Here is a 121,896-nt window from a genome sequence, read left to right on the forward strand (position 1 = left end):
TGCATCTGAGAGGAGGAAAGAAGAGAATTTGACAATAGCTCCTACAGCTGGACAGAACACACTCTATATCCTCCTCAGTGAGGAAGTTTATTTGTAATTCAGATAGCACAGGCTGAACACATGATCCATTCATGATAATTGTTCACCCCTTTTAGTGGATTTGATGTCTGAAGACTTTAATTGACAAGTTTCTACTTAAATCAGAGGTTGTCGATCCCATGGTGTTTTAAAAAGCAATTGAGTTAACATTTTAAAACTGAGATTTAGCCTTAAAATCCATATTGCTGTCCTCCTTGAAAAATCCATATATCTGAAAGCAGATGCTTATGCAGCATAAGATCCTAGAGTGGGGCTGCTGCTGCCTGTTCCTTTCACTTACAAGGATCACTAGTCGCCTTCTGAGGAGTTCCCAAAACCCTGCGCGGCAGTCTTTGACCACGCTAAAATGGCGACTCCCATGCATCGGCTCATAGCCCGGAGACAAGCGTAAATTCGACACAGAGTTGCAGCCTGTCAAGACCTTTTGGATCCTGATTCCGTCATCCATCGTTATTAAGTATCCCTGTCAGCTTTGTGTCACTGCAGTGAAGCAAATAAGCAACATGTAAGATGTCAGAAATGCTTGGAATTTGGACATTGGACTTATGAATGCACAGGAAAAAGAAAATACCTACATAGGCCCTCAAGGACAGCAGAACTAAAAAAAGCTTTAAAAGAAAAAGAAAACAGATTATTATTACAACAAAGCATTGGAGAGACCACTGTAGAAAGAAAGACCAAGAAAAAAAGGTCTAAGAGTGTAACCAGTTCAAGTAGCAGTAGCAGTGACAGTTCAGCCAGTGATTCTTCATCAGAAAGTGAAGAAACATCTACCTCATCCTCCTCAGAGGACAGTGACACTGATGAAAGCTCCTCTAGTTCCTCATCCTCAGCCTCCTCCACAACCTCTTCCTCCTCCTCTGATTCAGACTCAGATTCCAGCTCTTCTAGTAGCAGCAGCATCAGCACAGATAGCAGCTCTGAGGATGAACCACCAAAGAAGAAGAAAAAGAAATAGTTGTTCCATCCATATTGGACCGATGGACTGAAAACATTAATGTGATTCTTGAAAGGGAATTTAGAATATGTTAAGGCCAAATAGGTTAACTGATGAAAATTTTTAGAATTCAGAAGTTTCTAAATGTTTTACATTGCAAGAGCATAAAGAGTATTAATAATGAATTATATAAAGAGAGAGACTTTTTTATTTGAAGGGTGAATCCTGTTTTTCTTTTTTATCTTTAAAATATATCTCTAGAACTTAATTAAAGCTGAAATCTCCAAATCTGTTTGTGTGATAAAACTATCTTTTCTTTCTGTGAAATAAATGCCATACTTTGTTATATATGTTAGTGGTGTATACCAGATATATTTTCAGGATGGTGCATCAGAATATTTGGCAGTGAATTTCTAATGCTTTTGACTATGTGTTACATAAGATTTAATATGTTGTTACTGTAAGCTTAGGAGTTTTCCTATTGTTAATAAAGTGCTCTATTTTTACATTTATGTTCAGAAAGTTATTCTGACTTTTTGTCCTAAGTGGTATGTTCAAGGAGCCTATTAATATATTTATAGTTTTTGAATGCTACAAGTTTCAAGTTGCTGTGTTACATCATTCGTTTTCTTCTGGTTCCTTAAGTTTTTCAAGTTATCCTTTTCTGAGGAAAATTATTCTAGAGGAACCTAAAAAGGGACAAAAAATCTGAAACTACTTAGGAGTCTAATCTCGGTGCCTTCTGATAAAGTCAGTGTATCAGAAAAGAAAGCAGCCATGTAAGAGGCTAACTTAAGTAGAAGTGCTAGAAATACCTTTGTTTATTAACATGCAATAAAAGGTACCATTCAAAGTGGGGGAAAGGTAGGAGGAAGAGGTAATTTTTACTGCAAATTAGGGCAGCCTTGGTCGCCTTTTATTAAAAGCTTTTTTAAGCTTTCATAAAGATTGCCTTTTGTTATTTTTGCAATTATGGTATTATAGTTTATATGCTAACTAGTCATGTAACAGTCTACTGCATAAATATGAATGACTAGGATTACTCTGGTGTGTTTACATAGGATATACATAGTTGAAATCTAGCATGAAAGGTTAAAAAGGAAATACTGCACAATATTTCTTAAAAGTAAAATGCTGTTATTGTGTCGAGAGTCTTTGGTTTAACATCACAATATTCTGTAATGTCTTTTTAACTTTTTGGAAAGAGGTATCATTTGTAGAAAAATTTTGATTTGGGTTAAATATAGGTTTTTAAAACTATAAATGTCTTTTATATTTTTATGAAAAAGCAGTGGAAAAATACTTTTGAAGAAAATGAGCTATTCAAATATTAAAATATATGTATGTTGTGAGTTTAGGGAACCTGTAATTGTCAGTTTTACAAAACCATCTGTGTTCAGTGGTTGTAAATTCTCAAAACATAATTTCAAAAGCTGCCTACAGAATATTATCACTTGACAGATAAAGTTAATAAATTACCAGTCAGGCACATTTGATAATGTTTGTCTCTGTAAAGGTAATATTAGCAGTTAAAGAACATGGATGAGAAAAGAATGTGTTACATAGGTTGCATCACTTACAGTTAAATAAAACTCACAATTTGTGCTCACACACACAAAAAAATAAATAAATAAATAAATAAAATAAGGATCACTAGTCCCCATACCCACAGGTTTCTACCTTTTATGTTACCTCCGTGGCCCTCTTGGCATTAAGTTCTTAACATCTGGATGAAATATTTCTGTTTATACAAATAATAATAACTTTGTCAATCAATTAAATATGTCCAAACAAAATCTATTTGCAAGATCAATAGTTTTTGAGTTCTTTCATCTTTAAGTGCTGGGAGGTATTTTGTAAAAATAGGATGATATTAAAACCAGAACAAGTGAGCTTTTGGCCAATATTATTTTGTATATGACTCAGTTTAGTGCAGTAAGAGTTTACTGAACATCTATGAAGCCCTGGAGATACAGCCATCTACTTTTGAAAAACTTACACTTTTTCTGCCTATTATCAGTCAACTCTCTACAAACCTAACAGGACTGTGGATTTGGGGGTACGAAAAGCTACAATCTGTGAAATAAAACAGAATTGGAAAAACTGAATTTCTTTTTAGTCATCTATTTAGAATTGTGTTAGTTTATAAATAAGAGTTATAGACTTTTAATTAAAATTAAAGGAAACATAAATCCTTAGTTATGTTCTTCAATTTGGGGAAAATAAAAGGTGTTTTGTAAGTACTTTTCTTCTTAGGGAAAAAAAGAATCTCTGAAAAGTAAGGTTCATTTGTTCTCTCATTGAAAATAATCACGGAAAGTAGGTCATTGCTTCCCTTCCCAAATTAACTAAATATGTTAGCCCTTGAACTTTAAATAAAAGTCACATTTTAATGCTAGAATGCCACGGTGTTCTTCATCTATTCCCTAGCTGTTTACATGTTCTTTGACCAGCTTTATTGCTCTCAGAATGCTTCACAATGTTTCATCTCTTCTACTTTCAAGACTGAAGAACACAGAAATTTGCCAATTCCTGACACCAACTCCCCTGGCTATGGCCATCTGTACTTTTACTTTAGAAGTTTTCATTAGTTTGATCTGATTTTCTACAATTGTACTACCAGATAAAATGGATCATGAATGGGTAGGCAAAGTTATAAGTCAATTATAAGACTTGAAATTACCTATTCATTTATTTTTCCTCCAAGCCTGCTTCTTTTTTTTTTTAAATACAAATACCTGAAAGTTGTATTTTATTCAACTGCATATTAATGCATTCTCTCCTGTTTCTCAGTGTTTGTTATAAAACATTATCAAGTGGCAGAATGAAACCACAAACGCTTTTGCACAGTTTTCAAATAAAGCACAATAATCTAATCAAATCAAGTGCAAAAAAAACCTGAAAATACATTTTTTCCATAAATTTAGAGAATAAATCAACAGTAAACAAGTACCATTCAAAGATGAACTTTATATAACAGTAATAGGTGACGCTATTACCAAGGAACTTGTACAATCAACTGCAGTGTTAATACCAAGTATCAGCCTGAAAGAGAAAGCAGGGAGGTATTGGCAAAATATTTTGTTAAACACAATTCATTGTTGGACAATGGTATGTGATGTGGAAGACCATTTACTGACATCTGTATGTTTTAGCATTTTTCTTAATCTCCTTTAAAATTCCCGTGGTCCTTATAACCAGTACCTTCTCTTCATAAAATGGTACTAATCTCATAGGTTAGTGGAAATTTTATACTTAGTGTCTCTTTATAGCTATGTTGTCTCTTTTTCAGCCTTGAACAAGCTGTAAACTAACTAAACAAATTAGTATTTTTGTTTCTGAGATTGCCTCCTAACAGATAACCTTCTCTCCATTCAGTGAATTTCCAAATGTTTCTGCTTTCATCATTCCACCAATGGATCTGCTTTGGCTGAGGTGTCTAAGAAGTGGTACATTGCCGAATTCAACAGATCCTCCAGTTTTACTTTCCTTGAGCTTTCTTCAGGGTTTCACCTCTCCTTGAAACCTGTTACCCGTGTGACACTATAATTCCTATTTCTCCTCCTTCCTATACTTCTTAAGTTTCTTTCATAGACTTTTCTTCTTCTGCTATTCCCTCAACTATAATAAAACACATTTTATTCTAGGGCTTTCATGTGCTCATCCCGTCCTTGAATGATCTACTGCATACTTAAAGCTCAACAAATATGACTATGTCACCAGCTTTCAAAGCTGTATCCTCTGTTTGGATCTTTTTTTTTTTTGGTCCCAAATTCTGATGCCCAACTCTTGAATACACATTTGCATTTAGATGGACTTCAGGCACTTCAAATGCAACTCACAGTTTGTACCCAATCTTCCTCTTTTATTCTTTTCTATGGTGAAGAATACCTTAATATATGCAAAACAAGTTAAAACCTGGAACTAACTCTGATCTTCTTCTTCTTCTTGAATCCAATCATTTACTCCAGAAAGATGGGAAATAGTTTTAGAGACCACTAACTTTCTGTTCCCGTGGCCAGTTTTCTATCCCGCAGCTGCCATCATTGCCCCCCAGATACTTCACCTGGGCAATCTAGTTCAACTTGAGCCCCTCCCACCTTCCCTAAAGAGCAAAACAATAACTTTTTAAAATGTTAATCTGTTCTTACTATTCTCACTTAAAACCTTTCATAGGGTCAATGCCTAAAATAGAAGTTTTAATTTTTTTTTTTTAAATAAAGGAAACATTGAGTGGAAACCTAAACTGATAAAAACTAAGCCGTTTTTATTTCCCAGCAGGCCCTGACGTGTCTTTACTTTCTGTATTTTGAAAACTCTGGGCCTGCAATATAAAATCCAAATTCTTCCATGTGGCCAACAAGGCCCTTTTTGCCTTACGTGTCCCTGCCCTCACTTCCCCTTTATCCTGCTTTCCACCACAATGATCTCTCTGCCTTTCCCTAAACTGGCCAATTTTGTTCTGGGCTGTGTTGCTCTGTACCACATCTCTCCTGGCTGCCTGAATGTTCTTCCTCACCTTGTTCGATCAATCACATCTGGCTCATCTTTGAGAAGCAATGAAATTGTCCCCTCAGAGGTATATCTTAATGCTCCTCTTCTTCCCTACACCTTGTCCCTACAACAGCATTGATTGCTCCTGCTTCTGAGCTTTGTGGTATTTTTATATGCAGCTATATGTTTTGTGTACTTCTTTATTTTATATATTCATTTATTTTAGGTTGTTTATGGGTTAATCTCTTCCAGTAGACTGCGTACTCCATGAAGGCAATTGCTATATTCTGATACCTTCATCTTTTACCTTTTAAAATGATTTTAGGGAATTTGCCCTTTTCCGAATATGTTACTTTTAACATTTACTCCTTTTCTTCAGATGCAAATACACTTATGGCCCTTTCCGTACAGTTCTGCGGTGCCTCTTGTGGATACTTTATTTATAATATTAATAAATGGCAGCCAAGTGATTCATCTTCATAAATTAGTACTTAAAATCTTGGAATAATTTTAGGTATCCATTCATTTATTAATTTATTCAGTGAGTATTAATTGAGAACCTATAGTTCACTAACCTGAAAAGTGGAGAGAAGTGGGGATATCCCATTCTTTGTGTTAAGGCTTGCAGTCCATGGTGACAGCTTTCAACCCTAACAGCTTATGGATCCTTTGAAGAAAAACTAAATTTTACTTTTAATACACTAGTCCCTAGAATAGATGGTGAAGTTCAAGAAAGGATGAATAGGCTGGGCGTGGTGGCTCATGCCTGTAATCCCAGCACTTTGGGAAGCTGAGGTGGGTGGATCACCTGAAGTCAGGAGTTCAAAACCAGCTCGGCCAACATGGTGAAACCCCATCTCTACTAAAAATACAAAAATTAGCCAGGCATGGTGGCAGATGCCTGTAATCCCAGCTACTGGTGAGGCTGAGGCAGGAAAATCACTTGAACCCAGGAGGTGGAGGTTGCAGTGAGCTGAGGTTGTGCCATTGCACTCCAGCCTGGGTGACAGAGTGAGACTCCATTTGAGAAAAAAAAAAAAAAAGGAGGAGGAAGAATAAAGCTTTCACTATCCTGCTGTTATTTTATAATGTGTTTATCATATTGAAGTTGGTGTCAGCCCAGAAGAGAAGCTCACAAGATACAAAATTATAACCAGAATTCATTTGCTGTCTAAAAATTCCATAACATCTTCCTTTTATTAAGGTAAATATGAGGAGATTTTGGATGTTAGCATATCATATATATTTCTTATATATATATATGAGTAAAATAATTTTTATCCATTTTCATAGGGTAGTTTATGTGTATGTCAGTTACTAGACTGGGAATGAGAAAGTAATTATTATCATTATTTCCATTTAAAAACCCCAAGTTGATGATTTCAAAACAAAACAAAACAAAAACCAAAAGCCCCTCTGACAAAGATTTTTCATGCCTGCCAAACCCAAACTCAGATATTCACATGTTTATGCAGTAAGCATGGAAAACACTTAGCTTTTCTCAGACTGCTTTGTATTTTTAGAAAAAGAGAAGGGGAAACTAATATTTATTGAACGTTGATTATGTACTAGTATGGTGCCAGATGCTATCCTTTAATCCTCACAAGAAACCTTGAAGCAAGAGGTGTTACCTCCATTTTTGCCAGTGAGAAAAATGAATCTCAAGGTAAAGTAATTTGTCCCAGATTTCTAACTAGAAATTGGCAGAGGCTGATTTAGAACTCAGGGCTCCACTGTCCATCCATAATCTTTCTGCTGTGCAATACTGCCTCTGATGCAAGTGCCAAGGTCAGTGGGGAATAATATTATCCAAGAAAATGGGCTAAAACATCCCATCTTATTGATGATACCACTTTAAGCCTGACCTTCTTGTTATTTGTCCCAGTGGCACACTCCTATCTATTTACTACTATGATTCACTTTTCACTGTGTATAGTTCGCATCTAGTTCTCTTCTAAGATTGCAAAGCCTCTTAGAGTTGAGCTTCATGATGTGATATACACAACCTATAGGTTTACTAACTGGAATCACAGTTTTAAAAATTATTTTTTCCATCAGTAAAATGAATGTGGTTTTCCTATTGTATCAGAGAAAATATGGGGTGAGCATTTCCTTTTTTATTTTGCATTATTTGACCCCAATGCAAAGTTATCCTTTAATTTTATGTTCTTTTTATTTATTGTATGTTTTGTGGTTACTAAGACTTTTAGAAATCTCACATCCTTTTCTGCTGATACAATATGCTACAGCCCAGTATTCGTGAATCATAGAAAGAGATTTGCTATCCAAATATGAGAATGCTGCAAGGGAGGTCAGTGCTACAGCAGAATAAAATCAGGCCAGGAACTAATGTTCATTTTGATACTTTTAATTTGAATCAGGAATTGTATATTATGATTTTATTTTAAAGCATTAAAATACATGGAAATGATTTAGCAGTGGAATCCTGTGTAGAAATTGTAAAAGACATATATCTTACCTGATTTTTATTATTTCTCTCCAGATCATATTAAATAATGTTGGGTTTCCAAATATTCAGGCAATACCTAAATATACTTCACTAGCACTTAATCACAAACTGATAATGCCACAAATCTATCATGAGACTAAGATGATTACAATCTTTTCTTAGGCAAGCAAAAAATATGAAAATTTCAGCTGGTATTTTTCATTTAGTTTTTGGGTGAAGGAAGACCATTATTAGACCAAATTCGCATCTGAACTAATGGAGTAATGAACAGAAGAAATCAGGTTTATATTTGCATATGTTTAATTTTTTGTTTCCATAAGCTTTAATAAAAAGCCTAAATTCAAAACCCTGTAAATTATAAATTAATAACTGAAATTTTGAAATACTTGTACTATAAACAACTTTATTATGCACTACAGTTTCAATTAGATTCTGCTTTGAGTTATCAGTTTTATTTTGTAGAACAGAGAATCTTCAAAAGAGCAAACTCACTTTTTGTAGGTAGTAATAGAATAAGAAAATTGCCCTAGTGCTTATCCTGTCCTCTTCCCTGCTCAGCACCAATAACTTCTTGGGTATAAAGATTTGCTGAAAGATACTGACCATCTCCCCCCACTACTAATCTCCTTCCCATCCCCTCATTGCCGCATTCCCAAAACAAACAACCTGTGTCTGATAATGGGCAGCAAGCAGGTATTATTTTTTAGTGAACTAAGTCAAGACCAGCGGAGAATAGGCTTGCCTTATATTTGTATGTATAATATGTAAATAAAAATATGTATATATTTAAAGATGTGTATAAATATATTATTACATATATATACATATAAATATGTACATAAATATAAACATGTAGATATTCATACATATATCACATGATATATCATCCATGTCACTTGTATTTTTTAAAGTCATACTCTCTTTGCCTAAACTTCATGTTTGGTGGCAAAACCAAGTCTAGAAGCCAGATTTCCAGGCCAAAATTTATATCACACTATACTGTTGCTTATACTGAATTCAGCTAGTAATTTTTCTAGTTTGCATTGTGCATATAAATATATATATACATATATGGATGGATAGATGTATACATGTATGTGTGTGTATGTATATATATGTGTGTGTGTGTGTGTGTATGTGTATATATATATATGTTGTGTCAGTATTTCCACAGGTTTTAAGGGAAATTCATTCATTCCACAAATATGTGTTAAGAAGTAACTATGGGCAGAAAACATCAAAGGGAAAATGGATATATGTGAAGAGACAAAACCTGAGTGGTGTTCTGGCTGTTTAATAATCAACTCATGCAGAAATATTCCCGCAAATAAATAATCTGGTATTCAGAGACTGAGTCTCCCAACACCGGCTTGGTATTGTTTCTTGAGTCATTCACTTCCAAGGAACAACACCAAGCGCTTCATGAGGGACCCACTTCCATGATCCAAACACCCAACTAGGCCCAACCTCCCAACACCACCACACTGGAATCAAATTTCAACATGAGTTTTGGTGGGAAGAAAATCAAACCATAGCAGATAAGTATAAACAGAAAGTATGTTTTTATTCATCTAAGCCTTGGACTTCATTCAGTATTTTTGCACTGATGCATGCACAGACACATATACACACAATGTGTTGGTAAGATTGGTATGATAATGGCTGTGTCAATGAATTGTAAAATGCTATTTTAAATAGATTTATCACTTTTCATTATGAGTGTTGTAATTTTCACTCTAATTTATTTTAATCACATTGTCATCTAACTTTTTTTTAAAATTGTACTTTAGGTTCTGGGATACATGTGCAGATCATGTAGGATTGTTGCATAGGTACATACATGGCAATGTGGTTTGCTGCCTCCATCCCCCCATCACCCATATCTGGCATTTCACCCCATGTTATCCCTCCCCAACTCCCCACTCCCCACTGTCCCTCCCCTAGCCCCTGCCAATAGACCCCAGTGTGTGATGCTCTGCTCCCTGTGTCCATGCGTTCTCATTGTTCAACACCTGCCTATGAGTGAGAACATGCAGTGTTTGATTTTCAGTTCTTGTGTCAGTTTGCTGAGAATGATGGTTTCCAGATTCATCCATGTCCCTACAAAGGACATGAACTCATTGTTTTTTATGGCTGCATAGTATTCCATGGTGTATATATGCTGCATTTTCCTTGTCCAGTCTATCATCAATGGGCCTTTGGGTTGGTTTCAGGTCTTTGCTACTGTAAACAGTCCTGCAATAAATATACATGTGCATGTGTCTTTACAATAGAATGATTTATAACCCTTTGGGTATATGCCCAGTAATGGGATTGCTAGGTCAAATGGAATTTCTATTTCTAGGTCCTTGAGGAATCACCGCACCATCTTGCACAATGGTTGAACTAATTTATACTCCCACCAACAGTGTAAAAGTGTTCCCATTTCTCCACATCCTCTCCAACATCTGTTGTCTCCAGATTTTTTAATGATTGCCATTCTAACTGGTGTGAGATGGTATCTCAATGTAGTTTTGATTTGCATTTCTCTAATGACCAGTGATGATGAGCATTTTTTCATATGCTTGTTGGCCTCATATATGTCTTCTTTTGAAAAGTGTCTGTTCATATCCTTTGCCCACTTTTGAATGGGTTTATTTGTTTGTTTCTTGTAAATCTGTTTTAGTTCTTTGTAGATTCTGGATATTAGCCCTTTGTCAGATGGGTAGATTGAAAAAATTTTTTTCCCATTCCTTTGGTTGCTGGTTCACTCTAATGATGGTTTCTTTTGCTGTACAGAAGCTCTAGAGTTTAATTAGATCCCATTTGTCTGTTTTGGCTTTTGTTGCCAATGCTTTTGGTGTTTTAGTCATGAAGTCCTTGCCTATGCCTATGTCCTTAATGGTTTTGCCCAGGTTTTCTTCTAAGGTTTTTATGGTATTAGGTCTTATGTTTAAGTCTTTAATCCATCTGGAATTAACGACGTAAGGTGTCAGGAAGGGGTTCAGTTTCTGCTTTCTGCACATGACTAGCCAGTTTTCTGGGCACTATTTATTAAACAGGGAATCCTTTCCCCATTGCTTGTTTTTGTCAGGTTTGTCAGAGATCAGATGGTTGCAGATGTGTAGTGATGCCTCCAAGGACCCTGTTCTAGTCCATTGGCCTATATCTCTTGTTTTGGTACCAGTACCATGCTCTTTTGATTCCTGTAGCCTTGTAGTATAAAGTCAGGTAGCATGATGCCTCCAGCTTTGTTCTTTTGGCTTAGGATTGTCTTTTCTATGCAGGCTCTTTCTTGGTTCCATATGAAGTTTAAGGTGGCTTTTTCCAGTTCTGTGAAGAGAGTCATTGGTACCTTGATGGAGATAGCGTTGAATCTATAAATTACTTTGGGCAGTGTGGACATTTTCACAACAATGATTCTTCCTAACCATGAACATGGAATGTTTTTCCATCTGTTTGTGTCCTCTCTTATTTCCTTGAGCAGTGGTTTGTAGTTCTCCTTGAAGAGGTCCTTTACATTCTTTGTTAGTTGTATTCCTAGATATTTGATTCTCTTTGTAGCAATTGTGAATGGGAGTTCACTCTTGATTTGGCTCTCTGTTAGTCTGTTATTGGTGTATATGAGTGCTTGTGATTTCTGCACATTGATTTTGTATCCTGAGACTTTGCTGAAGTTGCTTATCAGTTTCAGGAGATTTTGGGCTGGGACGATGGGGTCTTCTAAATATACAATCATGTCATCTGCAAATAGAGACAATTTGGCTTCCTCTTTTCCTAATTGAATACGCTTTATTTCTTTTTCTTGCCTGATTGCTCTAGCTAGAACTTCCAATACTATGTTGAATAGGAGTGGTGAGAGAGGGCATCCTAGTCTAGTGCCGGATTTCAAAAGGAATGCTTCCAGTTTTTGCCCATTTGGTATGATATTGGCTGTGGGTTTGTTGTAAATAGCTTTTATTATTTGGAGATACATTCCATGGATACCTAGTTTATTGAGAGTTTTTAGCATGAAGAGTTGTTGAGTTTTGTCAAAGGCCTTCACTGCATCTATTGAGATAATCATGTGGTTTTTGTCTTTGGTTCTGTTTATGTGGTGGATTACATTTATAGACTTATGTATGTTGAAACAGCCTTGCATCCCCAGGATGAAGCTTACTTGATCATGATGGATAAGCTTTTTGATGTACTGTTGCAATAGGTTTGCCAGTATTTTGTTGAAGATTTTTGCATCTATGTTATGGATATTGGCCTGAAGTTTTCTTTTTTTGTTGAGTCTCTGCCGGGTTTTGCTATCAGGATGATGTTGGTCTCATAAAATGATTTGGGAAGGATTCTCTCTTTTTGTATTGTTTGAAATAGTTTCAGAAGGAATATTACCAGCTCCTCTTTTTACTTCTGGTAGAATTCGGCTGTGAACCCTTCTGGACCTGGGCTTTTTTGGTTGGTAGGCTATTAATTGCTTCCTCAACTTCAGCTCTTGTTATTAGTCTATTCAGGGTTTCAACTTCTTCCTGGTTTAGGCTTGGGAGGATGCAAATGTCCAGGAATTTATCCATTTCCTCCAGGTTTACTGGTTTATGTGCATAGAGTTGTTTGTAGTAATCTCTGATTGTAGTTTTTATTTCTGTGGAATCTATAGTGATATCCCCTTTATCATTTTTTATTGCATCTATTTGATTCTTCTCTCTTTTTTATTTATCTGGCTAGTGGTCTGTCTATTTTGTTGATCTTTTCAAAATGCTCAGCTCCTGGATTTATTGATTTTTTGAAGGGATTTTTGTGTCTCTATCTCCTTCAGTCCTGCTCTGATTTTAGTTATTTCTTGTCTTCTTTTAGCTTTTGAGTTTGTTTGATCTTGCTTCTCCTGCTTTTTCAATTTTAATGATAGAGTGTCGATTTTAGATCTTTCCTTACTTCTCATGTGGGCATTTATTGCTATAAATTTTCCTCTAGACACCGCTTTAAATATGTCCCAGAGATTCTGGTACATTGTGTCTTCATTCTTATTGGTTTCGAAGAACATGTTTATTTCTGCCTTCATTTCATTGTTTATCCAGTCGACATTCAGGAGCAGATTGTTCAGTTTTATGTAGTTGTGTGGTTCTGAGTTAGTTTCTTAATTCTGAGTTCTAATTTGATTGCTCTGTGGTCTGAGAGACCCTTCATTATGATTTCTGTTCTTTTGCATTTGCTGAGGAGTGATTTACTTCCAATTAAGTGGTCAATTTTAGAGTAGGTGTGATGTGGTGCTGAGAAGAATGTATATTCTGTGGATATGAAGTGGAGAGTTCTGTAGATGTCTATTAGGTCCAGTTGGTCCCAGATCTGAGTTCAGGTCCTGGATATCCTTGTTAATTTTCTGTCTCATTGATCTGTCTAATATTGACAGTGGGGTGTTAAAATCTCCCATTATTATTCTGTGGGAGTCTAAGTCTCTTTGTAGGTCATTAGAACTTGCTTTATGTATCTGGGTGCTCCTGTATTGGGTGCTTATATATTTAGGATCGTTAGCTCTTCTTGTTGCATTGATCCTTTTACCATTATGTATTGCCCTTCTTTGTCTCTTTTGATCTTTGTTGGTTTAAAGTCCATTTTATCAGAGACTAGAATTGCAACCCCTGCTTTTTTTTTTTTTAACTCTCTGTTTGCTTGGTAAATCTTTCTCCATTCCTTTATTTTGAGCCTATGTGTGTCCTTGCACCTGAGATGGGTTTCCTGTGTACAGCACATGTATGGGTCTTGACTTTTTATCCAATTTGCATCTGTGTCTTTTGATTGGGGCATTTAGCCCATTTACATGTAGGGTTAATATAGTTTTGTGTGAATTTGATCCTACCATTTTGATGCTAGCTGGTTGTTTTGACCATTAGTTGATGCAGTTTCTTCACTGTGTTGATGGTCTTTACCATTTGGTACGTTTTTGAAGTGGCTGATTCCTTTCCATGTGTAGTGCTTCTTTCAGGAGCTCTTGTAAGGCAGACCTGGTTGTAATGAAATCTCTGAGCAATTGCTTGTTCATAAAGGATTTTATTTCTCCTTGGTTTATGAAGCTTAGTTTGGCTGGATGTGAAATTCTAGGTTGAAAGTTCTTTTCTTTAAGGATGTTGAATATTGGCCCCCCACTGTCTTCTGGCTTGTAGGGTTTCTGCCAAGAGATCCACTGTGAGTCTGATGGGCTTCCCTTTGTGGGTAACCTGACCTTTCTCTCTGTCTGTCCTTAGCATTTTTTCCTTCATTTCATCCCTGGTGAATCTGACGATTCTGTGCCTTGGGGATGCTCTTCTTGAGGAATATCTTTGTGTTCTGTGTATTTCTTGGACCTGAATGTTGGCCTGCTTTTCTAGGTTATCCAGGAAGTTCTCCTGGATAATATCCTGAAGAGTGTTTTCCAGCTTGGATTCATTCCCTCTGCCACATTCAGGTATACCTGTCAAATGTAGATTAGGTCTTTTCACATAATCCCGTATTTCTTGGAGGCTTTGTCCATTTCTTTTCACTCTTTTTTCTTGAATCTTTCCTTCTTGTTTTACTTCATTGAGTTGATCTTCAATCTCTGACATCCTTTCTTCTGCTTGGTTGATTCGCCTATTGAAACTTGTGTATGCTTCATGAAGTTCTTGTGCTGTGTTTTTCAGCTTTATCAAGTTATTTATATTCTTCTCTAAGCTGTTTATTCTCGTTAACATTTCATCTAACCTTTTTTCAAGGTTCTTAGTTTCTTTGCATTGGGTTAGAATATGATCTTTTAGCTCAGAGAAGTTTGTTGTTACCTACCTTCTGAAGTCTGTTGCTGTCAACTCATCAGACTCATTCTCCATTCATCTTTGTTCCCTTGCTGGTGAGGAGTTGTGATCCCTTGGAGGAAGAGAGGTGTTCTGATTTTTGGTGTTTTTGTCCTTTTTGTGCTGATTTCTTCCCATCTTTGTGTATTTATCTATCTATGGTCTTTGTAGTTGGTGACTTTCAGATGGGATCTCCGAGTGGACATCCTTTTTGTTGACTTTGAAGCTATTTCTTTCTGTTTTTTAGTTTTTCTTCTAACAGTTGAGCCCCTCTGCTGCAGGACTGCTGGAGGTCCACTCCAGACCCTGCTTGCCTGGGGATCAGCCATAGGGGCTGCAGAAAAGTAAGGGTTGCTAAAGTTTCTTCTTCTGTTATCTTCATTCCATAAGGATACCCGCCAGATGTCAGCCTAAGCTTTCCTTTATGAGGTGTCTCTTTGGATATATGGGGGTCAGAGAGCTGCTTGAGGAGACAGTCTGTCCCTTACAGGAGCTCAAGTGCTGTACTGGGAGCTCTGTTGTTCTGTTCAGAGCTGCTGGGCAGGTACATTTAAGTCTGCTGCAGCAGAACTCATAGCCACCTCTTTTCCCAGGTGCTCTGTCCTGGGAAGGTGGGGCTTTATTTATATGTTCCTGACATGCTGATGCCTTTTTTCAGAGATGCCCTGCCCAGTTAGGAGGTAGTCTAGTCACAGTCTGCCAGGAGAGGTGTTGCTGAACTGCCATGGGCTCTGCCCAGCTGCTTTGTAAACTTCCTTGTGGTTTCACTTACAGAGGTACAGTTTGAACTGCCTCAGTAATGGTGGATTGCCTCAGTAATGGTGGACTGCCACAGTAGTTGTGGACTACCTTGGTAATGGCGGATGCCCTTCCCCACACTGAGCTGGACCTTCTGGGGTCTGTCTGCACTTGCTGTGAAACTCTCAATCTAGTGCGTTTCAGATTTCTGGGATTTCTGGGGGTAGGATCGCCAAACTAGATCCCTGTTTCAGCCCCCTCTTTTTCAGTTGAATGGGAGGCTCTGTCTCCCAGGCGGTCCAGGTGCCAGGTGAAACGGCCACCCAGATTTGTATGAGTTTTTGTGCAGAAACCTGCAGCGTCAGCTGAAACAGCCATTCTGGAAACTCATGGCACTTTTTGGCCTGGGAATCTCCTGGTCTGTGGGCAATAAACACTCGGTTGGAAATGTGGTGATCACTCACCCTCTGCATTGTTCTCACTGGGAACTGCACTCCAGAGCTGTTTCAATTCAGCCATCGTGGGTCTCCACCCTTACATTGTTAACATATCCAAGCTTTGATGAAAAATTCTTTGAAAAGCTAGTAGATGAAAAAAAAAAAAAAAAACAATAGAAAGACAGCAAAGGAGAAAACACACTGGATTCTCAGTAAAACTGTAAAAAAGCTTTTTCCATTCCTGGGGGATTCTACTGTGCTGTAGAGAAGAAGGAAGAATCTTATGCTTCCTCTCATCCTTTTCTCTCAGGAAAGAATAATGATGGCATTTAGTGCTCCTGAATGGCCTTGAGGAAGAAGAAAGTGTTTTCTTTTTCCTCCCCTACTTGTTTGAAATACCTGAGGGTTTCTTTCTACAATTAAAAAAAAATATGAAGTCATTAATGTTAATAACTGTAATAATCAGTAATATCAAGCTCTTCCTATGTTCCAAGCAGTAGGCTAAGTACTTTATACGAAATTATTTCATTTAATGAAAACAAAAACCTCATGACTCAAACATTATTATGTTTATGTTATGGGTGGGAGCTCTAAAGAGGTGAAATACCTTGTTCAAGGTCATGTATTTAATCAAGAGAGTCAGGCATGGACCTTAGCAATTAGATTCAGGGTCTTGACTCTTAAACACAAGCCATCTGTTTGAGACAAACTGTGGATGGGTTCTAAGCGAAACATGGAAAAAATGAGCTGCAAAGTATGAAGGACGAAATGTCAGAGGCTGGTCATTGGCCATGATCTGAAGGAAAGTAGTTCAGTGTGGTTAAAAGACCCTGGCTTTTCCAAATATCTGTCTGCTCTTCTTGAGGGTGATCCCCATGAGCATAACAGAGAATTTATTGAACATAAGCACAGGTTGATACAAAAAGAAACCTTGGAGAAAATTAGATAATTTTTTTCACTGCAGGAGTTTCTTAGATGAGACTTAGTAAAGCATTTGCAGGGCATGTTTTGGAAAGACCAGGGAAAAGCCTTGCAAATATCAACCAAAATCAAAAGGGTACTTGTGGTTGGTGGATACAGGGGCTTAATTACCCATGACTTTCTGGTCCTGCTTCTTCTTCTGTATCCTGGTGCTGCTAATGCTGAATGAAATCACTCACATTTGCAGGCACTTCTCTGATCATATATTCATTCACTCAACCAATATGGCAAGTGCTAATTTAGTGGGTCAGAACAGAAATTAAAGAGCTAATTTTTCTGCTTTAATAGAGCTTCTGGAATATTTATTTGTTCCTTCCTATAATCATTTAACACATTTTATGATAGTAAATTGCATGCTATATTTGGCTGTGGCTTTCACCAAAACCAAGAAAGAATATGTACCTGAGTTTATGCACTAGATATTCTAAGAAAGAGACAGAAAATAAGTTAGCAAAGACAGAATAAGAAAATGTCTTTGAGGAGGTGGCATTTAATGTGACACGGAAAGATGAGAAGCAGAAAATAATAAAGAACAGAGACTGAGAGACTAGTGGGAGAGTAAGAGGGAGATGGAGGTGGTTAATGGTTGCAAAAATAGTAGAAGGAATGAATAAGGCCTAATATTTGATAGCAAAACAGGGTGACTATAGTCAATAATAATTTATTTGTACATTTAAAAATAATTTTAAAAGTATAATTGGATTATTTGTAACACAAAGCATAAATGCCTGAGGGGATGGATACCCCAATTTACCATGATATTATTACACATTGCATGCCTATATCAAAAGATCTCATGTACCTCCCAAAATATACACATACTTTGTACCCACAGAAATTAAAAATAATAAATTTTATATAATGAAATTATGGAAAAAACTAGTCAAAAAAGCCCAGGCAAAGAAAATGGAAGACTGGCTGTTAGAAGTAGAAGGAATAGAAGGAGGTGGATTCAGTGACTCAATGTAGCTTAAGAAGAACAAAACCTTGTTTGCTGAGCTAATTATGAATCAGGTTTTCAGAGATCTAATCCTGTGATTTCTGTTACACTTTCCTGTTTCCAAAACAGTAATATGAAAATAAAATGTGCTGAAGAGCTATGAGGAGGTAAAGAGGGGAAAAAAACTACTCAAATTTTAGCAGGTTTTTGAGATCTCATGAGACAAATTTTATTTCCAGAGAATTAATAACTCTCTACAGAATAATTTATTAAGAAAAATAATCTTCAAATACATAACCTATAAAAACATGTTATTTTCCAACAGTAAATTGAAGCACTGAGGATATTGGATGTGTTTTTAAAAGTATTTTGAAATTTCAATTCAAAGGTTTTATTGAAAATGGTTTTCATGACAGTGCTCCACTTAATATTTCAGAAAAGTCATTGCTGATGTCAGTATCTGTGGAAAATGTGACATAATTTTAGTTTCAGGTCAAGGACTGTAGAAATAAATTTTTACTAATGATTACTTCCTCATTTTAATGAGGTACTTTTTAGTATTGTCACTCTAAGATGCTGACACCTCATTACTTGGCAAATTTACATGGTTTTTAGATTTATGATTTATAGAAAGAAGACATTGTGAAGCCCTAATTCACTGTTTCATTATGTATACAACTGATTAAAAAATAAGTCATGAGGGAACCACTGACAATGTGACTGAAACTCTGTGGTTGTCTGCCAGACTGTTGAACTAATCCAGCACACACACACACACACACACACACACACACACACACGGAAGTTATGCTGTCTCTAAGACTGTTATGGCAGAGCAACCTCCAGCTACTTATCCAAGTTCTGTGCTGTGTAGCCTGGGAGTGTGCACAGCTGTCACATGAACACCTCAGGGGCTCTCAGCATGGGAAGGACAAGAAGGTAATGGGCTTAGGATTCCTGCTCCATGCCCATGCTAGATGAGACTTTATTCAAAATATTTTTCTAGGATTCTTAAAAGAACATTGGAATGTCCCTGTATTATTCCACAATGCTGTCTTGTGTTTCTCTGTTGGGGAAAGGGCTCATTACATGAGGCTAAAGAGGAGTGCTATCTAGGCATCCTTAGGTTCATCTCATCTTTTTGTTGTTGTTGTTGGGGCATGTCTTCGATCTCATTTTTTTCTCTGCTGTCTAATTCTCTATATTCTTGCTTCTCAAGGAGAGGGTCACGAACCAGCAGCATCACCAAGGAGCTTGTTAGACATGTGGAATTGCAAGCCCCACCACCAGACCTGCTGAATCTGAATCTGCATTTTCACAAAAAAGCCTTATGTGCACGTTAAACTTTGAATCTGTCTTCTACATTCATACATGCAGAGGTTTCTTCTATCTGACAAGGCTATCATCATACCTTGCCCCTGTTTCCTTGCTTTAATTATATTTTTCCTTTCTGTTATGGCCTGACTTACACCTGCTGCTTCAGATATTGCTTCCAGAACATTCTGCAACCTGGCTTCGTTTCTGCCTGTAGTGCACCTGTAAGAGTCATTGCCCCTCAGCATCCTTTCTCCTTACCTCCCCAGCTATCTACCCCTCCTCCCTTCTCAGACCAGGGGCTGCACACCATTCCCCCAGGATACAACATGTGACCACATTAAGTCAAATACTGTGTAACATCCTTTCTGACCATGGTGATTGGCACCCACAGTGAGATGGTTCTGTGACCACTTAGAGCTAATGAGAAGTAATCTGAATTGATTGGGACTTCTGGAGAGGGAGGGTTCTTACTTTTCTTACTGTGGGGTTTCAAGATGACAGGATGTGAGCACTAGAGATTCTCCGGTAATCAGTCCTGCTTTTAGACCCAGGCAGAAGTGACTTCTGCTCTGGACCCAAGGTTATGGCTTTCCTCCAGCTTTGCTTCTTCACACTGGTCAAGGAATCTGAAAGGCCATGAGGGTTGACCACCCAGAACTCATGATATTCCCTTCTTCAGGAACCCAAGACTCTGAAATTCTCTGTCCAATTTACCCTAGTTTTGCTTCCATTGCTTGTTCAGGAAAAATTCCTTAGGATGTCTCACAAGGTCCATCTTGCTGCTGGTGGTATGTATACTTTTTCAGCTTGAGTGGTGGCCAGGGAAAGGTTTCTGGGAGGGGAGTGGACCGAACTTAGTTCTGTGTGCCTTAGTGTGCACGTGTGTCCATCTATCCAAGTCCCTTTGTCATGCAGGATGGAGCTGAAGATGAAGAGAAGCAGACACCAATAGCCACCACTTTTCATTACTGTGGGTAGCTCATGAAACCAACCTCACCTCTGCTCTGGAATGCCACTGATGATGTCTTCATTGCCCCAACTATCCCTGTTTTATTTTATTTTTTCACTCACTCTTTCACTTGGCACTATCAGCTTCCTTAACATTTAGAAAACTCAACTACCAAGTACTTATATTATGCAGGAGTCATAAACCGGAGAGTCAACCCAATCTATTCCCACCTCCCACCTGCCCCCACCACCTCTCTGTTTCAGGTCTCTCCTCATCCTTAGGCCCTTCCCATTAAAACTGTTTTTATCAGTCACCTCTTGTCCTTCCTCACTGAAGATGTTTTGGTTTAGTCTTCAGTAAATTTCAAACTAGTCTCATTTTCTTCAGTGTTTCCTCTACATAATCATGAGAATGACCTTCTGCTAGGAAACTAATTATATTCTTTTCCTACTTAATCATCAGCGGTTTCTCTCTACCTAGAGTAAACAGACAATCCTCATCACAGTCTACAAATCCCTTTATGTCCTGTCCCTGCTTGCATTTTAACAAGAAGCCTTACATGAACATTAAACTTGAATCTCTCCTCCACATTCACATATGTACAGGTTTCCCTATCTGGCAAAGGTTACATGTCCAAACTACTTCACTCATTCAGCAAATATTTTTTGAGCATCTACTTTATGGCAGGTAGAATTCTAGACGGTGGGGATGCTATGGTGAACAAGCTAGGGTTCCTGCTCCTAAGAAACTACTGGGGAAAAATAGTAGACAAATAAACAAATAAGTCAATAAGGAAAATTAAAATACATATATATATATGTATAAATGCTGCTCACAACTGAAAATACGGTTATTTGCTAAGCAGAGTAGTTAAGTTGTATGGTCTGAGGAGATTTTCTTCGCATATGATGTCTATGCTGAGGTTTGAATGACTGGAATAGGACACTTGAAGTAGGGCTGAGTGAACCTTCTGAACAGAGCTCACAGACAGTGCACAGGCTGGAGAACTGTCGTCCACTCTGATTCTCACTGTATGATTCATGCTGGGCTATTTCAAGTCCCTGGTCTTTGAATACACTTTCCTTCATGCTGCCCAGCCAACTACCGCTCTTCTTTCTAGTTCACACCCACCTGTTACCTGCTTTCTTAAGGCTGCCCTGTCTACTCTCCCTTGGCCAAGCAGATTGGGAGGCTCCATCCCCTGCGTTCCCCTTTCAGTGCACAAACTTGATCCGTAGCCTTGTTATGGCATTGAAATTCTCTTAAAGAGAGAGGACATGTTTTATCATTGTGGTTTTCCAGAACTTTGCACATATTACACACTCAATACTTATTTAAATGGGTGAAGGAAACTTTTTTGAAAAATCTCTCATCTTTTGGAATTCTTCATGCCACTCTGCCTAAAAATGTTCAAAAACTCTCTTGATTTCCTTGTTTTTCTTCTTGACCAACTCTTCTTTCCATTTCTTCACCCCATCTAGTTGTTCAGGTTTTCTAGGGTCTAAGTCTCACATCTTTCTATTGCAGAGATTCCTTGAATTTTCAGCACTTCCACAACCATCTCTATATTAGTGATTTAAAGCCTTTTTATTTTCAGTAAAAAACTAGTGGGTTTTTAAAAAGTCTTTATTTATATTTGGCACAGTTTCAGTTCTTTGTTTAATCCTTGTACTGAACAGATCTTCAGATCTGTTAAGAGAGGAAGAAACAGGGATAGCAGGCATAAAAATCAGTCAGTGAGTATTTTCAAGGAATCTCTGGTATCTGCTGTGCGATAATTTGGAAATAACCATGAGTCTGACATGCTAAATGCTTTGTAAGTGTAATATTAGTCATCCAGCTTTCATAAGAGTCTTATAAAGTAGTTATTTTATTATTTCTACTTTACAGATGGGTCAAATGAAATTTAAAGAGATTGGAAATTTGCCCCAAGATACCACTCCATGTTGGAACCTAGATTCTAACCTGCATCTGCCTGAATCAACATTTAACTAGTAGTTCCAAAGAAACACATAAGATGTGGCTTAAACATCAAATTTTTTATGACAACTCTGTACTTTCTCAACTTATCATTCTATAGCTATCTTTCAAACAAAGCTAATACTGCAAGAGGTCTCAAATTCCTGCGGCCATTTGATAATTGGGGGTTATATTCAGTCTTTTACTATCTTGTTTTGTCTCATCAGTGAGCAGGTATCTATAAAATACAACTTCTCTGAACCCACCCACAATATTTTTGTGTTTTTTGCGTACACACAACCATTTTACAAACATAAAGGGCAAGAATAAGACTCAGCGATTTGGCAGAATTTTTGCTATGTAAGTTAGGAGGTGAAAATTTGAAATTCACTAAGATTGCTGAGAGAGGTACCTTTTGTAAATTACACAATGTCACAGTCAGGCTGTAGGTACACCAAACGGCTTCTTCTAGTGCATGTTTTTGAGATTAAGCATGCTTTTCTAGAGAGCTATACTAAGATGTGACAGCAATCAGATTCCTCGGTGGATTCAACACTCAGTAAAAATTGAAATAGGCTTCACACCTCTTTCCTCCAGTTAGGACAGAAGCCCATATGGGAGCTCAACAGCAGTCATCCTCTCTGGAGAAAGGGAGATAAATACCTGATCATTATAGCAATTCAATTATGAAAGAGAAACCCAGAAACTGAGCACATTGTACAGTCCTCAGCAAATGGTAAATAGCCAATTGTGACTTCAGTAGCAAGTCACTTCACAGGCACTCACAATCTTTTGATTGCTGAAGAAATAGCATTGATCAATTTAGTCTGTGAATTAAAAAACCAGGTGAGCTCTGTAGTGATGAATTCTTATGACTGCATAGCAGGGTGGGTTCACACAACCATGGATTTGAGGGTGGTTATGCAGTTCTGTGTTGTCCCAGGCATTGCGGAGGAGATTGCTAGAATGATTCTGTATTTGCCAAGTAAAGAATAATGCAAGCTATTCACATGTCCAAGTTTAGATCTTCTTTAAAACAGAGTTGCACATGGCTATGAGGGGATATTTTGAGAAGCTCTGGAGTTAGGCTCCCTGAGCCAGTATCTTGACTGTGCAGCTTACTACATGATTGACTTTGAACAAGCAACTCTCTTGCTTTCTTCACCTTTAAAATGAAGATGTCAAAAGTGCCTGTTTTATAGGATATTGGGAGTATTAGACTAAAAGATTCATCCAAAGAAGATGAAGGGCTTCAGCATGGTGTCTGGCACTTAGTAGTACCTAATATATGCTGCTTTCCTGTGATTTTACTACCTAGTGAAGTGTAAGTAATCTGGCTTTGCCTTAAGTCACACTTTAAAATAGTGATGTTGATGACCATTGTATTCCATATACAGTAAACAGTCATTAACCTTGCTGTACATCAGGGCACAAAGAGAAGTGTACTGGACCCAGTGTGTATGTTCCCAACACCTAGATTTCCTTGGCATCACCTGTCTACCTACACGTACTCTTTTCCTATTGTCATAAAGGTCATCACAGTAATCAACTCATTTACAAATAGCATGAGTTGTTTCTGCCTCCTCTAAGATGAAATGAGCCATTATAGCATATTTCCAGCACCTAGGTCTAACAGGACCCATAGGGGCCTAGGTTTGTCCACTGGCTGCCCAAAGGGGCTTGGCAATTTTCTTTGGTGTTATGGGAGTTAATGCCCTGTGGATGAACCTTGACTAATGAAAGAGAGAAAGGAAGAATAAATAGAAGAAATCACTCATATATTTTTTTCCCCCAGAGGGCCTGGTCTGAGGTATAATGGTCCCATGTAGAACCAATGTATTAGTGAAAAATCACCTAGTATTTGCTTCTCTCTTTTCCTACCTCATTTCACTCTCTCTTTTACTCTCGCTTCCTTGGCACTGTAGTCGTCAATAAAGTGCCAGTAGCTTAGTTTCACCTTAAGATGCTGTTTTCTAGGGATTCAGTGACAAGAGGCAAGACACAGTTTCCCATAATAGGTAATATTTTAATATAAACTTTTAAACAATGTGGTAGTGACTACTTATTGCTATGCCAACATAGAAGACTGAGGGATGTATTCCTCAAGAAGGAAGGAAGAAAGTATCAGGTAGATTTTTCTGAGAAAGATACGTTTTTAAAGGATGAATAGAGTCTATAAAAGATCAATAGAGAGGGGCAAAAAAAAAGCAGAAAGAACAAATTGAATTAAGGAAAAGATGTTTGCATGAATGCAAACTTACTGTAAAGGGTCCGCTATGACTAAAGTGGAGAGGATGTGGAGGCAAAGGTGTAGGTAAGTTAGAAAAGGATGCGTGACTCAGTTTGCGAAGGGCACTGGATGCCACAGTGTTATACTTTGGTGTTACACTCTAGGCAGAAGGAAGCTTTCAAAGGTTTTGAATAAGGAGGTGATATGATCATATGTAAGATGCTGGAGGCAAGCAGTCCACTTAGGTGGCTACTTGCAGCAGTCCACATATGAAAAGACAGGAGGCCAAACTAATAAAGAGGAACAACTAGAAAGTGAAGAATAAATGCTAGAGATACTGCGGACGTAGAATCAGGAAGACTTGGAAAATTCTGCATTTGGAGTAAGACGTTGGGGTCAGTGATGATGTTCAGATGATAGCTATAGCAGAAAGAGGAAGAGATCATTTTGAGGAAGAAGCTAATTTTATAATAATGTAGCTAAGTTTTCCAATGAACATCTAGGTAAAAATTACTAAAAAATATTTGGAAACACAGATCCAGAACTAAAGAATGTTGCTACCTTTTGGTTAGACTACTCACATTCATAATAATAGATTTCAAGACATTGCAGAACAATGAAATTTGTAAATACAAATTCATCATGAAGTCCAAGCATCTATCCCCCAAAAAGTGCATTAAAAGATAATGGAAAACTCTAATAAGCTTGAATAAAGATGACTACTTATACAATGAGCAGTAGAGAACAAATGACTAGACGGAGATGTAAACTTATTAGTTCACTCTAACCTGAACATCTGGGTACTTTATAGAACACAGGAGTCAGGTATAGTCCTCAGAACATGACAAAGTATTATGTACTTGAGACTTTTAGGATCCTTCCTGGATATGCAAAATGAGGACTAGTAGGAATTATTTATAAATGTAAAAGACAGTCATATTCAGGGGATAAATGAAGAAGGCAAAACAGTGAGGAAATAGACCTGAAAGTGTTTGCAGAATATGAAGATTTATTAGGAAGAAAAGAAAACCTCACATATGTTTACATTCCAGTAATATGGTCCAATTTTTAGAAATAATAATATTTATGAAGACATCATTATCACTTGCCAGACATTGTTGTAGGGACTTTATATGTGTTGACTCTCGTAATCCCTGCAAAATCCTGATGATTGGTTTTATTATTACCAGTTCTTTTGAGATGAGGGAATTGCGGTACACTAAGGACATAGATCACATGAGTAATGAGCCAGGTTGGAATGGGGCAGTGCTAAGTCAGTGCTCCAGGTTTTAACCACTGTGCCATTTAACCTCCTTAGCCCTGTAAGAATACCAACAATATTTTTCACATTTATATAGCCATTTATAGTTCTTGATGTATTATTTCATATTGATGTACAACAAACCTATACTTGGAAAGGACAAAGTATTATTAAGGAAATTGAGACTCAGAAAGTTTGCATTCTGCAAGGTTACACAGCTATTTTATAGCTTTTCTCTGACACGAGTTTACTTTGAAGGTAAATAGTATTAAGCCTAGAAAGTACTTAGATCTGAGAAGAGAAGATAAAAAAAATCCAAACGTAAGCAAGCAGAATGTGTTCTAGGAAATAAAAATTTTGCAACCTACAATAAGCATGAACCATAGCAGCTTCCTAAGGGTCTGTTACTGGGGAGGGAGAGCCCTGACTGCCAGACTTCTTCATTGAACACGGGTCCTCCTTCCACAGTTGGCAGGAGAATAAACGTACTCTATGAGATTAAATTGAGGGAGAGAGGACTGAAAATCATTTTACCCAAAGTCTACTAAGACATAGTGGACAACTCCTTTACACCTTACTGCCCTGTGTAATCTGGCCTTCAGTGTGCCCAGAAAATAGGACCATTTTCCCTTTATGGTGCCAAGGAGGTTTCTAGGTAACTTTGTATGAAGACGCAAGGAAATGGCCATCCTTTTTCATAAAATATCTTTAACATTATTATGGTTTAGATATCACCAAACAATTGTGGATGAAGATGGAAATTCATTCATTTATTCAACAAATATTTATCTCTAGTAAAGTGCAGCATTTGAGAATTGACTCTGGAACTAGACAGGGTTCAAATCTCACCTCTGCCTTTTATTGCCTGTCAGATTGGTCCATGCTACAGTTTTCTTATCTGTAAATAGGGGCTAATAATAAATAGCACCTAGATCACAGGGTTGTTACAAAAATGAAGTACCTAACACATAGGTTCTACATCTGTATTAGTCTATTATCAAGTGCTGACTGTGTGCCAGGCACTGTTTTAGGGACTGGGAATAAAGTAATTATCAAGTTAGACAAAACTCCTAACTTTACATAGCCTGTATTTAGTCATTCTGGTGAGAAAAATAGATAATAAGCAAGCATCAAGTTCAGTATACACTATAGTTTCAAGTTGTGATCTAAATTGCATAATGGTTGTACATATTCTTATATACAACGATATGTTACTTAGAAGGTTATATTCGCTAATTAGCACTTAACAGTTTTCAAGCACCATCCACATCTCTTATAATCGTTGCAAATATTTATTAGCTCAGCAGTTACTAGGTACATATTATTTTGAATCCTCGTCCAAATTCAGAAGGATAAGAAATTGAGATTCAGATAAATTCAATAATTTGGTAAGCGGTGGAGGTAAAATCTAAATCCATGTTTGTTTCATTTTGAAGTTCATGCTCTTAATTTGCTCTGTACTGCTTACAATGATGAGACGTGATAGAACAGAAATTATACCCTTTTCCAGCTGAGGAAAGTGTAGCTCAGATTGTCTTGGATCAAGGTCACATAGCTTAGGAAGTGAAAGAGCTGAAGTATGAATCCAGGTTCTTGGGTTCCTATTTCCGTTTTTGTTTTTTAACTATAGTAACATAGAAAAATTCCACAAACACTTGAAGAATTGAAATACCTCCTACATGTTCAAACCACTCAAACTTTACTGTTACTTCATATTATTTTATGACTTAAATCACATGTACTCTTAAAAATTCATTATCAACTCTGTGCATGAGTCATTTTTTTGTGGGGGATGAGGAAGGAAATTTCCCAGAAAGACAGTTTTTAAAATAGTAGTTAGGTTCTTAGACTAGCCTACAAACACCTCCTTAATGTTTAGAGGCATGGGAATATAATGTTAATGGAAATCACCAGATTCTAATGATTGGTTAATTCTCTTTACTTACAGACGAGAAGTTTTCTTTCTAGGACAATCTGAATCAGACTAATGGAACCCCTGCTCAGTTGAGAGAGGAAGGGTGAACATCAATGCAGAGAGGAACCACCCTGTCACTCAGTGGGTCATTCATTATTCTGAGGTTCTCATTGCCATTCTCCTGCAACAATTCCTTGACAGCATTAGTGCAGATGTTTCTGACTTTTGTGTAAGACAACAGTCATATTCTCTATAGTTTTCAATTGTTCAAAAATAGCATGACTCTTCTTATGTTAATGCAGTGATCTGTCAATTCCCCATCCCCAATCCCTCCAAAAGGGATTATGTGTAGAAAGAGTCTTTGGAAATCACTTTCCAAACTAGTGTTTCTCTGATACTTCTACAGCCTCAGTGATGTTGGGAAAATCTTCCAGGAGAGAGACCAACGGACAAATCAGTATCAGCAGCATTAATATAAAAAGAAATTGTGAGGTAATACCACAAACTATCCTTGTAAGGCTCTGAAATTGGCCAGAAATCTTTCGCATTATGCGGTTTACCTTTTGGCAATACAAACAAGTGTATCCAAATGAGTCCCAGGGCTCCTTTACAGTTCAAAACTTTCACTTTCATCTACCCGCCAGTGAAAATGAAAGGGACTTTTCTCGATTTAATTTCTTCTTTGGAATCCTAAAGCATTCCCCTAAAGTGTTTTTGATCCACACAAACTTTATGAAATCACTTTTTTCCCTTTTACTAAATGGTTTCTTTTAACCACTTATACAAAACATTTATTCAAAAATATGCAGTATCATGGTTTCCAGTGTGTTGGCACATTGACTTCCAGAAAGAATATTGATGTTAAATGTTATCATGGTAAGGTAGAAAGAACACTGGATCAAGAGCCCAGTTCATCCACTAAGAAGATTCATCTACCTTCTTTGAGTGGTGTTTTGTTGTCGTGCCTGATACATTGTTGTATTTTGCATGTGTCAGGGCTCAGAACAAGACACTCTGGAGTAGGTGACTTGGCCTGCTGAGTGGTTCAAACTGAAGGAGAGTGGGAGAGCCTCTGAAGCAATGCCTTCTTGACCTTGTCTTCCTTTTTTACTCTTTTTCCATTCTCCCAAAAGTAGGTCATAGAAACTTGAATTCCTCTCCTAAAGCAAGCCATAAAGCCTAGAAAAATCATTTTCTGACTGTCCTCTGCTTTTCTGTGTGAAATATGGTCATGAAGGAATTCTTTGATCGACCTGGCCTGAAAGCTGGTCATAGGATCTTCATTCCAGAGGGGTTCTTTCTCATACTTGAGGGGAATGAGATGCTGTACAGAGAGGTCAAGAAGAATCCAAACAAACAGCTCTTTTTGTTCAAACACATTTGTACACCACTGTGCATTCTTCATCAAATCCAAGTCGAAAATACGTGGTTTTCTCTGGGTCTTTAGGTCTTCATTTCTGAAGGCTCCTGCTAATTTGTCTTTTATTATAGGAGTGTCAGCAATAACCCTTGTGATGGGTAAGTAAAAGGTATTCCTTTTTTTCTCCTCCACATATGAATAAATATATATTGTGTCAAATTACAAAATAAAGGTACTCTTAAACTTAAAAAATTCTACGTAACCTTTCAAAGATAAGACTCTCTCTTCAGACTGCATCCTCGTGTCTCTCTAATCTCCTCCATGCATATCTATAAACGTCTCTGGCATCATTAAAAATTGACCAGCAGGCCACTTGCTAGATAATTAGTATATTACTAATCTTCTGCAAAGATGAGTGCAATAGTAGCAAATCTGTTTTATAGATTTAGATAATATCTGTTTTATAGGTATAAAATAGATATTTGCCCCTACGTAAAATAATTTTCTCATAGTAACAAAATTTACTAATTAGGTATCTTTAAGAAGTTAGTGCTTTAAAATGATAAGAAAAGTTAAAAATAATTCAGTTGCATAGAGTAATTAATATGAACAGTATCTTTGGTTTTAGTATTAAACATATTTGACATTTTGTCTTCTTACTATATTGAAAGTATTTTGGTCGTGTTTATTATAAAAAGCCTGATTGATTTCATATGGTCTTTAAACATAGATTTTGATCTTAGCAATATGAAATTGCCAGTGCCTATTCCTTTACTGGATGATTACTCAATTCTAATATGCCTGAAAGTAAGAAGAACATATATTTGTTAGACAGCATTTAAAACTCCTGTAGAAGAACCTTAGTAACCACGAAAAGCTAATATATATAATTAACATAAACTATTTCCTTCTTGCTGGCAACATCAGTCCTTAGGATGATCACCTAAAAATACCAGCTTGGAATTTAGGGTGACATATTACCTCAATCTCTTTTGCGTGGGGCTAGTTAATTTTATTTCCCAGAAAGTTAGTGAAATCTTCAGGCTTGTATTTATTTAATATGGTCTCTATGACTTTAAGCTCTGACTACAACAACTCATAATCTTTTCTGAATTGGAAAGTGGGAAATCACTGTCACAACTTTCCAGTTAATTGCCGTTTTTCAAAAATGACCACACACATCTGGTTGTGTGTACAGTTATTACCCTAAGTATTATGTAAGAAGAAATATAATTGGGAAAAGATGAGAAACTGTTCTTCTTTTATAAGTGATGTTATCACTTAAAATACCACTAACAAGTACATTTTAGCAAAACCATCATATATTTCTAAAAAAAATTCTTTATCAATTTCTCTGATAGGACAATATTATCTCTTCTTTTTATGGAGAAATTTTAAACAAAGATATTAATTTTTTTTTCACTGAAATCTGATATACAAAAGGAACCTAATATCCTAATATTTGCCATTCAGTCATGCATGCAAGCTATATTCAACAAACATTTACTGTATCCCAGACACCATGCTTGCAGCTAGGAAAATAATGGTGAAGACACACAAACACAGGCCCTGCCCTCCTGGAACTTATCTGAAAAGCAAACATGAATTCTTCACAACTATTTTTTTGTTTGTTTTTTTTTGAAACAGAGTTTCACTCTTGTTGCCCAGTCTGGAGTGCAGTGGTGTGATCTCGGCCCACTGCAATCTCCGCCTCCCAGGTTCAAGTGGTTCTCCTGCCTCAGCCTCCCCAGTAGCTGGGATGACAGGTGCCTGCCACCACGCCCAGCTAATTTTTGTATTGTTAGTAGAGATGGGATTTCACCATGTCGGCCAGGCTGGTCTCGAACTCCTGACCTCAGCGGATCACTCGCTTTGGCCTCCCAAAGTGCTGGGATTACAAGCATGAGCCCCCGCGCCCGGCCAATAATTATTGTGGAATTAAGCACTTTATATAGATACTCTAAAGGAGGGTTTTTTTGTGGGAGGGCAAAATCCAAAGGGAAAGAGGGAGGAAAGCCTTTCAGGTAGAGCATTTTATTTCTTCAGTGGAAGAAAACTGAGAAAATTTCAAGAACTAAAATAGGTCCTCTGGAGCAGAGCAAATCATTACAGAGGCACTCGATGAGAATGGAGAGAGAGGAAGGAACTCAGGAGACTACAGAAGGTCTTATTGGCTAAATACAGATTTCAGCTTCACCCTGAGAATAAAGGAAAGCTATTTAAGAATTTTAAAGCAGAAGAATTGTGTTTACATTTTTTGGGAAAAAAATTATTTTCAATGTAAGAAATGATTTACTGACCACCGAAGTGCATAAGGAGAGGCCAGCTGGGCTACTGTAGTATTCCAGGTGAAAAGTGTGGGTGGTTTGGAGTAGGGCAGTGCCAGTGCACACAGCAAGAGGAATCCAGGTGAGATCTACTTAGGAGGTAAACCTGACAGCGAGAGGGTGATAGATTAGATATGGAAGGAGAGAGGAGAAGGCAGAAAGATGGGTCCTGGGATTTTGGTTTTCAAAATTGAGTGGCTCATGGTGCCACACTCCCTGAAGTAGCAGACATTTGGGGGCTAATTTACAAGTCCAGTTTAAGACTGAGATGTATAGGTAGAAATGAGGAGAACTGGACGTCTGCATCTTGGCTCAGAGAGGGACTGGGACATAGGTTTAAAATTTTGTTAATGAATGGAGGGTAATAGAAGCACCGACAAGGATGAGATTGCTCAGGGGAAGGGATGAGGTGCTAGGGCAAGCTGAGCAGAGGAAGGAGAGTGACGCTGCAAGGACAGAAGAAGGTCAGCCACAGGGAGAGGGAGGCATTGAGAGACTGTGGTTTCTTAGATGCCAAGGGAGAGTAAGTTCCAAGACATGATCAGTAATCTTCACTGTTAAAACTGCATCCAACTCATCACATTTTTCCAGCTCTCTGCCTCTGGGAACATGGGAACATTTACTTACTGTGGGTGGGTGTGACCCTGTGTTTAATTTTGGCGAAAGACTTGTGATCAAAAAGGATGTGTGTTGATTCTGGGAAGAGTTTATAATTGCCTGTGTAGAGTTCACCAGAGATCTCCCTCTTTGAAGACACCAATGTTCAAAATGGAGGCTGCTCAAATGGTCTAAGTCTTTGAGTGATTAAAACAAAGTCCTCCCACCACTTCTCAGTGGACAGGCAAATTGAACAAGAAAGAAATATCTGATGTCGTGAGCCTGAGATTTTGGAAGTTTTTTGTTTGTTTCTTTTTTTTTCATCTGTAGCACAATTTAGACCATTCTGATAAGTTTGAGCATCTGCTGAGAAATCAAGAAAAATAAAGATTGAAAAAAATTCATTGAATTTAGAAAAATGGCCCTAAGGAGAGCTTGATGAAGGGAGAATTCAGATTACAAAGGGCTGAGGACTGAGAAGATAATGAACAGCAAGTGTAATGAAGAGATTCTGTCAAAACATTGATCAGTAATAGGGAGCAAAGATGATCATAGTTGCCTGAGAGAGATGTAAATAATGTTTGTTATTATTAAAAAATGGAGGAGATTGGAGAGATATATGGATAGGAAGGATTCAGATAAGAGGAAGAGGTAAAATATACTAAAAACCCAACAGATACTTGACATTAAATATTTCTTAAAAAGATAGGAGGGATATGCCTTGAGAATTGCTTACAGAGTTAGGCAAATTTTGACTAATAAGTAATTCTTGGCTCCTTATAAAGAATCAATTATTGGAACATTAATGAATAAATAAATTCTGCGATGAGTAGAGAAACAATGATGAGAGTTTTGCTCTATTTAATTTAGCTCATTCTTCTTTTCTGGACCTAGTGCCATCCACAAGATGAGATAAGCTCTTGATTTACTTTCACTAAAATAGGACTTTTCTATATTTAGAACTGGCCCTAGGCAAAACTCTCAACAATTAACTTTTACTTGGGCCACATTCATTAGGTTATTTCATGTTGCAAGAAATAAAAACAATGAAGGTGTGTTGAAAGGATGGAGAACATATTTAGGAAGCACGATAAGTCACTAACACGTGTACATTCAGGAAGAGCTTAAATATAGTTTAGAATATAACCCTTAGTACAATCCTCTAAGATGTAGGTGTCATAAAACCATAGATTTTTGTCTATTTTCTTCAATGCAATATAGCCAGCTCTTAGAATAGCCCCTGGCACACAGTAAGCAGTCAGTAAGTATATGTTGAATGTGAGAATGACTTACAGCTTATCTTGCCTTGCTCTTGGAAATGTGTGTCTAATACTGCCTCATTCTGGGATCCTACCTTTCCTATGACTAGCTTATCTCTTATTCTGCTTCCATCTCTTGTCTGTTTCTACTGTCACTGCCAATCACCAGCCTTCCACCCTGCTGCTCTCTGCTACAGCAGAATACTTTTGACTAGTTTGTAGTTTATGCTTTCTGTCTTTGTGTGGTGCTTATCCTGGTTTTGCAGTACTCCAGAATTTGTACCTCTACTTGAAGCTTTCTGCTTGCATGCCAAAGAAAGATAATTTGATTGGTTCGTTAGTTGGTTACTATCCCATATAAAAATATCCTAATAAGACATAGCTTTCATGCTAGATTATTCTATAAGCCTGCTGTCTAACTATGTGGTTTTCAAATTTGCCTACGGAAAGTAAACTACTTTATATTGGATTCAACACTCAAACACACCCCCCAACCCACCCCTACACACACATATACTCACATACACATTAGAATGAACAGTTCATGAAACAACACTGACCCTTTTTAGTTCAATGTATTCTGATCTGTTCTACTCTATTCATTTCATCTATTATTATAAAATAATCTAGCATGAAAGCTATGTCTTATTAGGATATTTTTATATGGGATAGTAACCACTAACCAACCAATCAAATTATCTTTCTTTGGCATGCAAGCAGAAAGCTTCAAGTAGAGGTACAAACTCTGGAGTATTGCAATACCAGGATAAGTGCCACAATAAGACAGAAAGCATTCCATTCTATTTCAATTTATTCTATTTCACTTAAAAATGTTGGTAAATTGATTAATGATCCACAAACTGGACAATTAGGTTGGTGCAAAAGCAGTTGAGGTTTTTTGCCATTACTTTCATTACAATTTTAAAATCCTGATCTAGTTGAAGATGGTCAGTTTGGGTGTGAGCATCAAATTTCCACCCAGTGAGCTGTGGTCAATTATCTGTGGTGAGTCGGGGCAATGGAGTCATATAGTACCAGGCATGGAAAATTGTATCTGTGGCTCGGCTCTTTCAGTAGAAAGGACCCGTGTGTGAGAGGCAATTCCTTCTGATGGAAGCAGATTCCTGCATTTATTCCTGGAAATAAATATTCCTCCATTTAGTTCTCCCCTTATCCTTCCCCACTCAGCTCTGTTCGTAAACTTACCCTTGCCAAAATGTCAATTGATGAATTCTTGCCATAGCAATCCCTCTAAGTTGTATTTCTGTTTTAATATCATCTTGTTTAACTAATTTAATTGTTCTTGAGAGCAAACCATGTTTGAAACTGAATCATCTTATCATAATGAAATAATAGGTGACAGCCCAGAGGCAGGTGACGTTTTGGGGACACCATGCCTTTCTTTATGCTTCTTCAGTCATACATCTTATGCTAACACAGGCCCTGTAGCAAATCAGGGAACTCTCTTTTCCCTAATGTGTAGCCTATACAGGATTCAACTGCAACCTAGAATATTATATGGAGAATTTCCTGAGGAAGTAACCCTGTATGGTAGATGAACAATGGCCCCTCCAAAATGTCCTCGCCCCAATCCCTGGTATGTGTAAATATGTTACTGACATAGCAAAAGGAACTTTGTTGTTGTTATTAAGGGTCTGTACCTTGAGATGGGGGGTGGGGAGGGGCTGATCCAGATTATCTATGTGGCCTCAATGTAATAATGAGTCCTTCAAAGCAGAGAGGCTTTCCTGGCTATAGTCAGTGAGAAAGATGTGAAGGATCAGAGATATGACATGAGAACATGCAGCCTGCTGCTGCTAGCTTTGAAGAGGGAAACAGAGATCTGCCCTAAGAAATGTGGGTAGCCTCTAGAAGACAGAAAAGGCAAAAGGATGGATTCTCCCCCTAGAGCCTCCAGAAAGAACGAAGTGTGCTTCTGCTGACACCTAGAATTTAACCCAGTGAGACTTGTGGCAGTCTCTTAACTGCCAAAACTGTAAGTCATTAAATTCATGTGGTTTAAACCACTAAATTTGTAGTAATTTGTTGCAGCAGCAATTGAAAGCTAATACAGTTAGAATGAATATATTAGCACCAAAAGAATGTGTGAGAATGTAAGAAGCCAGCCTCATGCAGACTCCATCATCCGAGGTGGAAATTCTTACGGGGTATTGGATGGGTAACTTAAAGCACTCCTCTTCTATGTCAGAGAACTTTGGGATTTGGCCCCTTGTCAGTGAACCTGTCTGTGTCTCTGTGTTCAACCTTTTAATCTCAAGTTAGAGAATAGAGCTCACTGTGGTATAATACTTATTAGAAGCATGCAAAATAAAAGAGAACATTCCCAGGATATAAAATGTACTGCTTCTTTCTTAGAGAGTTTCCAATTGTCAGAAATATTTAACTACTCCTGTAAACTCCCACGGATGGTGTCCACAGAACATAGCAGTATGTGAATAGATGTTAATATTTTTTAAAATTTTGACATTCTCTTGTGTAAAATGTGTAAGAAATTTATACATATATAATGAAGTCTATTATCTAAACATATTTGGAAATGAATTAGGAATGTCTGCCACCCCCTTGTCTTGGGTTTCTAGATTGTGAGCTTTATAGAATATAATTAAACATTGATATTCCATTCTCACAGAACTTACTTACTATCTGGTATTCTAGAAACTCAGAGTAAATTATTTTTTCCACTAAAATGGGTGAAGTAGTTGATATGCTTGTCCACACACCGACACAAACACATATATTGTTAATGAAATGCACAAAAGTGCTATTTTAATAGAGAGACACAAAATATTACATATTCATGGGACTTAGGGACAAAATTATGTCTTGGAAGTTTTCTGGAAAATCACATAAGCTCCAGAGAAGTTGATATAAAGACAGCTAAAGATCTTTCCAAAGAATGATCTTGGTTTGATAGTGGCAATTCTACCGATATAAATAGGGAGGATTCAACAAATGGACAACTCTTTAGATTACAGTTATGACACAAGTAATCCATAGGCATTCCAGTGAAAACTGCACAGAGCTCTCTCTGTTGTTGATTACTTGCAAAAAGGTAGCATGGAAATATCTTGTGCTCATGTGAAGAGTTGGCCCATATTTCTGTGCACGTTATCCTGAAAGCAACAAATGAAAGAAAACAGTGATGAACGTCTAAACCACAGCTTTGTGGGGGTCAATTTATGGATGATTCATCTTATGGTTGGGTAAAGCTCCAAAAAGATGTAATGAAGGAAACTATGAAATTGTTACAACAACTTGGCTCTCTTTCTTAATCTAGGGAAATAAAATCATTGTGACCTAAATTTACTCTGGCCCTAACATTTTACTATGATTTAAGCTGTTCGCTGAAATTAGCTTGTAAATGGCATAGTCAAATGTTTTCAGAAAGTTGCAGGATGATAATGACTCAGGGACAAAGTGACCCAGAAAACGGATGTCATAGCCGCCCAGGTTCTGAGAGTCAATACATACTGAAACAGGACAGAGTAAAAACTCCAGGGGGAACTTTCTTCTAAGCTTGCAAATGTGGCCTTTCTCTTTCCAAGATAATGTCATACTGAGAAAAATCTGAACATGTGGGGGAATATGCTGTTTCCTATCATTGTTTCTGGTGTATTTGTATTATAGAGGCCGAACATGAGTGACTTTAACATATGATACAGGACACTAAAAGATACAAAAAAAAAGAAGGGAAAAAAAAACTCTTTTGATTATTAGATAACAAACAATAGCTTGTGTGTGAGTTCCCTCTCCCGTGGAGAAAATGACTAACTCTGTTCCCTCTGAGATAGAGGGAAGGGGTAGAGTCTAAATTCTAACTCTAGTTAAGGGAAAAATATTACCTCTGCATTCATGAGCAACCTGACAGCTTCCATGTGGTCAGACAAATTTTAAGTTAGAAGGAACTTTAAGCAAGACTTCCTCATTTTATTGATCCATTCAATTTAGGTCAAAATATATATGTACTATAGCCAGGCACTGTGGAGATTTAGGATATTTAGAGATAAATAAAATCCAGTCCTTGATCTGATGGAGTCTAAATCTAATCAGGTAGGTAGTGACAATGTGGTAAGAGCTGTGTGACAGGTATGAATCACTCAGAGTTTTTAGCTTCAAGCAACATCAAATGACTGTGGCAGATCTAAACTGAAGAGCAACACACCGAACTCCAATCCCAGAATTGCTGAAGAATTGGGCACATGGCTTATGAAGCCAGAGCAGCAGCCAAAATAATATCACTGAATAGGTTCATTGTTTCTGCTAAGGCCTAGGAACCACAATTTGCATGACCAATACCATGAGCCCTGGACCCTGTACCCACAGCCACCACAGTCACATCCGGAACAGTATGTTGTTTGCACAGCTGCCTTGCTCACCATAGAGTGTGTTCTCTTCTGTCCCTCTTTCTTTATGTCACCAGTTCCTAATTCCTGGCCCCAGAGAGCTGTGTCTGATTGCCATTCTAACTGCTTTGCCTCTTCCTGATCTACAAGGGCAGCTAGGACAGTTAGTCACTGGAATTTCAGCTTCTATGTTGGTTGTGACCATTGCATAAGTCAGTACAAGAAACATGGTAGGGATAAGGAGGTCAGAAGAGACTTTCTTAAGAAAGTGATCCTGAGCCATGTGCTGAGGATGAGCTAACGGCTCAACTTTACATAGCTGGTGATGCTCACACCAGTAGGCTAAGGGGCCACCGGTCCTTACGAAATAAGTAGAGGAGATCTGGGAGAACTTTCCAGACAACAGTCACCTTCACCAGTCAGCCTTTTTGTCTGATGGTCCACACAAAACTCATTTTATGAATTGGCAGGATCTAGAAGGTTCACTTTCTCCACAGTGGCTGACAGCTAGAAGACACAGCAGAGCATTTGAGGACCAGGAGAATCCCGTAGAGGCAGAGGTATGAGGAACTAGCAACTGTTAAAAGAATTCCCTTCCCTGGGTGAAGGACATCAGTGGTTAAGAACTATTTAAATAGTCCAAAGAACAGAGTTCAATCTTTAGAGCCAGTAGATTAGATAATAGGGGAAGGGATCCATAAATGCTGATAATAAAAAATCATAGATGGACGTAGGGCCAGGTCTCCAAGACCATGAGACTGAGGACTCTAGGGAGCCCAGTCCTTGGGAAGCTGTTAGGAAAGCAAGTGCACATCAGGGATTGGAGGTGGTAAAACCATGAGTGCTGACTTAATAGGGCTTTCATTTTGGGTACTGTCAAGTGTTGAATTGCTAGATTTAACACCTTGCCTTTCTGTAAATAAAAGCTGTGAAAGCCACACCAGACTAGACTGCAGGGTGATTCTGATAACAGTATTTATGTATGGCATTTAGAGATTTCTTTAAATGTAAATGTTTTCTGGGAGAGAGAAAGATGGCATTAGGTATTAACACACACACACCTCAGAGTTAGTATCTCAGTTATTTTATGCATTGATTGTTTATCACAAACATCTACATGTACATTAATGAGTTAATGAGGTGGAGATACAATAAGGTCTTGCCTTCAAATAGGAATGTAAGACTGCATATGTACACACACCCCCACGTAAACCAATGAAATGAGATATACAATGTGTTATGAGAGGAGCAGATACAATATTATGGAATTGATAAGGAGGAAGAGAACAACTCAGATTAAGGCAGACTGAGGAGGGCATCTTGGTGAAGAGTGTTTTTCATTGAGCTTTGAAAAAAAGTCTGAACATTAAAAATGAGCAAAGATGATTTCAGAGAGGAGAAACAGCATGCAGAATGCCACCTGTAGGGTTTGGGGAAATTAAGAACCATTTGTTTTGGAAGGAATATAATGACATAAAGGAAAACTAGGCTCTAGTAGAGAGTTGAGGAACCTGTGACAAAGAGAAACAGAACAGTTCAGTATGGATTGTGGGATGACTCAAGGGGAAACTTCAAAGGGAATCTGGGTGGATTTGGTGATTTGGGCGGCATGAAGCCCTGGGATGCATTAAGGAGAAAGGGGCATTTAGAACCTTAGGAGAGAAAGTGCAGAAAAGGGAAAGGAAACATTTTCTTTGTCACCATTCTGCCATCTCCTTACTTTAGATGAATCCTTCTATTATGTTTCTGAACCCAGACCAAGTCAGGGCTTGTCTCTATTCATTTTTCTGGAATGTGTCTAACAGGAAATAATAGGCTAGAGAGAGAGAGAGAGACGCTGTATGAACAAATTGAGAAGCATAATTTCTTTTTAACATTCTGTTGCTGATGTTGCAAAAAAAGTGAAGCAATTATTGCACATTTCATTTTACTACGTTTTACTTTTTTCCCCTTTCCCCTAATTTTCTCTTTCTTGAATTTTGAACAAAATAATACTGAAATATACAGAAGGAAAACACAAAACACGGAAATGGAAAGTAAAATGGAAGAAAATATCAATAAAAGTTTATTCTTGCTTACATTTTAAAATGCTCTTTTAAAAATCCAGAGCATTTTAGAAGATGAAATGTCAAACAGCCTCCATTGTGTCTATAGCATCTTTGAGTGACAATCACAGTGCTGATGTAGGGGGAACTAATTAGACACCTTCACTAACCCAGGAAGCCTTCATTCACCTGTTTCACAGGGCAGTGAAGTGCCTTCAGCTCTGAATCACCGAAAGAGAATCTGGTGGGGCAGGTTCTGGCTGCATGAGGATTTGTTTGCATAAAGATTTTTTAGTTATTGCCAACAATGAGGCTTATTCCTTGGCAAACATTAAACCAATTTTATTTCCTTTCATAGAGATAGGATTACATTTACAGATTGTTCTTAGATATTCCCACCTGATTTTTTTAGTTGCTTTTCCACCTGCCTCTCCTTTCTTCTTAGGGTGAAACTCTAGCCAAACACCCTCTTCTGGTTTCAGGTGAGGAGCCTGAATTGTGGGTATCGTAGTTCTCTTGCCTTTCGGGGTTTCTGGTTTGGCAGTCTTGGAGCCACACTGGTAGAACTTCAAGTCCCAGGTGGCTCAGGAAGCAGGGGTGCAGGTGCCTGCCTACCTACGGAGCAAGGCATGTTTGAAGAGTACCTGATTTTGGTAGAGTGACTTCTATTCACTAAAACCATGTGTCTGAACTGAAGAAGCTGGGGCTCATTTCCACAAATGTAAGTGTTACTTTTAAACAAATAATATTCCTTTCACTATTGATACGTGGTACTCACTAGGTAGTTATATAATTTCCAGATAAATTTAACAAACCAACTGCTTAACAAATCAAGCCTGCTTAAATAAAGGGAAAGTAAGTGGTATTCTGTGGGCTTATGGAACATGTGTTAGAATAAACCTCAAGACAGAATAGAATACCTTGAGACATGGTTTAGAATAAAGTAGTTTATTTTTAAAAAGGAGGAACCCATGTGACATTAACCATCAAAGGCAAAAACAAAAGATTCTGAGTTGTTTCAAATATGTAGACGGCTGAAATCCCCTGAAAAATTTAAAAATTTCAAAAAGCATACAGATGTGTTAAAAAGATTGTATTTTGAAGTTAGATAAAGTTGCAATCAGAACCCCACTGTGGCCATTGAGAAGATGTTTCACCTTGCAAAGTCTCAGTTTCCTCATCTGTAAAGTGTGCATAACCTACCTCATTAGGTCAATAGCATGAAATTAGCACAGTGCTTTGTACTGAATAGGTAGTTAGGCAATAAGTGATGGAGTATAACTTGGCTTCGTCCTAATTAAGTTTCAGTTAAGCTTGGAAAATATCAAAGAAACAGACAAATACTGGATGAGTCAACTTACGTGAGGTATTTAGAGTAGTGAAATTCACAGAAATGAAAAGTAGAATAAAGTAGAATGGTAGTTGCCAGGGTGCTTGGGGAGGGAGAAATGAGAGTTGTTTAATGAATATAGAGTTTCAGTTTACAAGATGAAAACATTTGGAGATTGTACAACAATTTAAATATACTTAATACTATTGAACTTACAATTTGTAAGTGTAAATACTTACAGAAGGTCAGGATGGTAAATTGTATGTTTTTTTTTTAACCACAATTAATAAAAATAGATTTAAAAATCTTTATTTATTTTTAAGATCAAAAAGCATGTAGTGAACATTTCAATGCTTTCCATTTATTAAAGGTCTTCCTAATTCCCTAAACATGTCTTGAGTCTATATTCAGTGGGTCTAATTTAGGATTGATATTGACTTACCTATGTTAGTGTCTGGTTTTTACATAGCAATTACTAGGTGACAATGGTGCATTTCAGGTATATTCTTAAAGTTGTCTTGACCTCAGTGGTGATTCTTTTATATCCCCCTTAACTTAATTACATTACTATCTTTTATTTATAGTAGTGATTTTTAATATGATTTCATGGGTAGTGTACAGAATCAAGAAGTTAAGTCATAACAATTAGTTACAATTTGCTTGAAAGCTTGTTATGACTCATTTTTAAAACTTGAAGCAAATGTATTCCAGTTTTCTCACCTTCCTTGTAGCTAATTTATAAATAGAATATTTTTATCTATTTGTGTTTTAGAGATAATTAAAACTACCAAGGCAAAGTTTATTAAATACCGTCTTATCTTAAAATTTATTCGCTAATTTGGAGGACAAAAGACATTTTGGAATTATACTGATTTTGAACTTGAAGACATGTCTGTTGAGTTTTTAGAGAATTGTTTCTTGAAAGACCACGGATATGCTAGGGATCTATTAAGACTAAACATCCCTTATGATATTTGGTGATAACTGAAGGTGATGACAACTGGCATTTAAGTTGAGTGTGCAGAGTTTTATACGTGATATGCCGTATATTAATAAATGTAAACACTATGTCAGCAAGTCCAGAGTAGTGTTAGAATGAAACTTGCAATTCTCCAAAGGTGGAGGAAAGCTGCAGAGGCACTGAACACAGTATACTTCTAAAAGGGCAGCTCTGTTGTGGTTGTCAAATGCTGCCTACAGTACAGTGTCTCCAGGAACTGTCATTTATTCATTTGATAAAGATTTCTAGCAGTCCTGCAATATACTCCCACTGGGCTGGGTCTAGAGGTTAGAAGAAACTCACGTGCCGCTCTCAATGGGATCCGAATCTACTAGCAGAGATATGTCCTCATAAACAGTTAAAGAAAGGAAGTGCTAATTCATGAGTCATTCATGCTGTTCATAGAGTCACTCCACAGAAGGTGTGATGCCCAGTATCAGGGGATTAAAAGATACCTCCATTAACCTTTCTTTGAACTATAATCACTGGAGACCAGAAAAATAATAAACGTGAGAACTTGTATACGAGACACTCAAAAGCAGAGTGGAGTGACTTCCTAAAACACAGAAGAGAGGCGTACCCAGGCTGCCAGCGGAAGGGGCAGTCACAGTGCCCTGAATTTCAAGAGGACATTGTGGGAGGTGGTGGAACTTTAGGCAGGCCTGGAAAAATGTGCAGAGTTGAGATCAGCAGGAAGAGGTAATGAAAGTGTCTCATGTACAGCAATGTTTTCTAAACTTCGTGCACATTAAATGATTTTAGGGAACATGTGGACTGATCAATAACGTTAAGAGGACAGATTGAGAAAGTTGTATTTTTTGACTTACTTTCAATTCTTCAGAAATAAGTTTTGTTGTTTTTGATATGACTTAAAATTCTTTGAACACTTGTTTGAGTTTCCTTTATGACCCTCACAAAATAAGCAATAAATGTTAGCAATCAAAAAGTACTTGGTTTAATTTAATTACTCAAATTACTCCCTTAAAATAACATTTATATATAGTTATTGCCTATTTATTAAAATAGATAGCAGTTTTTTCATTTATGGTACTAATAAAAATTAACATTTTAAATAGTTATCTTACCAAAAATAAGAGTGAATTTACAAAAAAATGTTAAGTAAAACGTAGTTCAGGTGGCAATTGGTAATGGAGAAATCATGATGAGGTATCAGAATGCCTGAAGTTTGGGAAACACTGAAGTAGGGGGAATATCAAGCACAAGAATTAGGAAGTGAAATTCAATGGGCTGTTTTTATGTGTAGCTGGAAAGAAAAGAGGGATATTGGGTATTCTATGGAGGGTATTCTAGGGGATTTTGGATGATAATGCTGGAATAAGGTTGGTTGTGGAAGCTTTAAAGGGATTTAGTCTTCAGCTGCTAGACAGCAGGAGGTTCAAAACGGTTCTGACCAAGAGCTGACTGTGGAAATCCATGCTTTTGGGGGTTGCTGCAGGGCACAGTGTGCAGGCGGATTAGAGCATAGGGAACATGACGCCAGGAGAGCTCCTTGGAAATAGGTTTCAATAAGCTGAACATGAATAAATGAGGAGTAGTAGGAATTAAAATGGAAAAGAATCAAGGGATGAAGGAGTCATTCAATAAAAAAGAAAACTAAATAATAATAATTATAGTGACAGCCAAGCTGCTCTTGAGTTTTTATTTATTTTATTTTATTTTTTAACTCTTATTTTATGTACTGGGGTACACATGCAGGTTTGTTACACAGGTAAACTTATGTCATGGGGGTGTGTTGTACAGATTATTTCATTACCCAGGTATGAAGCCGAGTACCCATTAGTTATTCACCCTGATCCTTGGCCTCCTCCCACCCTCCACCCTCCAGTCGGCCCCAGTGTGTGTTGTTCCCCTTTATGTGTCCATGTGTTCTCCTCATTTAACTCTCACTCATAAGTGACAACATGCAGTGTTTGGTTTTCTGTTCATGTGTTATTTTGCTAAGGATAGTGGTCTCCAGCTCCATCCATGTCCCTGCAAAAGACATGATCTTTTTCTTTTTTATGGCTATGTCATATTCCACAGTGTATATGTATCACATTTTTTTAAAATCCAGTCCATCAGTGATGGGCATTTAGATTGATTTCATGTCTTTGCCATTATAAATAGCGCTGCAATGATCATACATGTGCATATGTCTTTATAATAGGATAATTCATATTCCTTTGGGTATATACACAGTAATGGGATTGCTGGGTTGAATGATATTTCTGTCTGTAGGTCTTTGAGGAATTGCCACACTATCTTCCACAATGGCTGAACTAAATTACACTTTCAACAATGGTGTATAAACATTCCTTTTTCTTTACAACTTTGCCAGCATCTGTTATTTTTTGACTTTTTAATAATTGCCATTCTGACTGGTGTTAGATGGTATCTCATGTAGTTTTGATTTTCATTTCTCTAATGATCAGTGATGTTGAGGTTTTTTCCATAGGATTGTTAGCCAAATGTATGTCTTCTTTTGAATAGAGAGCTCCCAAAGAGAGGGGTGGGCATTTTCCATGCTGTAGTTGTTCCAGCCTGTGGGCTTTGGAGATGCTGAGTAGACCAGGGTGGGAGTCGTACCCCAGCACAGCACACAGCTGCTCCACAAAAGCATGACCATACAGCTTCATACAGTAGGTCTCCAGTCTCGTTCCTTTTTACTGGGTGGAAACTGCCAACCGGGGCCTCCAGCCATTCCCACTGGTGTTCTCTGGCCTACAGAAATTTGAAAACTCCCTGGGCCAGAACTCCCAGATGGAGGAGCAGGCTGCCATCTTTGCTGTTTGGTCATCTTGAGTTTTTAAGCTTGGTGGCTTGAGAGAAGGACAGTAGCACTTCCTTCTAAAAAGAGGGAACTGGTTCTTGTGGGGAAATGCAGTTTTGTACCTCAGAAACTATTTGAAATTGAGAGGAGAATGGACCTTCAAACAGAAAGGGAAACTACCTTGTTAATCATGTGGGATTGGAATTCTGGAGCGCCATCAGGGAGGGTCAGAAATGGAGGAGACAAATATGCTCTTCATTAAAATGACACCTAGCTCTGCTTTTCCTCCTACCCCACTCAAGTTTCCAGGAAAGGAGAGCTGAAGAAAGAATCTTCGGGTACTCAGGGATGGGAAGGCAGAGAAAGGGCGTGCCAACTCTTTCCTCCTAGGCTTTATTTTCTTTTGGGGGTTTTCTCCTGATTACTATGGCCACCACCTTGCCCAGAGATAAGATGCTTCTTTGTAGGGGTCTTCCTTGGAGGAAACAAAAGCATCTTCATCCCCAGCCAGGAGAACAGACATCATGTTTCATTTCCAGGAATGGTAGAAGGGTTTTGTAAGTTTTCTATTTCCACTGGGAAAAGCACCTAATTTAGATGTTTCCCCAATACATGTAATACATAGTACACAAAGGTAGATATTGCAAATACTTATGTATTCACCGCCCAGTTTAAGAAATAAAATATTAAAGATAAAAAGGTACCCTCCTTAATCCTATTCTCTCTTTTCAACCTCAGAGATTACCACTATCCTATCTTTGTCAATATCACGGCAGTGTATTTGTTTATTCTTTTATTTGTTTTGTAAATGCTTTTATTCTTTTCACTGCTGGATATGTGAAGATATCTATAAACAGTCTATAGTATTGTTTTGAATGTTTGAAAATTTTATGGAAACCGTAAATGGAATATAATGTGGTATAAATGCGTTGGAAATCATGTATTCGATGTAGATTCTTATAGCACACCTTATTTTCATGGCTGTGTGGCATTTTGCTATTAGAAGTAGTGCTATAAAAATATTCTATTACATTCCTATTTGTGTCCAAATGTAAGAATTACTCTAGTGAATGTTTCCAAAACTGATTTGCTGAACACTGGGCATGTGTATCTTCAACTTTATGAGATATTGAGAAATTGCTTTCCAAAACATTTATACCACATTATATGCCCAGCCAAAATAAGAGTTTCTGTTTCTCTCTATTCTCAACACAGTTGTTTATCTCAAATGTTCTAATCAAATAATCTTTCCAGATATAACTGGGAGTCAGATGCTTGTGGCATTTGGGAGGCTCAGATATGTTTGGAATACTCCCATTGCTAAAATATAGTGTAAAATTTGATCTGAAATCAATTCTGTTTCTCAATCTATGGTAGTGACATTTCCATTTGACAGGCATTTCCTTTCGTATTATTTATATGACTTTTCCATTTAACAGGCACTTACTTTAGTATTAATCATGTTAATCACAATAATGATAATGATAATACTGATAGTAGCTATTAGTACCAATTGAGTACTTACTATGTGCCAAGCACATTAATGATATTATTTAATTAATTTTTTGGAGGTGCAGATAATGTTATTATACCTCTTTTAGAGATGAAGAAACTGATTCCCTGGAATCCTTGTGTTTTAGTAAATAGAGATTGTTAGTCTAGTCTATTCCATCTAGGACCGTTGAGACGTAATAGATGGGAGAAAACTGAGAAAAGAGACATCAAATTATTACAATCCTTAACTTTCAAAAGTTTAGAATGTAGTTACTATGTAAATAACATCAAAAGAGCATACATACACCATAATGGGAGAGAGATATCAAAAAAGTGCTGTATTTGTACTGAGAATTTAGTTTTGCCTAGGAAGATTGGAAAATGATTGTAATAGGTGACGAAACTTTACTAAGCCTTGGAGACTTGACAGAGGAAATTAATAAGGCAGAAATTGGAGGCAGTAACTCTAGAAAATATGCGAAAGTGGCAAGTGCAGAATATTTTTGAAGAAGTTAATTAATTTATGTAATCATTAATTCAACAAATAATTTCTGACTATCTATTGAGAGGTTCTGAGGCTGCATTCTTGGATACGGCAGTGAACAAGAAAGATGCCATCCCTCTTCATTGAGTGCTGTGCTAAGAGATGTACTTGGGGAAGTGGGGACAAAAATATGAAAAAAAAAACACTGAAAGGATAGGTCACATACAGTTATGAAGAATTTTCAAATATCAGCCTAAAGAGCATGCACATTATTTACTGAAGGCAGTGAGGAATCAATGTGGGTCACAATGACATAAGCAGCATCACTCATTCATTTATTCAATAAGCATTTATTTGACCTGTATTTTGCTTAGTACTAGGTACATAGGGATAAAAGAAGTCATAGAGCAGTGAAAGTGATAAATACATACATAACATTTATAATACAATGTGAGAAATATGCCAGAGGTTTGCACAGGACAGTGATGCCTAACCTAGGCTGCAGATGTGCAGTAAGGAGAAGGAGAGGGGAAGATATTCAAAGATGCTTTTTTGGGTAAGAAATTTGCTTGAAAAAAATCTGACAACTTGATTTAGACTTTTATAAAATAACACGATTTTTTCTGATTTCAAATGTGTTGCATGTTCACTATAGAAAATGTGAGAATCACAATTATACTTACCAAGGATGCATACCTTTAAGGTTTGTGGGTGCATTAGTCTGTTCTCAAGCTGCTATGAAGAAATACCCAAGACCAGGTAATTTATAAAGGAAAGAAGTTTAATTGACTCACAGTTCCACTGAGGGGAGGCCTCAGACTTACAATTATGGCAGAAGGCACTTCTTCACAGGGTAGCAGGAGAGAGAATGAGTACCACCAGGGAAACTACCAGACACTTATAAAAGCATCAGGTCTTGTGAGAAGTCACTCACTGTCACATGAACAGCGTGGGGTAAACTGCCCCCATGATTCAATTACTTCTTGTCAGGTTCCTCCCACAACACATGGGAATTATGAAGATTACAATTCAAGATGAGATTTCAGTGGGGACATAGCCAAAACCATATCATTCCACCCCGGCCCAAATCTCATGTTCTCACATTTCAAAGCACAATCATACCCTTCCAACAGTCCCTGCAAAGACTTAACTCATTCCAGCATTAACCCAAGAGTCCAAGTTCAAAGTCCCATCTGAGACAAGGCAAGTCCCTTCTCCCTAAGAGCCTGTAAATCAAAAGCAAGTTACTTACTTCCTAGATACAGTGGGAGTATGGGCATTGGGTAAATACACCCATTCCAGATGGGAGAAATTGGCCAAAACAAAGGGGCTATAGGCCCCATCCAAGTCCAAAATCCAATAGAGCAGTCATTAACCCATAAAGTTCCAGAATAATCTCCTTTGACTCCATGTCTCACATCTAGGTCAAGAGGTGGGCTCCCATGGCCTTGGGCAGCTTCAGCCCTGTAGTTTTGCAGGGTACAGCCCCCTTCTCAGCTGCTTTCACAGGCTGGCATTGAGTAGCTGCGACTTTTCCGGTACATGGTACAAGCTGTCAGTAGATCTACCATTCTGGGGTTTAGAGGACAGTAGCCCTCTTCTCACAGCTCCACTAGGCAGTGCCCCAGAGTGGACTCTGTGTGGGGGCTCCATCCCCACATTTTCCTTCTGTGCTACTCCAGTAGAGGTTCTTCATGAGGACCCTACTCCTGTAGCAAACTTCTGCCTGGATATTCAGGCGTTTCTATGCATCCTCTGAAATCTAGGCAGAGGTTTCTCAACCTCAGTTCTTGACCTCTGCACACCTGCAGGCCCAACACCACGTATAGGCCATGAAGGCTTGGGGCTGGCAGTCTCTGGAGCAATGGCCTGAGATGTACCTTGGCCCCTTTTATCCAAGACTGGAGCTGAAGCAGCTGGGACACAGGGAACCATGTCCCAAAGCTGTACAGAGCAGAGGGGCCCTGGACCCAGCTCACAAACCATTTTTCCCTCCTAGGCTTCTGGGCCTGTGATGAGAGGGGCTGCCATGAATTCTCTGACATGCCCTGGAGACATTTTCCCCATTGTCTTGGTGATTAACATTTGGTTCCTCATTACTTACGCACATTTCTGCAGCAGACTTGAGTTTCTCCCTAGAAAATAGATTTTTCTTTTTTATCACATCATCAGGCTGCAAAATTTTCAAACTTCTATGCTCTGCTTTCTCTTGAATGTTTTGCAGCTTAGAAGTTTCTTCCACTGGATACTGTAAATTATCTCTCTCAAGTCCAAAGTTCCACAGAGTTCTAGGTCAGTGGCAAAATGCTGCCAGTCTCTGCCAGCAAGAGTGACCTTTATTCCAGTTCCCTGCAAGTTCCTCATCTCCATCTGAGAACACCTCAGCTTCAACTTCATTATCCATATTACTATCACCATTTGGTCAAAGCCATTCAGCAAGTCTCTAAGAAGTTCCAAACTTTCTCACATCTCTTGTCTTCTGAGCCCTCCAAATCTCTAGGAAGTTCCAAACTTCCCCACATTTTCCTGTCTTCTTCTGAGCCCTCCAAACTGTTCCAATCACTGCATGTTACCTAGTTTCAAAGTCACTTTCATGTTTCAGGTATCCTTATAGCAGCACCCCACTTCTAGTACCAATTTACTGCATTAGTCCATTCTCACACTACTATGAAGAAATACCTGAGATTGAGTAATTTATATAAGGAAGAGGTTTAATTGACTCACAGTTCTGCATGCTGGGGAGGCCTCAGGAAACTTACAATTATGATGGAAGACATCTCTTTACAGGGTGCCAGGAGAGAGAATGAGTGCCAGGAGGGGAAATGCCAGACACTTATAAAAACATCAGATCTCATGAGAAGTTCCTCACTATCATGAGACCAGCATGGGGCAAACTGCCCCCATGATTAAATTACATCCCATGGGATCCCCCCCATGACACATGGGGATTATGGGGATTACAATTCAAGATGAGATTTGGATGGGGACACAGCCAAACCATATCAGTGTGTATATCCTGTTAAACTTTTTATGTCAATAATAGATATTATGAATGAATAATTGATAGAAGTTATGTAATATTTTGAGTTCACTTTTTTGATATATTACAATTTTGATATCTTTGTGTATTCTTCTATAACACAATTTTAAATCTTGCTCATTTGTGTGTCATATTTTAATTTAAAAAGTCCTTTATTGATGAAAATATCTGTTTTTTCCAATATTTGATACTGTGAATAGTACCATGTTGAACATTATTCAAAAATCCTAGGACATACCGGATTTCTTTGAAAGATAAATTTCTAGAATTTGAATTATAGGTCCTAACATATAAAAGCTTTTGACCATATTATAGAGGAGAAGGAAAGTCCTTTTAAAATATTTAAAAATAGGGTGGGTGCGGTAGCTCACACCTGTAATCCCAGCATTTTGGGAGGCAGAAGTGGGAGGATCACCTGAGGTCAGGAGTTTGAGACCATATATATATATATATATATATATATATATATATATATATATATGTATTTGTGGCACATACCTATAATCCCAGCTACTTGGAAGGCTGAGGCAGGAGAATCGCTTAAACCCAGGAGGCAGAGGTTGCAGTGAGCCATGATCGCACCACTGCACTCCAACCTGGGTGACAGAGCAAGACTCCATCTCAAAAAAAAGTAAAATAAAATGAACAATGGATCGAATTGATGAAACTTGCATTTTAGAAAGATTATCCTGAACATAATTTGAAGGACAAATAGAAAAGATTGGAGACAGTTTACCAGGTCAGATTTATTGCAAAAATCTAGGTGAGAAAAAAATAAAGCCTGCACAAAAGAAGTAAAATTACTAATGGAACATGGGAGAAGATTTTAAAGATACTAATTTTGTAGAAGTTCATGGACTGGCAACAGTGACTTGGGGGCAGGAGGGGGTAAAATTGATTGTGGATTACCTCCCAGTTTCTGACATAGGAATCTAACTGGGTGGATGGTGATATCCTCATTCCATTCAACAGGAAAGACAAGAAAAACAGGTTTGGAAGGAAGAACAGATGAGCTGAAGTTGTCCGACTTTAACATGCCTGTGACCCTCCATGTGGAGAAATTCCTTAAGCAATTGAACAGGTCTTGGAGTCAGGAGGGCAAATGGGTAGAGATTGATAGATGTGGGAGTCAGCAATCTTTCAGTGTAGCTATAATCATGGGTGTGGGTGGCTCTCCCAGGGGTATTAAGAACTGCAGCATGAAAAGATTAGGATGCTAAGGGTGGTGCCCCTCTGATGTAATAACATTAAAGTTTAATCAGAGAAAGAAACAGCCATAGAGGAGACTGAAAAGGAAAGGTCAGAGAAATAGGAGAAAATAGCAATGGAGGGTAGAGTGAATGAGGACTAAAAAGGAGAACTTCTAAAGAAGGGAGACGCTAACAGTGTCACATGTCACAGCAATGCCAAATAAAAGAGAAAGATGTGCTTTGAATGTCACTGGAAGTCTTGTCTAGAGCAGTTTCTGTAGAGTGGCAGGGAGGGGGCACTAGCATGTCATGATTGTACCTGTGATTCAGGAAGATGACTGTCCTCGCCATGGGCAGAATGACTTAGGAAAAGAAGAAACCATCATGTGGGAGGCAAGTGTGGTGAAGATGGGATCCGGACCCTGGGAAGGAGATAATAAAGGCCCAAGGCAGGACCGTGGCATCAGAAAGAAAGGGACTGCGGTAGTGGATTTATCAAGTAGATGACAATAATGTGTGAGAAAGATGATGGAGTTCAAGAGGGCTCTAAGATTTTCATCTAAAATGACTGAGAAGATTGTCAATCTATCCCAAAAGGCAGAACTCAGGAATAAAAATAGACATTTTTGTTGATGAGATAAAGAGGAAGAGATATATTGCTGTGAGGTATATATGGAGGTGCCTGAGGGTAGGGGCAGTGTTCACATGGACACAGTGTCCACATGATGTTTCCATCATGAAGGTGAATGCTACAGTTCTGCAGCTCTGGGGAGGGGTCTTTGCGGACAAAGATCATTGAACTTTCCCATACAAATTGGAATTTTAAATCATGGAAAAAGGTAGAATGACTCAAGGAGATTAATGAAAGTGAGAAGAAGCAAACAAACAAAAAACCCTTGAGAAATGTTTAAATAAACAGGTATCACAGGAGGAGCCACCAAAGAAAACAGGGAAGAAATGAGGTCAAAGCAATAGCAGGAAAATAATAGAATATTATTTCAAATGACTTTGGTTTTTTTGGTAACTAGGGGAGCTATAAGAAACAAAATTTATTTTCACAGGCGACTACAGAAAAATAGGTTGAATTATAGATAGGTGTTGAAGTGATTTTAGGAAATCGAGATTGTGACCATATCAGACCACACTACAGGTCAAGCAGAAAGAGGACCAAGGAAGCCCCTTAGGATCTGGGCTTTTTCAACTCTTGCTTTGTCCTGGAAAATATATTTTAAGAATATCTACTGTAATATAGTAATTTATTAATATCTTGTATTTGAGTTATTTTTTTCCAACTTCTATGTTCTTTTGTATGAAATTAAACACTGAACTTTAATTCTATACAAGAGGTTTTGACTTATTTTCCTCCAGACTGAAGTTACAGCAAAAAGTTTATGATCAAGGCACATTGCTAAAAACGAATCTACTTGACATCATGAAAATCCATCAGAGGTAAAACTTTATGAGACTTTCTCCTCACCTTTTTTACCATTCTAAAAAAAAATGTATTAATAGCCAATAAAGTATGAATTCATATATCAAACTTTTTCTTTTTTGAGATGGAGTTTCACTCTTGTTGCCCAGGCTAGCGTGCAATGGCATGATCTTGGCTCACCACAACCTCCGCCTCCTAGGTTCAAGTGATTCTCCTTCTTCAGCCTCCCAAGCAGCTGGGATTACAGGCATGTATCACCACACCCAACTAATTTTGTATTTTTAGTAGAGATGGGGTATCTCCATGTTGGTCAGGCTGGTCTTGAACTCCCAACCTCAGGTGATCCACTGGCCTTGGCCTCCCAAAGTGCTGGGATTATAGACGTGAGCCACTGAGCCAGGCCCCCATATATCAAACTTTTTAAAATTTACTGAAACTTGCTCGTTGATAACCATGGTGTAAATTTAATTCTAGATCCTTAAACTAGGGCGCTAGGAGGGGCTACTTTACCTTTTGCTAATTGAAAAATGTACAATCTCTGATCACTGGGTCATCTTCATTTTGGATAATTTTTATAAACTGAAAAAGCAGTACAAATATTACTTATTTTAGAATATCAAGTATATAGTACCACCTTTAAGATGTGATGGTTAATTCCTCCTTATTTTCATGTCGCTTACAAACTTACAGTGTGAATCCAGTTTTATGTTATGCCAGTAATTCAACCTATTTTTCTGTAGTCACCTGTGAAAAGAAAATACGTTTGTTACAGCTCACCTAACCAAAAAATATAAACTCACTTTTTCTGTCATTGGTGTTTTATTCAGTTTTCCGGTTTATCTTATAAACAATTGATCAATTATGTGGAAAGTGCTTTTCACTTGGACTTCAATTGAGACACAGATGTCTCAGGATGTTCAGGCTGAAAAAAGATGTTTGAGATATTGTGCCAAATAGAAAGACTTGAAGATCACAGTTTAAACAGTTGAGCAATAAATTCAGGCTTCAATATGTATCCAAATGTAATATTTCAGAAGATAATAAGAAAAACTTAAAGCAATTCTTCTGTATAATTAAAAATCCAAATAATACAAAAGTATGTACATACCTGTATCTCCTATTTTAAAATGCAAATCGAAACATGTCTGGCTTCCTTTTTTTAACTTAATATGTTTTAGTGATGAGCCCATATTGCTTATGAAGGTACCGCTCTTTCCACTATGATTATGTAATTTTCCAGCCATTAGCTATTGTTGCCAGATCCACAATGATCATTTTTGCATAGAAACAGGTTTTTAAATTGAAAAAAATTAGCTAAGATTCCAAGACAATTGATTTCAGATACCAGAAAGAGGTACCTGGCAAAAATCCAAGTGGCAATATTTTCACCAATCTTGAGCTCCTTGCTGACTTCTAAGTTGCAACAAAAAATAAAGGGGGAATGAACACTGAGAGGATTTTGTGAGAATAATTTTTAGAGGGCTATCCTAATCCAGAGGGGTAGGTGAGGAGATGAGGGATGCCATTGTTTCACCTCATTGCACATTCCAGGAAAGCTTGGTGTTTTCCTGCCTGGAAACCAGAGCTCAGGGAGGCTTTAACTGACTTAAAAATTGGATGCATCATTCATATCATAGATATAGCAATTGAAAGCTTCTCAGGATCTTCCAAAGTGCAGGCATGTGTACACACACCATCATCATCAGGAGCAGCAGCAGCAATAAATATTTTCTGGTTCTCAAAAGGAGGGTCAAAGCTTCCAACTTCAGAGCCATCAGTAGCAGCAGCTAAGTAGTTAGTTGGGTGATTGAAGAGGTGAGGTAGAAAAAGACACATAGCGCACTTGTATCCCTCTTCCCCAAAGGCTGTAGAGCCATATGGTGTGGGGAGGGGAGGATCAGTCTTGCCCTGGGAGATTGGTGTGCTGATGAAAATTTACAAATAATACTGCATTTCGAAACTTAAAATAACCCAGGACTTTTTTTTTTTAAACCTAAAAGTGATCAGAAGATATATGGGACCAACTGGGGAAATTTCATTAGTGGTATTAGAAAAAATTTCCCCCAATGAATAAAATTTTTAAAAGGACAGTGGTGGACAAAAATACAGTTGCACTTTGTTTCATCTCACCAATCGTTTTTAAGAAGGTTACATACTTATCTTTGCTCACATATAAAGAGAACACTCATTCTTAAACAAAGACAACATACTATCTATGGATTTCCAGAGCAAAGTTAGAGTTAAGGAATTTAGAGTAGGAATAACCGAAACTGAAACAGTACTCTAGAGCTGCACTTTCCTATAAGGTAAGCGTTAGTCACATGTGTCTTTTAAATTTTAAATTGATGAAAATTAACAATGCAATTTATCAGTGTTCAACAGACACATTAAGTGTGTTCAACAGCTATATGAATGTAGCTATTGTCTAGCTGATTAGACAGGGGAGATATAGAACATTTCCAAAATCAAAAAGTTTTTGGTCCTCATCATAGACAATAAATCATTTAATTCTCATAAAACACAATGGAAAGAGAGTTATTATTATAATTATTGTTACTACTTAATAGATGTAAAATTGAAGGTTGGAGAGTTTTAGAAGCGATCAGGTTCTTTGGTTCTGGGTCCCATTTTCTTTCCTCTAAAACACATTGAATTGACGATCAAGGCAAGGAGGAAATGTAAAAACCACTTTGTGTTCAAAATATAAAGAGGCATATTCTGAAATCTAGACATTTCTAAAAGAAGGAAACTAAGCCCATCTCTATGCCATAGCTATTGATGGGAAACACAATCTTGTATCTGTTTCTAATACTTCCCATTTTACAATCCATAAAATTTACTTACAGAGTGTGATTTAACCGAAAGACTGTGAACGAATGGAAGAAGTTTTAGATAGCATTAGTGAATTACTAAATAACTGTACTTGTCTACATTATCCTTTCACTTTTGTGTGATTGTTGAAGAAACTACTCGCTGACTTGGATGTGCAGAGATGGTTTTGAGACCAGACTCGTTTTCTGCTGTCTTTTACAAGTGAAGATAAATGAAACTCATAATAAAACATTTATTCACCCAAAACATCTCGGGATGTGTGGGGATAACAGGTTTATTGGGGAAAGGAAATACAGGGGTCAAATGAAAAAACATGAAGAATAATTACCAGTAAGTGAGGTTTGAAACTCATTTCCTCTACAGGAAGACATGGTCTAGTTGGTACAGAGGTTAAGGAGTTTAGCTTCACGTTTGCAACCTTAGAGACAGAAGCTCAAAAATGGAATCTAAGGTGGTCTTAAGTGCAAAACCTCAAGCAGGTAATTTATAGTCCTTGGAGCAGAAAACAAGGGACAAGGTGGGCTCTGTCTGCTTCGCTCCATTCTCACAATCACTTTCCTTGTTCTGGCCACTGCCCTCACAACTTTTGCTTTCCACCTTCCTAAAATGTAAATCACAAATGGGATCATGTCATTGACTGAATTTAAACCCCTCTGTGTCTTCCTTTAGGCTACAGTTTAAATTCCTCAGTAGGTCTTACAACTATGTCATGACCAGCCTCTGCCTTTCTCTGCATCCTTCCCTCTTGCCCCTCCCCCAAGCTTGCCTCTGCTCCTACCCCACTGCTATGCCTCAGCCTTCCTGAACTGCTTGCTGCTTCCTGAAGGAGTTCTGCTCACTCTTGTTTTTACACCATTGTGGATCATTTTCCATTTGCCTGAAGCACTTTGTCCTGCTTCTCCCTACAAATTTCATTGTGGAGCTGGCATTTGAACCCAGATAGCTCAACCTCCAGAACCCATTTCATAAATTCTGCGTAATTAGTCCATGGAAAGACAGCCTGAGAGCCTCTCTTGGTCTCTTGTATTGCATGATCCTGCTGCTTCTTTCTTCTCTCTCTTTAGTAAAAACTTCAGACTGTGTCACATCCTTCTTTTGGGTGTGACCAGCTCTCATCAAGGTCTTTTTTATATTTGATTCACCAATTCAGATGGCATAGTACCACTTTGCTCCCTTTAGAATACTTTTTTAAATTAAAAAAAAAAATAGAAATCCATCCCACCAAATAACGCCTAGTCATCTTGGAATTTTTAAATAGGGAGATGAACACTTCCTTGGTAAGCTTAGGTTGATACTTTCCTGAATGCAAGATGTTATTAAAAACATTCAGCAATGAGTATGGCATGGACACTTGACCCGTCGGAATGGTTAGTGGCCAGTATATGGTACTCAGGTGTTCTTACTGGATATCCACCTTGCCTGGAAGCAGGGAATAGGCATGAAAATATTGAATGGCTCTTAGAAACTTCCAGGATTAGATAAAACTCACATTTCTAGCTGGGTTGTCGAGGATATCACAGGTACCTGACTGTCCATCAATGGAAAGATTTCTTCTTGCTCAAGCAAAAAGAAATCAGGTGCTGATGGTTGAGTGCATGGCTTCATCCCTCTTCTTATGTAATTACATCACTCCATCTCTCATATCTTCCAATGAGTTTGGCGGTTACCCAAACTAAAAATTTCCTGTGATTAGCGTGTGTACTCTTGCCTATGAAATTTTAACAACAATTTACTTTCTCTTCCAGGATTTGTCATTATGACTAGTAGGTTGGTTGGAAATACTGATACTAAAGGTCTCTCGGTAAGCTCTTTTTTCCTTGGAAGTCATCTTGTGTTTTCTTTGGTGTTTATCAGTATTTTAAAATATGACTTAATAGTTTTTGTTAATGAGGGATATAATTTTTCTCTCTTTGTCTTTTGTCTATAGCTGTCCATTTCTAGTAGTCTTTTAAATGAGTATATGAATGTATATATTTAAATATAAACACACATAATGGTATAAACACTTGTTTTTCTTTATTCTCTATCTTGTTAATAATTGTACAAGATTTGGCTAATTCATTTGAGCTTTAAAACTTGGTTTGCAAGGTCTTTTTCCTTTTGGAAATATGCATAACTCACTACTTTCTGATTGATTCATTTTATAGAACATTTAATTTTATTGTTTAAATTTATTTTTAAAGTATCAAGTAAAAACAGGTTTTTTTTACTTTAAAATCAAGAAAACGGTAAGGATTCAAAGTGAATTCTTCAGCAACATTTGTGAATGACTCTGTACTCTTTAACTCACCTCTGTGAGTTCCTCTTCATTCACTTTGGTTTTTAATTTCATGTTGATAAGTGCTCTGCTGTCTCTGAGTGCTTCCTGTTTCATTTGAAGACTTACTTATTCTGTCATTTCACCCTTATTTCAGGGCATGGTTTCCTGATGATTATGTGACAAGGGTGTGGGTGGAGGAGAGTGGTGTTGGAGAGGGCAGGTTGGCTTCAGGCCAAGAGGTTGCCAAGGCATCCACTCTGCCAATCTAAGAAAGCTTAGTGCTTCACTGCTGTCTTCTGGGTTGAACTGCAGCCTCCAATACTAACTCATACATACCAGGTCCCTTCTCTGTGTAATATATATATATGTACCTTTATAATATATAAATTTGTAAATATAAATTTGGTAAATATAATTTACAATATTATATAATACATTTATAATTATAAATTTATAAATACATGTAGTATATAATTTTAAAATATGTGAATTTATTTATAATTTTATAATTATAAATTTATTAACATGTTATATATAAATATATATAACATTAATAGTTAATGTTATATATTATATATGTTAATAAATATATTTATTGTTTTATATATATGTTAATTAATATTACATATAGATGTATATAAATCTATATATATTTGCTTTAGTTAGCTTTGACTGGGACAGTGCTTACTTTTCTATGAGTATGAATAGGAGAAGGTCAAATCTTGCCAGCTGTTTATCTGTGAACCACATTCCTACCTTAGTAGCTAATAATTTTCCTTCTCCTCACAGATTTCTTGTGTAAGCCTCATATGAACCACGTAATCTGTGTCTGTCTCAATTTCTTATCTGCAAATGGAGCTAATAAAATTGGTTACTTTTCTCCTGAGATAGTCCTGAGGATTAATAAGCTGGCTTTCAAAAGCAGAAGTGTCTAAGATGATAGGCCTCCATAAATTCAAATTACTGTTATTGCCATTCTCCCCACACACTGGCAGCTGAATAATACCCTCGCATAAAATATTGTATTTATATAGACGTTTACATTTTGAGAAATATTTTATAACATTAATTTAGACAAGCCTTTCTCTCTGCACAATCTCAGCACCACTCTTCTATGGTTAAAAGATTTGTTAGGCGTCTTCAGTGGATCTCTCTTTTTCATTGAGTCTTCATTGTTTTGGCAATTCAAGTTACTATTATTATTTTTTGTTGTATTCTGTCTCTGATTTGAAGGAATTTTTGTACATCAAGTCTCCTTGAGGTGTATGGGATTTATTCTTTAGAATGAATGAATTAGATAATATACAAGTAATTTTGGCTTAGAAATTGATAACCCTGTAAAAATCTTGTGTTGTTAAAAAGCAACAGAAGAGATGATGGGCAAGGCTGAGATCTAAAAGGAGAGCTCCAGAATGGAGGCTTAAACTAGGGGCAGATTTCAGGAGCTTATCAAGACACAATTGAATAATCAAAGGGTGGAGCCTGGACAAAATGTTTACTTGTCTGAATAAGCCTTAAATGTTTACGTTGGCCAGTTGATCTCCTTTCATCCTCTCTTGACCACTAGGAAACCAATATCCATTAAACTCTAGTTTTTGGCAGTCCTGTTCTGTTTATCGTTTACATACTGAACTAGCATGAGATGCTTTGGCTCTTTATCCCTCTATGATCTCCCGTGTTGTCTTTGCACCTGATGCCGAATTTTGGTTCAGAAAAGCCCCTGGGACTTGACTTAGGGACTAGTTTAATTAGTGCCTGGTTTTCCCAGTTCCATGAAAGGGGATAAGGCATTGCTTTGATCAATATCTCTTTGGCAATGGTTTGCCTTTCTTTTCACTACTCTCCTGCATACCCACATATCACACGCCCTCAGGGATCTCCAGATGCTATGGTCTCTTGAGGTTTCCTGTTAATACTCAAGCATCAGATCCTCCTGTTTTACACCTAGGTTAGTCACTGTGGTTAACTGGAGGCATTCTGCTCCCAGGCCTTTGCTGTTTAAGGGTTTCGCCACTAGAGGGTGGTATTTTCCTCTTAGGATTGTTGAAATTGTTCATGTTGAAATGGTTTTTATTACATAAGATACTTCTATAAATGAAATAGCCGATTTTTAGTGGACAAAATAAGCCTATATAATATAAAAAATAAAAAGAAAACAAACAATAAATGGTAGATTTGGAAACATTTCTCCTAAAAGCCATGATACTAAGTTATAATAAAAATGTGATTGAAACTTTTCTGTTTCACCTGAAATTGAGTTTATAAATCATGACTTTGAAATTTGAAGCTCAAATGTGGCTTCTTAAAATTTCCATGATCTATCCAAAGTTTGTCTGAAATCTTTGGTCATCGTGCAAGTACATTGTACTTAGTTTTTGTCTGGGAGGTGTTTGCAAAATAAGTCATACTCTCAGGTTAATTCAGTCCAAGTTTATTGAAAGTAGGCATACAAGAACATGTTCAGGCTTTACTAGATGGACAAGAGATCTTGTTATCTAAAATGTTAAAAACTAAAGTCAGGCTAAAATGTAAAAATGCTCGAGAAAGATAAACAAGTAGTCCCTAAGATTTCACAAAATTATTATCTCGGCTAAGTTTACTTGACATACAAAAAAATGCAAGGCCGTGTGATTCTTTACACAGGAGGGGTCAAGAAATTGAGATCCAGTAGGGATTCCAAGGGAATAGGCAAATGCAATAGCAGTTGAAAGTAAGTCTGAAAAGCAGGGAGGGCAGGCCCTTTCTGCACTTAGGCCTGGGAGGAGGGAAAATAGCAGTGCCGGGCCTGAGAGGAAATAATAACTGCTTGTTGAGTTTAGGAAAATCTTAGGCTCTGTTTAGTTTTTGTCAGAAATTCCAAATAGCCCAACTCTTTTCAAAGACCACAATTCTAATTTTCAGCCAATATTGGGATGGACCTTTCTACTTTGACAAAAATAAGCTTCTGGAAATCAGGGAATCTGAGTTCTGGTGGTGACCTGGTCACTCACTAAGTAAATGTTTATAGATAATTCACAACTTCATTGTATGTCATTTTTCATACTTACAAAAGACAATGACTAAAATGGACTGGTAATAGTCAAATGTGTACCATAGAAAATTATTAGTTCTACACTGGGGTCTGTAGGGAGGAACTAGAGGAGGGATAGTGGGGGGTGGGGAGCTGGGGAGGGATAACATGGGGAGAAATGCCAGATATAGGTGATGGGGAGGAAGGCAGCAGACCACACTGCCATGTATGTACCTATGCAACAATCTCACATGTTCTTCACATGTACCCCAAAACCTAAAATGCAATTATATATATACATATACATACATATATACATATATATATATATATATGAAAATTATTAGTTCTGTGGGTGATTCCAGAATGCTCTGTTGCAGTGAAAGTGAGTGGCTACAAGGTGAAGTTTGTGGGTTTTTATCCTCCTACCTTTTGGCCAAAGGAGCTTTGCTTTTATTTTTCAACCATATTTGTTTAAGTTTTAGGCAATATTTCATTTGAAAAAAATAGTTCTCCATGCATGATAGATATATGTTTGGAACCACTTAATTAAATGATTGCTAAGCTCTTTTTAATTCTAAAGATTTTTTCTATGACGATTAATGATAATACATATTATATAGAGCACATACACACATGCATGCATACACATATATACGTGGTTATATATTTATACACTATCTTTCCCCAATGTGCCTAATTACAAAAGTACATATTCAATAAAACTGAAAATTATTACCAATAAAAGCTAAGCTCTAGAAACTAAAGAGAAAATTCTAAACCTCCCACAGATTGAACACACCCTCATTTGGCCAAAGGAATCCCAGAGAAATCTTGAAAACTGAGTTCCCAGCCATGACGAGACAGGAGGTCAGACACGCTTTGTTACACCCCATCCCTTTGCAGTTTAGACACAACAAATGACCAGTATTAATGTTAAAATAGAGATTACAAGACTAACAGAATGGACTCTTCATGACAATAAGATACCAAATTATAAACAGCACCTAAGGCCGTGCCAGGCAAGGTGAAGTCACACACCCCTACACTTAGGGAATAAATTATCTTCTAGCTGCAACAGGTTTTTCTTTCTTTCTTTCTTTTTTCTAGCAGCTAAGCAAGCACTGGCCTCAAGATAAGCAGTGTCAAAATAATGACAGCTCATCCAGCTCACAGAAGCTAACGGATCCCCTGTTCCACAAGCCATAACTACAGCTTTGATTGGACAAGAGACTGATTTCAATAACATTCTTCTGATGAAACCACCAACCGCAGATTGCACACTTGTGTGCCCTTGTGTCCTAAAAAGACCTTTTGATGTATAGGGCCTAATTGTAGTACATTTAAATGTTATCTTTACCCCCAGGTAAACATGGGTCATATATATGCATATTTGTTCAATATGCTTGTGTCAGGACCCCCTTCATGAATATTAACACCTCCTCCTATAGCCTGTTGAATACATATGTTACTTTAACTTGTTCAACTTAAATTCCTGTCTAAACCCTCCTTGTCTCTGGTTGTTGTCGGATGCTGTGCTTTTCAGCCTATGGAATGGCCACCTTGAAGGCTATAACCTTTTATGAGAAATAAAGTCTCCTTTCTAAACTCATAAAACCTGTAGTTTCTAAAGTTAACCTCATGTAATAATAGCCATGTATGGTGCACTGGAAGAGGAGCATAACTATATTAAACAAACAAGCAAGAAAATCAGAGATGTGAGAAGTTATTGCACATAAAAGCCAAACTAAGTTTCCCTTGATAGTCAAGGTAAAATTTAAAGCATAAGGGGATACTGTTTTTTTTTTTTTAAAACAAGAGAAAACATTAAGATTAGGAGGAAAACATTTTTCCTATCCCCAAACTTTGAGAATAATTTCTTATACATACTTTATATGATTAGAGGTTTACTAAAAATATAGGTGAATTCCACATCTCATCTTTATGACGAGTGAAAAACGGAGGAAGCAGTGTTAAGCCATTACCGTGTAAAGCCAATTTTGTTAGGAAGCTGAAGTAACATGCTCTCTTTTCAAAACTGCCTTTTGATTGCAATTGATTTAGGCATAAAACTAGGAGAATAGTGAGTTGTGAATGGCTATCATATCCTCTTTTAGTATCAAGATGGCTTTTAATGGAAACTACATGGTAGGCAATTTTAAATTCTCATTACCAAGACATAGTTGAAAGACAGCCTTTCCTTACTGTTGCAAGAAGACAGCAAAATGATGTTTTGCATGAATGTAAAGTTCCTGAGGTGGATTTGCTTAAGAGCTTTTCACCAGATCGTGGATGGATGGGCCAAGAGGCTGAGGTTGAGCCAGCACCTGAGTGAGTCAGGTGTGAGCTTTTATGGGTACCGTGAAAGGAGTGAAGCTTCCTAAAGTGAGGCCCTTCACATATCTACCATGGGGGCAGGTTAAATGTCTCTTCCTGTGTTTCTTTCTTTTCTTTTTTTTGCTTTTTTGAGGTGGAGTCTCGCTCTGTCTCCAGGCTGGAGTGCAGTGGCGCCATCTCGGCTCACGGTGGCCTCCTCCTTCTGGGTTCAAGCAATTCTCCTGCCTCAGCCTCCTGAGTAGCTGGACTACAGGTGTGCACCACCACACCCAGGTAATTTTTTGTATTTTTAGTAGAGATGGAGTTTCACCATGTTACCCAGGATAGTCTACATCTCCTGACCTTGTGATCCGCCCGCCTCAGCCTCCTAAAGCGATGGGATTGCAGGCATGCGCCACCGCACCCAGCCTGTGTGTTTCTTTCTAATGAAAACTAGGAAGAACACACACATCAGGGGGAGCACTCCTTTGTGGTCGTGTTTTCTATATTTGGAGTGGAAAAGACAAGCTCGGCTGTCTGCCTTCTGACATCACTGATGTCTGTGTCAGAACCTGGCTTTCCTTTTAATTATTTTCTTTGTATCGCTTAAAATTTTATGATCCAACTTTCTATAATCTGAAATTAGGATATAAAAAAGAGGCAAAAACCACTCAGAGCAATGTGGCTTACCCAAATTCTCCGCTTTTCAAATGGACTCCATCGTATTTGACAACTGAGCCAGATAACGGTGACAAGATAGGATGTTGGTAGTTCCATGGTGAAAAACCCCTCATTGTACAGATGGAGACGTGGAGGCTCCCAGCAAGTGAGGAGTCACCGCAGGTCAGAGAACCACTGGCCACAAACCTTACGTAGATTCCAGATCTTGCTGTTTCTGTTCTACATTTCTAGCACATTCACAAAATCATTAAAATAGCAAATGTTTCCTTTAAACATGTCTTCTTGAAGGGGTGTGTGTGTGTGTGTGTGTGTGTGTGTGTGTGTGTAGTCATAAAGATGGCAGATGTGAGGGCGGGGGAACAGTGCTGTCAGCTGTTTGCTTTCTGGCTCCTGAAGGTTTCACTTTGCCATTCAAGCAATCAGAAAAAAAAAAAAAAAAAAAAAAAAAAAAAGGAATAGAAAGATGCCAAACTTCCCCAAGGGTATGAGTTTACCTTCCTAAGGACATGTTTATTTTTCCACATTTTTCAAAGTGAGAAGTGGCCCTCCACAACCAGGCCTTCCTTCCTGAGCTTTGGGCATTGCAGTCATTCCCTTAGTTTAGCTACAGCTTTGACAGGGTATCTCTTATGAAACTGTAGAAGCTGATTGTTGAAAGAGCTTGCATCACTTACCATTGTCTATAATGGGATGCAACTTAGATGAGAAATAAGAATTGGAAAACAAAAATGAAGAGCAAAGTTGTATCTCATGACTGTCACCTCAACATAATTGTTTTCACTTCTTCAAATTTCCTTCCAAGTTTTATCTGTAATGTATACATTTTTATACTTGTAATCAAAGTTTATATAAACTTTCAAGATTAGCTTTTACAGTTAGTCATATTATAAACAAGCTCTCATGTTGTTAGAAACTTTGTAACCACTTTTTTAAAAAGATGACATCATGCCCTGAGTTGATAGCTTATAATTTAATTTTTTATCCATTACAGAACATTTAGGTTATTTTTGGTTTATTTTTCTGTTATCTACGATGCTCTGATAAAGAGTTTTATAAACATAGCTCTCCCCCTTCCTCTTATTTTCTTGGAGAAAATACCAATGACTAAGAAGGGCCAGAAGAGTTTTATGATATCAACGTATACCGTGTGGGGACAGATTCTGTTTTGTGGGGTCTAAAGTTTATATCACTTGGGGGCAGAGGCTTCTTAAGAAAAATTATATGAAATTATAAACATAAATTGCTAGGGAACTTTCCACCTTGAAGGGACTCATCACAGTGAGGAGCCATAAGCTCAGCTTGTGTCAGATTCACATTGTCAAAGAGATTCCCTCAAGTCCTGTAGTACTTTTCAATTTCATCAGTACGGGATGAGCACTTCACCCCCGAAGCTTCATGAGTACTGTGTTTTCTGATTTAATTATGTTCAGCAAATGTAGAAGAGCTTAATCTGGTTACATTTAACATGAATAATTTCTTTGATTGTTAAAAAGGCCATGTTTCAACATCTATTGCTACATAGCAAACTACTCCAAAACTTAGTAGCTCAAAACAATGGTTTTATTATATTTCACAGTTTGGTGGCTGAGAGATCTAGTTAGGGATTGTCCGGGTGATTATTCTACTTGGTGTAATATAGACTGTAGTTCTTAGCCTGCAGATGGAGTGGTGGAAGGTTCAAGATGGCTACCCATTCATGTCTGGCACTTGGGAGTGGATGACTAGAAGTCAGGGCTTAGCTGGTATTGACAAGCAGAGCTCCTTTATGTGTTCTCTCTAGCATAGCAATCTCAGGGCAGTTGTTCTAAATTTTGAAATCTGTGAAAATCGGTTTTCCTATATCTTATTAGTTAAGCAAGTCACTATGGCTGCTGGTCTAGATTCAAGGGCAATTTCAGTGAGAATTTAGAGGCTATCATTAAGCACAGGGTGATATATTTTCCCTAATTGTTTACTTCTTACATAAATTATCTGCTCAATAACATCCCATATTGAAATTTGAAAGAATAATAAAGATTTAAGTAGAGCATTGAACGTGGCTTCATGGAAATAAGAAAAGATATTATTTTGTAACTTGCATACATCTATGAAATGTAGATGTATGTACCTTACAGATTACCTTTCCAAGTCGTTATTGCCAGCAGTATTTTAGTTAGATCTTGCCAATGAGAGGTCCTGGAAAGGGACTTAAAAAATGAAGTCTTAAGAGAGAAAGCATGACTCACTTCTCTTTTCCAGCTTCTGGGCCTTCTTCCACAACAACATGAAGCTATGGATGCCTGCATCCTCTGGCATTTTCAGTGCCCATAGTGCAACTCTTCCCTGGTTCCAGCCCCTGCCCCGTGGCACTCCCTTTGGCTATACCGGCATCTGTAAGCAGAGACCAATTGACAGCACCAACTCCTACAGAGCAGCACCTCCTCATCAGTTCCAACACCAGCTACATAGGGCCCAGTTGCATTTCCAGACTGCTGCAAAACACACTTCATCCCAGCTGTCTAAGCACCTATTTCCTGGAACCCATCCATGCTCCTCAAACTAACATATGTATTCCCTCCTTTGTGTTTTCAGGATCTCCTGAGACACCTCAGAAATGCAAGTGGGCTCATGAGTTCTACAACCTCCTCTTCCCTCTTGTTTCTCTGGCCCTGGGGATAGTAACTGCTTCCTGCAGGTGTTAATAGCTGGGTTATTTCACATTCTGCTGTTTGCTCTTTCAGCCTTCTAAACACTTTTGTAAATAGTTAGCTCGGCTTGAAATGCCTCATGTGGTTTCTACTTTCCTTACTGTACTCAGGGTTATAAAGTAGGTGCTATGTTATTGCTAGTCTTTTGCAGATATGAATAAAATGCCCATTAAGAAAAAATACTTAGATTAGTGCAGCTAGTGTGATGGAACGTTGATTATATCAGCAAGCCATTTATAAAATATTGATGCTTTGTTTCTGTGTTTTTAATGTCTTCCCTTGTTTATATGCTCTGTATACATAGTAACAACTGTGTTTCACAAAGAAAGATGGTATTTTTGCAAAACAGAAAGCAAACATTCTTGGGCGTAACGTTTCTTTTCAATGTCAAATTGCATTTTATAACAGCTGAAGTCACAGGAATATGTCCAAGGATTATTCTGTCATTAACAGTTCACAGGCAGGCTTTGGAAAATGAAAAAGTGGGCTATTACTAGGAAAAGAGCTTGCGATGAAAACCCTTCAATTTTTTTTTTTTTTTTGGTTTGACAAAAACTAATCAATTTTGGCTTTGTTGCCATTTTAAAGGCATGAACTGCTCCAGAATTTTTATGCTTTAGGATTATCTCTGCAGGCTGTGGGAACTGAAAAAGCCAATGCTAATTCTGCTTTGAACAAAAGAATTCACAAACAGGAATGTTCATTTGCTATGCCTTGGCTCCTATGTTCATTTGCAAATGAATTTATACTAAGAGAAAGGTTTTCATTTAATGTCAAGGTTCAACAAGAATTTGTAATTTGTTGTTATTAAGTATCATACAAATGCTAAAATAAATGATTAGGATCAAATATTTGGAAAAAAGAAGGTGAAGAGGCAAACTGTTCAAAATTAAACATTTATTTTGTCATGATTGCAATTGTCTTTGCTATTCAGCAGGTAAAAATGGCATTAGTGACTATCACAAAGGTATAGGTATAGTGTCAGGTCACAGAGATTGGAGTATAGAAAAATAGAAAGCAGGGTCTCGTGTACTTCACTGGATAGCTTTCCATTGTGGACTGAATGGCTTATGTCTCTCCAAAACGTTGAATCCTTAATTCCATTGTGACTGAATTAGGAGGTGAAGCCTTTGAGAAGTGATGAGGTCATGAAGGTGAAGCCCTTATGAATAGGATTCATGCCCTTATAAGAAGGGGGCAGAGAGTTTTCCACTATATGAAAACATAGCAAGAAGACAACAATCTGTAAAAGGAAGAGGGCTGTCACCAAGAACCTTACCCACCTGACACCCTGATCTTGCATTTTAAATTTCCAAAATGGTGAGAAAAAAATGTTTAAGCTGCTCAGTTTAAGGTATTTTGTTATAGAAGCCTGCGATAAGTCTTTCTTTTATTCTCTTTGTCTTTCTCTCTCTCTCTCTCTGTGTGTGTGTGTGTGTGTGTGTGTGTATGTGTGCCTGTCTGTCTGTCTGCCTGCCTCTGTTTCTTTTCTCCATTTCTTCTCCCCTTCCTCCTCTGGCCCAGAGCTAAGAGATGGTAAAATTTAAATATGTGACTTGTTGGTTATGCTTTCCAGAGCTTTCACACTGTTGTTGGCATTTCTTTCAACAAAGCCATTCAGGCAAACTGTATATACCATATTTTAACTAGATTTGCAAATCATCTAGAAAATCTTTACAAACCTTCATTGGTTTGCTGCAATGACTTTTATCCTATTAAAGTCATTTGTTTCTTTCTCAGTTTTCAAGGGGAAATGAAATGTATGCAACAGTCACTCCATAATTTTTTGTTGAGCACCTACTATGTACTAGAAACTGTTCTAAGCTCTGGGATACAAGAATGAACAAAACAGATAAATAAACAGCCATGCTTTTGGTGCTTGCATCCTAGTGTGGTGAGATAGGGCATAAAATAAATTAGTCATACATATAGCATATTATATTTTGTGAGTAATATGAAGAAAAATAAGGCAGAGAAGTGCAATAAGAAGTGTATATATATATTTTTTTAAATAAGGAGGCCAGGAAAGTCCTCCTAAGTAAGGTAATATTTTAGGAAATACCTGAAGATGATGAGGAAGTCACTATACGTATCAGGGGAAAGCATTTTTTGGCAGAGAAGACAGCAAGTGTAAAGGCTGTCAGGTAAGAACATGCCTGGTATGTTCAAAGAACAAAAGGTAAGGCCAGTGTGGCTAGAGTCACATGAGATGACCTCAGATGAACCCAGACAAGAAACAAGGCCAGATGTTAAAGAATAAAGCTATAGAGGCTATATTACTTTAGCTTTTGCCTCATTGAGAAAGGAAATTATTACAATGTTTTGAACATATAAGTGATTTACCTGAGTAATATAATCTGACTATTTTAAGGAGGAGACGGTGATAAGCTGCCTCGCATGATGATGAGTCAAGCATGTAGAGGAATGAGAATTTATCAGCGACTTTGGCAATAGAAGGTCACAGGTGACCTTGATAAAAGCACTTTTGGTGGAGTGGAGAATGGGTGAAAATTAATGGAAGGTATTAGAGAGAAGAAATATATTTGTGGATAAGGAGAGAAAGTATTTTGTATGTGTGCCTGCTTCTGCTGTAAAGGGAAGTGGAGCAAAGCGGTGGGAACTGAAGAAGGAAGAAAGGTCAAGACGGGTTTATTTGACCTTTTTTAAAGATGTAAAAAGCACCATCAAGTTTTATGCTTATAGAAAAGGTGCAATAGAGGAAAATACACTAGTAATGCTAGAGAGATGGAAGAGAGTTTTTACAATATCATCTTTGAGTTGATGAGCAGGAGTGGACACGCTAGTCCTGTGGAGAGGTGAGACTTGGCTGATAGCATGGGCAGCTCCCCCACAGTAATGAGAAAGAAATCCAAGTAAAGGGGTCCAAATACAGGAATTCAGAAGAATGTTTTGGTAGAAACAGGTGGAAGTTCTCTGACAGTAATGGGAAAGAAATTCAAGTAAAGGGGTCTAAATACAGGAATTCAGAAGACTGTTTTGGTAGAAACAGGTAGAAGTTCTCTGACAGTAATGAGAAAGAAATTCAAGTAAAGGGGTCTAAATACAGGAATTCAGAAGGCTGTTTTGGTAGAAACATGCAGAAGTTCTCTGACAGTAATGAGAAAGGAATCCAAGTAAAGGGGTCTAAATACAGGAAGTTGAAAGACTGTTTTGGTAGAAACAGGTGGAATTTCTCTGATACAGTTTGGCTCTCTGTCCCCATCTGAATCTCAGCTTGAACTGGAATAATCCTCATGTGTCAAGGGTGGAACCAGGTGGAAAGAATTAAATCATGGGGTTGGTTTTTCCTATCCTCTTCTCGTGATAGTGAGTGAGTTCTCAGGAGATTTCCTCATTTTATAAAGGGATTTTTCCCTTTTTGTTCGGCACTTCTCGTTTCTGCCATCATGTGAAGGACGTGTTTACTTCCCCTTCCACCATAATTGTGAGTTTCCCGAGGCCTCCCCAGCTATGCAGAACTGTGAGTCGATTAAACCTCTTTCCTTTATAAATTACCAAGTCTCCGGTAGTTCTTTACAGCAGAGTGAGAATGGACTAATTCATCCTCTCTGATGGTTTTTTCCCTCCTAACTAAAATACGAAGCAAATTCATCAGGGGCAAATGACAACAGAGAAGGGTGTTGGAGATTCCACAAGAAAGGAGAGGGAGGTGTATATGCCAGAAACATAAACTCGCATTGCCTGGTAGCATGAAGAGCCCAGCTGGGGTTAGCAACCCCAAATTGAAAGCAAATCTGATCAGTAGGATTGTGTGTTTTCCTTCAGTTCCAGGAAGCTTCTGGGTTACAATAATTGGGCAGAGTGTAGAATTTCACAAATGTCTTACCGTAGTTCACTAGTTAGTCAAAGAAATTAATAGAGTGTTTAGGGAATAAAGGGGCATGCACCACGGTGATTAGGACTGTCCTGGGAGTTTAAGCTGTGGAAAGAGGGAGAAGGCTTGTGGGAGAGGCAGGCAAAGGACAAGAAGCCTGTCAGATTGATAGGTTGCTGGTCCTGTATAGTAAAAAGGATTGCTGGAATCAAAGGATTGTTGTGAAATATTAATTCATATTAGAGTTTACCTCAATTTTAAGAATCTTTTTTTTGTTCCTGTTGTGGTTTCCACTTCACCCTGTTTTTCATTACATGTATTCATATTCTTTTTTAATTAAAAAGTAGTTATTATTTTATTGCTATTGTCCTATGTAAAATAATATTTTAATATAAAATAATGTATGCTCATTAAATATTGGAAAATAATAGAAAAGTTAAACAAAATTAGTACTGGCTTACTATTTACATGTATTTATATGCACTGGCAATATTTTTGAATGCAGGTGCTTCACTTATGAGTGGGTTTACATCCCTTGTAAAGTCAAAAAATTGTGAGTTGAACCACTGTAAGTCAGGAACTTTCTTCATATCATGCAATCTTGTTTCTTTTCATCTGATTTTATAAAACATGATAGTAATCATTCTATGTATTTCGTTTTGTACCATGTCTTAAGTTATTTCTTCTTATCATATTCTCCTAAGCATATGTTATGCTGTTAAATACTTCCATCAAGATTATTTTTAATGACTGTGTAATATTCCAGTGAAAGGATGTTTTATAATTAATTTTGTCTACATTACAGGATATTTATATTAATTTGTTAGGGTATTAAAATTGTGTAGAGAATAACATTTTTATATATAGGTTTCTAAAAAGTAGTATTTATATTGCCTGAGGACTCTTTGTAAGTTCATTCTTCCTTTTCTTCAAACAGACGAATTCAGTTTCCTCAAACGAATTCCTTAGACATTGTTGTTAGTTATATGAATTGTCACAGTTTCCACATGGTATTTTAACAACTCTTCCAATGGATTTAACTATAATAGACTAATTTTCCATTTTTAGTATGTTTAGCTCCTATTTATTTTATTATTTTACCTTTTCAATATTATGCTATATTTTTTATGGTGCTCTATTATGACCAAAGCCTTAAATTCACACAATCTTATTATTGTTTTGGTGATTATAATGTAATTTTTAATTACTTAGTATGAGTTAGTAAATATATTATTGGACCAATTTTTCTGTTGAAAGTATCCAATACTATGTAGAATGTTGTTGGTTGTAAATACCGCATCTTACTTATACTAGAAAACTTGAAAAGTATCCCAGTTAGCAGATCCCTTTTACCTCATAACAATCAAAGATGATTTTAGATTATAAGAGGTTATGGAAAGGTAACAGGAGGAAGCAAAGAAGAAAAACAACTTGTGCAGTCAAGAAGTTAGGCTTTACTGAGCTGGATCCCTATTGTAAATGCAATAGTAGCTCTGTCCATTTGGCGGTAATTCTGTAGTTATTCCTTCAAGAACTACTCAAAGCTTTCTACATTAGGGTCCAAGGATATTCGCCATATGTGACTTTGTGTGTATCATTGAGAGTGTGGACTCTGGGGCAAGAATCTTGGGATTTTTCTCATGTCTTCTTTACGTCCTACCAGGATGATGCTGGGTAAGTTAATTAATCTCTATGTATCTCAGTGTCCCCAACTGCAAAATGTAGATAATGTTACCTGTTGCACAGCATTACTATGAGGGTTAAAGGAGGTAACAGATGCCATGCATTTAGAAGCCTGCCTGCAGGCATAGTTGAGATTGCTGGGCATGTTTAAATCCAATCAATTTCAGCAAAAGTTAATGAGTTGGATGTTGTTAAACTTGGGGTTTTTCAGATGAGTATGACTGAACAAAAGTGGTCTCAGGACACTGCTCGGGTGATGGGTGCACTAAAATCTCAGAATTCACCACTATACAATTCATCCATGTTAAAAAGCCACTTATACTTCAAAAGCTATTGAAATAATTTTTTAAAAGTATGTTTGAGAGTTGAGAGCAAATGACTACAGTGTTGGACCTTAAATTCTAAACAGATGAAGGAGGCAAAGAAGGACCTAATGAAGTGAAAAATAATTCTTAACAGTTAGAATCGGGAGCCAGGCGCAGTGGCTCTAGCCTGTAATCCCAGCCACTTTGGGAGGTTCAGGTGGGTGGATCACCTGAGTTCAGGAGTTTAATACCAGCCTGGCCAACATGGTGAACCCCCCATCTCTACTAAAAATACAAAAATTAGCTGGGCATGGTGGTGGGTGCTTGTAATCCCAGTTACTTGGGAAGGTCAGGCAGGAGAATCGCTTGAACTCAGGAGGTGGAGGGTGGAGTGAGGTGAGATCATGCCACTGCACTCCAGCCTGGGTAACAGAGTGAGACTGCCTCAAAAACACAAAACACAAAAACAAGTTAGAATCAGGTATTGAAGGTCCCTGACTTGAATAACTGTTGGAATTAGAATATGACAGGGAAAGAGGAGAAAGCAAGAAAAATAAGTTGTGGACAATTTCTCCTTCTGATGAATGTTAGAAGCATCTAGTTGCATTAGTTACCATTTAAACTTAGAGACTTAAGGCAATAACCATCCATTAGTTCATAGTTCTGCAGGTCAGAAGTCTGGCACAATGAGGCTTGGCCCACTGCCAAAGGTATCACAAGGCCAAAATCAAGGTGTCAGTTGAACTGAATTCTCCTCTGGAGACACTGGGGAAAAATTTGCTTCTAAGATTATTTTTTGTTACTAGAAAGAATTAGTTTCTAATTCTTTAGGAGCTAGAAGGATTAGAAACTGTAGGACTGAAGTCCCTGTTTTCTTACCAACTACAGCCAGGGGCCACTCTCAGCTCTTAGAGGCTGCTCATATCCCTCAGTCTTCAACCCAGCAATGGTTTGTCAAATTCTTCTCATGCTTTTAAATACTGAATTCCTCTTCTGCAGTGAGCTAGAGAAAATTCTGCTTTTAAAAGGGCCTACCTAATTAAGTCGGTACATCCACAAAAAAAATTCCCTTTTGCCATACAATGTAACATAATCATGGATGAGGCATCTCATCATAATAGCAGATTCAACCCACGTTTATAGGAGGGAAATACATGGTCGAGGGTCACTGGAGGTGATTTTAGAACTCAGGTTACCACACTGTCAAATTCAATTAAGTTTTATTTAAATGTTTAATTTGAAAGATTGATATCTTTCTAGAATGAGAAATTTTCTACAGTTTAGTTTGTTTTTACATAAGATTTCCATGTTAGCTTTTGTAAAATTATATATTATAGATATTGCTACTATTGTTAATGAGATTTTTTTCATTACATTCTCTATTCTGTGAAAGGGCCATATATGCAGAGTTACTCCCATGTGCCTTTGCATATATGTCCCAGAAACCAAAGAATGAGGAAGACAAGGTGAGGTTGTTGATACTGGGTGTTTTACAGGGGGAACTTACGAACAGAAGCATGGTCTTGGGCGGTAGCAAGACAGGCAACTCTTCGTGTTGTTTCTTCCCAGGCCCAGGGCTTATATACAGTAGGGAAAGGGGATGTATGGTCCAGAAAGACAATTAAAGGCAACCCTCCAGAAAAGGCAAGAATGCGATGTGCATTATATCCAGTAGCTTGTAAAATGATATTAAGGTTCACATGTTCTTACACTAAGAACAGCAAATAGGAATCAGGAGGCATTCATGGGACTGGGGCTAATCAGGAGTCAACTTGGTAGATTAGCAGCCAAGATGGAGTCACTTTTGTCTCCACATTACAGAATTGATTTATCATTAGTTTTTATTATTTATATTTTATTTGACCACCTAGAGTTCTCTTTAGTTCCAGTAATCTGTCAGTTATTCTCTTGAATTGGTTAGGAGTATCATCATACAATCTATAAATAATAATTTTTCTCTCTCTTATGAAAGTTCTACATTTAAATTTCTTTTTATTGTTTCATTGTGTTGGTTATGAACACTGATTACTGAGAAGGAAATTAACAGTAATATGGAGTCTCATTATAATGCGCCTCTTAAAATGCAAATGTTTTTAATATTTTATCATTAATTATGGTATAAGAGAAAGGTTTATGGCAAATATTCTTTACTAGATAGAAATTTTCATCTATTTCTAGGTTTTTGGCGTATTTTAATGATATTCAATATGGAATTTTAGTAAATAATTTTTTAGAATGCATTGAGGTAAATTATAGTTTTTACATATTAAATTAATACAATGATTACATGAATATATTATCATATGCTTATGCAGTCATTTGTTCCTGGGAAACCTAACTTCATTAATATGTATTATTCATTTAATACACTTACACATTTTATTTGTTAATATTTTATGTACAATATTTAATCTCATATTTATTAGAATTTCACTATGGTAATTTATTTTATACTGTAACTGTCCTTTCTATCAATATAATGCTTATTAAAATATCTATTTTTCTTTGTAATATGTATTATTTGTATAACATAAGATTTTTATAACTAAAAGTTTTGTTAGAACCTGATATGGAATCAAATTGGCCAGGTCATTTTTAGAACATATTTTTAGGTGGCATTTCTATTTCTTTCATGTTTATTTGTCCACTGAGATTTTTTACTTTATGAGTAAATGTTAATGATACACACACATGCACACCACACACACATACATACTTAGAACAGATTTTTTTAGTAAAGTCATTCAAATTTATTAGCTTAAAGTCACATATATTCTTTTCCAAAATCATTTATTATTCTTAGAATCTGTAGTTATATTCCTTCTTTGATTTTGCTCTAGTTTTCTTTTTTTCTAGACATATTTCATAAACATTTGCTAATTTATATTTGTCTTCTTAATGAATCATACTTTGGAATTATTATTATTTGAGAGGTAGTCTCATTCTGTCACCCAGGCTGGAGTACAGTGGTGCAATCTCACCTCGCTGCAACCTCTGCCTCCTGATTCGAGTGATTCTTCTATCTTAGTCTCCTGAGTAGCTGGGATTACAGACACGCACTACCACACCCGGCTAATTGGTTTTTATTTTTAGTAGAGACAGGGTTTCACCGTGTTGGCCTGGCTGGTCTCAAACTCCTGACCTCAAATGACCCACTGCCTTGGACTTTAAAAGTACTGGGATTACAGGCAAGGACACTGTGCCTGGTCACACTTTTGAATTATTGATCAATTAAACTGCTAGTTTTATGTATAGTATTTCAATTTTGCATTTTACATGCTTTGATAATTTAAGCCTATTCATTTTTGAACATACTTTCTATAATTATCTGAATTCAGTCCTGAACAAGGCAAGAATTTTACATTTAAATTAAAAAATTTAGCAGTATTTTGATCAAGATGATCAATTTCAGACTTTTACATTCTTTTATCTCTCCTAAAAATATCAATAAACAGCTCATATTAAAATAGAAAAAAATCTTTGGGCCCCTAAACAAAGTTGACAATTCATAGAGCAGAATTGGAGCAGAAATACAGTGTGATAAAGTAATTGAAACCACACACCTACCATACTTTGTGTGTGAAAGCAAGAGTGGCAACAGAATTTTGGCTTTAATAAGTAGACTGAGTCTTAAAAGATCTTTGTTTGAGACAGAAGACCAGAATCTTATTTTTTGGTTGGAAACCACTGGTTGATGTCCGCTACCCTTTACCTCAAACTTATGGAAGCCATTTGAAAAGAAAGAAAAACTCCTACTGACTTCTGTCTAGGGCTTCAGATCTTAACAAGATGCAGCTTAGGAAACTGAAAATACTCAGAAACAGTCTGTAATCAGGAACTGAACTAACTGTTCACCAGGCTTTTAGCATGGATCTGCAATGTATCTAATACGAATGTGGGACAGGAGCAATACCATTTAGTGACCTGGGAAGCCAGATGGAGGCAGTCAAAATCCACTAGACAGAGAGAAGAGATCACACAATTGAGGAGAGAAACCAAACAGACAAAATACCTTCCAATTAACATACCTTGGAAACCAAAATTCTGAAACATTTGAAAAAAATGAATGCTGAGTAATATATCTAATACAGCCGTAATTATTGATTGGACTTAACCAAAGTGAATTAATTATATAAAACAATCTGAAAAAATTCAGATTTTAAATGATGGAATATTTTTTTCTGTAAGATAGCAAGACCTTATGCAAAAGACAAATGGAAATGAAGAAAAGGGTATTCATTTCATCAGAGTTCCAGAAGAAAAATGCAGAGAAACTAGGATAAAAAAATAGTTAAATGTTTTTAAGTTTTGAAGAAAGGTATGGGTTCTCATTTATATTTTATATGATACTAATATTGCTATACCAACTTTCTTTTGATTATTGTACTTTACAATTTTCAGACTTTTTTCACAGTTTAATGTCTCTGAAATCATGATGCATATGCAATTAATTTTGGAGTTTAGTTGGTATTTTTGGTATTATGTAAAATAATAATGTATCTTAAGATGGGGTAAGTCTTAAATCCAATGAAATAAAGTATTTATCTGACATACCTTTTCCCATCTTCTTAGTTCAACCATTTGACTGGTTGTCTAGCCACAAATTGCTGAACTTTTAAAAATAATTCACACTGACTGATAGTCTTCATCTTTAAAAGTTGAGTTCTATTCCTTTAAAATCATTTAAAAACATGATTTTTAAATTTATCTCTGCTACCTTATTTTGTGTTTATTTTTCTGCTTTTATTTATCTCCTCCTTCTATTAGATGAATAAAATATGCAATAATTCCTCTTGTTCCCCATTCCAGGTTTTTAAACTCTGTACATTTTGTGGTAAATTTTAAGATCTCAGTTTACCTACTTAGTTATAAATATTCATAAGAATGTGTAAATTTATTTTATTTTTCTTACTAATACTCTAAAACAAAAAATGATCATAAAAATCTCCATTTATTGAAAAATTACACACTTTTGTTGTTGCCCAGAATGTTAATCTTATTTCACACACACACACACACACACACACACACACCCCAGAGAATAATTGATTCAATTTATGTCCACATTTTATACAATTCTGTCCTCATCATTATTCTTAACGTTCTATGCTTTTGTTCTGAATTCATAAGATTTATAGTTGCATGCCTTCATCATTTTAAAAACATTATTTCATTATCTTTTGGCATGTATTAGTGTTGATGAAACATCTTCCACAGTCTGATTGATGTTCTTGTGTAAGTAATTTTTTATCTTTCTGTAAAATTGTAAAGAATTTCTCTATATTTTTGATTGTCTATAGTTTCACTATGTAGTACACCTATGTAGATTTACCTTTTATATGGAAGAGATCAGTTGTAGAGCCCACTTCTAGCACTGATCTCTAATGTTTAATGTTGTCTTTTTTTCTTTTTTTTAGCCTACAATGGAAAGATTTTTATCAGTCTTCTAGCTGAATATTTGCTATATTCCAAATAGTTCTAAGGAATTGATTTAAGGCTGCTCCAGCTTTACTGTCAGCAAACATATTAACATTAGGTTTTATCATTGGGACCAAGAGTCATGTTAAAATGCTATTTCTTCATCCAAGTAAAGGATAAGAAGGAGAAATAGAAGAAAAGTCTGATTTTAAGATTATACACAGTGACCGTCTTATGGTAAGAGGATGGAATGTTACCTAAAATTTTTCTTGGGTATTTACCAGTGTCAGAGCCACAAAACACCTAATATGTGAATATATAAATATACATATATAGTTATATGAACATATATGCAATTATGTAAAAATGCTGATTTTTGCAATACATTTGAAAATATGTAAAGAGTTATATATATTAGATGTGGATATCTTTGAAAATAATCTAGAATAGGAGTTTTTTTATGTTCTATTGCTTGATAATTTTTTAAATCTGTCTTTGCCTGTCATATTTTAAAGTTGATGATCCATGAAAAAGAACAGAAAAACCGAAACATTGATTAAATATATGTATGTATTTTGTACCTATCCACACACATTTATTTTATGATATTGATGGCAACAGATTTCTTTTACTGGCTGTTGGAGTAATGGGTGGTTTGGAAAATAATCCTTTAAATTTTGCATCATATACCAAAATAAAATCTTGCCAGGTTAAAGAGTTCCTCAAAAAAAGTTAAAGTCATAAGGAATCAGAAACTAATGTAAGTTAATGTTCATTTTCTCTCAGGGTAGATAGTAACTTTCTAACCATAAATATAGAAACAGAATGCAAGTCAGAAAAGACTTATAAATTTGTCAACATAAAAATTAGAATGTGACCTAAAATATCATAAATAAAATTGAAGAACTGAGAAGATATTGGGAGATAATATTTGTGATTTGGGAGATAATATTTGTGATATGTGACATACAATATACAAAGCATTGATGTATTTAGTATTAGAATATTTTTCAAGTTTATCACAGAAAACTGGGAAAATGGTAGTAAAGGATTTTGCAAAACAAATACAAAATAACAAATATATTTTTTAAAAAATGTAAGGATGTAAATTGTTCTTAAAGGCAAAGAGAAAAGAGTATTTAAATGAATATTGCTACCATGAATAGTCATATACAAATGCAAGCATTATTTCACTTTCAGAGATACCCACACAGTACATACTTTTACTACATGCTTTATATTTCCCTTTTGAATACTATTTTATGTGACTAGGGAAATGCCATTTGAAAAAATACACACAAAATAAAACATCTCTAGTAGATTTGGCGGTTAAGAATTTTATTCTCATACTTTATTAAAAAACTCCACAAGCTGTATGTGATTGTATACCCATACAAGGCATGTTATACATATAAAATAGTTTATACCTTGCTTTTGCACATAACATTATAATATCTACAATTTCCCAAATAGTTATATTTTTGTAACATTGATTTTGCTGGTGCCATGAAATTTAGTTAACCATTTTAAAATTTCTTTCTCACACATGAATTCAAACAACAGAGTCATTGTATTTGAACCTAGAAATTTTAAAATGAACTCCTCATATTCCTTCCCCTGAAATATTTAAGTTTTGCCAGATGCTGATGGGGAAAGCTTCCCGACATGATTCCTACCGATGAGCTGTCATCTTATTAACTGTCAAGTTCTGTCTGGTTCTCTTTTGTGTTTATACACATATTGCATTATCATTTAATTTTAATAATTACACCAATTTTCAGATCCTATTCTAGAGTTACATTAAGTGCTGAGGTCCAAAGAGGATTGAGACAATCCCTGTGATTCAAGCAACCTCAGATCTTAAGGAAATCACACTTAAATGCCAAATGTTGTTGTCTGTTCATCCATCTAACCATCCATGAACTTACATACTTCTTTGAAACCATGCACTCAAACCAATTTTTATAAATCAAATCAGAATCTATACATGCAAAGGCAGGTAGTTATCCATGTTATGAACATACTCATGTGATGCAACTGCTTCTCAAAAGACAGGAGAGTTCCTTTAGCCTCTCTTTCAGAGCTAGTTTCCCCATCATACCCAAGAGCATCAACCTCAGCCATCCGTCAGTTCTAAAACAGGTTAAAGGCACCATCACTTGAATGAATGCATTACCTTTTAGAGACTACTGATTAGTTGGGCCAAGATGGCATGTGGCTAGGACCCAAGATCAGATTGTCCATTAACACAATAGGTTTGAAGGAGATAATGCTAGGAAAATACACAATTTTATGAGTGGCTGAGCTCACACTCTATTTGCAATTCACTTTTTACATAAGCTACAGGCAGAATAAGGACTTATGCCAAGGCAGGCTTTACATCACCTTGCTATCCAGAAGTGTCTCTATCTAGATCTTACAATTCAAAGGGAAAGAAAAGACAAAGAGACATTGACCCCAATAATCATACTAAGGGAGGGAGAATTTGTCCCTAAAATCTGGAGCAATACTAGTCTTTCCTATAAAAAGACTGGCTGTACTAGAAAGGGCCGTGCTACAGGAAAGAGAGCCATACATTTTTTCTTTATCATAGTGAAATCCTATGTCTAGCACAGTGTCCCAAGACATGTTTTTGCCAGGGTAAGAATGGGCATCTTCAGCTGCCATATATTATGTTTAATAATATGCTTTTATAAAACAAAATGAAATAAAACATGTGTATTATCACCTCATGATTATGATTTGGTGGCTTTCAATGTATCTCCCAGGAGCTTTTTATAAAAACAAATAAAGCCTGGGATCTCTCTCAGACTTTTGGAATGATTTCTGGGCATCTGTATTTTTTAAAATATCTCTGAAATTGATGTTGATGCAGAAGAATGGTTGAGAGTCACAATTTTATACTAACCTGGTTAGGGAAAATGATCAGGAGGTGGAAAGGAAGAACAGGACTAAACTCCTAAACAGCAGTACAGGAAGACCCCAACCTGGCACCAGGTGGTGCTATGGGGACAACGCTGAGCATTTTTCCAGTCTCCCCAGCATATCACAAGGAACCCACTTGCTTTCCCAGAACAGCACAGGCTCTCAGCTAGGAAACAGGCTCCTGACCTTATGTATTCCACGTGCATTAAATAAAGGGAGGATGGAGGAGAAAGGAGAGGAGGAGCTCCTTGAAGAGGTTCACTGTCACTTTGGGCTGTTAAGTGACAGGGTTCAACTTTTAGGTTGATGGAAAGAATTTAAAATGACAGTGATGGACAATTCTGCCGATTCTGAATGGTTTCTTTTGTATTCTATTTGCTGTCTCCACTAGAACTTAATACCTGAAAGTAGAATAACAACATAATTAATTTAAATATGAAATTAATTTTTATATAGATCAAATACATATGTGTGTATATATATGTATATATATTTATTTATATATTTGGTTTTTTTCCTGATGATGGTTTAAAATATTTTAAAAATCCTTACAGATAGAAAAGGGATTTACATCCAATATTTTACATTCTTTATGTTGGACTATGTACTTATATACTACTATGTTCCTGTAACTGTGGTGACTAGCCATCCTGGTTTGCTCTGGGCTGAGAGGTTTTGCTTTTAAAACAGGACAGTCCTGGGAAAACCCAGATCAATAGTTGCTCACCCTACTTGTCACCCATATGGTCGTTTGGGCAGCTGTGTTTTCCTGTTATTCTTACTTTTAAGTTGGAGTCAACATCTCTTAATATTCACTATAAATGTTTCCTGAATCAGTGAGTAACATGGATTTTTCTGAAGATTGTGTGGGAGAACTAGACATTAGGGTTGACAATGCATACCTCTCACTATTTCACTCAGAATAGTCTCAGTTAGATCTTTTTATTTCTTATTTCCCTTTTTTGGGGGGGGTTCAGAAATTATTATTATTATTCTTTTATTGCATTTTAGGTTTTGGGGTATATGTGAAGAACATGCAAGATTGTTGCATAGGTACACACATGGCAGTGTGATTTGCTGCCTTCCTCCCCTTCACCTATAACTGGCATTTCTCCCCATGCTATCTCTCCCCAACTCCCCAACCCTGCTGTCCCTCCCCTATTTCCCCCCAACAGACCCCAGTGTGTGATGCTCCCCTCCCTGTGTCCATGTGTTCTCATTGTTCAACACCCGCCTATGAGTGAGAACATGCGGTGTTTGATTTTCTGTTCTTGTGTCAGTTTGCTGAGAATGATGGTTTCCAGGTTCATCATGTCCCTACAAAGGACACAAACTCATCGTTTTTTATGGCTGCATAGTATTCCATGGTGTATATGTGCCACATTTTCCCTGTCCAGTCTATCATCGATGGGCATTTGGGTTGGTTCCAGGTCTTTGCTATTGTAAACTGTGCTGCAATGAACATTCGTGTGCATGTGTCCTTACAGTAGAACAATTTATAATCCTTTGGATATATACCCAGTAATGGGATTGCTCGGTTAAATGGAATTTCTATTTCTAGGTCCTTGAGGAATCACCACACTGTCTTCCACAATGGTTGAACTAATTTGCATTCCCACCAACAGTGTAAAAGTTTTCCTATTTCTCCACATCCTCTCCAGTATCTGTTGTCTCCAGAGTTTTTAATGACTGCCCTCCTAACTGGCGTGAGATGGTATCTCAATGTAGTTTTGATTTGCATTTCTCTAATGACCAGTGATGATGAGCATTTTTTCATATGTTTGTTGGCCTCATGTATGTCTTCTTTTATAAAGTGTCTGTTCATATCCTTCGCCCACTTTTGAATGGGCTTGTTTGTTTTTTTCTTGTAAATCTGTTTTAGTTCTTTGTAAATTCTGGATATCAGCCCTTTGTCAGATGGGTAAACTGCAAAAATTTTTTCCCATTCTGTTGGTTGCCAATTCACTCTAATGACTGTTTATTTTGCCGTGCAGAAGCTATGGAGTTTGATTATGTCCCATTTGTCTATTTTGGCTTTTGTTGCCAATGCTTTTGGTGTTTTGGTCATTAAGTCCTTGCCTATGCCTATGTCCTAAATGGTTTTGCCTAGATTTTCTTCTAGGGTTTTTATGGTGTTAGGTCTTATGTTTAAGTCTTTAATCCATCTGGGTTAATTTTAGTCTTATTTCCCTTTTAGGCTGCAATCACTTGTCCCAATCCTCAGTCTCCTCAGTTGGCTTCCTTTCTTACCCAGGGCAACTTTCCTCTCTCTCAGCATTTTTCCTTCAGACTTTGTGTAACTTACATCACTACTTGATACTGTGTTAAAATAGGTGAAATTTTGAAGATGCAGTTGTCTCTGAGAGGCCAAAGCAGGCAGTTCACCTGAGGTTGGGGGTTCGAGACCAGCCTAGTCAACATGGTGAAACCTGTCTCTACTAAAAATAGAAAAATTAGCTGGAGGTGGTGGCAGGCATCTGTAATCCCAGCTACACAGGAGGCTAAGGCAGAAGAATACTTGAGCCCAGGAGGCAGAGGTTGCTGTGGGCCAAGATCACGCCACTGCACTCCAGCCTGGGTGACATAGCAAGACTTAGTCTTAAAAAAAAAAAAAGTAATTTTCTCTAAGAAAGAAAATAATCTTCTAGTTTCCAGTAGTCAGAAAGCAGTGGAGCATTAATAATAACAGAACTATCTTATGTTCAGCAAAATCATATATATGTATATATCAATATCCATCTTTATTAGCTCTATATTTCTTTTTTCTTTTTTTTTTTTTTGAGACGGAGTTTCGCTCTTGTTACCCAGGCTGGAGTGCAATGGTGTGATCTCGGCTCACTGCAACCTCCACCTCCTGGGTTCAGACAATTCTCCTCTGCCTCAGCTTCCTGAGTAGCTGGAAAGCTCTATATTTCTGAATAGATACATGCACATGTATGCACATTAGTATTTTTCAAGTCAGTACTTTAACAAAGAGTTTGTACTGTTGCACACCATTCTGTTTACAAAAATAACAAATAAAAACACTGTGATTCCCTGAAACATTAAAAACTAGATGTAATAAATTGTTGAGAATTTAAGGGAAATTCCTGGTTTACGAATTGGATGATGCGGCATAATAAGTCTCTCTTTAATCTTGTCCTTTCTACCAAATTTTATTCTCATAGTAAATGTTAGTGCATAAACATTCTGTTTTCACTTAACAGTGACCAAAGATTCATGTTTACTCTGTAAAGTAGGTAGCCTTGTCAGATGATATGCAAATGATTCACATCAGTGTTTGAAGTGCAAACTAAGGAAAAGTGTTGGTATGCACACAATGTCAGAGTGTTTTTCTCTTGGCAAAGAATACTGGGAATCTTACAGTTAATTCCATACAGTAACAACTGAGCACGTATTGGCTAAAAATACTTAGTTTTACTGCAAAAGTTCTAATACAAATCTAATTTTAAATAATACAATAATTTTTACATTATCCCCTTCTGAGAGGTGAAAAGTATAGTTAAGCTTAATAATCTATTAAGCTAAAATGACAAACTTTCACAGTGTTTATTCTGTTTCCTCTTTTCCAATATTCTTTACATGTCTTTGTCAGTAGCCACTCATTACATTGGCTAGGATCAACAGAATCAGCACAGAAGTGAAAAACAGACAAGAATGATCATTTTAGCAGCAACTGATGTTCATTGGGCATTTATGTTATTTAATATTTACAGCAACTTTAAAAAAGCTTTATTGAGGTATATTTCACGTATCATTATAACCACTTTTTGAAGTCAATATTTTATCCTCTTTTTATAGATTAAAAAATGGTGCTAAGACCAGTGGATTTATTTCTAAGCATTGCTCTGACCTATGTCTGTTTATTTTCATTCCTTCTATTGCACTGCAGTGTCTCTGTTGTCATGAGTCCAGTCACTCTTTTTGGCAGGAATCATGGCACTGGTAAAATTTTCTATGAAGAGTGAAGAACAGGATATAGGGTCCCAAGACACAACTCGTAAGTTATCATTGTTGCTCCTTAGGGAGTGAAGAAATGAGATTGGAGTCCCAAGCCATCTGGTTAAGAAGAGAAGATTCTGGAATGGGCCCATTTGGCAAAGTTATTTCTGTATGCACTGGAATAATCAGGAGGGAGAGACCAGGGGAAAAGCAAGGGGTCATCTTGTGCCACTTTTTATACAGTATTTCATTTGATCCTAATGAACCATATGTGGGGTTATTAAATGTTAATGGTAATACTAATTATTATTTATTTTATTTTAGTTTTTTATAGATGATAAGTAGAGTTCCAGAAATGTTTAGTAACTTTTCCAAGTTTATACTAGAAGAACTGTAACCCAGGAATTCTAACTCCAAAGCCTATATTCTTTCTACTTTACAAAAATGTATTTACATATAAGAAAGAAAAGAAAAGACATTGCTGATTGGTGACAACCAGTGAGGTCTCTTGATTTACTGTCAAGTGTTCTAGGAAGCAGTGGAATTTTGCAGAGAAAACACATATAGAATTTGGCTTAGTTGCCTAGAAAGGGCCATGCAAGTAAGGACCCTACAGTTTCAGCTTTATTGGCTGTACTACAAACCCACCTCTTGTCCACTCCTTCTGAATTCGGGGTGGATCTTTATACCTTTTGAAAAATACAACCCAGAAAACTTCTTTTGCATTGAAGAGTGCAGGAAAGAAAAATGACTTCAGGTCAATAATTACAGAGTCAAAGTCATATCCATCTCCTCTTACAATAATTAAACTTGTTCAGTCCCAGGGACAAGATTTGTAGCTAATTTATTTCTCAGAGTTTGCTAGAAACATCTGCTTAAAGTTGAACTTGAGAGACATATCACTGGGACTATTTTATGGCAACAGTGGGGATTAGGTAAAACAATTTATTAAATGTTTTTCCCACCGGAAGTACTACAGCTTTGCTCTGTGACCCTGAAAGTTGGAAATGCATACTCTTGTATAGGAGCGGTAACAAAATTGTTTCTGAGGAAAACTGCAGTCCATCTCATGGCACAGCATGCAGAGGTAGAATGATCTTCTGCTCAGGCTACATTTTAGCTACTCACCTCAATTTTTATCTCAAAGTTTCTCATCTCAATATTCACAAGAGAATGTAACTCCCATCTTTAACTTAGCAGATTGTTTGGGTCTTCGAGAGAAAAAGCTGCTCTAGATCTTAGGCCTAGAAAGTCTCAGTCAGCTGTGGCTTGAAAAGTGGAAAGGGAAACTCAGTTGAGAGGAACTAAATATAGTGGGCTTTAATGGACTAGGTCCTGTCCTTTTGGAATTGTAACCTGACATGTGTGCTTATATTAGAATAGGGAGGCAGATAGCTGCCTAGCTGGGTCCACTTTTCTCCATCTGACCTGACAGAATTGCCTTTGGGTGAGATGACATCAACACACATTAAGAAAGAGTTCCATGAAAGAGATTTATTGTTGAACATACTGTAAAAGGCAGGACTGAGGATGTTGTCCCAGTAGCTACATGCTCCTCTTCACTCCTCTTTATTCTAGGTATTGCTAGTGCTGCTCCTAAGTGGTTTCTTTGTAGCCTATGATCACTGTGAAGCTTGTAACTAACCATGTTTGCCTTATTTTTGGTCACTTTCAGAAAGTGGAGAGCCAATGTGTGGTCCATCACTAGTATGTATACTGGAATTTACAGTATGATGTTTGTGAAGTTGCTTTTATTTGAAGTTGTCCTACCAACTTCCTGCAAATGTCACCCTAATTTATTCACTTGTTTTTAAATTTTTTTACTGAAGAATGATATACATTTACTTGTTGTTTAAACTCATGATGTTATTTGCCTATTTGTAAATTTCTCAAATTATTTACTTTTTTCTTCATTTTCTTTTTTTAATTTATTATGATTATACTTTAAGTTCTGGGGTACATGTGCAGAATGTGCAGGTTTGCTATGTAGGTATACACATGCCATGGTGGTTTGCTGTATCCATCAACCCGTCATCTACATTAGGTATTTCTCCTAATGCTATCCCACCTCTAGCCCCCACCCCCCTGCTCTTCTTCCCCTACCCTCCTACCCCTAGACAGTCCCCTGTGTGATATTCCCCTCCCTGTGTCCATGTGTTCTCATTGTTCAACACCCACTTATAAGTGAGAACATGCAGTGTTTGGTTTTCTGTTCTTGTGTCAGTTTGTTGAGAATGATGGTTTCCAGATTCATCTATGTCTCTGCAAAGGACATGAACTCATCCCTTTTTGTGGCTGTATAGTATTCTATGGTGTATATGTGCCACATTTTCTTACATTTTCTTTATCCAGTCTATCATTGATGGGCATTTGGGTTGGTTCCAAGTCTTTGCTATTGTGAACAGTGCCCAAAGAAACATATGTGTGCATGTGTCTTTATAACAGAATGATTTATAATCCTTTGGGTATGTACCCAGTATTGGGATTGCTGGATCAAATGATATTTCTAGTTCTAGATCCTTAAGGAATCACCACATTGTCTTCCACAAAGATTGAACTAATTTACACTCCCACCAACAGTGCAAAAGTTTTCCTATTTCTCCACATCCTCTCTAGCATCTGTTGTCTCCTGACTTTTTAATGATCACCTTTCTAACTGGCTTGAGATGGCATCTCTATGTAGTTTTGATTTGTATTTCTCTAATGACCAGTGATGATGAGCTTTCCTTTATATGTTTCTTGGCTGCATAAATGTCTTCTTTTGAGAAATGTCTGTTTATATGCTTTGCCCACTTTTTGATGGGGTTGTTTGTTTTTTCCTTGTAAATTTGTTTAAGTTCTTTGTAGATGCTGGATATTAGCCCTTTGTCAGATGAGTAGATTGCCAAAATTTTTTCCCATTCTGTTGGTTGCCAGTTTACTCTAATGATAGTTTCTTTTGCTGTGCAGAAGCTCTTTAGTTTAATTAGATCCCATTTGTCATTTTTGGCTTTTGTTGCCATTGCTTTTGGTGTTTTACTCATGAAGTCTTTGCCCATGCCTATGTCCTGAATGGTATTGCCTAGGTTTTCTTCTAGGGTTTTTATGCTTTTGTGCCTTATGTTTAAATCTTTAATCCATCTGCAGTTAAGTTTTGTATAAGGTGTAAGGAAGGGATCCAGTTTCAATTTTTTGCATATGGCTAGCCAGTTTACCCAGAACCATTTATTAAATAGAGAATCCTTTCCCCATTGCTTGTCAGGTTTATCAAATATCAGATGGTTATAGATGTATGGCATTACTCCTGAGGTCTCTCTTCTGTTCCATTGGTCTATATCTGTTTTGGTACCAGTATCATGCTGTTTTGATTACTGTCACTTTGTAGTATAGTTTGAAGTCAGGTAGTGTGATGCTTCCAGTTTTGTTTTTTTTTTCTTAGTATTGTCTTTGCTATGCAGGCTCTTTTTTGATTCCATATGAAATTTAAGGTTGTTTTTGACAATTCTGTGATGAAGGTGAGTGGTAGCTTGATGGGGATAGCATTGAATCTATAAATTACTTTTGGCAATATGGCCATTTTCACAATATTGATTCTTCATAACTATGAACGTGGAATGTTTTTCTATTTGTTTGTGTCCTCTCTTATTTCCTTGACCAGTGGTTTGTAGTTCTCCTTAAAGAGGTCCTTCACATCCCTTGGTAGTTGTATTCCTAGGTATTTAATTCTCTTTGTAGCAATTGTGAATGGGAGTTCACTCTTGATTTGGCTTTCTGTTTTCTGTTATTTGTGTATAGGAATGCTTGTGATTCTTGCACACTGATTTGTATCCTGAGATTTTGCTGAAGTTGCTTATCATCTTAAGGAAATTTTGGGCTGAGACGATAGAGTCTTCTAAATATACAATCATGTCATCTGCAAATAGAGACTATTTGACTTCCTCTTTTCCTAATTGAATACACTATGTCTTTTTCTTGCCTGATTGCTCTAATTCCCGTACTATGTTGAATAGGAATGTTCAGAGAAGGCATCCTTGCCTTGTGCTTCCAGTTTTTGCCCATTCAGTATGATATTGGCTGTGGGTTTGTCATAAATAGCTGTTATTATTTTGACATATATTCCATCAATACCTAGTCTATTGAGAGTCTTTAGCGTGAAGGGTTCTTGAATTTTGTCGCAGGCTTTCTCTGCATCTATTGAGATAATCATTTGGTTTTTGTCTTTGGTTCTGTTTATGTGGTGGATTACATTTATAGACTTGTGTATGTTGAACCAGCCTTGCATCCCCAGGATGAAGCCTACTTGATTGTGATGGATAAGCTTTTTGGTGTGCTGTTGCAATTGGCTTGCCAGTATTTTATTGATGATTTTCACATAAATGTTCATTATGGGCATTGGCCTGAAATTTTCTTTTTTAGTTGTGTCTTTGCCAGGTTTGGTATCAGGATGATGCTGGTCTTATAAAATGAGTTAAGGAGGATTTCCTCTTTTTGTATTGTTTGGAATAGTTTCAGAAGACATGGTACCAGCTCCTCTTTGTACCTCTGGTAGAATTTTGCTGTGAACCCAACTGTACCTGGACTTTTTTTGGTTGGTAGGCTATTAATTGCTGCATCAATTTCAGAACTTGCTATTGGTCTATTCAGAGATTTGACTTCTTTCTGGTTTAGTCTTTTTATTATTTTTTTTAACCAGGGGAGAGCACAAACACAGTCCCTGGTTTAGTCTTGGGAGGGTGTAAGTGTCCAGGAACTTATTCATTTTTTCTAGATTTTCTGGTTTATTTGGATAGAGGTGTTTATAGTATTCTCTGATGGTATTTTGTATTTCTGTGGGATCAATGGTGATATTCCCTTTATCATTTTTTATTGCATGATTCTTCTTGCAATAATTTGATTTGATTCTTCTCTCTTTTCTCCTTTATTATTCTGACTAGCAGTCTATTTTGTTGATGTTTTCAAAAAACCAGCTCCTGGATTTATTGATTTTTTGAAGGATTTTTTTGTGTCTTTATTTAGTTCAGTTCTACTCTGATCTTAGTTACTTCTTGTCTTCTGCTAGCTTTTGAATTTGTTTGATCTTGCTCCTCTAGTTCTTTTAATCGTGATGTTAGGGTGTCAGTTTTAGATCTTTCCTCATTTCTCTTGTGGGCATTTAGTGCTATAAATTTCCCTCTACACACTGCTTTAATTGTGTCCCAGAGATTCTGGTATGTTGTGTCTTCATTCTCATTGGTTTCGAAGAACATCTTTATTTCTGCCTTCATTTCATTATTTATTCAGTGGTCCTTCAGGAGCAGTTTGTTCAATTTCCATGTAGTTGTGTGGTTTTCAGTGAGTTTCTTAACCCTGAGTTCTAATTTGATTGCACTGTGGTCCGAGAGACTGTTGGTTATGATTTCCATTCCTTTGCATTTGCTGAGGAGTGTTTTGATTCCAATTATGTGGTCAATTCTAGAATAAATGTAATATGGTGCTGAGAAGAATGTATAATCTGTGGATTTGGGGTGAAAAGTTCTGTAGATATTTATTAGGTCCACTTGGTCCAGATCTGAGTTCAAGTCCTGGATATCCTTCTTAATTTTCTGTCTCATTGATCTGTCAAATATTGACAGTGGAGTGTTAAAGTCTCCCACTATTATTGTGTGGGAGTCTAATTCTCTTTGTCGATCATTAAGAACTTGTTTTATGTATCTGGGTGCTCCTACATTGGGTGCATATATATTTAGGATAGTTAGCTCTTCTTGTTTCATGTATCCCTTTACCATTATGTAATCCCCTTCTTTGTCTCTTTTGATCTTTGTTGGTTTAAAATCCATTTTATCAGAGACTAGGATTGCAACCCCTGCTTTTTTTTTTTTTTTTTTTGCTTTCCATTTGCTTGGTAAATATTCCTCCATCCCTTTGAGTCTATATATGTCTTTGCATGTGAGAATGGTCTTTTGAATATAGCACACCAATGGGTCTTGACTCTTTATCCAATTTGCCAGTCTGTGTCTTTTAATTGGGGCACTTAGCCTATTTACATTTAAGGTTAATATTGTTATATGTGAATTTGATCCTGCCATTATGATGCTAGCTGGTTGTTTTCCCATTAGTTGATGCAGTTTTTTCATAGTGTTGATGGTCTTTACAATTTGGTATGTTTTTACAGTGGCTGGTACTGATTGTTCTTTTCCATGTTTAGTGCTTCCTTCAGGAGCTCTTGTAAGGCAGGCCTGGGGGTGACAAAATCTCTTAGTAGTTGCTTGTCTGTAAAATATTTTATTTCTCCTTCACTTATTAAGTTTAATTTGGCTGGATATGAAATTCTGGGTTGAAAATTATTTTCTTTAAGGATGTTGAATATTGGCACCCAGTCTCTTCTGGCTTGTAGGGTTTCTGCCAAGAGATCCACTGTGAGTCTGATGGGCTTCCCTTTGTGAGTAACCCAGCCTTTCTTTCTGGCTGCCCTTACCATTTTTTCCTTTATTTCAACCCTGGTGAATATCATGATTATGTGTCTTGGGATTGCTCTTCTTGAGGAGTATCTTTGTGGTGTTCTCTGTATTTCCTGAATTTGAACGTTGGCCTGCCTTGCTAGTTTGGGGAAGTTCTCCTGGATAATATCCTGAAGACTGTTTTCCAACTTGGTTACATTCTCCCCATCACTTTCAGATAAGCTGATCAAACATAGATTTGGTCTTTTCATATAATCCTGTATTTCTTGGAGGCTTTGTTCATTTCTTTTCACTCTTTTTTTCTAATCTTGTCTTCTCACTTTATTTCATTGAGTTGAACTTCAATCTCTGATCTTTCTTCCACTTAATCGATTCAGCTACTGAAACTTGTGTATGCTTCATGAAGTTCTCATGCTGTGTTTTTCAGCTCCAGCAGGTTGTTTATGTTCTTTTCTGCACTGGTTATCCTAGTTAGCTTTTTGTCTAACTTTTTTTCAAGGTTCTTAGCTTCCTTACATTGAGTTAGAACATACTCCTCTAGCTCAGAGAAGGTCGTTAATACCCACCTTCTTAAGCCTGCTTCTGTCACTTTGTCAGACTCATTCTCTGTCCAGTTTTGTTCCCTTGCTGGTAATGAGTTATGATCCTTTGGAGGAACAGAGGTGTTCTGGTTTTTGGAATTTTCACCCTTTGAAAAGTTCCCTGACTACAGCACGTTTATGATGGTTTCTTCTCATCTTTGTTGATTTATCTCCCTTTGGTCTTTGAAGTTGGTGACCTTTGGATGGGGTCTCTGAGTGGATGTCCTTTCTGTTGATGTTGAAACTTTCTTTCTGTTTGTTAGTTTTCCTTCTAACAGTCAGTCCCCTCTGCTGCAGATCTGCTGGAGTTTGTTGAAGGTCCACTCCAGATCCTGCTTGCCTGGGAATCACCTGCAGAACAGCAAAGATTGCTGCCTGTTTCTTTCTCTGGTAGCCTTGTCCCAGAAGGGTACCCACCAGATGCCAAGAGAGGTGGGTACCCTCTCCTGTGTGAGGTCTCTGTCAGCTCCTGCTAGGAGGTATCTCTCAGTCAGGATACCTGGAGGTCACGCAGCCACTTGGAGAGGCAGTCTGTCCCTTATCAGAGCTAGAACACCATGCTGAGAGATCTGCTGCTCTCCTCAGAGCTGCCAGGCAGGGACGTTTAAGTCTGCTGAAGCGGAACCCACAACCATCCCTTTTTCCTGGTGCTCAGTCTCAGGAAGGTAGGGACTTCATTTGTAAGTCCCTGACATGCTGCTGCCTTTTTTCAGAGATGCCCTGCCCAGTGAGGAGGGAGTCTAGTGACATAGTCTGCCTGTAGAGGCCTTGCTGAGCTGCTGTGGGCTCCACCCAGTCACTGTGTAAACTTCCCGGTGACTTTGTTTACACAGAAGAGGTTAAAATTGCCTACCAGAGACTCAGCAGTGGCAGACACCCCTCTCCACACTGAGCTCAAACGTCCCAATAGAGCTCAGACTGCTGTGCTGGCTGCAAGAATTTCAAGCCAGTGGATTGGTCTTCATGGGGGTAGAATGCACCAAGCCAGATCACTTGGCTCCCTGGCTTCAGTCCCCTTTTTTAGGGGGGTGAACAGTTCTGTCTTGCTGGTGTTCCAGGTGCCACTGGGGTATGAAAAAAACCTGCTGTGGCTAGCTCAGTATATTCCCAAATGGCTGCCTAGTTTTATGCTGGAAACTTGGGGTGCTGGTGTTATAGGCACCAGAGGGAAAATCCTGGTCTGTGAGCTGTAAAGACCATGGGAAAACCACAGTATCTGGGCCAGAGTGCCAGGTAAAGTCCCTAATGGCTTCCCTTGGCTAGGAGAGGGAGTTTCCCCAGCCCCTGTGCTTGCTGGATGAGGCAACACCCCACCCTGTTTTGGCCCACCCTCCTTGGGCTGCACTTGCTGTCTAACCAGTCCTAAATGAGATGAACCAGGTACCTCAGTTGGAAATGTGGAGATCACTCACCTTCTGCTTCACTTTCTCTGGGAGCTGTGCACGGGAGCTGTTCCTGTTCAGTCATCTTGCCAGCAATCTCAAATTATTTTTAAGCCAAGGAAGGGTATGTGCATTGTGGGTATGTGCATGCACACACACGTGTAAAATGAACATGCTGTAGGGAATTCAAATAAAAAAGACAAATATCTATCAAACTCTCTGCAGGTTGGCTTCATCACCTGTAAAATGAGCATTCTTCATTCAAAATCATGCTTTTCTCCTTTCTTCATGGCCCCTTGTAATGTTAGTCATTTCTCTGGGTCTGAAGAGTAAAGGTTCCCAACTCTGTGAACCAGGACCAGCTCCATAATTTGCAGCACCAGTGAAAAATGAAAATATGGGGCCTCTTGTTCAAAACATATTAGGTATTTCAAGATGGCAGTAGCAGAGCATTACACTAAGCATAGGGCCTATTCGAGAGTGGGATTCTGTGTTACTGTACAGGTCATGTGGCTGTGACGTATGTCTTGCTGTGAACTTGGAGATCTGGGATTAACATTGAGGCTTGATACTACTCTCCAGCAACAGGCCCAGGGTATAGTCTCAAATTTCATTTCCTCTGCAAGAGAAGGTCCCAAAAGTGTTGTGTAGAGTTAAAAACTGTGGGCCAGGTGCAGTGAGTGGATCACACCTGTAATCCCAGCACTTTAGGAGTCCGAGGTGGGTGAGTCATGAGGTCAGGAGTTCAAGACCAGCCTAACCAACATAGTGAAACCCCATCTCTACTAAAAATACAAAAATTAGTCAAGCGTGGTGGTGCACGCCTGTAATCTCAGCTATGTAGGAGGCTGAGGCAGGAGAATCGCTTGAACCTGGGAGGCAGAGGTTACAGTGAGCTGAGATTGCACCACTGCACACCATCCTGGGTGACAGAGTGAGACTCCATCTCAAAAAAAAAAAATGTGTTTGCTAGCATCTAGTGTCCTTAAGTTCAATGATTGGTTCTGCTACTTATAATCTTGGGTATATAATGTCTCTAAGCCTTTATTTCCCTACCTTTAAAATAAGGATAATAGTAGAGCAACTTTTTAGAATTTTTGCAAGCAAACAAGAAAAGCCATGCATGATACCAGAAGCGTGGCAAGCTCCAAATAAATAATAAATAATAGCTCCTATGATTATTTTTTATCTTTTTTTATAGGCCCAAGATATTCCTTTTGTGTGTCTGTTCAGGATGTCCTTCATACCTTCTCTTCCAGACAGGTTTCTAGGATGTTCCTTGACTACATCACTAAGCTGCACATCAAACAGTTTCTGACCTACTGTTTTTATATCCCTGATTTATGCTCACTAATATGATGTTATGCTGCTCAATTATTATGATTTTCCTAAACTTCAGTTCTGCCAGTAATGGAAGGATAACAAGATATAAAGAAGTGATAGACATCTTGACATGGTGATATTAACAAGATGGTGTATTGATGAAATGTTTTGAATTACCATGGTTAGCAGTATCATAGAAATTATTATGGATTTCTAATACTGCTTAAAGCCCTGGGCACCTGCTCTCTTCACTGGAGAATCTTCTGAAACTCTGCCTTGGGGAAAAGTAACTGCTAAAATTTGCCCTGTCAGGCTGTCAGGTTTTTAAAATATTTGGTCAGAATAATCAGATGTAACGCCCTAAGTATTTAATAACTGGGAGAAGGTGTGCTTGTATATGTCTAAATATTATTAAAAATTACTAATCAGGGAATGCCACTAGCCCATCAGAAGTTGCCCTAGGGGTAAGATCCAGTAAGGCCACTCCCAGAATGGTAATGTCCAATAAAATCATACCAGGTGAGTATCATCAGCTGATTATGATTCCTTTGTGAGCCGTTTTTTTTTTTTTTTTTAAATATACTAGTTGCATTTGCAAGATAATACAGTGTTACTTGGGCAGGTTTGGCATTTGGGGGTTGAAGGAAAATTCTACTAGTCCGACAGTTGCTCTCCTGACATTTTAGTATTTGCAGTCACCTATAAGAGTTACAGCCAACATGAACATATTTTGATTATAACATAGATCAAGAGTTAAATCCAGTACAAATTCATGGAAATAATTGAGGTTTCAGGTATTCAAGGACTAATTGGAAAATTCTTTGAACCTGCTGACTGGATAATAATAGCAATTTTCACTATGTAATTACTACCATAAGCAATTCAAAGGACACATTTTAAAGACTTTTTTTAAGTGGCATTATTTTCTTGGTTACTTATTCCAAACACTGCATTGCTCCCTGCCCCTTACCCTCACAAAAAATATCTTCTGACATCTTTTACTAAGTTGTACATTTGGTAAATGTTTGTAGTTTCTTAGGGTCTAGTTTAAACAGTAAAACGAATCAAGGACAAAACTTTGTTTGTTGATTTTTTAAGGAAAAAGTAATGGATCATGCAAAATCAGCCTAAGTGTTTTTAAAAGGCATATTGAAAAACCATGTCCCTAATTAAATAAATACTAGAGTGCTCTATTCTCATTTACTCATTCCGACAAAAACTGACTCATGCTTCTCTAGAAAATGTTAAAAAAAAAAAATCCTGTTTTGGACAGCAGTTGTCATCGAGTATGGGGTTTAACTGGAAGAAAACCCAGGGAAATGCTAAACGTGGCTGGTGTGATTTGCGCCCGTGTAAACAAGCACTGCCATCGACAGGGCGGATCTTTGTTTTTCTAGTCAAGGACATTTTCCCCCCTGTACCACTTCTCCTTGGATTCATAGAAAAAAATTAGATTTAGGATAGTATTGTGAGGGATGTGTGTGTGTAGAGAAAGATTATGAGAGAGAAGATTTGTTGGGGATAGTGAGAGTGGCTAGGGAAACCATTTGGCTAGGGAAGGAGCTTTCAGAGTGTGGTTCTCAACATGTGCACCCTAGAACTGAACCACAGCATCAGTACCATCTGACAGTTTTGTTAGAAATAAAATTCTTGTGCACAGTCCCAGACCTTCTGGATTAGAAACATTGGGGTGGTTCCAAAGGGTTGTTTGATTAAGCCTTCCAAGTGATCCTGGTGCCACTGAGATTTGGAACAACTACTCTGAAGGACAGTGAAGATCTGCCTGGGTGACTGGAGAATAAGGATAATCCACAAAGAATCTCAGCTGATGACCACTTAGTGCCCTTGTTTCTGAGAGGTTATGATCCTTCAAGGTCATAGCTGCATAAGGCATCGTTGGTTTTTATGTGGTTAAGGACATCTACCTACATTCCATTTGGTTGTAACTATTTTTCATATTAACGGTTATTTGCCTCAAAGGAATCCTCAGTATATATCGTTCATTTTGCTCTTTCTTCACAAAAAATGAAAGAGCTTAGTTAGTTTACTAAGTTGATTTTCTTTTTAAATATATTTTGTCTTTTTGAAAATATTTTTCCATTTAGACATTTGTTCCTAATTTTAAGTTAGTGTGTTACATTTTGTTGAGGAACTCGAGCTCAGTTTTTCTACCTCAAAATTTTGGCTACTCATACTGTGCTAAAAACTTTTAATTTTGGACATCATATTTGGTAAAATCAACCATAGCATTTGGAAGATCTGCCAGGAAATTTGAGGTTTTAGTGCAATTTGAATATTGCATAATTCAACTTTTTACCCATTTTTTTCAATGTAGTTTCCCCAATCAGAGAAAAAAATTGCTATTGCAACATTGGATTTTTTTAAGGCATGCCACCTTATGAGATGATTTTTGGATTTATTTCATTATCATGTCTGGAAACACATGCTTCCCTCTTTTTTCTTTTTTTTTTTCTTTTATTCCTTTTCCCTCTTTTCCATCTTGTTTTAATTTTTTCTTTCATGTTTATATACCAGAAAAGACTTTTGGTTTCTTTAAAAAATAAAATAAACTACTTGAAAAAAAAAGTAAGGAACTTGAAAGAACAGTCTAATAAAAAAGAAGGAGGGGGTCACAGATGAAGGAGATGTGGTCAACACACACAAAGGAGAACACAAAGTAAGGTCTGAAGTAACTGGTCTGGGTGTGGTGGCTCACGCCTGTAATCACAGCACTTTGGGAGGCTGAGGTGGGTGAATCACCTGAGGTCAGGAGTTTGAGACCAGCATGGCTAACATGGTGAAACCCTATCGCTACTGAAAATACAAACATTAGCCAGGACTGGTGGTGGTTACCTGTAATCCCAGCTACTCCAGAGGCTCAGGCATGAGAATCACTTGAACCCAGGAAGCAGAGTTTACAGTGAACTGAGATCATGCCACTGTACTCCAACCTGGGCGACATAGTGAGACTCTGTCTCTAAATAAATAAATAAATAAAGGAAATGTGAACTGGAAGGTGGGACAGCCTCAGAAGTTACGTTGGGAACCTTGAGTCTGACATAGTGTATGTGGCATCGTGAGTTATGGGCTGCATGCAGTAGCTATAACATGAACAAGTAATTTCTTCTGGTCAGTGGCTGACTTGATGTTTGACATTGTGGTTTAGTTATATTCTGTTGCTAAGACTCTGAAAGTCATATTTAAAATACCTATTTTTTAGTGTTGTTGTGGGCTAAAGAGAAATTATATATGTAAAGAAGACTGAGTCCCAGGCATGATATGCTGACTACTAGTATATGTTCATACTTTTAGTTGTGATTCATCTGTTTCAATAGTTGTATACTTCATAGCATTAAAATGCCACAATTTATTTATCCACTCATATGGCAAAAGATATTCTGGGGAATATCCTAGGGATTTCAGGTTTGTTTTTTTTTTGATAATATAATGAACATTCCTGTGTATCTCTTTGAGGCACATTTGCAGAGTTCTTACTAGAACAAATATCTAGGATTGGAATTGTTGGGTACTAAGCTGTAAACATATTTCCCACACAATGCCAGATTAACTTCCAGCTGGTTGCACATACTGACACTTCCACTACAAGTATAGAGTCTTTCCCTTTGTTGCACATATTTGTCAATAATTGGTGTTGCTAGACTAAAACGTTCGCAAATTTGGAAGGTGAAAATTGTGTTTCATGGGGTTTCATTTTGCATTTTCCTATTTACCAATGAGATTGATCATATTTCCATATATCTAGGGGCCATTTGTGTTTCCAGTTTTTGAGAAATGTTTGTTCAGAGAATTAAAAAAAAAAATTCTATAGTGTTGTTTTGTTTATTGATTTGTGGGAATCTTTGATATATTTCAGAATCCAATTATTTTTTCCTTTTTCAGTCATATGCAATAAAAATAAATTATCCCAGTTTTGCATTGTGTTTTTAACTAATGGTAAATGATGTCTTTTGATATATAGGATGTTTCATTATAAGGTGCGGTTTTATGCATATCCTAAAAATAGGATATGCATATTGCATAAATGTGTGCACCTTAAGAAATTCTCTTTCCCAGAAAGCATAAAGGCAATCTCTGGACTATCTTTAAAATTTTAAAGTTTTTTTTCACTTTTGGGTTTATTAATCCTTTGGCATTTATTTTTTGTTCACAGAATGAGATAGTGATCAATGTAATTTTTTTTTTAGCATGCACAACCAATGGCAACATCACTGTTTAATGAATAATCTACCATTTCCACACCACTCTGCATGACCACCTGTGCCATATACCAATCCTTCATATAAGGATAGGTCTGGTTCTGGAATATCTATTCTATATCTTTCATCTATTTGTGTTCTACTTCCATGTTGTCTTAGGACCTATTTAAAATAAATGCTGATATCTGATAGGTAGTGCATATTACTTCTGTAGTGCTTTTCTTCTGAATTATCTTGAATATTAGCTCTTTGCTTTTCCATATAAATATTAAAATAGCTTACAAAGTTATTGTTGCTGTATATGTTGTTAAACACAATATGCTTCAAAACAATACACTGTATGCAATAAATATATATGAATTTACCTACTAGGAAATAAATAAAATTTTAAAAATTCAAAAAGAAGTAACAAATACACAAATGAATTACGTGCAATTTTTCTTGGAACTGCATTGAATGTATACAATGATTTAGGGGAGAATTTTTAGTTTGTGATATTTAGTCCTCCAATCACCCAACTGGAATCGTTTATTTACTGAGTTTTCAATTTACTATTTTTTTGTTATCCTTGGGATTCTCATTAATTACTTTATATGGGATCAGTAATGCATTTCCAGATTTGGTTATTGGTATTAATCCAAATCTAAGCATTTTTATTTATTTATTTATTTATTGCATTTTATTGAGCATTTTTTAGTGGAGTGATAATACATAGTTTAGTATATCTAGTCCAGTATCCTACCAGGAGTAGAAGATTATTTATACAGAGGATTTTCACATGCAATTCTTTATAGAAATATGTATGATGTCTTCCAGTTTATTTTCTCTGCCAACATGTATATGCATGCTTACAAAAAATATGGATCTATTTACTTTATAGGTGGAAAAATGTTAATCAGTGAAAGAAAACATTTTTGGTCAGGAGGAATTACACAAAGTAGGTCTGAAGGAAATTTGGCTGACATGGAAGCTGGAAAACTCTCAGAAAGTTGCAATATTACAGGTACAGAAATGTATAACTGTTGTGATTTGTCCATGTAAGTACATGAAATTCATCACCAATAACTGTTGGAGATCTACCACTGAAAATACTTTGGAAGATAAAAGAATTATAAAATCTTGTTTTTATCATATGAATTGTTAAAAAGATGTGCAAAATAAAATAGCACAGCCAACGGATTATGGTAGCTATTATAAAAACAAAAACATTGCTAATAAATGAGGGTTATATGCCATAACTATAATGAATTTGGGGGTTAAAAAGTCTCTCTGAAAGTTGATCAACCTAGGAAATCTTCATGGTGCATCAAAAAGCTGACCCGATTCTCAGAGGAAAAGTGAGTTTAAAGAGAGTTAGTGGCAACTGTATTAGAGAAAAATGTGAATGTAACAGAAATGTCACCTTTATTTTTCAAAATGCATCTTCTAATTTTTTTTTTTCCTCGAGAAGGAGTCTTGCTTTGTCACCCAGGCTGGAGTGCAGTGGCACGATCTTGGCTCACTGCAGTTTCCGCCTCCTGGGTTTAAGTGATTCTCTTGCCTCAGCCTGGCTAATGTGTATTTTTAGTAGAAACAGAGTTTCACCATCTTGGTCAGGTTAGTCTCGAACTCCTGACCTTGTGATCTGCCTGCCTCAGCCTCCCAAAGTGCTGGGATTACAGACATGAGCCACCATGCCTGGCCTGCATCTTCTAATTTTTTAGCATATAAGACTTAAAAACATTCCTATCAAGATAATAGTTCTATATATATTAAACCAAAAAAATTCTGACAGTTGGCTTAAATTCTTTTTTCAATAGAACTGAAAATTCAGCCTGTCTCTAAAAGCAGCACTAGCTTCACAAAGTCCACAGAGTCTTTACAATTATTTACTAAGAAATGACCAAGTATGAGTTGCTCTATACACACAAAAATGGCTTCAATGTTGTGGGATATCTAAAAATTCTTATAATAGAAATGTAAATATTTCATGCTACGAATTCTTAAGACACTTACTTTCCAAAGTAATAATGCTTCAATTTCTAGTGGTAAAATTGTTATTTGTCATTGAAAGCTTGAGTGCAATGAATTCCTTTGTTTGATAAAATACATGGTGGTCTAATTTTTCAATGTTCATTTTATGAATTCATTTTCCTGAAAAATTTCAATGTTATTAACATTTATCAATACAAAGTTATTTCAGAATTATCTAATAAATTAATGACTTTCTAATTTAGCATGTTGTTTTAAAAATTATTTTAAATGTTGACAGATGTATTTGATATTTTCTACATATTGAATATTTTCTGAAAAGGAAAACATTAAGTTAATATTTTGGATGTAATGAGACCAACTATTCAATGTTTAGAAAAATATGGATTATTCTACTTGACTAGAAATTTGCTTTTATAAGCACGATACATTAAATAATAAAGTACAAGCACATGCTAGTCTAATTCATTTTCAAGAAAATGTGTTAAAAATATTATTACATCGTATTAAATATTTACTTGTTTAGTTTATAAATTGTGATATCTTAAAATAACATTACATATGTTCAAAAAATAACCTGGTAGAGAAAATATTCTTTTCTTGTTACATACAAATTTGACCAAATTTGACACAGTTTCTGTGTTAGCTAGTAGACTAGAGATCAGAAAGAAAAATGAAAGTAAGTCCTGAATTTTTAAGCTATGAGAAAAATTAATCTTGATTATAACTCAGAATGCCACTTTATCTTTGTTTTGCTTTGTTTTTCTTTAAATAACAAGGATGCCAGGACTCAGGCTTGCTTCACAATTGGCCAGATGCTTTCACCCTTCATGATAATAATGGTTCCAAAGTTACAAATCCATTCTGGAATGAACTGTCTGCTTCTAATCCATTTTTGGATGATATATCTCAGCTAAGAAATAATGGAAAGAGAAATAATATTTCCATCTTAAAGGAAGATCCTTTTCTTTTCTTTAGAGAAATAGAAAATGAAAATTCTTTTGATTCCTCAGGTGATGAACTTGATGTGCATCAGTTACTTAGGAAGTCTTCCTCAAGAAAATCTGGAAGATCTAAAAGTGTTTCAGAACTTCTGGGCATTTTAGACGATACAGCATATGCCCATCAGAATATACATAACTCTGACCAGATCCTACTACAAGACTTAGAATGGCTTAAAAATGACCGAGAAGCTTATAAAATGGCTTGGTTAAGTCAACGCCAGCTGGCCCGCTCCTGCCTTGATTTGAATACAATTAGTCAGAGCCCTGGATGGGCCCAAACACAACTTGCAGAGATCACCGTAGCTTGTAAAGTAAACCATCAAGGAGGGTCGATACAACTACCTGAATCAGACATCACTGTTCATGTGCCCCAAGGTCATGTGGCTGTGGGAGAATTCCAAGAAGTGTCTCTAAGGGCTTTCCTTGATCCGCCACAAATGCTTAACCATGATCTTTCATGCACTGTCAGTCCACTGTTGGAAATCATGTTAGGCAACCTCAATACAATGGAGGCCCTTTTGCTGGAGATGAAAATTGGGGCTAAAGTGAGAAAGGATCCTTTCAGCCAAGTCATGACAGAAATGGTTTGCTTACACAGCTTGGATAAAGAAGGCCCTTTTAAAGTGTTAAACAACTGCTATATTTACAAAGACACCATCCAAGTCAAGCTAATCGACTTGAGTCAGGTGATGTATCTAGTGGTTGCTGCACAAGCTAAAGCTCTTCAGTCACCAACTGCCACCATTTGGGATTATATCCACAAAACCACCTCAATTGGAATTTATGGACCCAAATATATCCATCCCAGTTTTACTGTTGTTTTCACAGTTTGTGGACACAGTTATATGCCAGGAAAGCTTACAATTTCTGATATTAAGCGGGGTGGAAAAAACGTATCTCCAGCTGTATTTCAGCTCTGGGGGAAGCATTCATTTTTACTTGACAAGCCACAAGATTTAAGCATTTCTGTTTTTTCCTGTGATTCTGATTTTAAAGTAAAGACAGAAAGAGAAAGAAAAGAAATTAAACAAAAGCAGTTGGAAGCAGGTGAAGTAGTTCGTCAACAATTTTTATTTTCTTTAGCTGAGCACAGAGAAATGCACTTGTTTGTTTTTTGTGTTCAGGTGGAGTCTCTCAGTGGTGAAACAGTTGCGCAGTTCTCTGTCACTACCCCTGATCCAGCCCGAAACCTAAAAAGGCTCTCTAATCTGCCAAGCTATTTGGAGAAGAAGGAGGAAATCAAGTCTGCTCCTTTATTACCAAAAATGCTTGTTAAATATCCCACATTTCAAGATAAAACATTGAACTTTACCAAGTATGGGGTAACCCTGAAAGCCGTGCTAAGACAAAGCAAGATTGACTACTTACTTGAATATTTCAAAGGGGACTCGATAGCTCTCCTCAGGGAGGGGAAGGTAAAAGCTATTGGGCAGTCCAAAGTGAAAGAGTGGTATGTGGGAGTCCTCAGAGGTAAGATTGGACTTGTACACTGCAAAAATGTCAAGGTGATTCCAAAGGAGCAAGTAATGTTTACATCAGATGGTGTCTTTACAACCAGAAATCTTCTTGAACAAATTGCCCTGCCTTTGAAAAAACTGACTTATATCTATTCAGTTGTATTGACCTTGGTGTCAGAGAAAGTTTATGACTGGAAAGTTTTAGCTGATGTCCTGGGTTACTCACATCTGTCACTGGAAGATTTTGATCAAATCCAAGTAGACAAAGAATCAGAAAAAGTTTCTTATGTTATAAAGAAGTTAAAGGAAGATTGCCACACAGATAGAAATACGAGGAAGTTTCTGTATGAACTTATTGTGGTGAGTATTGCTTGATCATAGTAATGAATTGCTATAGAGAATTTTATTAACTTGATGATATTTATAACCACACGTGAGAGGAGAAATATTTAAAAATTCAACAGTCTTAAATACATTGAAGACACGTTATAGCAAATATAGTTTTTCCTACATGATCGTAAAACTGGTTTCTTAAATTTGAGATTCAATTGTGATTTCTCCAAGAAAGAGGCCTCTGAAAATCATATTTTAAAAGAAAATTAAAGGTACTTACTGTTTGTACTAGGCTTAACAGTTCAGATACGACTTTTCAAATATCTAGACAGCTGTTAACGTACCAGAGAGGCTCCATAACATGAAAGTAGATAAGAGCAAACTAAAGAAATTAAAGAAGACTAACTTGACCATTGTTTGTTAGAGATCTACTTTTCAGTGTGTGGGTTTTTTTGTTTATTTGTTTGTTTGTTTTGAGACAAAGTCTGGCTCTGTCACCCAGTCTGAAGTGTAGTGGCATGATCATGACTTACTGCAGTTTCAACCTCCAGGGCTCAGCTGCAGCTACCCAAGTAACAGACTATAAGCATGTGCCACCATGCCTGGCTATTTTTTTTTTTTTTTAGGAATGGAGGTCTCACTATGTCACCCAAGATGCTCTTGAACTCCTGGCCTCAAGCGATCTTCCCACCTTGGCCTCCCAAAGTGCTGAAATTACAGCCATAAGCCACCACACCTGGCTTTTTCTTTTATAAATGTATTATCGATGTCCTTCATTTTAGCAATTTAATATCCTGATGTATGCAATGCACTACAGTCCAAACAATGATGTTAGTAATTCTCATCTTAATCCTCATGTTTTAATAGGACTCTTAGGGTCAAATTCTTTAGCGTAGTAGTCAACCCAGTGGAAGGCTCAGTGGAGAATTACAAAGTACTTTTTATCTTTAAAGTAGAAATTCAAACTTTTATAAAAATAAAAAAAATCAAGAGCATATTTCTAAAAATGGTTAAAAGATGAGTGTAAAAATAATAGTGATTGTTAATACTTCTCTAGTGCTTCCTGTGTATTTGTCACTGTGCTGAACACTTTATATACCTTATCTCATTTAGCCATTAATAATAACTCTATGGGGTAATATAGTTAGTGTCTTCGCCTTATAGATGGAGGAAATCAAGTCTTTGGAAGTGAGGCAATTTGCCCAGGTCCTACAGTTGCCTATTCTTATAGATGGGATTGAATATTTTTTGCCTCCAAAATCATGCTTAAAGCCACTATGCCTTCATGAAACAAAGTAATGTGTGTGTGTATAAAAATGTTTGTGTAAGTACTGTATATATGTAGGTGTATGTATTAAATAGCTCTATAATTGTGAAAGGCTGGTGCCCAGTAGAAGGTAAATAAAATTATATAGGCAGGTTCATGCAAAGGAGCAAAGTTTTAATCAAGATGCAAAAGAAATAGAAAGTATTTGGAGAAAAAATTTAATCCATGGCATTGACAATGATTCATTCATATAATAAATAAGTATATATAACATTATCTCTTTCAATATTTTTTATGATTCTACAGTGATTCTTACAGGAGTTGAAATTCAAAAGCTCCAATACCCACTTGCTAAGTTGATAGATTTTTTATGGTGTGCTGCATTCTTATCTCACCTGAGCCATTCAGAACTATTAGAGACTGAATTGCAGACGCTGCTCTACCTGGTGGAAACTGCATATGCATTTTGTAATAGCTCATTAACTCTCATAGCTTATGTTCAATATTCACCTGCAAAGACTTGAATTAGAAAATCAATTTCTTTTGTTCTTTTAGTGGCCTCAAAAAGTTGTAATGACCAAATGGTCTAAAAGTTCAAGCCTGATCATACCTGTACTCTTTGGGGTATGTTAATTATCAGAGTGCCTCGAGTGGCTAACTAAACAATCCAGTAGAGAGTCCATTCAAGTGGGGAGTTTCTAAATCTTAGTGGAGGTGTCAGGATTTCTGTATGAAAGGGCTCAGGCCTGGTTCTCTGACTGGCAGGTGATGGAGCATGGGTTATAGAGTTGTCTCTTGAAACTTTATTTGCATAATAAATATACATTTTTCTCGGATTGTATATTAATTTGGTGTGGCAGGAAGAGACATGATAAGCTGAAAAAGATTGTGGGATCCAAACCCTTTAGTGATCTCTCAACGTTGACACTGGCTGTCCTTATATACTTGACAGTCTCTAAAGCACTTCAGCATCCAATTTGATTTTCACAATGATTATGGAGGTTTAGACAAAGTGGAATTAACACTATATCCATTTTAAAAATCATTCAAGAGATACTGAGATACTGTATGATGCATCTAAAGACTTATACTATGTGGAGCTAAGTTTTAAACTCATGTTTTGTGACTCCAAGCACAGATCTTTTCCCTAAAACAAGAAACTGGAATATAAAGTGGTAACCCCACTCCACAGTTTCCTAAAAGTGCTTTCACAGGCCTGCTGGCTCAGTATTGTTTCTCACTGAGGCTATAACTCTTCAGTATCAAGGTATGGATCCGTTTATGTATCAAATCCATGGGTAGTCTTTCTAATTGCATACTTCCAGAGAAATGAACATGTTATCAACTTTAATAGTTGCCTTACTTTCTTACTCATTTTTACTTATTGTTTCATATTGCTAGATAAGGCTCCAAAGTGCCATTAAATAATGAGGGACTACCAAGCATGCTTACCGTAGTTCCCTCTTATCCACAGTTTCACTTTCTGTGGTTCTGGTTACCTACCATTAACCATGATTTACAAATAGGTAAGAACAGTGCAATAAGGTATTTTGAGAGAGAGGGGCCACATTCACATAACTTTTAGAGTATATAACTATAATTGTTATATTTTATTATTAGTTATTTTTGTTAATCTCTTACTGTGCCTAATTTACAAATTAAACTTTTCCAGGTGTGTATGTATAGGAAAAAGCACAGTGTATATAAAATTTGGCACTATCTGCAGTTTCAGGCACCCACTGGGCGGTCTTGAAATGTTTCCTGGATAAAGAGGAACTACTGTATTTGCTCATTTGAACAAAGAAGAAATATAGATATAATTCCATATTTTAAAAATGGTACTCAAGGCAAAGTACAAACTTGTAGACTTGTTTGAAACCTGCATGGTTAGCTGAGAGTCTGATGGTTTTCTATTTTGCATTGTAGAAGACTAAATGTTTTGTCTTTAATACCTCATAGTTTATGTTTAACACCATTATATTGGTGACGAGGGAGAGTATTTTTAATAAGTTTATATATATATTTAAACTTATAAACATCAATAGCTTTGTTCAAAGTTGAAGGAGTGTCTCTTTTTTTTTTAAGCACCAGGCATGATTCTGGGAAGTGTTAAGTCATATTTTGGTGAAAGTAGAATAATATTTACCACCAGTCCCACACACTTTAGAGAAATTCTTGTAGCCAATCCTCTGGTAGAGCAAGGCATTATTTCTCTTGAGTAAATAATCAACCATAGATTGATAAATTATAGACTACTGGAACTTCAGAGTAATGTTGGAAGTATGTAATTTAACTTCCTGTTTTCACAATTAAAGATGCCAAGATGCACATTAGTTAAGTGGTTTATCCAAGATCCTATAATTAGCCGCTGAATTAGTTCTAAATCTCCCCTAACTCTGGCTTAGTTATGTCCACTGTAGTTTGCTTGTAGAATTTGCTTAAATGTAGATCAACTTCTTGAGCTTTAGAAAGCTCAATTATATGTGTAGTGAAGAAAAGGACTCTCATTTCTAGAATATGTAATAAAAACTCCAAGTTATAGAGAAAAAAGCCCAAGTTAGTTGCTTTTAATTGTGACACGTAATTGTGGCTGCAGGCTCTTCTGAAAATGGATTGCCAAGGATTAGCAGCACGTCTCACCCAAGAAGCTGCTGTTCTGACTTCAGCTGTCAAGCTTGGAAAAGGCTGGAGGGAACTAGCTGAAAAGTTAGCACAACTCACAAAGCAACAAATAGAGGCATATGAAATTCCTCATCGAGGAAATGCTGGAGATGTTGCTGTTGAGGTAAGATTTTTGTTTGTCTAATTCAATAGTGAGAAGTTGCAGACCAAGTAACACTAATGTAATCAAACCCATACCACATTCATGGATTCAATGGGGAAATGTCCAAGCTGATCCACTAACTAAATCACTGCCCAGGTAACTCATCAATACTATCTGAAATATACACACACAGACTTTATAAAAGGCATTGGAAGACTTTAAAATGTTAATGTTTCTTCTTTTAGATTTCATATTATGATGGCCTCTGATCAATGAATTAATTGATCAAATTGGGCCAGTAAGTGGGCAGGGCTATAGGAACTCGAGTCTAAAACAGGTAAATTTTGAAGGTAGGAGACAGGATCAAGTCAGGGCAACAGAGGAAAATAATATGCATTTATAGGCCTCAGGCATAGACTTAGTCACTTGCGATAACTAATGCTCAGTGACAAGAAGCATTAAGAAAGTGGATGTAGAGCCACTGGTGATGAGAGATAGAGACCTAAGACCTTCATTATCTCCTTCACAATGTTGCCTGCAGTAACTACAGACATCAATTGCAGAATGACAGCACTTAGCACAAAGTAAATATTTACCATGAAAATATTGTTTTTATCAAAACGAATGCATGCTGTTAGACACGAGTCAAATAAGTATTTTCTCCAGATTACCATAAAGAACTGTGAGTCCATTTTTATTGAATTAAATAAAAACATTCCAGTGAGGGGCACATGTAAAATATTCTGTATCTTTCTCTCAAATGAATATAAGCATTTTTTTAGGAAATATTATCTCTCTTATTAGAGATGATTCGATGAGGGCAGAAGCTATTTTCTCCACTTTGTTTTTGGCATACAGCTGGGTATTCATTTGTGGAGAAAATTTTCTTACATTGATGCAACCATTCCAGTTGGGTGAACAGGGCAAAGCCACCTTTGCGTGAAAAGTAGAATGAATACAAGTCAGCTGAATTCCAGCAGCTGCAGTGGAAGTGTCAGCACACTGGTTTCTGAGTTCCTGCAGACTGGCTCTCCAGCCACGACTTCTCTAAAATAAGACTCTTTAGCCAGGAGCAACCAGGGACTGAGAATATCTTTCCCCTCAGAGACTACATTTATCTCCATAAATTTAGACAGGCATTATAGCCTGTAAATAAGCATAATATAGCATTCGGTGCAGTATACAAAATGGACTCACGTGTTTACAGAATGAGATGAAAGATAGGAAGCCTTTAAGAAGGAAAAAAATATTATGAAGGATATGCTCTTCTGATTAGGACATTTCAGTTAACTGATTAAAAAGTTACCTAATTGAAAGCCGGACCTTTTTTTCCTAATAAGATTCTGTTGTGAAAGAGTTTTGTTGAGAGTTATTTATCAGAGTTATTTATTATGTCAGCCTCCGTAAGCATCTGGCTTCTCTCTAATTGTGGTTGTTTATAGTTTGTCTTCCCCTAAATCTTGATGGAGGCCTGCAAACCACCTACTTTTCCATTATTTACTTGTGCACAGCCCAAATCATAAATGACTAAGTCTTTGCCTGAGGCTGATAAACACTCAGAAGCAGAAAGGAAAGCCCCTAGGTGTCTATGATAGTTCAACTTATTGTGATTAATTCTAATAGTCATCTCTCTGATTCATGTTATTAAATACTTAGAAAAATCCACGGTGTATTGGCCTAAGGTCATTCCAAATAATCTACAGGAATCTTACCTATGAGGTCACTTATCTAATGGGTAACTATATGCTAATTTCCAGCCTCCTAAGAAATAGCTGTATAATTTTTCTCTTTAAGAGGAGATTCTTAAATATGATCAATTTACGAGTCAAGTAGTTGATTTCAAAACACACTGTTATTAGTTCTGGGTAGTGGGTGTGGAGGGAGGGAAGTGCATTGAGGCAGGGAGATAATTGAGTCTAGCAGTTGCTGGGCTGCCTTTTTTCCTGTATCTCATTTCCTCAGAGAGCACACACTCCAAAAATTGCCCTCTATGTGTGGCAATGCCTGCAGCTGGGCTTTCACTTACTTTTTCTCCTTTAACTGCTTTCTCTTCCCTTTGTTCTATTTTTATTGTATCTTGTGGAGAGTTTTCTGGCCCTGACTTTGTGACAGGTACTGTTCTGAAAATATTACAGCAATTAATTTAATCCTTTCCACAAAAACTTATGGGGCAGACACTAATATCTAAGATTACAGAGAGGATTAGTAACTTGCTTAAACATACACAGCTGGAAAGTCATGGAACCATGATTAGAGCACATACGTTTGACTTCAGAGTTCATGACTTTAACCATTACACTCTGTCCATCACTGTTTAATACGGTGACCAAGCTGCAGAGTCAGAAGGTGCAATCAGGGTTAAGCAACTCATTTTATTTTTTATTTTTCTTTTTTCAACCCATGTAAACTAGCCATCATTCTATCAAAATTTGCCTCAATATTAAATATTTACCAAGCCTCAAGCTGCTTAAAGAATGAAGTATATTAATACTATATTTGTCAGATTTTCTGAATACCTTAACCGTTTCTTATTTTTTCTAAGTTAAAGAAAAAGCTTCTGTTTGGAAACTTTTGAGAGTGTCACTTTTTAAATTAACCACCTCCTCAAGTTAAATTTCAAGAAATATTACTCATCTTCTCTAATGACATGGTAATTGCTACATAAAAGCAAAACTGTAAAGTTTGGATCTGATTATAAGCAAAATGTGTTTTTCAGACTATTTCTTTCAGAGAAAATACAGTTATGCTCTACAAAGATGTCACTATTGCCAAGGTTTTTCCACAAAAGTTAGTGAAAACTTATTGGAGTTTTCTGAATATATTTAGAGCTTTAATTTTTAAAAAAATAAACCAATAGAATATTACAAAAATAGCTCACTTTTTACAAGTTGGATTTGACAAGGGGATATGCTGGGGATTCAGTGATAAGAAATTCACCAGCCTAAATTGGGTGCTCTTCATTTAACCTTCTAGGGATGGATACCACAAGTTATAATAATCTTTCTATGACTCCCTCATCAGCACCCTTGCTTAACAATATAGATTATGCCATTTTTATCTTGTTTAATAAGGACACATATTTGCCAAAGACACTAAAGTTTCATTTCCATTCTTTTTTTTTTTTTCCTTGGAGACTGAGTCTGGCTCTGTCACCCAGGCTGGAGTGCAATGGGATAACCTCGGTTCTCTGCAAACTCCACCTCCCAGGTTCAAGCGATTCTTCTACCTAAGCCTGCTGAGTAGCTGGGATTACAGGCGCATGCCACCACACGTGGCTGATTTTTTTACTTTTAGTAGAGACAGGGTTTCACCATGTTGGCCAGGCTGGTCTTGAACTCCTGACTTTAGGTGATCCACGTGCCTCAGCCTCCTAAATTGCTGAGATTATAGGCGTGACCCACTGCGCTGGCCTCACTTCCTTTCTTAAACTACCTTTGCCCACTGGGCTCTACCTCAACCACAGGCACTAATAGTTCTGTTGAGAATAGTTTTTTATCTGACCTGCCAGAATAGGCCACTCAACCAGTGGAAGCCAGTGAAGTCAATGTTCCTAATGATAACTTTTTTCATCTCAGAAACTACTCATCTGTAGAGAGTCATAATTGGGAAGATGTATTTTCAGTCTTTTTGTAGTCACCATAGATCAACATAGATCTCATTTTCTTTCATATCTTGTAGTCACAACCTGTTACTCCTCATTTTCTGACTGGTTGCTGGAGAGTTCAAAGTACTTTGTTACAAGTCTAGATTAAAAATGGGAAAGTTGTGGATTTTCCAGCAGTTTTATTTATTTTCTATAAGTGAATGAAAGATTCCACATGGAATTTTTTTCCACTTGTTTAATATCTTATATCTGTGTCCTAGCCTTCAGTATTTAATTCATACATATACTTAACACTTATTCTGGGTCTGTCAGTTCTGAACATTGGTTTAGGAGCCATAAAAAAAACACGAAAAATGATTATTTTCCTCTTAAAAGCCAAGTTTTATTTTGGCCTGGCAATTGGGATAAAATGTTAATATTTGCATTATAATACTTCTTTAAAGTATATGATTAGATGGCAATGGCAATAGTTTTAACTTACCAGGTGTTCATTGTCAACTAGTCATTATGAGTATTTTCTTTACAGTATCTCTATTATTTTAATACACTTTGTAAGGAAGACATTGTAGCCATCTGCTTTTTACATTTACACAAACTGAAGGGTGAATATATTTGTGTAGTTTTTCAAGTTACATGGTTATTAACTGCAAGTACTTAGATCTGACTTCACTTTGTCTTATATGAAGTCCTAACCACTATATTATACTAATGATAAGCCCTTTCAAAATTAACTTATTTAAAAAATATCAAAGTGGTGAGAAGCAATTAGGAGATACAGCCTAGCTTTGAAGGATGGGTGGCCTTTGAGTAATCAGAGAAGAATAGAAGTAGATTTCAGTGCTTCTAAATATCGGTGAGCTCTAGAGACTACTGAGAAGATGTGGCCTGGAGGGGAGATTTTATCTTAATAATTACTGGGTGATGTGGTCAGGTACATATGTTGGTATCAGTGGAGGAGAGTCTTCAATGACTACTAGAGCATAGAGGTTAAGATTCCTTTTTGGACTTCTGTTCCACCTCTACCATCTATTAGCCCTAAAGTCTTGGGCAAATTACTTTCCTGGGAATCTATTTTGTGTGTCTGTAAAGTAAGGAGAATAATACAATCTTACTCATTGGATGTTTAGAAGATCGAATGCGATATTAAATGTGTAATATTTGGGACAATGTTTTGCATATTATAATCAATAAATACATATTTATTAATGAAGAGGAAGAGGAAAAGCTGAATTTGACAACTGTGTAACATTTAGTGATTTTTGGAAGATAGAATAAAATACAGTGTTTTTTCAGTAATATGACTGAGAGTGTCTATAGGAAGAATGTAAGGAAAAAGTTAGCCATGATTTCAAGGTTTTTTGTCTGAGAAACTGGCAGAATAGCAATGCATGGAAAAAAATGAGAAAACGTCTTGGCTGATAAACTTCTTTCTTTTGGGCTTAACAACATTTAATTTTCCTTGGAAACTCTCTTGCAAAAGTTAAAGGAAATTTCCGTGGACTATATGGTTTTCTGGCTTACGTGGCAACTTCTGGATTCTGCTGTAATACAGGGATGTTGAATTATCAAGTTCGTTATCGGGGCCTGGTTCAGTTCTAGCCTTGGTACTTAATTCTTCTGTTTGCTGTTCTTTTGCGGTGAGAAATATATTTATAATTTCTTAGAAGGGAAAAGTATTATATGGAAATTCATATACCAGTTGTAAAGTGTATATAGAATGATATCTCAAATCTTCATTGTTTGAACTGGAGATTTGGCACAGTGATGTTATTTAGATTACCATAATAGTTTGTACAATTTTATACATGTTACAACCTTTCATTTCAAAAAGATATTCCATTTTCTGGGGAATGAGGTAATAAAATAAAGATAGCACAGGGAAATATTTGGGGTAACACACTGTATTTCTATGATCTTTAATTTAATTTTATAATGTACACTGAAAATCAAATAGAAATAACAAGCATATTAAGTTAAACATTATTAAGAACATTTAAAATGGCTTTAAAGACACTGTTTAACTTTGGTTTTAGGTTTTCTTTTTCAAGCTTTAGTACTAGGGAACATAAACAATAAGAAATTTCAGAAAACCAAAATCCAGCTATGTGTAAGACTTAAATCAGCCTTTGTTAGAACTGCTTAATAATGAAATAAAGTTGTGGCAATACTTTAGTAAAATGGCCCTGGATTATAGCTAGGTTACCTGGGTTCTTTTCCTGGATAGTTGACTGTGATTTTGTTACTTAACTTTAAACTCAACTAGAATTAGCCTTAATTGAGTACTTAGTGTATGCTGGAAATATTTACATCCATTCCTTTGTATACTTAGCAATGCTTTTATGGCATTGGGTACACCTTTTTTTCTTACTTGCTAGAAGGGCAAAGCAAGGGCCTGAAGAAAGTTTATAGCTTACCTAAGATCCTGGAGCTAGTAAAGCAAGAGTCTAGATTGAAACCAAGATGTGTGCCTCTAAATCCAGAGCTCTCGACACTATATTTTTCTCATTTGTTTTAATGTTTACACTAAAAAATTAAATTGGAGAAGTCCAGTTTCTTTAAACTCTGATGTTTAGTTGTCTCCATGAATATATGTTTTTGGCAGGGGTGTGGGTGGCAGTGATGATAAGGAGTCAATGAGTAATCCTCCCAACTAGGAATTGATAAGAATGGCTTTACAGCAGGTTTTCCTACAGTGTTTGACTGTTTAAGCAGATGCACTAACTAGCAAGAAATAGGTCCTCTATCTTCCTCTGGCTCATGCTTACCCACTGAAATTCCAAGTGGTTATTCTCACCCAAACTTAGCTAGTTGTCCCCAACCAGCCTTTTTTAACAGAATCTCATATCAAGTTTTAACCAAGCAGCATCTCCCTCGTGAGGACATAGGGGCCCTCTGATGTTAGCCTCTCTTCTCTTCTGAAGACAACAGCAATCTTACCTTCAAAAATATTTATGGACTTACTAATTATAGGTGATGATAAAGCTTACCTGAATGTTGTAAATGATGTACTGAGAATAGAACACATGTAATAATCATTAAGAAGGCAAACTTGCCTTAATACTTCTTCAGCTGATGGTACTGAAAATGAAATGTTGTTCCTGTAAGTTTATGAGAAAAGTCAGTGGATGATTAATCCTTTCATGTGGCAAAATGTAATTATCCAAAAGTAGTTAAAACCAATTCCATTCTTTATGCTGTTCATGTTTTATAAGCTAAAAAAAAGACATAGACTGCTAGGCTCAAATCTGAATTTCTTTTATTCCTGTTGCTTTTCATTATCTAGTGCATTATCTAATGAGTCTTATTGGCTTCTGGGAATAAGCATTCTAAATCTGGAAAACTATATGTTTTTTGTTTTTATTCCTATTTCATTTCTTTTGGTATCCCACTTATTGCTTTTTATTGCTCCATTACTTCTTACTTTGTCTTCTAACACTGAAAAGATAACCTAAGACACACTCCTTCCACACAAAAGCTGGAACTTTGGAAAACTGCTCAACTTCATATGTTAAGTACTTATGCTGCTGTACTTTTTATAAGGAGAAAACACATCGATGAAAAGAACAACTATGTGCTTTTATCAGCCTCATGCTTCCTATTCAAGAATGAAACTACAACATCATGAAGTTACCATTAAAAATCTAAGAATAGAGATGTAAGAATGCAGTCTATGTATTAAAGATTTGTGATAGAAACGAAAAGGCTGAGAGAATTTATGAGGTTAAGAATAATTTAACAACTGAAAGGCAAACCCTCAGGAGCATGCATTCCTTTGGATTTCTTGAACACAAGTGCAGAGTTTCTGCATATCTTTTCTTAATTGTAACATTGAGCAAGAGAGGAAGAACTATTTTTAAAACGCAGAATAGATACAAGACAACATAAATCTGGCTGTCTGAGATCTTGACTGTCTGCAACTCCTTCTAGCCTTTGGAGGATTAAACTTAGGTCAGCCCGGAAAGAAAATTATTTATTCTACCCATTTTATTCTTTCAAACATTTCCAGAAAAGATGACTTCATTTTCTTTGTAATTTATTACAAAATGTAGAAACTTACGTGACCTTACTGGGTAGGTATTTTAGGGCATAATAATGTACACAAATTACCTCTTATGTCTCTTCCTTGGATAACATATATTTACTTTGTAAGAAAACTAGAATGAAATGAGATAATAAGAAATGCAGAGAAAAAAAGCATCTTTAGGACTTGTGTCCAAATGTTCATATATCTATTCCACAAAGGACAAACAAACAACTGATTGTCCTATTTACTCTATTGATGAAACCCAGCCTATTAATCAGGTTTTGTTATAGCAAAGCTCAAATAGAATCACCTGGCAGAGATTTACTTATTAAGGGAAAACATAGTTCCCCAAATTTAATATTTTTTACCAGTGTATTAAGTACATACATTTCTTCTCAATTCCTCATGATACTTGCCCCTCTAATTTTGTGCCCTAACTTCATAATGATTTTAACATCCTTTCGTATTTATGTTTCTGCCAAGGAAGTTAACCTTTCTTCTTGGGTGCTTTACATATGCTACCTCTTTAATTCTCATTAACCTTAAATTATCCATATGGCAAAGTTAAGATTCAAAACCAAATCTCCTTGCCATCATAAAATATTACATTTTAAAGACTCAAAAATTTTTTTAAATACCTCTATTTTCTACTGCTGCTTGTTCTGTTTCTCTCTCTCTTCCTTTGACACTTAAATTTGAGATGTCACCCATTTGTTCTGTGTCTCCCATTTCTTTTATACCTGCTCGTACCTGTTGTATGCCCCCTACTATTCTCTTTAAACTGCCTTCTCCAAGTTACCAAAGGCCTGCTAATTTCCAAAATCCTGGATTTGCCAAGTTTTTATTTATGTTCCCACCTTGTTGATGTTACAGGTAGCAGTGGAGGTAAGAGAAAAGGGGAGTCCTTAGTGTCACACTGGCATATGTTAAACAACCCGCCCTGCAAAGGGAAAGACCCTAACTTATAGCTTTTGTTAATTTTCTTAGTGTAACTATTCCGATCATACATCATTGTAACCTGCCATTGTGATGTCACTGAACATGGAGTTGGGAGGATACGAGGGAGCTTGTGTGAGCTGGCTCCAGCAAGCCAGTGCGTGTCCTCCTTGGGATGTTATTATACTTCTTGGCTTTTGCAAGAGGAAGCATGTAATTCACTTTCTTTCTCTTTGACTCCAGCTTCTCCCCAACCTTTTATTACTTTTATTTCTTTCTTGTAGCCACTAATCACTGACTTAGTTGAGAAATAAATTTTGCATCCCTTTATTCTCTTTCTTGGCATTTTTTTCTACTCTCATGTGTTTCACCATGCCTGTAGCACAAGTGATGTTAAACCCTTTTCTGTCCTCTCAAGGTCATCTCCCCATTCCAATTTTAATTTTTTATCAGATACCCTCCCTTTTGCTTGATGCTTAGTAGGGCAGAAAATAAGCTCCTTAGCTTGCCCTTGCCCAAAAAATAAGTACTTTCATTCCTGTCCTATTAAAAAGCATTAAATGCAAACTACATGCCAGTACTTCATGAGGTACTTTGAACACAAAACTCGGGAATCATTATCCACATTTCACAGATTAAAAAAATCCAAAGCTGGGATAACTTGATTAGTTTATCAAACTGACCTCTCAAATAGGCAACAGAGCTCAGATGTAAACACAGGACTCTGACACCCAAACCTATCTTTCTTTCCTTTATGGCATCATGCCTCTCAGTTAGTGGAACAATCATGTTTTCCTCACATGGATTTAAAATATGCAAGTAATTTTTGAGTTTTTCTGTTATGATTACATCCTATCTATTTTACCCATTTTGCCAGTGTTTGTGCAAGTATCTATCTCCTTCCTATGCTGGAAACTTCTAAAAGCAAGAGTCATGCAATATTCATCATTTCATTTCTTACTGTAACAAACTTTATTGTAGTAGAACGTACTCAATAAACCTTGATTTGATAAGTGAAATAATTAGTTAATGAAAAATGATAATATCAAATATTTTCCTTGTATTTGTGTTATAAAAGTGTTTCTCTATCATCATTGTTGAGAGCTACCAATGATTTTGTAAATAGAAGATGAAATTTTGTACTAAATGAACATTCAAGTTTAATTTGCTGCAATGAGGAAGAAAAATGGAATGCAAAATACGCTCATATTTTAGAGTAGATCATAAAGTTTAGCAACACCCTGTTGTTTTCAGCCCAATGCTTTTGTACCCATTTCTAGCCAGATTATGGTTTATGCTCTGGGGAATCTCAAATCGGTTTAGGGCAATATTCCCGCTTGCATTTCAGACAAATTCAGGAGATACTTGGAAAGTCTTTACACCTTCAAAAGTCTTAATTAGGGCCTACAACTCAGTAATGTACCCAAATTTCTCTGATTTGAAAGAGCTGTTGGCATTACTCTGTTGTTAGTACAAATTGCTAAATGTGAGGACGTCATGTGGTGTTCTGCGTAAGTGTGTGAGTAGATGTGTCATCAGACCTTTCCTGAATCTGTAGTTTCTATTTTTTGCATCACCTGGGGTATTTCCTGCCCTCAACAGCATGGAGAAGCTGCTTCTTCAGTGAGTGTGCCTAAGGACTTTTCTATACATAGCAATTCACAGTGCTACAGCAAGACAGGGGATAGATACAGAGCTTTTCTACCCATGAAAGTAGGTGGGACCATTTGGGCTGCTTCTGTGGTCTATGTAAGTATTTGAATCTGTAGGGTAGTGGACAATCCTAAAACTACCCATTTATAATTCTTGAGATGTCTGTTTTCTGCGATGCTTTATGCTATTCTATGCCATCCCCTTTTTACAGAAATGTTTTAAGTTGTTGTTTATCATAAAATATCTTCAAATATATCATTTATCAGACTTGGTCACTAAGAGACTTAGAACGGTCTTAGAAGCCTTTAGCTATAAACACCATTATTTTAAAAAATACATGACAACTTGAACCAGTTAGTTGATCATCAGGGACTTTTAAGTGAATTCAAGGTAGAATCTTTGACTCAGAGATTTTACAGACAGAATATACTCACTACAGAATAATCTATTTGTTTAGTGATTCTTTGCAATTGAGCAGTGACAACCAAGATTGAGTTTGACAGAAAGGTTCTATTATTATATCTCAACTGATATTCCATTGTTGAGAAAGTGGTAGCAATTGTACTTTGAAAAGTTTGGTTTCAATGCAAATCTTCAGAAATATAGATGAGAGGATAAGTCATTCACATTCTATCAATCATAGAAGATAAAATTGTTGGTGCAGTTGGTGAGGGTAAAACTTATATACAAAAATCTGAGATGATTTTTGCTGCTGCATCATATACTGATATGGTATAACTTTGATAATTGTCTTTTATTCTCTACCTTGCAAAAATTAAGCTTTGTCAAGAGAGACAAGAAAATAGGTGTTTATGGCTTCCCAGGAATGCCAATTTGGACAAATAACATCAAATTATCCTTAGAACCTTTTATGTGGATTGAATAAAAACATAATGGAACTCCTTATTTAGGTCTTTAAGTCTTTTAACTTTAAAATTAGGCTATATGAGAATATTGAAGGATGGTGAAAGTTATATGTCAAGGCATTAGTTCGTGTGGTATTACTAAACTGTGACGGAGGTTCTGCTTTAAAAGGGCATTCTGCACAATGTTTAGCTCAGAGTCTATATTCCTACATTTTGCAGTTGATAGAATCATAACCAAATTAGTTCAGCAAACCCCTCCAATATAAGTAAATAATAAAGTTTATTTTTCAAATATTCCAATTATAAATGTGGGATTCATTTTGTTGTTTTCAAAGAGAAAATTTATTTTAAGCTGTTGTTTGTGTGAGGTGTGTGTGTGTGTGTGTGTGTGTGTGTGTGTGTACTCTACAATTTGTCTTGTTTGCCTTTGTCTCTATTCTCTCCCTAGCCTGGTTGCCTTGGTTACCATTACATACCTGCTTGTATGTGAAGTTTCTCTTTGACGTACATTTATTTCTATGGAAACAATGACATCATTGGTATGGGTAGGTGCTTAGGAACAGCAAAAAGAAGCAGCATTGAATATTGGTTTTTCTTTAGGTTATAAAATGTATAATTAAAGAAATATTTTAAATTAGAGAGCTATATCTTGCTTTCATTTTGACTTGATTATGAAACTACATTTTTGCTAGTTTATAGACTTGATCAAGTAAAATGATTTAAAATGTTAAATATGCTGTTTAGCTCCTTATATGATATTTGGTGTCATAAAACCCACCACAGAGAGGTGTAACAATAAAAATTATTACTTTAACCTTAAAAGTCTCTCAAATAGTAAAAAGGTTATCTCAATAACATTTATTATCATCCACAAACTATGCAAGGAATTTTATACTCACATTAAGGCAACAGCAATGTATAGATGATGAATCAAGGGAAATAAGCCCCCACTTGTAGTTATTATTTTAAAAATCTCTAGTTTTAAAAACACAGGGATATAACAGGAAACTTGGTAGTTATTAAACCATATTTTCTATGATATCAAATAAGTCCATGTATAATTGGTATTTCATTTTCTTTTAAGTCTTAAGAGGCTTTTTACATCTTTTTTTTAAAAAGTCTATTTTCCTCTCATCTCAACTTCCACACTACTCTAGTCTATTTTTTTTCTTTATAGATGATGTGGAAACCTGCCTATGATTTTCTCTATACCTGGAGTGCTCACTATGGAAATAACCACAGAGACATGTTACAAGACCTTCAATCAGCTTTGGACAGAATGAAAAACCCTGTGACCAAACACTGGAGAGAATTAACTGGAGCTTTAATACTAGTAAATTCCTTAGAGGTTTTGAGAGTAACTGCATTCTCCACTTCTGAGGAAGTATAGAAATAAAGGGTGTGTTTCTGATGGGAGGGGAAATAGGTGAAAATGTAATGCTGTGTGTGTGTATGTGTGTGTGTGTGTGTGTGTGTGTGTGTCTAAGAAAGAATCTCAGAAAGGCATTATATTAATTTTCTTCATGTTCAAAAACAACTTTTTTTCTGATGAAAGCACGGCCTAATATGATAACCAAGATGGGTTTTATCCTCAAATATGTATTTTTGTGTATGTTTCAAATACAAATATTAGGTTGCTTTGTTCTTATAAAGGAAAGATAAAAGAAAAATGCCCTCTCTCTATTTCAGTGTTATGTTTAGTTTCCTAAGTTAAAGCTGTTTGAATAATTACATCACACAGATACCTGGATAAACTGGAGGCTATCAACATGAACCGGGCAGTGTTCCCAGGAAGCAGGTAGAAAGAGAAGCAAGCACACACCCTGTGGCCAGTCACGGCTGCATGCTTTCCAGACCTCCCCTCCTCAATTCATCAGTGGGGATAGCCAGCATCACCTCTATTTTTCGCGTGGAGAAACTAAGGACTGGAGAGAATGTCTGAGGCTACATAGCCAGTGCAAAGTCAGTTTTCTTCTTGAAAAACCTGTTTCTATTTCTTTTTTAAAAATCATACTGCATAAAAAGAATAGTAAAAAAAAAAAAAAATACACGTTAAGACTTACAGGGAAACAGTCATCATTTCATTTTAATTGAGACTTGTTACTTCTTTTCATCATCTCTTGAAAGGCTGCCAGAAGGAAAATATGACTTATCAGAAATCTGTTGTCTGCATGCATGGACCTAGAGTTTTCATCAGCTTCCTTCACCATCTTGGGACCTTGCTAATCCTGCCTAACTTGGGACTGCAGGATTATAATCTAAAATAGTTCTTTAGCTCTCAGGGATTTTGAATAATGTGAGTTATTGAAAACAACCACCACCAGAAACTTGATTTATCACCGCTGAGTACAGCAGTCTTAACCAACAAAACCACTGACATCTTTATGTCGACATGCTCCTGCAAACGTGTGTGTGTGTGTGTGTGTGTGTGTGTGTGTGTGTACCACAGTGATTTATCTTTATGTTGGCATGCTCATGCAAACACATATGTGTGTGTATGTGTACCAAAGTGTTTTGTGTGGTTTTTTTTGAGACTGAGTATAGCTCTGTCGCCAGGCTAGAGTACAATGGAGTAATCTCAGCTCACTGCAACCTCCACCTCCTGGGTTCAAGTGATTTCCCTGCTTCAGCCTCCTGAGTAACTGGGATTACAAGCATGCACTGCCACACCCAGCTAATTTTTGTATTTTTAGTAGAGACAGGATTTTACCATGTTGGTCAAGATGGTCTCAAATTCCTGACCTTGTGATCCACACACCTCTGCTTCCCAAAGTGTTGGGATTACAGGCGTGAGCCACTGTGCAAGGCCACCACGGTGTTTTATAAAAGTTTTGGAACACAAAAATTCTATAGGACCCCGGGCCAGTATAAATACTAATGGCTGGCAGAGTTCACAAAGAGATGTTCTGTGCTTTCTCATCTGTTCAATCCTCTGGTTGCCAGCCAGTGTTTATGTGTGTATTTGGACAGTCATTCATTTATTGTCATTCAGTTAATAGGTAGAGTATATGTGTCTATTTTTTGGCAGGCATATAGATGCCCGAGATTAATGGAAAAAACATGAACTCTGACTTTAGTAGTGCTAAGTGATAGATAATTTTTTAAATGGCACTGTTAAATATACAATGGCATGCATAATAACAGTTGCAATGGAGAGGTTGTGATGCTATGAGATGTAAGCATAGAGATGCCATCATATGAAACTGGAAGTGGGGGTGAGTCAGGTAAATTTCTGCTTGGAAAGAAATAATGAACTTGATAGAAGAGAAGGCATTTTCTCTGGTGTGATGGAGTTTAAGGGGTGATCCCACAAAGCACTGAAGCTCTCAGATGGATGGGAGCTGAAGAGGTGCAGGAAGCAGGAGTGAAGTAGTGAAAGGATAAAAGATTCAAGAATGAGATGAGGATGGAGCAAGAAGAGGCCACATTAGGGACATTAAGGCTGCTAGAATTTAGAAAGAAAAGACACAGCCTCAAAGAAATGTGGGTAAGCTGAATAAGGATTTTGTTTTGGGAACCTGAATAAAAGATGTGCATTTGGCTAGAAAGGAAAAGCAGAATCTTCTTAGAGCTTTTAATACACCCACCCTAGGGTATTTGGTATGCTGGCAATGGTAATTCAAATTGGGGGTTTAAGAACAATCTTTAGGGCTTTCAATATTTATATTTGATGATAAGGAAACACAGCCTGACCAAAGAGTTATGTATACACATTCAAGGACAGAATTTATTTTAATTGAAAATAAATTATGGGAGAAGGAAAAACATCGCAGTTTTTACTTTCAGCATAATCATTTTTCATGGTGATTTTGCTTTCTTAAGAATCATTCTTGGAATCTTATTAACATGTCAGCCAACCAGAGAATTTTGGGAAGGGATATTAGGGAATTAGTAACTGGGTTTTCCCAGGCTCCAAGATCTGAGAAGACAGAGATCTTGTTAGCTGATTAGTGTAGTAAGATTAAATAAATAATTTCAGGTTTATACTGCATCATGTATTAGGATTGTGATTGACAATAAT

The 121,896-nt window shown here is 36.8% G+C and overlaps 2 protein-coding genes and 1 long non-coding RNA gene across 3 annotated transcripts; 2 read left to right on the top strand and 1 right to left on the bottom strand.

Annotated features, from left to right (window-relative positions):
* Positions 1 to 394: 394 nt before the first annotated feature.
* On the top strand, positions 395 to 2,647 carry LOC105706947 (zinc finger CCHC domain-containing protein 10). Its single transcript, XM_012437626.2, has 2 exons — positions 395 to 486; positions 586 to 2,647. The coding sequence occupies exons 1-2, from the start codon at positions 446 to 448 to the stop codon at positions 1,055 to 1,057; spliced, it is 513 nt and encodes a 170-aa protein (XP_012293049.1). The 5' UTR covers positions 395 to 445; the 3' UTR covers positions 1,058 to 2,647.
* A 33,465-nt stretch (positions 2,648 to 36,112) lies between these two features.
* On the bottom strand, positions 36,113 to 39,870 carry LOC105706949 (uncharacterized). Its single transcript, XR_001104969.2, has 3 exons — positions 39,843 to 39,870; positions 39,614 to 39,703; positions 36,113 to 36,168 (listed from the first exon to the last, which is right to left on the bottom strand). It is a non-coding gene; the product is annotated as an uncharacterized LOC105706949 (long non-coding RNA).
* MACC1 (MET transcriptional regulator MACC1) lies at positions 39,658 to 119,558 on the top strand. The gene is made up of 5 exons (XM_012437627.2): positions 39,658 to 40,164; positions 98,877 to 98,999; positions 100,747 to 102,788; positions 106,625 to 106,813; positions 119,053 to 119,558. The coding sequence occupies exons 2-5, from the start codon at positions 98,885 to 98,887 to the stop codon at positions 119,263 to 119,265; spliced, it is 2,559 nt and encodes an 852-aa protein (XP_012293050.2). The 5' UTR covers positions 39,658 to 40,164; positions 98,877 to 98,884; the 3' UTR covers positions 119,266 to 119,558.
* The last annotated feature ends 2,338 nt before the right edge of the window (positions 119,559 to 121,896 follow it).

This window comes from Aotus nancymaae, unplaced genomic scaffold (genome assembly GCF_030222135.1).
Source record: "Aotus nancymaae isolate 86718 unplaced genomic scaffold, 86718_ANA_hifiasm-v0.15.2.pri h1tg000025l, whole genome shotgun sequence".
NCBI lineage: Eukaryota > Metazoa > Chordata > Mammalia > Primates > Aotidae > Aotus > Aotus nancymaae.

Coding starts and splice junctions, on each gene's coding strand:
- MACC1 (XM_012437627.2), top strand. CDS start 98,885: ATGTTAATCAGTGAAAGAAAACATTTTTGGTCAGGAGGAATTACACAA. Junction 99,000..100,746: donor AGAAAGTTGCAATATTACAG/GTACAGAAATGT, acceptor TTAAATAACAAG/GATGCCAGGACTCAGGCTTG. Junction 106,814..119,052: donor CTGGAGATGTTGCTGTTGAG/GTAAGATTTTTG, acceptor TTTTCTTTATAG/ATGATGTGGAAACCTGCCTA.
- LOC105706947 (XM_012437626.2), top strand. CDS start 446: ATGGCGACTCCCATGCATCGGCTCATAGCCCGGAGACAAGC. Junction 487..585: donor CTCATAGCCCGGAGACAAGC/GTAAATTCGACA, acceptor GTGTCACTGCAG/TGAAGCAAATAAGCAACATG.